At 47.0% G+C, this 141,843-nt stretch overlaps 5 protein-coding genes across 11 annotated transcripts in view; 3 read left to right on the top strand and 2 right to left on the bottom strand.

The window, feature by feature from the left end:
• XIRP1 (xin actin binding repeat containing 1) overlaps positions 1 to 2,922 on the top strand; it is a 9,117-nt gene extending 6,195 nt beyond the window's left edge. The window contains exons 2-3 of one of the 2 annotated variants that reach the window (XM_047770420.1): positions 1 to 147; positions 575 to 642. The exon at positions 1 to 147 is cut by the window's left edge and continues 3,187 nt beyond it. In XM_047770420.1, coding sequence (XP_047626376.1) covers positions 1 to 147; positions 575 to 583 — 156 coding nt within the window. In that variant the 3' untranslated portion in view covers positions 584 to 642. The other variant, XM_047770415.1, reaches the window with a different exon arrangement.
• A 20,869-nt stretch (positions 2,923 to 23,791) lies between these two features.
• CSRNP1 (cysteine and serine rich nuclear protein 1) lies at positions 23,792 to 36,122 on the top strand. The gene is made up of 5 exons (XM_047770393.1): positions 23,792 to 23,930; positions 30,732 to 30,978; positions 32,803 to 33,062; positions 33,552 to 33,866; positions 33,962 to 36,122. Exons 2-5 carry the CDS (start codon positions 30,768 to 30,770, stop codon positions 34,940 to 34,942), a joined length of 1,767 nt encoding a protein of 588 aa, XP_047626349.1. The 5' UTR covers positions 23,792 to 23,930; positions 30,732 to 30,767; the 3' UTR covers positions 34,943 to 36,122.
• Positions 36,123 to 38,917: 2,795 nt separating this feature from the next.
• Positions 38,918 to 71,467, bottom strand: TTC21A (tetratricopeptide repeat domain 21A). Of its 3 annotated transcripts, none has more exons than XM_047770355.1 (29): positions 71,281 to 71,467; positions 69,897 to 70,026; positions 69,000 to 69,110; positions 68,140 to 68,306; positions 66,146 to 66,268; positions 62,155 to 62,312; positions 59,196 to 59,280; positions 57,478 to 57,576; positions 56,325 to 56,514; positions 51,949 to 52,046; positions 51,595 to 51,795; positions 50,957 to 51,086; positions 48,651 to 48,808; positions 48,227 to 48,442; positions 47,184 to 47,422; positions 46,364 to 46,436; positions 46,161 to 46,271; positions 45,699 to 45,837; positions 45,426 to 45,529; positions 43,760 to 43,948; positions 42,747 to 42,857; positions 42,008 to 42,089; positions 41,090 to 41,240; positions 40,705 to 40,866; positions 40,379 to 40,571; positions 40,065 to 40,289; positions 39,450 to 39,570; positions 39,215 to 39,282; positions 38,918 to 39,116 (listed from the first exon to the last, which is right to left on the bottom strand). In XM_047770355.1, the coding sequence occupies exons 1-29, from the start codon at positions 71,305 to 71,307 to the stop codon at positions 39,039 to 39,041; spliced, it is 3,939 nt and encodes a 1,312-aa protein (XP_047626311.1). In that variant the 5' UTR covers positions 71,308 to 71,467; the 3' UTR covers positions 38,918 to 39,038. The 3 variants fall into 3 exon arrangements, with proteins under 3 accessions (XP_047626311.1, XP_047626317.1, XP_047626323.1); XM_047770361.1 differs by having other exon boundaries at positions 42,747 to 42,821; XM_047770367.1 differs by lacking the exons at positions 48,651 to 48,808; positions 50,957 to 51,086.
• Positions 71,468 to 71,492: 25 nt separating this feature from the next.
• GORASP1 (golgi reassembly stacking protein 1) lies at positions 71,493 to 82,660 on the top strand. Of its 3 annotated transcripts, none has more exons than XM_047770397.1 (9): positions 71,493 to 71,667; positions 75,526 to 75,606; positions 76,176 to 76,379; positions 78,086 to 78,172; positions 78,317 to 78,447; positions 78,672 to 78,879; positions 79,649 to 79,799; positions 80,231 to 80,398; positions 80,649 to 82,660. In XM_047770397.1, exons 1-9 carry the CDS (start codon positions 71,605 to 71,607, stop codon positions 80,900 to 80,902), a joined length of 1,347 nt encoding a protein of 448 aa, XP_047626353.1. In that variant the 5' UTR covers positions 71,493 to 71,604; the 3' UTR covers positions 80,903 to 82,660. The 3 variants fall into 3 exon arrangements, with proteins under 3 accessions (XP_047626353.1, XP_047626361.1, XP_047626358.1); XM_047770405.1 differs by lacking the exon at positions 71,493 to 71,667 and adding an exon at positions 71,684 to 71,972 and having other exon boundaries at positions 75,526 to 75,628; XM_047770402.1 differs by lacking the exon at positions 71,493 to 71,667 and adding an exon at positions 71,685 to 71,972.
• Positions 82,653 to 134,529, bottom strand: WDR48 (WD repeat domain 48). 2 transcript variants are annotated; one of them, XM_047770376.1, is made up of 19 exons: positions 134,462 to 134,529; positions 121,587 to 121,727; positions 119,073 to 119,151; positions 117,388 to 117,470; positions 117,141 to 117,270; positions 114,871 to 114,959; positions 114,108 to 114,209; positions 108,660 to 108,884; positions 106,904 to 106,978; positions 105,612 to 105,714; positions 103,994 to 104,091; positions 98,315 to 98,422; positions 97,890 to 97,986; positions 94,595 to 94,690; positions 91,752 to 91,857; positions 90,726 to 90,813; positions 88,033 to 88,109; positions 85,205 to 85,397; positions 82,653 to 84,675 (listed from the first exon to the last, which is right to left on the bottom strand). In XM_047770376.1, the coding sequence occupies exons 1-19, from the start codon at positions 134,507 to 134,509 to the stop codon at positions 84,580 to 84,582; spliced, it is 2,034 nt and encodes a 677-aa protein (XP_047626332.1). In that variant the 5' UTR covers positions 134,510 to 134,529; the 3' UTR covers positions 82,653 to 84,579. The 2 variants fall into 2 exon arrangements, with proteins under 2 accessions (XP_047626332.1, XP_047626339.1); XM_047770383.1 differs by lacking the exons at positions 82,653 to 84,675; positions 85,205 to 85,397; positions 88,033 to 88,109 and adding an exon at positions 88,148 to 88,932.
• Between the last annotated feature and the right edge of the window lie 7,314 nt (positions 134,530 to 141,843).

Raw genomic sequence — 141,843 nt, 5'->3', positions numbered from 1 at the left:
GTTCTGAGCAAGCACAAGCAGGGCCCTGCCCCTGGAGTTGCCTCTACGCCCACCCAGAATGGTCTTCAGCAAGCCACTGGGACTGCCCAGAGTAACACCAAGCTTATGGCAGGAGGTGACCCCAGGATCCCAGCAGCCCCTAGAAAGGTCAGTGGGGAACAGAAAGCACTGCCTGGAGAGCTGCCTGGGGGGTGGGTGACTATTCAGGATGGCATCTACACTGCTCACCCTGTGAGGACCTTTGACCCACCTGGGGGTGTCCGGCCTTCTGAGAGAGGACCCCTGCCAAGGGGCAGGGAGACTTCCCCCACATCCCAGCCTCCCACCCCATTCTTGGAAGGCCCAGTTCAGAGTCTCAGGCCTGAGCAAGAGGAGCCTGGGGGCCACACACAGAAGGCCTGGGAGCCTCCAGAGAAGGTGATGGCAGCATATGGCCCAGGGGGCCTCCGAGCTCCAGAGACCACCCTGAAGGCTGCCCCTTTAGCCCACCATACACTGGCCTCTGGGCCTGGGGCTGCAGGTGCCAGCCTGCACTCCCATAATGCCTCTGTTCCTCCTCCTCCTCTTCTCCCAGCTGCTGTGACGAGACCTGACTTTCCAGCCCGAGCTGGCCATGATGAGGACTCCAGCCAGCAGGCCTCCAAGCCCCCACAGGACCCCCTTCTCTACTCCCACAGCAGCCCTGCTGGCCAAAGAAGCCCTGGGGAGTCACAGGCAAAGACCCTGAAACTGGAGCCCACTACATGCCCAAGGAAGAAGCCCCAGCTGCCCCCCAAACCTGCACACCTAAGCCAGATCCCTCTTCCTCACTGGCTGCCCAAGCCCTTAGCCCCGTCTCCCAGCACCTCTAAGGAGGAGGGGCAAGGAAAATGCAAACAAGGTGAGACTGATACAGCTGACCATGATACCCGGCCAGCCAAGGCCCCCATCACTGCAGGCCAGGGCTGCATACCTCTGGCTAGATGCCCCACTGGACAGCGCCCACCCAGTCCCCCATATGGCGCCAGCACCACAGCCTTCAAGCCCACCAAGAGTCAAGCTATGAACAGCAACAACCAGAGCCCTGAGTCCCCCAAGCTTTCAGCTCCCGGAAGTGACCCCACCTCACTGCAGCAAGGCCTCAGCTCCCCAGGAGAGAAGTGCATGGATGGCTCCCAGCAAGCAGCCCCTAGAAGTCCTGAGATCCTGCAGGGAAGCCAGCAAGAGCTCCAGGGCCTCCTGAGTCAAGTGCAAGCCCTGGAGAAGGAGGCCAAAAGCACTGTGGATGTGCGGGCGCTTCGGAGACTCTTTGAGGCTGTGCCCCAGCTGAGAGGGGCCCCTCCAGCTCCCGTTGCCCCCCACAAGCCCGAGGCCTCTGTGGAGCAGGCCTTTGGGGAATTGACGAGGGTCAGCACGGAGGTGGCCCTGCTGAAGGAACAGACCCTGGCCAGGCTGCTGGACATTGAGAAGGCCGTGCACAAGGCCCTCAGCTCCATGTCTAGCCTCCAGCCTGGGACTAACACCAGGGGCCATCCCCAGAGACCCCCAAAGGACCATAGTACCCACAAGGTCAATGTCTCAGACAGCAGTAGAGCTAGGCCCAACTGCCCAAGCCAGGAGGTCGGGGGTCCAACTGAAGTTCAGAGCCAAACCGATGGTACATGCCCTACTGAGATCTGGAGTCAAGCCAAGGTCAGAAGTCCCACTGAGGCAAGAAGTCAAGCAGCCCTGCCCACCTCTACCATCAGGAGGCTGGACACATTGAGAGAAGATTTGGGCCTCCCTCGAGTATTACCTCCCAGCAGACATTCACCCTCCTCCCCAACCTTCATCTCTATCGAGTCAGCCACAAGGAAACTTCCAGAGGCTCCCAGACCTCAGGGCAGCCCTGATGTCTCAGTGAAAAGCACACACCTCAGCCAGGATGTGGGCCAAGCTCAGCTCCACCAGAAAGATGTCCAGGACAAGGCCAGGAAGAGGGAGGCCACCGAGTGCTCTGGACAGCCCCAGCCTGCTCCTGCCTCAGCCAGCCCCCTGCCCACTGGGCAGCAGAAGAGCATTCTGGAGCTGCAGACTGGGCCAGGTGGCTCCCAGTGCTACGGAGCCACAAGAACTGTGAATGAGCAGCATGAGAGGGTGAACCAGTGTGGGAATACAGCACTCACATTCCCCACCATGGTCACGGAGCCCACAGAGCTAACCAAGGGCCCAGACCCCCACCTCGGGCTCCATACCTCCCCCTTGATGAGGCAGTTCCTGCGCAGCCCAGCCGAGCTCAGCGGGGGCCTGGCAGAAGCAGGGATGGCGCCTATGCCCTGCAACCACTTCCAGCCAGCAGCTCAGTGAGCCCCTCAACCTCCCACCACCACCTCCCACCCATCCCCCGGGCTCCGGACGGAGGTGGGTGCCTACCTTTTGCACACGTGAGGAAAGGACCAAGAAGAAAAGGTATCTGCTGAGATTGTGGGCAGTTTCTTTTTCATCGGTTCCGTCCATCATCTGCATTCTTGCAAGAGAGGGAAAAGAAAACTGCAAAGATGCTCCCTGAGTTGCCCAAGCACAGGAACAGGATGGGGGCTTATGGCTACCAGTGGAGGCTATAATATGTACAGACATGCGTGCCAACACCAGTGAGTCTGCAAGCCACTACGGGAGACAGAGTCCTTGAGTCACCCTCGACTTTCAGCCTTTTTTTCTTTTACTATGAGTCTTCTCCTTAATTCCTGGAGAGAACAAGACCAGCTGGACAAGGGATTGGTCTCTGTTTCACATTGATCCTAGGGCCCCTTCATCACCATCTTCATTGCTCCAAAGCTCACACAGAAAAGGCTGGCAATCAGCAATGTCCCTAGAACCCAAAACTTCCCTCCACCCCCACTACCCCTCACTCTGCCCCTCAAAAGGGAAGGACACGGTCTGAATAAACCCAGGTTTTATTCCCTCCTCTTTGTGTCTGAGTGTGTATCTGTCCCAGAGTCTTGGTTCTCACTATGGGAAGGAAAACATCCACATGTTGGGAACCAGAAAGGCCTAACTGTCCCCCATTCTCTTTGCTCTCTACACCACCACACATACATACCATGCTGCCCCTCTACACCTGGCTTCCCCCCGGAGGTTTTGAACATCACCCCAGAGGGGAATTTGAACAGACTCCTGCTCCAGAGTGGAAGAACGGCCCTGCCAGGCCCAGGAAGGAGGAAGGGCCATAAGCCAGGAGAACTCCAGTGGCCAAGAGAGCTGGGCCACTTCCTCCTGGTCAAGCCAGGTGCAATGTGCAGAGCAGGGGTTCCTGGGAAGGGGAGAGCACACACCTGGAACTGGAGAGCCAGAATGAGTTGGTGAAGGGCCCTTTCCACACTTTCAAAAAGCACTGAGCGCCTCCAGCCTGCCAGGCTTGTTCTAGGTAGCAAGGGACACAGAGGTGAGGTCTAATAGGGTCAGTCTCTCAGGGAAATGACTTTCTAGAATAAAGAGGCAGAAAGACCATGAATAAACGGGAAAAAAAGTCAGATCAGGAATACAGGTGATGCACCTGACTAGGCCACTCTCCATTTGGGGATAGAAGTCTTAAAACATGATAATGTGACAGTGATAGGTGAGTGCCTTATAGAATGTGGCTAAGGCAGACCTTTTCACCTGAGATCTGAATAACAAAAAGAAAATTATGGGAAAATTAGGGGGAAGCATCTGCTAGGAAAGGGGAGAGCACAGACAAAAACCCAGAGGTGGGAGTGAATGTAGTTCCTGGATTTCCTAGATACCCATCCAAAAAGGAAGGGGCTTTACCACTTACAGTGGTTACTTCCCCAATACACACAACCTGCCCCCCACAAAGTTAGATGGGAACTTGTGCACACTTTGCTTCAGTTGAACAGGTAGACTCCCACCCAAGCACCAGCCCAGGGCTCAGCCCGCCACACCCCTCTCACCTCCCTCATTGCCCAATCCACTGGCAGATGGGTTCCCCTGGGGCAGCAGAGCTCCGAGCTGGAAGCAGCCTGTCCTCTGGAAGACTGTGGTGTGTGGAAGCAATTAAGATAGCAAATCTACCTACCTGGGCCTATTACACATATCGCTATAACCCCCTCAGCACATGTCCCCCTCCTCTACTGGCTGTGGAATCTCACTTGATTACAGGGCCCGGCAGCTAATAATATGACTGTTCTTGGTGTTCTCATTTGTATGGGCATGATCATATTGTGAAAATTAAATGAATTAATATACGTAGAGTGCTTGGACCTATGCCCAGCATCTGGAACACAAGGATGTTCACTTTTAGTCTTGTAATTATTAGCTTTAATCTCTTTTCTCACCTCCAGGTGGAGTCCCTGACTTGTGCATCTCAGTAATCTTACTGTTTATCGTAAGTGTCTAGAAGGCACTGCATAAATGGCAAATAAATGAACACATAGATGAATGAAATGATTCAGTGAATTCACTGATTCATCCAGCTAATATTTACTGAGCACGTACTTCATGCCAAATTCTGTCAGGGTGCTCAGAATAGAGATGAACATGGCAGAATATATCCCGGACTTCGTGGAATTTAGGGAGGACAGTAATTTATAAGCGGAGAAGATAATTTTAGAAAGGAGAGGTACTGTGAAGGAAATAAAGCCAAGATCAGTCCACGAGAAGACAGACAGCTGGCAGTTACTTTAGCTCAGATGGCTGGGGAAGCATCTCGGCAGAGGTGACCTGAATGACAGAGGAGTCAGTTCTAATGGCTAGAGGTGGTAGCCTAGTGGAAGAGTTGGGAGAGGCTGGTAGGCGGGTGGTGAGCGCGCACCAAGGAGAGCTGAGGCCGCTCATTGCGGCCTGGCCCAGTGCCCTGCACACCTGCTGTCACACCTGCCGCCTAGACCAAGGCGGTGCCTCTCCCCTCGCGGGGAAGGGGCGGGGCTTGAAGCAGTGCCTGCCGGAGGCGGAGTTTAAGGCTTCCAAGCCACGCCCCGGCGCCCGGAGTGGGCGTGTTCCCATCCGCTGTCGCCAAGGTGACGATGACGTTACCCAGGCTGCCTGGTTCAGAATGCTTCCGGCTGCGATAGCCGTTGCTTGGAAACACCCGGCAGGCTCCCAGCCAGGGGCCGGCTCTGCACTGCAGACGCTGGACGCCAGTACGCGCCGTCCTGGCCGGCCCTTGCTCGGAGCCGCCCTCCCAGATTCCAGAAGGATGCCGGTTCCGGTCCTCACCCAAGTCGCGGCCTCGCCCCGGGATCGTCCCTCCAGCCGGCGCCTCTCCCTTCTCCTTAATCCTTGTCACTGTCTCCGTTTCCTGAATTTGTCTACCAGTCCCCGTCTTCACCGCCATCACCCTGCCCAGGACACCATCCATTCCCCCTTTCCTGGACCACTGCTATAGCCTCCTAAGTGGTCTGCATTCCTTTGCCCTGTCTTTACAGGCTGTCTCCACCTGGTACCTAAAGCTCTTATCAAAAGTTTATCAGACCAAGTCACCCCCGTATGACACCCTCCACGGGCTTCCCAGCTCACCCAGTCTGAAATCTAACTCTTCTTAGCGGACTGTAAGACCAGAAAGACTTGCCTCTGCAGTCCAACTTAATTGCCCTACTCTCCTCCTCACTCAGATCCCCCTAGTTACACTGGCTTTCCAGATCTTCTCAGAACACACCAAGCTGATTCCTGCCTCAAGACAGCCTTTGCACTTGCTGAACCCTCTCTGCCTGCAAGTCCCTTCTCGGTGCTCTTTAGTGGCTGGGCTCCTTCTCATTCAGATCCCAGTTCAAATGTCTCTCCAGCATGGTCTTTCCTAATCCATACCTCCCCTGCGTCCCCCCACCTATCCCAACCACCAATCCTACTCCCCCATCTGTAGAGGTCTTCCTCCAAATTATCCTGTGGGTTTTTTTTTTTTCCTGAAGACCTATCACAATATGAAATTATCTTGCTCACATATTTGCTTGTTTAACGTCAGTGTTCTGGATGCTATTCTTGCATAGCAAACCACCTAAAATCTAGTGGTTAAAAAAAATGTGGAGTTCCCACTGCGGGGCAGGGGGTTAAGAATCCAACTGCACTGTACAGCAGAATTTGACAGAACATTGTAAATAAACTATAATTAAAAAATTTTTTAAAAATAGAATCTGACCGCAGTCACTCAGGTCCCTGCGGAAGTGCAGATTCTATCCCTGGCCTGGCACAGTGGGTTAAAGCATATGGTGTTGCCACAGCTGCAGCTGGGATTCAATCCCTGGCCTGGACACATCTGTATGGCTGCCCGGGTGTAGCCATAAAAAAACAAAACAAGATGCAAACTATTGCATTTGGAGTGGATAAGCAATGAGATTCTGCTCTACAGCACAGGGAACTATACCTTGTCACTTATGATGGAACATGATGGAGGATAATGTGAGAAAAAGAATGTGTATATATATGCGTGTGACTGGGTCCCTTTGCTGTAACAGTAGAAATGTACAGAACACTGTAAACCAACTATAACAGAAAAAAATAAAAATCATTAAAAAATATTTAAAGAAAAAAAGTAAGTGTAATTATACAATGATCGACTCTGATAATAAAATACTATCCTAACAGTGAAAAGAAAAAACAAAACAAACAAAAAACCATTTTATGATGTCCATGAGTTCTGTGGGTCAGGAATTTGGACAGAACACGGTAGGAATGGCTTATCTCTGTGCCATGATGTGTGGGGCCTCAGCTGGGAAGTCACAAAGGCTGGGGGTAATTTGACAGCTAGGGTCTGCAAACATCTGAAAACTCACTCATTCAAATGTCTGGCAGTTGATGCTGGCTGTAGGCTGGGACCTCAGCTGGGATGTCAGCCAGAACACATATGCATGGCCTCTCCGTGTGGTCTGGGCCTCCTCACAGTATGGTAGTCTCAAAGAAGTTGGACTTCCTGAATTTCATCTCAAGATTCCAAAGGCATGTGTCCCAACTAAAAAGGCAGAAAGTGTATTGCCTTCTATGATCTAGCCTCGGAAATCACACAAAATTACTTCTGCTGCATTCTGTGAATCACAAGTCTGCAAAGATTGAATGGAAGGGGTATTAGACACCTTTTGATGAGGAAAAGGCAGCATTCTAGAACATGTAGCCATCTTTGGAAAGTGCCATCCCCACTGCCAAGTCTTTCGCCACTGGAATATCATCTCCATGGCAATCACTTCTCATTTGTTAATTGTTGCATCTCCAATGCCTAGGATGGTACAAATGTGCATAGTAGGTGCTCAATCTTACTAGGTGTTTTAGAGTGAACACTAAGAAGGTTTGTCTTTCAAGGAGTCATTTGAACCCAGTTCTTCAATGCTTAAGTACAGTTCCTGGAGTTCCAGTTGTGGCTTAGCAGAAATGAATCTGACTAGTATCCATGAGGATACAGGTTCGATTCCTAGCCTCACTCAGAGAGTTAAGGATCCAGCATTGCCATGGGCTGTGGTATAGTCACAGATGCAGGTCAGATCCCGAATTGCTGTGGCTGTGGCGTAGGCCAGCAGCTACAGCTCTGATTCGACCCCTAGCTTGGAAACCTCCATATGCTGTGGGTGTAGCTCGAAAAAGACACACAAAAAATTCTGTTAAGTATAGTTTCTGCCCTAACCCTTGATTTTGGCCTGGTCTGCTCTGGAGGAAGCCCAGTGTTTGCATTGGAAGGTGGGAGTCAAGTTTTTTGTTTGTTTTTTGTTTTCTGGCAGAAATTGGAGGGTGGGGGAGAAAGGGCAGTTACTTGGGATTAAGAAACCCATAGCCAAATGAGACTCTGGAACAGTGTTCTACTGTAAGGGGTGTTGAAAACCCAGTCTGTTTTTTCTCATCCTAAACTCTAGAAATGTCCAGGTGAGGATTGTGGTTTTGTCCTCTGGGCCATGGGGAGCAGGAAAGCAGCCTAATGGGAATGGAGCTTTGGAGAGGTGCCTCAGGCAGCACAGAGAGGGTTGCATTAGCTACAGGAGCCACTGCAGAGATCTGGGCAAGAGGTAGCCTTGAAACAGCCCACATTTCTATTAAGGCACAAAAACTCTCAAAACAAAACCTGGTTTGTGACTTACTGAAGGACCTTCCATTTGATCTTCCCGAAGTCTTAAGGCCTGCACAGTTTCCCCTCTTGTTTTCTCCTCTAGGAAGGGAGAGCCAGAGAAGGCAGCTCAGGCTTCTCCCAGCCCCACCTCCTCTCATCAACCAATGGCTTCCCTTACCCCCTCCCTTCTATCTCCACTGTGGCTCACAAAGAGTTTGAATGTCATCCCGGCAACAGCCAACCCAATGCCCTTCCCACCTCCAGTGCCACCCCCAAACTGTCAATCCTGCAGTCCAGCCCTGCAGTGGCTCCACACCACCTCCACCATAAAATCTACACTCCTCAGGTCATTCAAGTCCCTTATTGTACAGCTGCAACCTGTGTTTATAACCTCTCCAGCTCCATTCTTCCAGGTCCTTTAATGCTCTATCCAGGCTGTGTCGCACAACCCTGGCTTTGTCCAGGGCCAGCAAGAATGGATGAAGCTTCAGGTCTACAATACTTCAGAGGCCCATGAAAATGTTTTAACTTCTCTTAAAATCAGAAGAAAAAAAATTCTAGGTAGAAGAAAATGGCTTAATATATAACATTAACACATTCATCTTTCACCACAGTTATAAAATACATTTTTTTTTAGGGCCGCACACATGGCATATGGGGGTTCCCAGGCTAGGGCTGGGAACCCCCAGCTTACACCACCCACAGTAACGCCAGATCTGAGCCGCATCTGCGACCTACACCACAGCTCACGGCAATGCCAGATCCTTAACCCACTGAGCAAGGCCAGGGATAGAACCCGAAACCTCATGGTTCCTAGTTGGATTTGTTTCTGCTGCTAGATGCATGGGATAGTTCCCGAGAGGAAGAATCAAACCTGCCACTGCAGTGACAACTGTCAGATCCTTAACCTGCTGAGCCACACAGGAAATCCCTATATTCTTAAAATATTTTTTTAAGGAGGAAGGAACCCATGAAGGCCAAAGTGCCAAGGGCTTACAAGAGTCTTAATGCAGCCCCCTTATTTCCCCCTGTTGTCATTTCTGGAATACTTGATGTTGAAGACACCTCTTTGCGAGACAACCTCTTTCTGAGGCAACCTCTTCAAGGAAACAAAAGTCACGGAGAGTGTCCTTCTCTGACTTCTTAACCTTACCGCAGTTCCGCAGTTCCGTAGCTTGGAAAAACGCCTTTGCCACCTTTCCATTTTGTGAGTCCCCTCCCCCACCCCTTCACTGCCGGTACCTGCTACTCACGGATCCCCACACACCCTTCATCTCTGTCTTAATGGTACCCGCTCCCCACCTGTGGCACAGGTGCCAAGTCAGATGACTCCCTAACTTTGGAAGAAAACTCTGGCAGAGGCTCAGCCTGGCAACACTCCGCCAATTGCCCCCGGTTCCAAACTGGGAGCTACAGACGCGGGGGTACTCCGACCCGGCGAGGAGCGCGTGCGCGACTGCGCGACTGAGGGCCGCGGGGGAGGGACCTCGGGTCTCGGGGGGCGGCAGCTCAGCCTCAAGCCGCTGCCAGCTCCACCTACCCGGATCAGAAGGAGGAAGCTGGCTCAGCGCGGCTGTTCCCTCCCTCCAGCCTCAGGAGCTCCGCCCCTCCCTCGACGCAGCCTCTTACTTCTTCCCTACCGCCTCCCCCGTTAGTTTTCTTACGAAAAAGTGCTGCTGAAAATTCCCAGAAGGTCCCGGATGTGAAGTCATCCCCGTGAGGTCACCGAGCTTGGTTCCAGGAATCTGAAGTTTATGGGGGAGGAAGGAAAGCGCCGAAAACAAGGGAGCCGGGGGAACGAAGGAGCCGTGGGTGTTGTCGGCTGGCTCTCTGGCTCCGCTGAGTCCGACGCTCCGTCTCCAGCCGGGTAGTCTGACCCCAGGAGAGGTTCGATGAGAAAAGATGCTTCACTTCTTGCATAGTATAGAAATGCCAATTGAAACCAATATACTGATCCAAAGAGTATTTATAGCCACTGTTGGGGAGCGAGGTAGGGTGGAAGAGAATTGGAGAACAATCTGGTAATAGGACCAGAATTTTATTTATTTTTATGGTCTTACCTTGTGGCATAAGGAAGTTCCCAGGCTAGGGGTTGAATCGGAGCCCTACGCCACAGCACCGCGCCAGATCCGAGCCGCGTCTGCGACCTACACCACTGTCAGGGCAAGGACGGATTCTTAACCTACTGAGCAAAGCCAGGGATCGAACCAGCAACCTCATGGTTACCAGTCGGATTCATTTCCTATGCGTCATGGATGGGAACTCCCAGGATCAGAATTTTAAATAAACATCCTCTGACCAAACAACTGCACATGTTGTATGCACTAGCACCTTTTCTAACTTACCTTAGAAATCACGCTGTATCACTTTTTCCACATTTTGTTTATTACACGTGGTTAAGGCTGGCCTATATGCGAGGGGGAAGGAATTAGATTCCACCTTTTGATAAGAAGAGTGCGAAAGAATGTGCACCCAAGGAAGTTCCTGCCATATCGGGTTAAGGATCCAGCAGCATTACTGCAGCTGTGGCTTAGGTCGCAGCTGCACCTGCTATTCGACTTCTGGACCTTCAGTATAGTCCGGTCTGTATGCGGGTGGGGAGTGGGTTGGGAATGTGCAGACATGTTTTAAACCATCACTAGGTTATTATTTTGGCCTCTTAGTATACTCTAGCTTCTAGTAAGTTAATTATCTTAGTAACTTACTAGCTTGTAGTAAGTTAATTATCTCACTTCTTACCTTTCAGCTCCAGTTGGGAGGTCAGGACTCTATTGAATTTGGTAAGGTCCCGCCCCCTCACCTCTCCCAGTGAACGGAGGGCCCTGTTCACTGAAGACCTCAGTAGACGGTATAGAAATGAATTTACTCTTGCAGGAGCTGGCCCTGGACATTGTGCTCCTGTTTATTGGATGACATCCCTGTTGGCCCCATAGAAACCACCATCAGAACATGGGAGAATTGTGAGTGTGAGAGGATAGGAGTAGAGCATGGCAGGGTCCGCTACATAGACAAGCAATTTTGTTCACAAATGTTTTATAAATGTGAAATCAATGATCATTTCCACAGAAATACCATTACCTTTATGATCATCATCACGGCCTGTAGGTGCACCTGTACTACCAGAAGTGAACTGGCTCTTTCAGGTCAGCTCATAGTAAAGAGAATGCCATTGATTGTAGTTCAACTTGCTAAGAGAGTTCCACGCCATTTTCATGTGATTGTGTACATGTGTTTTTCCTTCTTCTTTTTGTCTTTTTAGGGCCACACCCTCTGCATATGGAGGTTCCCAGGCTAGGGGTCAAATCGGAGCCATAGCTGCTGGCCACGCCACATCCACAGCAATGTGGCATCTGAGCCACATCTTCAACCTACACCACAGCTCATGGCAATGCCAGATCCTTAACCCACTGAATGATGCCGGGGCTCAAACCTGCATTCTCATGGATACTAGTTGAGTTCGTTAACCCTGAGCCATGACGGGAACTCCTTATTTCCATTTTATTGTTAATGCTATATGACAGTATGGCCCCAAATCATAAAAATGGATCAGTAGTTCCAAAGAAGTTCATTAAAGCATAAAAGTAATATCAAAAATAGCAACAAAAATACTGTAATGTGAAACATGATCGCATATACCAGGGTAAATGAGTTTGTAGAATGAGATAATTTTACATAAACAGAAAAAAAATGTGACTCAGAAAGACAGATATGGGAATTAATATTAGAAAATGGGATTTTGTTAGTTGGTAATTATTTCCTCTAGTCCTGAAGGCATCATCTCTTATGAAACTTTGCCAAATAGTGGCAGGAAGCCCACTGAGACTTTTGCATCCTCTTCACGTCGGAGCCTGTAAACTAGTTAGAAAACCAATGAAGTCTTTCCATGATATGGGCAAAATGATAATGTCCAATGTGATTAAGATGCATTTGTCACTAAAGACAGAGAAAAGATCAAAATAAGAAAGGCATCATTAAAACTGTCCCACTTGGGAGTGCATGTTGTGGCTCAGTGGTAATGAACCCAACTAGTATCCATGAGGATACAGGTTCCATCCCTGGCCTCACTGGGTGGGTTAAGGATCTGGCATTGCCATGGCTCAGATCCTGTGTTGCTGTGGTCACCAGCTGTGGTGTAGGCTGGCAGCTGCAGCTCTGATTCAACCCCTAGCCTGGTGACTTCCATATGCCATGGGTGAGGCTCTGAAAAGCAAAAAAAAAAAAAAATCAACTTACAGTGAAAACCAATACAATCCAAACTATGACATGTAAATTCAGTCATAGGCTACTGAGGAAAACCAGAGCAAGCTCCTGGCAAAGTTACTTGATTAAACAACACTTTGATGTCACATAAAAACAATAGCAGATAGTGTGAAAGAGTAATGGCCATCCTTAGTGAGTGCTAGCAGACAATCAGCTTTATTGTTGAATACAAACCACTTGTAGCAAGTCTTGTTCATTGTTGATCCAGAATTTATTCCATCCCTTCTTTTGTTGTTGTTGTTGTTGTTATTGTTGTTGTTGCTGTTATTGTTGTCTTTTTTAGGGCTGAATCCGAGGCATATGGAAGTTCCCAGGCTAGGGGTCAAATTGAAGCTGTAGGCACAGGCCTACACCACAGCCACAGCAACACAGGATCCGACCTACACCACAGCTCATGGCAATATCTGATCCTCAACCCACTGAGCGAGACCGGGGATTGAACCCGTGTCCTCATGGATACTAGTTGGGTTTGTATGGATGACCCACAATGGGAACTCCCCATCCCTTCTTTTTTGATAATAGATTTCTGATTTTGATCTATGCACCAAGGTCTCAGGCAACTAATTAGAAGTGGTCTAAATCAATCATGACCAGCCCATTTCCCACTTTCCCTTGCTGCTACATGAGACCCAGCTCTGGCCAATGAAATAGGATGGAAAGTCTGCTGAGGATACATTTATGAAAAAAAAAATTTTTTTAATGAGTATACATGCTGGTATCTGCCCCCCCCCCACCTTCTTCCTAACTTAACCATGGTCACGATAGCTGGAGCTGGGCAGCCATCATGCAGATATAAAGCAACAAGCACAAGGTTAAGGCTGAGAGAATTCCAGAGACACTAGCACTGACATTACTGAATGTCAGTGGCTGCCTACTTCCAGCCTTCCTGTTAGAGTACAGAAGTGAACTGTACTGTCTAGATTCTATTACTGGCCATTGAAAGCATTCCTAATGAGTGTACCACTGATGTGTCAGCTTACCACATATTTTCCAAAAACACAGGAGAGAAATGTATCTGATGCTTTATTTTCCTTCTTCCCCTTCTTTTTCCTTTTTTTTTTTTTTTGCTTTTTTAGGGTCGCATTCGCAGCATATGGAGGTTCCCAGGCTAGGGGTCGAATCAGAGCTACGGCTGCCGCCCTACACCACAGCAATGCCAGAGCTGAGCCGCGTCTGTGACCTCTATCACAGCTCATGGCAAGGCCAGATCCCACTGAGCTAGGTCAGAGATCAAATCCACTGAGTGAGGCCAGGGATCAAACCCATATCCTCATGGATCCTAGACTGAGCCAGGATGGGAACTCCATCTTCTTCTTCCTTTTTTTTTTTTTTGGTCTTTTTGGGGCCACACTCGTGGCATATGGAGATTCCCGGGCTAAGGATAGAAGTGGAGCTACAGCCAGATCCAAGCCACGTTCTTCTTCTTTTTTTTAACTTGATGATTTTTTTGTTCTATTTATCACTGAATTCCTTCGCAAGATTAGATGAATGAGCTTCTGCCTTCTAGTTGGGTTCAACCTTCGGGAGCCCCAACAGGGAAAGGAGAGGGAACAGAATGACATCAAGGCCTTCAGTCCTTTAGTTTCCTGCCTTGAATCTCCGTGGGTTGGATGCATCCTTCAACAGGGGATACTGACCCTCCTGGTGCAGCCAGCCCACTCTACTCAGTTCTTTTCTTTCTAGTGCCACCCTTCCCCCCTCCCCATTTTCCCTTCAGGCCTATGGGTGGTAACAGCTCTGCTGCTGCTCATCTAGGTTATTGCACCAACCCTTAGTGTGCTCCTACACCACCACATGTTTGTAAATAGTCCCTTTGTAAATAAGCTTTCCTAAAATGATCCTATTTTGATTGTGCCATTATCTGTTGGTACGCTGACTGATCAGATCTAAAAGAAAACACACACACAGACACAAGCTTGCATCTGAACACCAACCACACACCACTGTATTCACAAAGACCAGCTTTCAAGCAACAATCTGGCTCCTAATCTTGATATGTGTAGACACAAATAGCAAGAAGAGTCAATGCCCTCCATTCATGCCTCTCCAACTATGCCTTTTCAGATTACTGTGCAGAGAAATTGACAGCTAGTAAAAGACACTGTTGGGCAAAGCATGGTGGCCGCTGAGGGAAAGATATTCACATGAGGTGTGTGGCATCAATAGCTTTTTGCTGTACATGGCCAAAACTTCAGGGTAAGACTATCATCATTTTTCATGTTGAGGATATCAAGGATTTTGTTTTGTTTGGGGGTTTTGTTTGTTTGTTTCTGAGGCTATCAAAAATTCAAAGAAAAAACTGTGGTGCCAAGGCTCAGCCTTTGAGAATATGACTTTTTCCCTACATTTGAATGTTTTCTTTTCTTGGTGGAGAAATAAATCAATATAAAGGCAACCACTAGAAAAATTAAAAACAGACTATAAACCATCAAATCATCATACAAAAATACAAACACATGTATGCACACACAGAGATATATTAAAGAAACCCAAAATATACATATGTATAGTTCCTGTTGTGGCTCAGCAGTAAGGAACTCGACTAGTATCCATGAGGATGAAGGTTCAATCGCTGGCCTCACTTAGTGGGTTAAGGATCTGGCATTGCCGTGAGCTATGGTTCAGGTCACAGAAGTGGCTCAGGTCCCGTGTTACTGTGGCTGTGGGCCAGCATCTCCAGCTCTGATTTGAACCCTAGCCTGGGAACTTCCATATGCCATGGATACAGCCTAAAAAGACAAAAACAAAAACATATATAAAACATAGAAAACAGAGGAAGCATTAAAATAGAAAAAGCAGAGTTCCCATCATGGCTCAGTAGTTAACAAATCTGGCTAGCAACCATGAGGATGCAGGTTCAATCCCTGGCCTTGCTCAGTGGGTTAAGGATCTGGCGTTGCTGTGAGCTGTGGTGCAGATTGTAGATGAGGCTTGGATCCTGCGTTGCTGTGGCTGTGGCCAGCAGCTACAGCTGTGATTTGACCCTTAGCCTGGGAACCTCCATATGCCGCAGGTGTGGCCCTAAAAAGCAAAATATAAAATAAAATAGAAAAAGCGGAGTTCCCGCAGTGGCGCAATGGTTAACGAATCCGACTAGGAACCATGAGGTTGCGGGTTTGGTCCCTGCCCTTGCTCAGTGGGTTAACGATCTGGTGTTGTCATGAGCTGTGGTGTAGGTTGCAGACGCGGCTCGGATCCCGCGTTGCTATGGCTCTGGCGTAGGCCGGTGGCTACAGCTCCGATTAGACCCCTAGCCTGGGAACCTCCATATGCCGCGGGAGCGGCCCAAGAAATAGCAACAACAACAAAAAGACAAAAAAATTAAAAATAAAAAAATAATAAAATTTATCAGAAAGAAACTGCAGTTACAATAGCAATAAAAAAGACAGAATATTCAGAAAAATATTTAAAAGATTATAAGGGCTTTGATGAATATTAAAATTATACAGAGAACATTTTATACCGGAGCTGTTGAATAGAAAGACACAATACAGTAAAAATGTCAGCGCTCAATTAAAACATCAATTCAATGTGATTCTTTTTTTTTTTTTTTTTTCCGCTTTTTAGGGCCGCACCTGCGGCATATGGAAGTTCCCAGGATAGGGGTTGAATCAGAGCTGCAGCTGTCAGCCTGCACCACAGCTGGTGACCACAGCAACGCAGGATCTGAACCGCATCTGTGACCTACACCACACCTCATGGCAATGCCGGATCCTTAACCCACTGAGAGAGGCCAGGGATCAAATTTGCTTCCTCATGGACACTAGCTGGGTTCGTGGGTTCGTTACCACTGAGCCATGAGACGGGAAATCCCAATGTGATTCTAATTAAGATACTCATAGGATTTTTTTTTTGCCATATGGGGAGCTTGTCAAAAAATGATATGTAACTCAAATGGGGAATTAAATAAGGAGCCCAGAAAACCCTGAAAAAGAAAAATAACACGATGGGACTATATACCTCAGATTATAAAACCTATCACGAAATTGTAATTTGTAAAGTAATTTGGTGCCCAGAGATGTAGTAACAACCCAGTGGACCAAGGAAGAGAACCAGAAACAGATCCCAGTACACATGAGAATTTAATTTCTGTTTAAATCAACTATAATTTTAATACAAAAAATAAACAAAGCACATTTGCCATAAAAATAAAATAAAAAACTTTAAACAAATTTCTGTTTAAGGTGACATTTAAATTAAAAGAGAAGGGAGTTCCCCTTGTGGCTCAGTGGTAATGAACCCAACTAGTATACATGAGGACCCAGGTTCGATCCCTGATCCCACTTAGTGGGCTAAGGATCCGATGTTGCCCTGAGCTGCAGGTTAGGTCACAGGTGCGGCTTGGATCTGGTGTTGCTGTGGCATAGGCTGCAGCCTGATTCGACCCCTAACCTGGGAACTTCCATCTGCCTCCGGTGTGGCCCTAAAAAGACAAAAAATAAATAAATAAATAAAAACAATTTTAAAAAATAAATTAAAAGAGAAAGGTGGTAGGAAAATTAACTAATCATTTGAGGGAAAAGTAAAGTGTAAAACCTATATCATTCCTTAAGTCAAAATAAATCCCAAATGGACAAAGGATTTTATATATTAAAAATAAGACCATAAAACTCTTGAGAAAAGAATAGGTGAATTTATTGTAATATTATGATAGGGAATGCAGCACACAAAAACCAGGATCCCTAAGGTAAATATCTAAGAACTTTGGCTACATAAAACTGTTAAACTTTCGCATGATAAAACATACTATCAGCCAAGTTACAAAGCAAACCAGGATTAAGTTCCACATGTGTGACTGCCAAAAAGGCTCATCTCCTTCATCCTCAAAGGCCTAAAAAAACACAAAACAAGAAAAGTATATAAACCAGTGGTTTAGAAAGAAATGCAAATGGATTATAAGAGCCTCAACTTCACTCATAATTAGAGCAATGCAATTACAACAGTAAGATCTCTTGGTTTCTCCTAACAGATTGGCAGAGATCAATAAATTTGATAACCACTCAGTGCCAGGGAGGGTGTTGAGAAACAGGCATGCTCGAATACTATTGGCTGAGAGTAAAACTGGTATAACTTTGGGAAAGGCGATTTGGCAGTATCTGTCAAAATCCTTTGACCCAGAACTCAACTGCTCAGATTTTCAATCCACAGATCTACACTAAAAAATCTTCCAGTTTAGGAGTTCCTGCTGTGGTTAAAGACCCAGCATTGCCGCAGCTGTAGCACTGGTCGCAGTTGTGGCTTGGATTCGATCCCTGGCCAGAGTTTCTGATTCAGGGGGTCTGGAGAGGACCCAAAAATCTGCAAATCTTACAAGTTGTCAGGTGATGCTGATACTGCCACAGCTTTAGCTTGTTTCAGGGACTAGGTTGGGTGGAGGGATGGGACCTTAGAGAGGTGAGTTCCTTTGAGGGAAAGGAAGAAGAGGCAAAGTGGAAAGGAACAGGACTCTCCCCCGGATTTGGGTGAGAAGAAGGTGGTGGGGTGGGGTTGTCCCCAGAGGGATGTTTGAGCCACTAAAGGAAACAGGACCTTAGTCCCTGTTCTCAGCCTCACTGAAGACTCCTCCCTTCCCTCCCCACAACCAAGCAAACATTGCAGCGCACTTACTCTTGGTGAATCCACAGGCACGCTTAGGGGCATGTTAGCCATGATCAGAAAACATGGGCTGCAGATCAGAGAACCAAGCCGTCCTGGACAGAGGAAGGCATCCCCATTCCTCAGACAAACCTCAGAAGTGGCATATGGGAGAGTGTCCCTGCTGACTGAGGGTGATGTTCTCCTGGGGATTTAGCTGCTTTGATTTGATTTTGAAACCAGAATCGGTGCTGGGAAAACTGGATAGTCACATGCAAAAGGATGAAGCTGGATCCTGACCTTAACACTATACGCAAAAATTAGCTCAAAATCAATAAAAGACATGAATATAAGCGCTAAAACTATAGAACTCGTAGATGCAAAAAAATCAACCTCTTTGCACCTAAGAATCATGGTGGTGGAGTTCCCATTGTGGCGCAGTGGTTAACAAATCCAACTAGAAACCATGAGGTTGCGGGTTCCAACCCTGGCCTTACTCAGTGGGTGGTTGGGGATCCGGCGTTGCAGCATTGCCGTGAGCTGTGGTGTAGGTTGCAGACGAGACTCGGATCCCGAGTTGCTGTGGCTCTGGCGTAGGCCGGTGGTTATGGCTCCGATTAGACTCCTTCCCTGGGAATCTCCATATGCCGCGGGAGTGGCCCTAGAAAAAGCAAAACGACAGAAAAAAAAAAAAAAGAAAGAAAAAGAATCATGGTGGAATAAAATTCTTAGACTCATTGAAATGGAGAGAAACCTGAACACAACCTGTGATCCCCAGGTATCTCTTACTGGTCAGGAGGTAGAATTACTGCTGGAAGGCTGAGAACAATGGCATTGATTTCACACACAATGAGCGTCATCCCTTCCTCTCCTTCTTTTATTAAAGACTAGCGTAGTGTAGTGTAGTGATTCAACCTTACGTGTAGAACTTGAAATTTTTTTTTTCTTCTTAGGGCCACACTTGCTGCATATGGAGGTTCCCAGGCTAGGGGTCGAAAAGGAGCTACGGCTGCCAGTCTACGATGCAGCCACAGCTCATGGCAACGCTGGATCCTTAACCCACTGAGCGAGGCCAGGGATCGAACCCGCAACCTCATGGTTCCTAGTCAGATTTGTTTCTGCTGCACCATGACGGGAATCTAGAACTTGAATTTTTACATATGTATATGCTTGTCCAAGCATTGTCTAGTAAAAGACAACAGAACATCTCCAGTACCCTAGAAGTCTCTTTTTAAAAAAATTTTTAAATTAATTAATTATGTAGGAGTTCCTGTCGTGGCACAGTGGTTAACGAATCCGACTAGGAACCATGAGGTTGCCGGTTCGGTCCCTGCCCTTGCTCAGTGGGTTAACGATCCGGCGTTGCCGTGAGCTGTGGTGTAGTTTGCAGACACGGCTCGGATCCCGAGTTGCTGCGGCTCTGGCGTAGGCTGGTGGCTACAGCTCCAATTGGACCCCTAGCCTGGGAATCTCCACATGCCGAGGGAGCGGCCCAAGAAATAGCAAAAAGACAAAAAAAAAATTATGTATTTACTTTGGTCAAGCCCATGCATGCAGAAGTTCCCAGGCCAAAAACTGAACCCATGCCACAGCAATGACGATGCCATATCCTTAACCCACTGTGTCATCACCACCCCATGGTGGTCCCCCAGAAGCCTCTTATTGCCCTTCCTCATCAATACTCCCAAAAGTTAATTTATCTATCACTATGCTTTAGTTCCACCTGTTTTCAAACTTCATATAAATAAATGAAATCATAGTTATTCCTCTTTTATGCTTGGCTTCTTTTATTCAACATGTTTTTGATATTCATTATATGAGGCAATTAGTTTTTTTCTTTTTCATTGTTGTGTAATACCGCATTGTATGATAAATCACAATTGTTTTTTTCTTTTTTTAGGGCTGTACCCACAGCATATGGAGGTTCCCAGACTAGGGGTCTAATTGGAGCTACAGCTGCCGGCCTACGACACAGCCACAGCCACAGCCATGTCAGATCCTAGCCACATCTTCACCACAGCTCACAGCAATGCTGGACCCTTAACCCACTGAGCAAGGCCAGGGATCGAACCCACAACCTCATGGTTCCTAGTTGGATTCGTTTTGCTGCACCATGACAGGAACTCCCAAATCACAATTGTTTTTACTCATATTGCACATTGTGTTGTTTCTAGTTTTAGGCTGTTACAAGTAAAGCTGCCATAACATTGTCTTTCAGGGCACATAAGCACTTTTCTTTCTCTTGGGAATATACTGAGGATAGAATTACAAGATCATATGGGAGTTCCCTTGTGGTGCAGCAGGTTAAGGATCCATCATTGTCACTGCTGTGGCTCAGGTCGTTGCTATGGCGAGGGTTCAATCCTTAGCTGGGGAACTTCTACATGCCACAGGCATGGCCAAAAATAAAAAAAATAAAAAAATAGAATTACAAGATCATGGGGTTTGGCCTTAGTAGGTACTGCCAAATTATTTTTCCGAATGGATTGTATCAACTTACCCTTCTAGCAGCAATGTTTGATAAATGTCAGTTTTCAATCTTGTCATATTTGGTACTTTTTTAAACTTGTCCTTTTAATTTTAGTCTTTTGGGTGGAAATGCATCATTAATTTTTAATTTTTACAAGTAGTAGTAATTTTTTACTTAAAATTGGGTGGTCCATGGATGGTGAATGTTTGAGAAACCTGTCAGACTCTCCTAAGTATTCAGAAATTCCCTGAGGCTGTGTGGGTGTGTTTCTGCCTATGTATGTGCCCACAGTCACAGATGGATGCTGCTCCAAACCCCACCCTCCTTCCTTGGAACAGACCCTGAATTTCCCCACCAACAGGAAGAGCTTACTTGGGATCCCAGAGGAAGATGTTTCTCATCACCAGCAACATCTGGGGAACATCTGGTGAGCCCATCCCAGACAGGAGATGCTTTTCTAGAGAAAACACATCACTTACTTGATTCTTTTTATTCCTCTATATTTTCCCTAATTCTCTCCTTCTCTTCCTGCCTCCCAACCCCCATCAACCACTGGGCTCCCTACTCTAAGCCCCCACTCCAGTCCCTGCCAACTCCCTGCCTTGGTCTCCGTCCTGTCTGGTTTCCCTCATACACAGCCCACAGGATGCAAAGTGAGGTAGCCTGAGAGACTCACATTCACGCTAGTGCCCAACACTGCCCAGTTCCTTGATGAGCGGGCAGCATCTTCTAGAAACTAACTCGGGGAATGTTGAAGGTGGTGGAGTTCTCTGGTCCAGTGCTCCCATTTTACAAATGGAAGACTTAAGGAGAGAGAGAGACAAAGAAACAGACAGACCAGAGAAAACTAGAAATTCATTATAGGTCACAGAGACCCCTCTTTGTCCAGGGGACCTGGCGAGAGGATTAGAGGCAAGAATTCGGAGGCAGTGGAACAAATGATTCCTTGGGACCAGAAAGCCCTACAACCCAGCGGCCACAGGAGACATCACAGCTGAGTATTTGAAGGTGGTAGGAGCAAGTGGGTGGCCACCCACCACATAGCCCTAAGGGCTGAGTCACCTCTAGCAAGGGACTTCTGAGCTGTCAGCCACACCCAGGGCTTCAGTAGAAGCTGTATATGCTGATGACCCTTCCATCTCCACTTCCGGCCCTGCCCTCTTCTTGAGTCCCAGATCCTTGCACACATTTACTATGCAGACCTAATTTATTCAACACGTTCTCAAGGAGCACAGAGGACAGTCAGACACAGCCCCTGCCCTCCTAATGCTCAAGGACAACTCACAAAGAAATGCACAAGGAAACCATACAGCGAAGTGGGATGCAAGGCAGGTACAGGCTGGAGATTAGCATCTTTGGAAGTTTAAACCAGGATGAGCAGAACACACCCCCAAAACTGACTGCCAGCAATCAGGACTGGAGTGCAGTTTGTGTGTGTGTGTGTATCTTTTTGTCTTTTTAGGCCCGCACCCATGGCACATGGAGGTTCCCAGGCTAGGGGTCGAATCAGAGCTGTAGCCTCCAGCCTATGCCAGAGACACAGCAATGCCAGATCCGAGTCGTGTCTGTGATCTACACCACAGCTCACAGCAACGCCGGATCCTTTACCCATGGAGCGAGGCCAGGGATCAAACCTGCAACCTCATGGTTCCTAGTGGGATTCATTTCCACTGCGCCACGATGGGAACTCCTGGAGTACAGTTATCAAGGGCGTGGGCTGGAGCACAGAGGTAAGGATGCAAGAAACTTAAGGAGGTATAGAACTGAATATCTCATGTGTAAATTAAAACTAGTGTGGTTGTACCAATATTACAAGCACAATGTACAAATAAAAAAATGTGCACACATTAAAGACATTATCGTTAAGGAGCGGGGAAAGGAGTGGGACAACTCACAAGGAAATGCACAAGGCAGTTTGAAGAGAGAGGTGAGGTTGCAAAGGTAGGCAAGGGCCTGATTATTCCAGCTTTGTAGGCATGAAGTTGAGACTTCATCCTGAGAGCACTGGGAAGTCACTGGAAGGTTGGCTTCCGCTGTCCAGCCACCTCCCCCAGAAGGCCCCCCCAGGTACATACATTCAATGCATCCAGGAAGAACAGGAGCAGTAGCTTCCCCCTTACATTCTTCCTAGGAAAAGGAAAGGGCAGGCAGACCCCCTCTTGACCCCCTCTATAGACACACCTGTGGCCATTAAGGGAGATCTTTCCATCATCTGTACCCCAGATGCCAACCAGGCAGAACAGGTCACCCCCACTGCTCACCTGGAGTTAGGTAGAAAGTAACCCTGAGGGCTGGACTAGTCACAGACAGCACTCATCTAGGACAGTCAGAGAAGAACCCAGAATGCAGCGGGAGCCAGACTGGGAGGGGGAGGGTCAGGCGCCCACGAAGGCTCCCTGGAGGAGGCAGTGCAAGTTGAGACCTTAAGGGCGTTGGGATTTTGCTAAGCAATGAGAGAACAAGAAGGCATTCGAGGTGAGAGGAAAGGCTGCTGCAAAGGTGTGAGGGTGGAAACGCTCAAGAGACGTGGTGGGTGGTGGTGGGTCGGATCTGACCAGGGGTTGGGAAGATGGGTGGAGGGTGGGCTCCTGGGCCAGAACTCGCCGCGGAGACATGCACACACTTTCCCAGGAGCAGTAACATTGGAGGAATTGGCCCTTAGTCAGGAAAGGCCTTGGCGGGAGCAGAGCAGGCAGTGGGCCATTTTAAGTGGCCAGGGTCTGGCTCAGAAGAAACTACCCTTCTCTCTTCCTTTTTTTTTTTTCTTTCTTTTTTCTTTTTTTAAGGGAGGGATGGGGTGGCGGTGGGATGGGGGTAAACTGGTTCCAGGAATCCCTAGCTTTGGGCTTCTGCAGGGTTTCTCGCCCCTGCGCAGAGGTGAAGGTCAGGCCCAAGGATGACCTTCTCCCCTACCCCCCTCCCCCCGCCCCGTCCCCACCTCCACTCCCCTCCTCTGGTTCATCTCCAGGTTACTTTCCAGGCGGATGGGGGCGGGTAGGGAGGAAGGAATATTTGATTGGATTATAGTAAACTGCCTCGGGCAAGGTGGGGGTAAGGATGTATAGGAGGCCTCGGCTCTGCCACCCACGGGTGGCCTGAGGTACGCTCTGCGTTGCTCTGGGCCTCAGTCTACCTATCTGTGAACCGGGGCCGTGAAGAGAGGTGGGGATCTTTACGATCCTGCTCTGCCGGCCCGGAGCTTCGGCGATTCTCCAAAAGTGTGTGCAGAGGAGAGCCCGCGGGATTGCGGCGGAGGGGCGAAGGAGGGGGCTGGGGGTGGAGAGCGCCAGCGGCGCTGGCGCGAGGTCAGAGTCCGCAGGGAGGCCCGCGGCTGCTGCGCCGGCTCGGGAGGGGGAGGAGGCGGTGCCTCCGGGGCGGGGCGGGGCGGGGCGGGGCGGGAGGCCCGGCATGCGTCAGCGCCGTGAGCCCCGGAGTTTTCCACTGACGAGGAGGGCGGAGTTGCGGGCGGGGCCGGGCGCAGCTAGTCTCCCGCCGCCGCCGCTGCTGCCGGACGCATAGAGAGAGAGGGGCTGCTGGGCAGATCGCTGCCGGCTGAGCGAGCTAGCGAGCGCGGGGTCGCCGTGTAGGGGGCGTTCCCAGCCGGGACGCAGGTCGCAGCGTTGCCCTTGGCGAGAATCCGGATCTCAGGTCAGTGTCGGGGGGCTTCAGACGGGTGGGACAGACTTTAGGAAGGGGGCGTCCCGTGCGGGGGGCGCTGCTCCCCGGCCCCTGCCGTTTTCTCCAGCCACCTTTGCTCGGGCGCCAGGACGAAGACAGCCTGGCCCCGGACCGCGCGCCACGGAGGAAGTCCGGGCCGGGAGCCGGGGAGGCGACAGTCTCAGGTTTTCCGCTCCCTTCCCCTCCCCCGCCCCGCCACTGGGACCCCAAGAAGTCCCTGTGCCCCGAGCCTGGGGTGAGTGGCAGCCGAGCCGGGATAGCGCGCGGGTGGCGGGGTGGCGGCGGGCGCGCGTCCCGGGTGAGTTCCCTTTTGACCCAGTTGCCTGAGAACTTTTCAGAAGTTCCTCGCGTGGCCGGAGCAGGTGACATTTGTCGCCTTCCTCCTCGGGCTCCCCCCGGGGGCGGGTGCCGGGGCTGCGGCGAGTGCCCGGCGCCCGTCAGGGAGGGAGTGGAGAGAAGAGCGAGGAGTGAGGCTCCGTGAGTCACGGACCCCTGGAGGGAGGGAGGGATTATGTCGTATGCTCACCTGTTTGTCAGTCACCGTCACACGCAGAGGCCACCGCTGTGAGTCACGGGCGCAGCTACACTGGCCACCCGCGGGCACACGTAGGCTTCTCCCACGCACGGCTCCCTCCACAGCACGTACTTCCTCCTGGTCCTCAGTTTACCCTCCCCGGGGGCCCCGTTAAGATGCCCACACCACAGCAGCCATCGCACACACTTAGTCACTCCTACTCCCTGGCACAGTCACGCACAGCCCACACTCATGACACAAGAGGGTCCCTGCCTGGCTCCACTGCCCACCCGACACCTCCACTCCGATGCCTCACAGTCATCTGGAGCGCAACTCATCACTTACCCCAAATCCTCAACTTCACTGGCCTCTTTGGTCCCCAGCTCCAGAGGTCACCAAGTTCCTGCCCCCTTTCTCCTAAGCCTTTGGCCTGTCATCTCTCACCTAGCTCTGGTCCAACTGGTCACACCCCCTCCTGTCCTGTGCGGGGAGCCATCTTTTTAAAATGCAAATCTGGTATGTTACTCCCTACTTAAAACCTTTCAGTGGCTTCCTGAGCCCTCAGGCTAAAGCCTGCTGTAACTGCCCAGGCTCCTGAAGCCCCCTCACAGGCTGCCCCTTTCCCCTCACCTCCCTAGCTCTCCCTCTTCTAGCCCCTTACCCTTGCTCTGTGCCCCCCACTCTGGTATTATTCCTACTTCCTCTCCTTTCCTTGGAGATACCTGACTTCACCTAACCAGGGATATCTTGCCTTAGTTGAGTGGAACAAAATAAATACCTAATTTTAACTTCAAAAAAAAAATATCCCTCCCACTCTCCATTCCAGCACTCAACACAGTTTGTAACTCTAATTATACTCCGCCCCACTAAACTCACAGCTCTAAGGGGGCAGCACTAGTGTATGTCTTACTCCGTGTATGCCCAGGTGCCTGACACAGTGCTTGGCATGTCGTAGGCGCTCAATAAATATTTGTTGATTGAATGAATAAATGAATGAGAGTGAAGGGGCCCTCACTTAGGTGGAGGAAGCGTTCACTGTCAGGTGCAATTTCCCTTCTGCAGGAGCAATTGCCTCATGTAGCCAGCAAACTTTTGGCACCTCCCCAGTGCCAGGCCCTGGAGGCCAAGGCTGAGGAACTGTCCCCTCCCCCCATCACTTTCTGAGGGTTGGGTGGGGGAGGGGTGTGCCAAGGCTTCCTATCTGCTTTCTTTAGGCTGTCCTGGGTGTTTTCTAGCCAATTCCCTTGGGGGCATGAGCTGCTCAGAGGTGCCCTCCATTTCTCCCAGGAAGTAGTTCCTGAGGGTCCAAGGTCCTGTGACCCCAGGTGTTGAGGGGAGCTGGCTTGACCAAGGCCTGGGGCTCTGAGGTTAAAGGACACATTCTTCAGATTCCTGAAAGAGGTTGGAGGCAGATGAAGGTGCCCCCTTCCCAATAATAGCTCTGACTGGGAGCTGGAGCATTGGGACTGCAGAGGTCGAAGAGGAGTTAGTGTGATTTTTCAGAGGCCTGGGCATTCCCCCCCCCCCCCCCCACCAAACAGTCTTTGTTTGCTTGGTATCCAGGGTGAGTTGGCCTTCCCTGGGTTGACAATAGTGTGGCCTGAGTGAGTGTGCAGTTAGTTGTGGCAAGTTGGGTGAAGAAGTGCCCCCCCCCCCCTCCTGGCTTGGGCTCTGGGCTTCTGTGAGTGGTGATGCAGGGCGGCCTGATTCTCAGGGCCCAGGCAGATCCCGGAAGAAGCTTGGTTCTCTTTGATTCAGGGCCTGTCTCCGGGGCTCCAGGGGGTGTGGTATTTCTGTCTGAGCCAGCTCCTGGGAATTGCTTTTCCTTCCTACAGGACCCTTGGAGGGGGCTGTGCTCACCCTGGGAACGGTGCCATGGTCAGGATCTTGATTCCTGGGTAGCTGCTGGGGGCCCCTCCCCCACCCTCTGACTCACTGTCTGACACTTTTCTTGGACTCTTTCTCTATCTTTCATTCCTTTTCGACTTGGCCTCTCCTTGTCTCTTGACTGAGTCTTTTTGTCTCATCTGCCTCTGCCTCTCTCTCTCAGCCTCTGGGTTCCCAGGTGGGACGGCAGATCACAAGAGCCAGGGGCTCTTCCTCCTCCCACAATATCAGGGAGGAGATAATTTCTCATTTTCAGGTCTGCAGATTTTGCTAGGGGCTCATCACCAGAACCAGCATCATGGCTGTAGGTTGTCCCTGTTTCCCTGTCTGAAGCCTTGAAGTTTATAACCCCCTCACCTGAAGCTCCCATTCTGTAGACATCCCTGAGGTAGAGACAGGCTGTGTGGCTTGAACCTGCTTCCTTCACTCTCTGTTTACTCTTGGAGAATCTTCTGACATGCCTGTGTTGGCACCTGCCTGCAGCCTGAGCTTCCTTTTCCTGCCTTCAGAGCTGCCTTCTTCTGGGTACTATTCTTGCTGAAACCCTCTGGTCCAGGCTGGGGGATGGGCAAGGGCAGCCTCCTCCCCCCCACCAACTTAGCTGTGGCAGGAGTGAGAAGGGCACACTGACCAATGGCCCCCAGAGACCTCATGTGCCTAAATCTTCTTTCTGTTTATACCTGGTCTGCAGCCAGGTACCTACCTCAGTATACCAGACTCTATTCCAGGCACAGGCACAGTGCTGGCCATGCAAAAAGCCCTCAGCCTAGCTTGAGGGAGATGAGTAGTGAGGTGAGGCCATTGCAGGAAGGACTATATGGGCTGTGATGGGGGAATCCCAGGGCCCCTGGGAACCCAGAGAGGCCTGTAGTGGGAAGAGTGAGGGCTTCAGGGAGGCTCTCGTGGAGATGACTTCTAAAGGGAAGTGAGGCTGGGTTCCAGCTTGTGCAAAGGCCAGGAGGTGAGCAGATATTGGCCATTGTGGCAACTGCGAGTTCAGCTGGAGTATAAAGTAAGGGGGCTAAGGAGAGTCTTGCATGATGAGTCTTGGGGGGGGGCAGCAGCCTGGTCTGCTTTAGCCTTTCTTGGGGCAGGCTCCACTAAAGTGAGCTGTGGATCGATTCTCCATAGGTGGGTGATTCTCTATGTGTAGGTAGATAGGCCTTTAATCAAATCACTTTGGCTGCAGGGTAAAGAATGGCCATGGGGAGAGGGCAGGAGCAGGGGCAGGGGACATGAGTAGTAGCAGTGGGACAGAGATACAGGGGTAGTAAACTTTCAAAACTGAAGGTGACATAGGTAAAGTGCACAAAGTACATGAATCTTATGTGTACAGTGAGATGAATTTTTACAGCTCTAGTACCCATAGAACCCCCACCCAGGTCAATATAGAACATTTCCAGAGCGAGAGCCCTCTCCCCACTGCCGAAAATTCCCTCACAACTGTCCTCAGTGCGTGCCCTCCCCACCCTCAGAGTAACCATGATTCTGCCTTGTATCATCACTGGTTGGGTTTGCCTTTTCTTGAACTTCATTCACATTTAATCTTGTGTCTGGCTTCTGTCACTCAGTGTGCTATCAGTGAGATCCATCTGTGTTGTGTGTATCCAGGAGCTCGTTCTTTTTTTCTCAGTGTAGGATGACACATTCATCAAGCATTTACCACCATTCTAAGAACTTTTACATGTATCGATTCCTGTAAACCTGCCAACCCTATGAGATTGTAAGACAAAGAACTGAAGACACGGAGAAATTAAGGAACTTGCCTAAGGTCACTCAGCCAATTGCTAGCCAAGCCAGGGTTCTAATGTAGGCAGTCTGTTTCTGGGGCCACAGTTCTTTTTTTTTTTTTTTTTTTTTGTCTTTTTGCTATTTCTTTGGGCCGCTCCCACAGCATATGGAGGTTCCCAGGCCAGGGGTCGAATCGGAGCTGTAGCCACCGGCCTACGCCAGAGCCATAGCAACGCGGGATCCGAGCCGCGTCTGCAACCTACACCACAGCTCACAGCCGCGTCTGCAACCTACACCACAGCTCACAGCAACGCCGGATCGTTAACCCACTGAGCAGGGGCAGGGACCGAACCCGCAACCTCATGGTTCCTAGTCGGATTCTTTAACCACTGCGCCACGACGGGAACTCCTTGGGGCCACAGTTCTTAATGCTACACTGGGTGGCCTCAGTGATACCTACTGAGTCTGTGTCTGGCCTTGTGTAGATCAATGAGCTAATGTGTACTTCCAGGACGGGGGAGGGGTGGAGGTTGCTGGATGTGGACGGAGGGAGACAGGAAGGAGTTGAGGATGACTGCAGGTTTCTGGCTTGAGTAACTGGGTGGGTGGCAGTGCTGTTACTAAGATAGGGAACACAGGAAGAGGAACAGATGGTACAGGGGGTGGGGAGCAGAGACAAGGGGTTCGATTTGGGGCCTGCAGGATTTTGTTTCTAAGGGATGGCCAGGCAGAGAGACCAAGTGGGCCCTTAGTTTGGGTGGGGGATGTCTCAGACTTAGGCATACAGTTAGGGAGGCATTTGGCACCCTTGTAGACAGCCTCTGAGGTGTGAGAAAGGATGGGGTCTCCCAGCAGGATTGTGGGGACAAGATGCATGGGTGTGGTCTGTCCCTGTGTGTTTCTGTGTCTGAGTGCCTCTGTGCTCTGTCCCTGTGTGTGTGTGTGTGTGTGTGTGTGTGTGCCTCTGGGCCATGAGTTCCCCCATCTCCTGGGAGAACGGGCAGCTGAGAGCTGGGTTGTTTTTGTTTGTGGTTTGACCCTGGGAGGTGGGGGGTGGGTGCCAAGCCTGAGAAACTATTTGCTGAGAAGCCCCCGGAAACACCTGTGCGTCCTCTTCCCCTGGGCCCCGCTTTGTTGGAGGGTTGGCAAGTTGGGGAGTTTCTCTTGCTGCTCTTGTGCCTGTGGGGAGAGGCTGTCCCTGGGATGGATTTCATCCACTAAGTTGGTTGACAGCACCCCGCCTGGGTCTAGGGTCCAGGCACTTGGTGGGAGGCTAGGCAAACGGGAATATAGGTATTTCAAAAGGACACCTGAGTAGGGGAGATTGCCAGCCTTCTGGTTGGTTTTTCCTGTTCTCTCTCATTTCCTGCGATGGTAGTGGGGGAGGGGCTCCCCAGCACTGGGGCCTCCGCATCGTTTCCCCTTCCTCCTGGTGACCTCCGGGGCCCAGCCCCGAGTGCTCAGGACACGCAGAGAGACAAGGTAGCTGGGCTCAGCCCTAGGGACCGAGTCCTTTGGGGATTCCCAAGCAGTGGAAGGGGATGTTCTTTGCAACAGCATTTAGGGGAAGGAACCCTGAGTCCTCTTCACTCCAGGCCAGCCAGGCTGTGGGAATCTCTGGTTGCATTCCCATAGAAGGCTGAGACCCTTAAAGGGGAGACACTGCCAGCACTGTGCCCTGGGTGCTTTAGATCACCCAGCTACAGGAAGGAGAGAGTGTGACATTGTCTTGGCTGGTCATTTTCACTAGAAGAGAGCCCCTTTTTTTTTTTTTTTTTTCCTCCCCCAGAGCAGGGTGAAAAATAATTTCCATAGAAAGTTAATTCAAACAAACAGGGTTAGATATTGGGAGTAGAAGGCAAGAAAGATTAAGGTTAATTTTGAAGATCAAACAGGAGCTATTAAAGAGACATGAAGCCCAGGTGACTCTGACCCCACAGTTAGGCCTGGAGGCAGGGGACTTCTCCTGTGTGTGTGGGGGGGTTTTCTGAGGGAAAGTCTGAGCATCTCCATCACAGGAGAGAAAGGGCTCAGAAAAGTTCTACGTCTAGGAATTGGAGCCAGTGTCAAAGCCAGCCTGTTCCCTGGAGTGCGCTGGGTCAGCCTGGCCCCGAGTGAGGGCCCACTGCCAGTGTGTGCAGGGTGGCGTGTCTGAGGGTGTGCTGGGGGCAGGAGGAGGAGGAGGAAGCAGAGCCACTGTACGAGGGCTGTGCAGACGGCTTCACACACACACACACACACACAAAGGCACACAGATGCAGCCGTGTGAATCACCCAGCCAGTGAGTCAGCCCCCAGGATTCCTGTCAGGGAAAGAGCAGGACAGGCTGAGGTCTGGTGGTCCATCTGGCAGTCTGGCGTATGTGTGCGTGTAGGTGGGCTGGAGGAGCTAGTAGGGCAGGTGCCTGGTGCTGCTGTCCTGGGAAGGCTTTGGGCGGATGTGGCGGGAGTCTGCAAACGCCAGGATGAAGATCTGGACCTGGGTGCTCCCTTTGTGCAAAGAAGCCCCCTGGAGACGTGGCCGAGGCACGGAGGTCTCCCTGGGAAGGCCTGGGCCACCTCTGAGGGTGGATGGGAGAGGCGTGCACCCATCTCCTGCCCTCAGGCCTGCCACCTAGAGCTTTCCCCTTCCCATTCCAGGCTGTCTGTGTGGACCCCAGAGCGGCCCTCACCACCATGACGGGGCTGCTGAAGAGGAAGTTTGACCAGCTGGATGAGGACTCGTCTTCACTCTGCTCGTCCTCCTCTTTGTCTTCCTCGGGCCGCTGCTCTCCTGCCTGCTCCCCAAGCTCTTCAGTCTCGCCGGCCTGGGACTCGGACGAGGAGAGCCCCTGGGATCAGATGCCCTTGCCTGACCGTGACTTCTGTTGCCCCCGAAGTTTCACCCGTGAGTCCCTCTGCCTGGGCACCCCCATCACCCCCCCCCTTTTCTTCCTGAAAAGGAAACGGGGGCCTTGAGGGAAGTCATCCTGGCCCCTGGAGGTCGTGTCCCCATGGCTTTGGCTCCACACCTCATCCACTTCCCATCCTACAGGGGTCATCAGCAAATGCCCCCTGTCCAGAGGCCCTTGGGCCCAGCCAGATTCACCTCTGACCTTGGGACTCTGCAGCCTGGAAGTTGTGATGTTCAGGGCAGGGTTCTCCAGTGGCCCTGGGGCCTTCCCACCCAGCTCCGTCCCTCAGTTCCAGTTTCGTTTCTCCAGCTGGCTCCCTGTCCTCTACCAGCTGAACTGCTTGAGTCCCACACCCCTGGCTTCTGTGCTGTGGGGCTTGTCAGGCCGGTCCCTCGCCCGGCAAAATGCTGCTCGGCTTCGCCTGAACACAGTGAAAGGTTTTTTCCCAGTTATTTTTCAAGCTTGTGTAACTCCAATTCCAAACTGACAAAGATGGCCCTAGAACAGTACTTCTCAACCTTGTTTCTCACTGTTGCACCCCCAACCCCAAGAAGCCCATTTAGACATTTTCCCCCTAATCATCCCCACCACGATATCTTAATACCACAGATGTGTCTACATATATACTATATGCATATCTGTGCACTGTACACAGAAAAGTATACTTTTTAGGAGATAGAATCTAACAGTACATTAACTAACTAAACTACTCTGGGTTTACTCTAGAAATATAAGGATGATAAGGATGGTTTAAAACTATAAAATCTAATCATATCGTTTACCAAATGACTATGTCAGAGGTGGAAAAATATGAGCGCTGCTTTAGATACTGAAAGAATATTTGACAATATGTAATATTCTCTCTAGATTAGATCCTTGATATAAGAATGAGTGGATTCTAAATGACAAATATATATATGTCTCAACCCCAAAACTGGCATTACAATTTATGAGGAAATATTGGCAGCCATCCCACTAAGTCAGGAACAACATGAGGATACTGTCTGTTACCACTGTTTGTTAACGTTGTTCAGGAAGTGCCTGCCAATCCAATTACAAAAAGAGTGAGAATTATATGTATTGAATTGGGACCAACAGAATTGCCACCCTTTATAGGTGGTTGACTACCTGGTGAATTCAAGAATCTGTATATAGAAAACTTTTCAGAAGGGAATTCCCTCAGGTAGCTGGGTACAAAGTTAAGATAGTGTTTAAATAGATGAAACTGCCAGAAGTTGACTATTTTATGATCATTTCTTATGGTTCGACCTAATAAAAATCAACCCTAGACCACTGTATATACTGAATATGCCAATACATACCTTACTAATCAACATATTTATAAGGGGTAGACCTTTCTAAGCTTGTTGCAAAGTGCAGAAGCTAAAGATCAGTCTGCCTTTGGTTACATAAACCTTAGAAATTATTTTGTAAAAGGCCATATAAATACAAAAATAAAAGACTAAAATAGTTTCACATATAGGTTAGACAGATGATTAATGTCTAAGCTATATAAAAAACTCCTATAAATCCATTTTTAAAAGCTATAGAAAACTGTACAAGGGACCTGTAAATGGCCACTATAGATGGGAAAGAAATTTAATCTCATACATGCTCTCATTTGAACTGGTAAATTACCAGCGTCAATAAGGGTGATGTTGGATTTTACCAGTTCAGTCTCAGCCAGGTTGGCTTCTATACTCAGAGATCCATTTCTTTCTGGAGGGTGGGTAGGGTATGAGGAGGCCCCACCTCCTGGGGGTGGGGCCCTGCCTCTGGGAGAGCTCATGTCCGCCTCTCCCCTGCCTGCCTTCCAGCCCTGTCCATCCTGAAGCGGGCCCCCCGGAAGCGCCCAGGTCGTGTGGCCTTTGATGGCATCACCGTCTTCTACTTCCCTCGGTGCCAGGGCTTCACCAGTGTGCCCAGCCGTGGTGGCTGCACTCTGGGTATGGCCCCCCGCCACAGTGCCTGCCGCCGCTTCTCCCTGGCCGAGTTTACGCAGGAGCAAGCCCGGGCACGGCATGAGAAGCTGCGCCTACGCTTGAAGGAAGAGAAGCTGGAGGCACTGCAACGGAAGGTGGGGAGACCCTCTCCTTCCCTGGCCCTCACCCTGGGGCCACTCAAGTTCTAGCCTTGGGCAGGGGGGACGGGCATCAGGGTGAATGTCGATGGGCTTGTTGTGTATTTGGAGAAAGAAGCCCATGGGGCTGTGATAGGCTTGATCAGGGTCTGCTGCTGAATTATCTGCAGGCAGTTGAGTGTGGAAGGGTTCCTGTCTGCTGCAGGCTGAGTGCTGTGGTGCTTGAATCTGTCTGACCTCACTGGGGAAGGGGAGTGGATGGGACTTGGGGAGGGGGTTTGTTCATGAAGTAGGGAATGACATGAACAGGGGCTCTCTTTGCCACTGCCCTGAAGGCGTGTTGTTGGCTCTCCTGTTCCCTGTGGTATCCACAGTGCCCAGCCCAGATTAAGCATGAGGGGGCATTTATTGAGTGACCGATGCTACAGGAGCCAAGACCACATCTGTGTCTGCCTCTCACATCCCTCATCTCTCCCCTGGACACAGGTTTCAGAGGCTGGGGTACCCAAGACGGAGGCTGGCCTGTCGCTTACAGTGGACTCCATAGATGATGCTTCTGTGGAGGAGGACTTGGCAGTGGCCCTGGCAGGCGGCCGGTTGGAGGAAATGACCTTCCTCCAGCCCTATCCAGCCCGGCAGCGGCGGGCTCTGCTGCGGGCTGCGGGCGTGCGGAGGATCGATCGTGAGGAGAAGCGAGAGCTGCAGGCTCTCCGCCAGTCCCGGGAGGACTGTGGCTGTCGCTGTGACAGGGTCTGTGAACCTGAGACCTGCAGCTGTATCCTCGCAGGCATCAAGTGCCAGGTATGGAGCTGGGCCAGGCTGGGAGGGCAAGCCTGAGTTTGGGGCTTCTCCGGGCTTCGCCAGATCCTTACCTCGCACCTCCGCTTTCTTTGCAGATGGACCACACAGCATTCCCCTGTGGCTGCTGCAGGGAGGGCTGTGAGAACCCCAAGGGCCGTGTGGAATTTAATCAGGCGCGAGTTCAGACCCACTTCATTCACACACTCACTCGCCTACAGCTGGAGCAGGGGGCGGAGAGCCTTAGGGAGCTGGAGGCCCCTGCCCAGGGCAGCATACCCAGCCCCAGTGATCAGGTCCTGGCCCCCTCATTCCCACTGGCTAAGCCCCCCATGAGCAGCAAGCTGGGAGACAATAGCTGCAGCAGTGACATGACCGATTCGTCCACAACATCGGGCACCAGCGAGGCCCCTGATGGCCCTGCCCACCTGGCCCTGCCTGGCCCCGGCCTCCAGCCCAACATGGATGATGACAGCCTGGCCCGCATCCTGAGCTTCAGTGACTCCGACCTGGGTGGAGAGGAGGAGGAGGAGGAGGAAGTGGGGGTGGGCAGCCTGGACAACCTCAGCTGCTTCCACCCAGCTGACATCTTTGGTACCGGTGACCCTGCTGGCCTGGCCAGCTGGACCCACAGCTATTCCAGCTCCAGCCTTGCATCGGGCATCCTGGATGAAAACGCCAACCTGGATGCCAGCTGCTTCCTCAACAGTGGCCTTGACGGGTCAGGGGAGGGCAGCCTCCCTGGCCCCCTGGTGCCAGGCAGTATGGACGCCGGCCAGAGCAGCTCAGTGGACCTCAGCTTGTCTTCCTGCGACTCCTTTGAGCTGCTCCAGGCCCTGCCCGACTACAGCCTGGGGCCGCACTACACCTCCCGAAAGGTGTCTGACAGCCTGGACAACCTGGAGGCGCCCCACTTTGCCTTGCCTGCCTTTTCTCCCCCTGGGGACGCCAGCACTTGCTTCCTGGAGTCCATCATGGGCTTTTCCGAGCCAGCTGCAGAAGCCCTGCCTCCCTTTGTGGACAGCCAGTTGTTCGAGGACACTGCCCCGGCGTCGCTGGTGGAGCCTGTGCCTGTGTGAGGGTTAGGATGCCTTTTCCGAGCCCCAAGAGCCCTGTTGCTGCTTCGTTGTCATTTGGGGGCTCCCTGAGGTCTGTCTGTAACGGTCTCCCGTCAGCTGGCTCCCATGCGGGCACTCCTAATTTTTGTGCAACACTCTGGATTGATTTATTTATTTTTGTAACTTTCTATACTAAAAGGGGGCTGTGGAGGGGTCTTTCTCTTCCAGCCACCCAGAAAACCCCACCCCATCCCCTCCTGGCCTCATGCCCACCCCATCTCTTCCACTTCCCGTCTCTTGCACTTCAGTGGCACATGCTAGAAGCAGGAAGGAATGTGGCTCCCCTGGAGCTTTGCAGACTCCTTTTTGGTCTTGTATGATGTTCCTTAGCCCAAAGACAGCCACCCAGGGCTGAAATCAGCCACTTCTTATGGCTTCTTCTGCCACCCTGAGCCCTAGACCCATGGGTGGCTAAATCCTCTGGACTGTGAAGACTATAATTTATTGCTATAATTTATTTGAGACTAGGTGGCTGGTGGGCAGTGCTGGGGTCAGGGTAGGGCAGAGACCCCTGTGAGTCCCTGGCGTCCCTTCGCCAGGGCTTTGGTTAGACAACCCTCTGTCTAATGTGGCAGCTGCCTGGCTCCGGATGGCCGAGCAAGCAGGGGCTGGCCCGGGACAGCATCTGGGCAGGAGGAGGGGCAGGGCTGACCAACCGTGACCAAAATCCTCTTCTGCCCCACGCAGCCCCTTTCTTTCCTGTCTTCTGCTCCCTTCTGCTCCCCTCCCCAAAGGCCGCAGCCTTTATTCTGAGCCCATCAACGTAGGAGAGGAAAGCAAGAGGCCCAGAGAGGGCAGGGGCCGCCTTGGGGCCCACAACCCCGACCACTCTCAGGGCTTTATGGGCACTGCAGTCCAGCCTGGTCCACCTGCCTGCACCTTAAGGCCAGTAGGCCAGGGGTGAGAGGTGGCTCCTTATGGCTTTCATGCCCTTTGTTTGCTGATGTTAAATTTTGCATCATAATTTCTATATTGTCCCTGAGTATTAGAGCTATAATTTATTCATTTTTCTCTGTCTCTGTGCCAAGAAGCCCAGGCTATGGGCCTGCCCTCTTGCCTGGGAGGCCTTGCCAGCCTGTGAGCTTGTGGGAACACCTTGTACCTGAGCTTACAGGTATGAATAAAGAGGCTCTATTTTTAACAGTGTGGTCTGTGTCTGTGGATATGGGAGCACATTTGTGAGACCAGGAGCACAGGTACACCCTCAGGAGGCAGTGGGGAGGGAGGGGGAGATAGGCCCTGCTGGGCAGTCTGGACACTGAGGCTGTACTACAATGCACTGGGTCTCTTCCCATGCCAGCCAGTCAACTTGGAGACAAGACGTTGGCTAGAAGAGGCTGGCCAGGCCAATGGAGCAATTTTCCCCTTGGATGAAGCCATCTCCAGCAGTCCCCTGGGCCAAGGTGGGAGCAGCAGCAAGGCAGTCTTGGGACAGGGCTGTCTGCTTGGTATGGGTATGGGTATACTTCCCACTCACCCACACTCAGCTGGGGCCTAGCCCTGAGGGTGAAGTCATCCCCTCTAGGTGGGGGAGGCTGTGGGATGTGGCTGGTGCAGGCCTTGTGTGGGACTGAGTGGCCCTGGGGACTTGAGTACCGGAAGCTGCAGAACCTCATCCATCTGCACCCGCCAAACCTGTCTGACCTGTCCCTGGCAGCTTGGGCCAAAGGCCAGAAGAGCAGACTGCACCCTGCCCCCAGGAGCCCCAGTCTAGGGGTCTGAGGAGCAAGGTTGACCTCCCCGCCAGAAATAATGATTGATACAAGTGCTGGGGTGGGGGCGGGGGACCAAAAAGAGTCCTGACTGCACCCAGCATAAGGAGGAGTGCCTGAAACACGCAAGCCTCTGGTGCATGTTTCTGACTTCCCATTCTCTTTTCATGTGTCTGCCTCTATTTCTACATGCTTTATCCTCTTCTTTTGCTAGTTCTGTCACCCTTTAGGTATCTATCCCTTGCCTTGGGACATGTGTGGACATGGTTAGGTGACCATGTTGTCAGTGGCCATTAAAGAATGCATGGCTTAGAGTCTGGCCTCTGGTGGGGGTGGCCTGTCCCTGGAAGTAGCTTAGGTAGGGACAGCCTAGTCTTCAGCATCTCAGGGTGGAGTACCCAGTATATCAAGTTGTCTCGTGTCCCCTCTCACTGATCCCTGGGAACCCTTTTGTAGAGGTCACTCCAGCATGCAGACTCTCCAAGGGTCCGGAGACTCTGCTCTGATCAGCCTGGGGGTCTGGGTGGCAGCTCCCCACAGCTTCAATATCCTGGCTGGAAGTCCTGCAAGCTCCTACCCCGTGGGTACAGTGCACGGCAGGACTGAGCCTGCCCACTCCCCAGTGAGGGCCATAGGGTGACTTCCTGGGGTTTTTCTCTCAACATAACCCACCCCAAAAAACTAGGTTGTAAAGCAGATCATATAATAAAGGTGGCTGGCTTCCCATAGGAATGGTGGTGGAAACTTGGGGAAAGCGTTCCACATCACTGACTCATACCAAGGGACCATGCACGTGACCAGCAGTATGTTATAAAAACAAGGCTTGCAGCCATCAAGGATGACATGGGCTGTTCTAGAAGGGACCCTTACTCATTCGCTGTTTCCAAACCTTAGTCATAGGGCAACTTCTCTTGAAAACGTTGCCATATCTGCATTTTACTCATACTAACTATCGTACTTTATATCAGTTACAGCAATATGCTTAAAAGTTAGAACAATTCTAGGTAACAGCATGTACAAATTCATAGGTTTGTTGTGCTGTTTTTCTCTATTATATAATGATATTTAAACAGTTATTAAACTTTCAAATGTTTGCTGTATATCATAGGCAGGGATTTGTACCATGATTTAGGAACACACAGATCTAGTCTAGTTTCCTGCCACATATGCGGACACAGACACGGAGGAGAAGGTCACATGGGGAGGTTCTAGGCCTCCTGACTCCCAGTTCAGAGTTCCTTCCCCTGAGGTCAGACTGGCCTATTACTGCCATCCTGAAAAACAGGAAGAGGGGTATTGGGAACACAGCAAAGGTGACCTCTGTCATCCTTTTGCAGTTACAATTAACATTATTCATCTAGGAGTTCCCATTGTGGCTCAGCTGAAGCGAATCTGACTAGCATTCATGAGGATGCAGGTTCGATCCCTGGCCTCACTCAGTGGGTTAAGTATCTGGCGTTGCTGGCGTTAGGCCAGCAGCTACAGCTCTGATTCGACCCCTAGCCGGGGAACCTCCATATGCTGTGGGTGTGGCCCTAAAAAGACAAAAAACAAAACAAGAAACATTATGCATCTAAATAGAAACTGCTATTATCTAAATAAAACTAAATAATAACAAAATAAAACAAAACAAAAAACATTATGCATCTAAATAGAAACTACTGCTTTTGTCCCCTTAGGTGTTAAAAGGGATTCAGGAGGATGGATTCATCTTTTACTAAAGCTGAAGTGGGAACTAGTTTTTTGTGGGATAGATTTTCTTACTCGAGGCAAAAGTAATCAGGTTTGTCCCAAAGTGGTAAGGACCAGCAGTGGCCTACTGAAGCCTTGGGGAGGAGACAACAGAATGTATGGGCAGAGTGGGCCTGTCTGGGCTCACTGCCAAGGAGGATGTGTGGGTAGCATGGCAAGGAGGAGCAGTGACTTCTTTAATCCAGGATTGTGGGGACTAGAGGGGAGAGGGGAGGCATTAAAGGGCTGACATAAAAATATTAAAATAGCTGTAGGGTATTTTTTCCATCACCTCTTTGCTCTCCTCTGCCCGCTGAAAGTCTAGGATAAAAGTGTGGCCCATCAGAAGTTGCCCAATGAGCCCAGGAGAAGCTAACCTGGTTGATAATCTTTCCTCCCCAGAGCAAAATTACTTCTTGTGTCTTAAAAACAGAAAGTTTTAGGATATCCCTTGGACCAAATTAGGCATGATTCAAATAAACCACACATAATATAGAAATGAGAAATAATATCTTATTTTCTGAATCTCTTCTCCGCTGACCCAGTTCCCACCCCCGCCATGAAACTTCTGTAGGTTGACAGCTTCCACTTGCCCTGGCTCCCACTGACCATGGCTAGGGCCTCAGAGAACCTTGGGCCTTTTTCAAAATTTCTTCTCTGATTTTGGGGTAGTTGGGGTGCTCTCTGAGGACCTGGGACAAGGGAACAGAGACAACAGAAAGGGTGTGGAACATCCAGCAGGGCTCCCTGCCACTGCACCAAGCACCCCCTGATGCTGTCGGGGGCTTACGCTGTGGCAGACTTCTATGGCCTCCACGAATCTCTTGTCCTTCAAGTAGTTGAAAGCGAGTTTGAAGCCTGTCCAGGGGCAGGGAAAATATAGACAATGGGTGGCACCCTGATGACCTGAGAACCCCTCTGGTTCCCACAACAGCCAGAATACAATCCTTAGGTTGTAGGGTTAGGGGTTGTTCTTTGGCCCAGCTCCCTCCTGCACCCAGGAGTGCCTTGCCTGGCTGCCTTACCGATGGCAGGGTTGGCATGATGACTGTACTTCCAGGCCAGTTCATAGTTGGTGGCTGCGTCCTTGTAGGACTGTTCCCTCTCCATGATGAAGCCCATGTACTCGTAGGCCTTGCAGCAGGACTGCAGGGAAAGCCGGTCAGAGCCTCCCAGGAGGGGAAGCCACATCCTGTCCCAGTCCCCAGTTGATACCCAGAGGGGACAAGACATGGGCAGAGGTTGCATTAACCCAAAGCACTCAGGGTCTCCAGAAGAGGTCTCCTTAAGGAGGGGTGAACTGTGCATCCTCTTCTCAGCAATTCAAGGCTGCCATGACCCCTTTCCTCCGCAGCTCTCCTGCTCCAACCACAAATACCGCCCCTACCTCATGAACCTGTCCCATCTTTCTTCCCCGATCTGGGTTCCCCTTCAGGGCTGCAAAACCCCCCCGGGCCTCCTCTTGCCTTGCTTTGCACTCTCATCCTGCTCTGCAGTCCACAGGCTCCCTCTCCACCCATCTCTTCTCATTTTGTTCCTACCCGACATCTGTTTCCAAAGTCCACATGCCCCTACCGGGCCTCCTGCCCCTGGTATCCCTGGCTTCCCCCCCTCCACCCTGACGGCGGTGGACCCCTCACCTTGTTGTACTGCACGCAGCGCCGCAGCAGCTCCGAGGCTAGGTCGAACTTGCCGCCTTGGCAGTAGATGTCAGCCAACAAGAGCCAGCTCTTCTCCAGGTCGTTGGCCTCAGCCAACGCCCACGGGGCCTTGGCCAGGCGCTTCAACTGTGTTCGCGCCTTGGGGACCTGCTTCAGCAGGGAGTAGGCCTGTGCCATGGCCAGCAGGGCGGGGACGCTGTCCTTCTGCGCAGGTGGGAAGCAGGCGTAGTCGCGTCTGGTCCTCCCTCAGCGCCGCCCCACAGCCCGCCCTCGCGTCCTGGCAGCCCGCGCACCTCGGCCTGGGCCATATCGATGAAGGTGCCCAGCGCAGCCTCCACATTAGCCTTCTCCCGGGTGGCCAGCAGGCATAGGCTCTGCAGCAGCCGCAGCTGGGTCTGGCCCGAGGCCGACTGTGGGTAGAACTCCCGCAGCAGCTTCTCCGCGGTGCGCACGCCGTGCCGCTCTGACTCCTTTCTCTCCAGGGAACTGTGGGCATCAGAGGGCGAACCAGCAGGCCTGCCTGCGGGCCCCTTGCCCGGCCTCCACCTAGAGGACGCAAGCTCTTCCCGCCTGCCACGCACTCCCACCCCTGCCCCCCACCAGCCGGCCAGGCCCTCACTTGCTCTCAGGCACCAGGCTCTCAAAAGCCTCTCCGCCCACGATCTCGTTGTCTGGGTTCAGACAGATCTGCACCATGCAGTAGGTAGCGCTCTGGCCCCAAGTGTTGTCCTTGCGCGCTTTGTTTAGGAACTTCAAGGCTTCGTTGGGCTGCCCTACGTGCCTGTAATGGAGGTGACGCCACAAATCAGATAGGGAAACAGGTCTGGGGAGTGTGGGGGACATACAAGGATCACTCTGAATCTGCACAGAGCAGGGGCTGAATCCTTGGTCTCCCTGCTTCCTGATAGGGAAGCTGAGTTTCCACTTCCAGGGAAGACATGCAAAGCCCAGCATGTCTTCGGGATAGCGTCCTGCGCGTAACGCATCCGACCACACCAACTCACCAGCAGTAGATGCCTCTGCAGTAGTTGAAGCCTGGCTCCAAAGGCACCCGGCTGGACATCTTCTTGGCCAATTCAAAGAAGGCAGGGGCATCCTCAAGTTTGCCACTTCTTCGTAGCAGATCAATTAGTTTGTTCAGTACAGGAAAATTGTCTAAAGAGAGCAGAAACTTCCAGGCTGTGATAACCAGTAGCTGAATCAGGCAGAGAGAGGCAGGAAGGACCAGGAGACACTACCCAGCAGGGGCATCCCAGTGTCTCCAGTGTCTCCAATGATCTCCAGGGAGACACAATGAAGTAGGTACTCTTACTGTTCCCATTTTACAGATGAGGAGACAGGACACAAAGAAGTTAAGTCATCTGCCAAAGGTTACAACTGTTAAGTGGAAGACCAAAAATCAAACCTAAATGGTCTGGCTCTGGGACTCACACTCCTAACAGCTATGATCTGCTGGGCCTCTGGGCAACTCTGCTGTAGGCTTGGCTACGGCTCCAGCCTGAGCCTCGTGTCTGGCCCCCCTTCCCTAGCAAGAAGGGGTGGTTTTATGTTGCAGTGATGGGAATGAGCTACATATCAGGTGAGAATTTCCAGCTACCTGCAGGTGGCTGTGACCTCAAAAGAGGACTTATGTTGAGCCCCAGTATCTGTGATTTGGGGACAGACAGGCTGTCTTGGGTCCAGTGCCAAGCACTGCCCTGCCTGAGACCAGGAACTGGCCCCTTGGACTTGGGAAGGGCCAGCACGTTCCACTGGGACTTTATCAGTTTCCTGCCTCTCTGGGAACAATCAGAGAGGAAGGGGCTTCCTCTGCCCGGTCAGGAAGGAGGGGAGAGGGCCCACCCTTCTGGGGAAGAGTGGCCCTGGCTTGGTGGGAACTGACACAGGCAGTCTCAGTGGGCAGGCTCGATATAGGCAGTTACCTGGCGCTTTCTCCAGGACTTGGTGGTAGAGGTTGATGGCAGCTTCGTATTTCTGCTTTCTAAACATCAGGTCAGCCATCATCTATCAAAAAACACGATGCTGGGATAGCAGCTTGCATGGACATGGCAGGAAGGCAGAGGGGGCAGGGTGGGTAAGGAGGGAAGGTAGGAGTGGACTTCTGAGTTAGCCTTGCTGGGTACTGGGAGAAGCCACCACGGGAGAAGCCCAGAAGGTGGGGCCTGCCTAGGGAGGGGGAGCCTGGGGGTGAGGAGAGAAGTGGGAAGGAAAAGCTGGGGGTAGTAGACACATGGAGTTAGCCCCTATACCCATGTCTGAGACCTGCCAGCTCCAGGCAGTGAGGAAGAATGGGGGTTCCACACCTCTGCTGGCATGGCCCTGGAGGTGGTCTGGGTGACAGGAAGGAGAGGGGTAGGTCTGGGAGGGCTTTTCCCACACACTTCCTGAAGCCCCAGGAACCTGTCCCACCCTGGCCTTCACCGGTGGGTGTGGTTTCCCCTGGAGTGAATCAGCCTTGCCACCTCCCAGCAGACTGGCCCGGGAGGTTGCTGCTGCCCCCTGCTGCCAGCCCACTCCTGCCATCTGAAGGGCATGGGATCAGTGCTAAGTCCCCTCAGGGGCGGGTCAGCTGGGCACCTGAGGTTATGGGGCTGGGAAGCAGCCCACATGTGGCCTCTGGGACCCTGGGGAGCACAGAGAAGAAGGCCCAGAACCTCTTACCACGGAGGCCATCTCATGGTTCTTCTCGGTCTGCAGCAGGATGTCACAGTGCTGCTCGCACAAGTCCAGGTGACCCTGCAGCAGGTAGAGGTGTGCCAGTTCCAGCACCACCTGGACAAGACCGGATATAGTAACTAACCAATGCACATCATGGGAAACTCGGGGACCCATGCCTCGGTCCTCAGACCCCATCTCTTTCAGCTCTGCCTTCACACTATGTCTCTGATCCCCTGCCTTTCTCTGCCCCTCCATTTTTCTCACCCAATACTCCAGGCATACCATGCCTTTGACAAGCCAACCTCTGAGAGTCTGGACCTGGTTAACTCATACTAGTCCTTCAGCTTCAGCAAACTTGTCTCCTCTGGGAAGCTCTCTGCACTCCAGACTCCAGGACAGATACTCCTCTTCTGAGTTCCCGTAGTGTCCTGACCCCCAGGGGGGTATCACGTGGTATTAGAACTGCATATGTACTTGTCTTTACCCTGCGCCCAGCGGGGAGACTATGGGTAGGGACAATGTCTCCAGGGCCTAGCACCTGGCTTGCACAAACTGGGAATCTGTTCAATAAGAGCACATTTAGATAAATGAATGGGTCACTAAACTCTTCATGCACCATCCTAGCATAAACTCCAGCCTCCATTCCCTATTTGGAGCCACACCTCCTGCATGACCTAGTCCAGGCTTCATGCCCAAAGAGCCTCCAGCGGCCACATTCTTGTTGTCTCTCCACCTGCATGGGGGACCTGAAAACGCCAGAGTAATGTGCAACATCTTTCAGCAATGTCTTTCCCACTTTACCCTCCATAAGTGGTTGTCCAAAATGAGGCTTCTGGTCTGGCTCTGAGGGCTGCAGTGGTTGAGGGCCCTGGGGTCGGCTGGAGCAGGTCCCCCACACCAATGGTCCGTGCCCCTTGCAAGGAGGTACAGAGAACTGGCCTCTGCCCCTGGTCAGGGAGTTCTGCAAAGCTTCATGCCCCAAGAGAAGGAACAGGGTCTCGCTCTGAGGACTCCACCTTGTTGTCAGTGGGCGAGTAGGAGAGGGCGTCCTTGTAAGACCGCACTGCCTTGGCATACTCCTTCTCTTCCAGGTAGTACTCCCCAACGTGGATGCAGATGGAGGCTGCCAGTTGCTTCTGGGAGGGGATCATTTCCGGTTGCTCCAGGGGAACACGCTTCAGGATCCGAGACTGGAGGTCCATGGCCTTGAAAAACCAGTAAACTCAGCATCAGAAACCCAGAGCCCAATGTGCCAGATCTCAGGCCTATCCATAGCAAGTTCCCAAGCTCTCATCTCAGAGCCGGCCATCTTAGAAAGGGCATCTCAAGTGTCCTTGAGGAAATCTAGGTCGCTCTGGACAGGCAAGGCCACTAGCTGAGTACCCAGGAGGCAAGCTGGCACTGCCTCTGGGGCAGGAGTAGAAGCAAAGGCACTCAAACAAAATACTCTAATGTATTTGACCTGTTTACCAGTTTCCATAACACATTGGCACTCACTGTGTCATATCTGCTTCGGCTGCTCTACAGGCTAGAACAAGCACACAGTAGGGGTTTGACACAGGCTGTGTTTTGTTTTGTTTTGCTTTGTTTCTTTTCAGGGCACACCTGTGGCATATGAAAGGTCTCAGATTAGGGGTTGAAACAGAGCTGCAGCTGCCAGCCGAGGCCACAGCCACAGCAATGTGGGATCTGAGCCACATCTGCGACCTATGCTGCAGCTTGCAGCAATGCTAGATCCTTAACCCACTGAGTGAGGCCAGGGATCAAACCTACATCCTCATGGATACTAGTTAGGTTCTTAACTCGCTGAGCCACAATGGGAACTCCACACAGGCTGTGTTTTGGTGGGTGCTTTCTTTCTGAATATTGCCCTGCTGGGAATTTAAGGTGGCTCCCACAAATGTCTATGACATGCAGTGATCAACTGAGTAAACAGAGAGCATCGGGGCAAGAGGAAATGATGATGCCAGGGTTAGGTTTTGGGAAGTGGGCACAGATCAGCCCTTGGTGCCCCAAGGGCCAGAAGGAAGAATGGAGATCCAGAGGGAAACGAGTGGATAAGTCATCTGAAGCAGTCAGAGATGCTCTACAACCACACAATGCACCTCAGAGGCAAGTGCCAGGCCACACCTTTGGATAGGAAGCGTGAGGAATGCACGGAAAATATAGGCAGGAGTCTCCCATCAGGGGCAATCCACTGGAGAGAGTTTGGGTTGGGACAAATCAAATCTTAGCTTCACCATTTACTAAGCAGTGTTACTTTGGGTACTTTTCTTAACCTCTTTGAGCTTTATCTGTTACACAGGAGTGCCACAGTGCTTATCTCAAAGAGCTACTGTGAGAATTGAATAAGAAAGCAAAAAGCCTAGTACAGAACTCAGCACAGAGCATTCAAGGCCTGGGAGCTGCTGGCATTGTCTATTATTATCACCACCAGCATCCTTGAGGACAAAGGCACTCTCTTACTCCCTGCCTTCTCCAGCCTGGTGAAGAGCACTTCCTTGCTCCATCAATCAAAAAAGAGCAAGGGTGGGGGAATAAATGGAAGGTGGAGATCAGAGGTATAACCTAGATCCTCTTTCGAAGAGCAGGCTTCGAGCCTTCCAGACCTGCAGTCCTTTCCTATCTTCTGCTCCCATCAGGAAATGGCAGATAAAGAACTGGAGTCTACTTGTCAATTACCTTGTTCAAAGTTTCCATCACATCTTCCTTTTTATGGCTCTTATAAACCTTTGCCAGCAAAAGTAAGCACTTGACATCATTCATCATGGATGGGATGTCTTTGACTGCAAAATGGAAGCTCAAATTAGTACTTTCTGGCCCCTGGGAAGTGGGGGATGGGGGAGCAGGGGGCCGGGCTCAGAGCCCCAGCCAGTGCCCACTGCCTGCCCCATTCTCCAGGAGGCAGTCTCTGTGCTCGGGAGGCTAGCAGAGTGAGTGAGGATGCTACCTCACCGAAGTCATGATCCAGTGCCTGCTTCAAAACTTTTTCTGCTTTGCTGAACTTTTTTAACTTCAGGAACAGTTCAGCCAGATTACAGCACAGAAAGTCTTGTCCGCTGATCTTCTGGGCAGCCTCATAATAATTAATTGCCTTAGTGCAAACAGGAAATATTGGCATCAGGTCTGGTTCTACACGGGAGCACCTCACACCATGTGCCTCTCTGTGGCCACCACACCTGTGTGTCCCTCCAGAACACAGAAGCCTCAGATGCAAAGGCCTCCCAGATGGCATGGCATAGGACTCAAGCCTTAGCCTCAGTAGGTGGGGGTGGGGTGCAGAGTTGGTGAGACCTGCTCTTGGCACCCCATTCAGTGGGGTCTCCCCTCCTGTCTAGCCTCCCATCCATGCATCCTCCTCCATCTTCCCTGCTGGGCCACCCCTCCCTACCCTTTCCCACCCTAGCCCAGCCTGACCTTGGTGTACTGGTGGGTCTTCACATAAGCTTGCCCAATCCTGCTGACCAGGGATGCGTCGTGTGGGTTTTTTCTGTAGGCCTCGTCGTAGACCTCCAGGGCCTTTTCAGGCTGGTGGGGAGAGAGTCAGGGGTCTCTCTCCTCTCTTACTGAAGAAGTGAGACTCGGGGGCCATCTGGCAAAGCCATGAGGCCTTCACTTACCTCCTGAATGTTCATGAAAGCATCACCCAGTAGCAAGCTAGTGTGGGGCCCAGGCAGATGTTCACAGAGTTCCCTGCAAAAGTAACCAAAATCTTAGCTCAGATCTGTGAGTCCTTCCTATTCCTGAATCCATCTCCTCTTCTTTCCCATTTATCCTGGCTGACATCCATCCATCCATTCATTCATCATCCAATACTTACTGGCTCATAAGAGGCAAGTGCTAGCTCCTTTAGTCCAGCCTCTGCTCATCTGCCATCTGGACCACTGCCAGCACTTCCACCCACTCCTCTGGCCTCCACCCCCAACACCCCCGGGTCCTTCTTCATGAAGCGGACTGCTCTTTCTAAACCTCCAAGGTGACCATGTCACCTCAATGTTTATTGGTTTCCCACTGCTTGTGGCATTGCCTCCCCACCCCTGATCCAGCACTTCCTTCCACTTGAACTGCCCAGATGGGTTTTGCCTGAGGAAGGGGATGAGGAAGGTACTCTTGAGGTCACAATGTCGAATCGTAGAGACAGCAGCTTGGGGCTTCCCATTCGCGCTCTCTATCCTCCTTCACTCACGGTCACATCCGAGTCACTGAACATTTCCTCGGGGACAGGCAGAGCCAGGAGCCAGGGCAGAATCACTCCTCTATCCTCAAAATCCAGCAGCCAGACGGCCTGACCAACATATCAGACTCAAATTCTAACCACAGGAAATGCCCTCCTTTCATCAAACACACTCGGAAGAGCCAGGCTGAAGAAGACAATCTGGAGACAACACTCCCAAAGGTGCCACTGGGGCCGAGGCTGTCTGTGTACAGCCCGGAGCTCACCGGTAACACCCGATGTAGAGGCGGATGTCCTTGTGGGTCTGCAGGTAGATGCTGGCCATCTTCTCCTTGGCCTCCATGTAGTAGGGCTGTTTGGGCGTGATGTTCCTCAGCATGCTCAGTGCCAGGTCCACGTTCCCTTTGCTCAGGACCAAGTCCACGTTGGCGATGGTGATGCGGATCTCCTCCAGTGTGCCGCTGAACTCGTTGATGGCGTCCTGCATGATCTTGGTGGCCTCGTGCTAAGACATGGGAACCCAAGAGACTCTCACTTGCCATCACTCACCACACCAAGGAGAGGATGGGCCACCTCCACCTCAGAGGGGCAGGAGGGAGAGAGCCCCTCAGCATCCAGGGCTACAGTTCCTGGAGGGCAGGGCTGGCTGGGAGGCATGAAACCCTGGCCTGTAAGAACTTGTTCCAGGGCACTGCAAAGTCTCTTGGCAAGTTCTTCCTATGGGAGACCTACAGATGCATCTCTTTGTCCTTTCCTGCTTTCAGCCAAAGATATGTTAACGTTATGGTACAGTGTACACAAAGGTCTACATGAATTATATCTCCATTATATTTGTACCCTTGATTATTCTAACAAAGTTACTCTCTTTGCTCACTTTGGTGCTTCCAGCCTTTGCCCAGCTGGCCTTCTAAGGCCCCAGGGCTGCCTCATACAATTGAGCAGGGTGGACACTGCAAAATTCCAAGGGGACATAACTGGAATCCATTGGAGCTGTGCATTGCCCAACCCGCACAACCACCTGTGACAGCCCTGGTGGGCCTATGTGCTCCACCTCCCTGAGATCTTCCTGGGGACAGTGAGATTGGCAGGGGACAGATCCTGTAGGACTCAGTAGGGTTTGGGCTTTATCTTGAGAGCAATGGGAGCCACTGAAGCCTTTTAGGCAGGGGAGAGGGATGCTCCCAAATGAATAAAGGCTCAAATAAAGCACAAGAAAATATGAGCCAGAATTACAAGGCCTGCTGCCCAAGCCCACCATAGACCTCCAACATGCTCAAGCACTAAGGGGAGGGAGCATGGCATTTCTTACCAGCTCCCCGTTCATCCGGAGGGCATCCACCAGTTCCAGTAAGATGGACACCCGCTCGCTGGGCTGCACTGAGGGCCCTCGGAATTTCTTGTTTTCTTCCATCTTCAGGGTTGGTACATTTATGATCATCTTCAATGCCTTTATGGCTTCTGGGTAGTCCCCAGACTTGTTGAGGGCCCTGGCCTTGATGAAATGGTAGAGGGGGTGGTCTCGGACCTAAAGGAGCAGAGCAGAGTGTGGGGTTTGAGCTCCTGGGGGGAGAAAGCCACAGGCACCCCCCTTGAGCCCGCCCTTCCCTGCCTCTGGGGCTGAAGGAGGTGGGCAGCTCCTGGGGCTCTCGACAGAGTACAACCCATACAACACAGAGCTGTAACAGGCTGGGCTATAGGATGCTGAGCAGGTGACAGAGCACAGGGACCCCCACCTGGAAGTTGTGGCTGATGCCCAGCTCCAAGCAGTGGGAGCACATGGCAAAATTGCCCTGAGTCAGGTAGATCTGGGACACAAGGAGGTGGGCGTCCACGGAGGTGGGGTCCAGCTCCAGACAACGCTGCAGGGTGCTCTGGGCATTCTCAAGCTCTCCTAGAATAATAAACAAACTTCAACATCCAGAGATTCCCTGGGGACTCTCAGGACCCGCTATATAAAGACAGAAGGAATTTTACACATTCTGTCACCCAGAAATACCCAAGGTGGGCATTTTACCCAGTTCTTGACAGGGCAAAGAATTTGACTCAGGGGTCACTTCCTAAAATTCAAACTACACAGTTTTTGTCTTAACCCAGACAAAAGCTAGGAAATGAAAACCTTGGTGTGACACCTTCCTTCTCTCTGTACCCTGAGGGAGATGGCTAAGTCACTTCACTGCTCCATCTGGAAGCTCAGGGGAACAATTCTCACACTGAAGAGCAGAACAAAACCTAATAATATCAGCAACTGTAATAGCCACAACTTAAGAAGCACCTGTTCTATGCCAATGCAGGCAAAGCACTTTAGAAAGGCTGGTTGAATACTTGCCCAGCCCTGCAAGGTTGGTTATTATTATGCTTGTCTTTCAGATGTAGGACTTGAAATTTTAGTGATGTAAGTCACTCAGCTTGGAGGAGACAGAATCAGCATTGAAATCCAGGGCCGTCAGCTTCTGAGGCTGAGCTCTGAATGCTGAGAGGCCTCCCTGCAGTCAGGCTGGCCCATAGTGGGTGGCCGTGGCAGCCCAGGAGTGGAGTACAGTCCCCTGGTGGGACAGCGCTCCTCCCTCTGTAGCCAGGCCCCTCAATAGCTCCTGCTCAGGGTCCATCACCTGGCAGGTGGGAGCACTGGCTTCTGGGTCCCAAACTCCCTGCTCCTTCCCTTGTGCTGCAGAAATGGGAAGATGTCACCATGACAACTGAAGTAGCTGGAGACCTTGCTTTGTCCCTAAAGCCACTGGCAGCTGCCAGCACCCCTGTGCATTTGTGTGTATGTGTTGGGATGGGGTTTCTGCCCTCGCCTTGTACCCTGGAGACCTTGAAGCTGTGGGAGAACCTGGCCCCCAGATGAACTGGAAGCACCGAGGATGAAGACTGCAAAGCTCTCAACAGAGTACAACCCATACAACACAGAGCCAGAGAACATGCCACGGCATTCTGGAGCCTTTTGAAGCCTCTGGACATCAGAGATCAGCCTGGCTTTCAAGCAGATGGGGGTAAAAGGCCGCAGGGGGCAAGTACTTCAGAGGACAAGTACCCACGGAAGGTTTCCCTCTCTTTCCCTTCCCAGGATTGGGGATTTGAGATGGGAGAGGCTGGATGGGGACCATTCGAGCTGCTGGAGGCTGTGAAATTCTAATGGCACAGGGTCTCCCCTCCCCATGAGGCCTTCTGGACCACCTTTTATTTATTTATTGGCCACACTGTGGCATACTGAAGTTCCTGGGCCAGGGATCAAACCCGTGCCACAGTAGTGACCCGAGCCATACCTGTGACAACACGGGATCCTTAATCTGCTGAGCCACTAGGGAACTCCTCCCGACTACCTTTTTTTTTGTTTTGTTTTGTTTTGTTTTGTTTGTTTTGTTTTTTAGGGCTGCACTTGAGAAATATGGAAGTGCCCAGGCTAAGGGTCAAATAGGAGCCACAGCTGCCAGCCTACGCTACAGCTACAGCAACATGGGATCTGAGCCGTGTCTGCGACCTACACAGCTCATGGCCATGCCGGATCCTTAACCCAATGAGCAGGGCCAGGGATCGAACCCACATCTTCACGGATACCAATCAGGTTAGTTACCACTGAGCCACAATGGGAATTCCTTGACCACTTTTTAAAAACTAGAACCTGCCATCCAGAACCCCTTCCCTGGCTCTCATAATCTTCATTTTTGCAATCATTGTCCTAACAACAATACTATGTTTATTGTCTATGTCCCCTTACAAACTCGGTGATGGAATTTTTGCCTGTTTTGAGTACTGCTGTCCCCCAGGATCAGAGCAGCGCCCCCAGGATCAGAGCAGCGCTGGCATGTAATGCAATTTCAGTGGCTATTACCTGGCACAGATCAAGTAAGCAATTAGCAAAAGGCCAGGTGGGAGAGACCCCTGCTGGTGAGAAGTCAGGAAGGTGTCAGGGGTAGCTGGGTGAAGCCACAAGGAGTGGGCCGGCCTGGTGAGGGTGTGTGTGTGTGTGTACGTGTGTGTGTGTGTGTGCGTGTGTGTGTGTGTGTGTCCCACCGACCACAAGGACCCACAGGCTCACCTGAGAGATACTTGACCTGGGCCATCACATACAGCGGGTCGATCAGAGCTGGTGCTACCTTGACTACAGGATTCAAGATTGCAGTGACTTGTTTGAGAAGCGGAGACACGATCTGGCCTGGAGACCGGGGCTATAGGAATATGAGGGTCTGCCTGTATGGTCTGCCCTATTCCAAGAGAGACTCCTGGAACACTTAGAGAACACTCCTGCGGTGAAGGAATCTTACTTTATTCCACATGTATTTACCATCTCTTTGGTACTACCTATTACTAAAGCCATTGTGCTTTAGTTTTGTTCACTGTTGGGTCCCCCCCTACCTAGCATGGCATCTGGTACATGGTAGTGCCATCAATAAATATGTGTGGAATGACATTACAAGGCATGGGGGGGGGGTGGTTACTAAGGCATGTAAGTAATGATCCTTGCTCACAAGAAATCTTGATTGGCTGGGAAAGCAAGACAAACAAAGACCAACATATTTCTTAGAAGACATCTGGAAAAAAGGGAGCCCAGTTCTTCTCTAGGATAAAGGCAGGGGCAGGGGCTGGTGCCCTGCTCCTCCAAGTGTGGTCCCTGGACCAGCCTCTATCCAGATCTGTCCTCCAGATCCCCCACAATCAAATGCCCCGTCCTCTAACCTGCTTGGGGCAGAAGAGCAAGTACTCCTTGGCGATGCAGACCAGGAAGAGGGGGTCAAGCCTTTCCAAGTACTCAGAGCCCAGGGGGAGGGCCCGCATGCTGGAGAAGTGCAGCTCGGCAGCCTCCTTCAGCAGCGCCGTGACCTCCTGCTCCCCCTTGTGCTTCCTGGATGCCAGGAGGGCTTGGAGGAAAACCAGCACCTGTGGGAGGCAAGCCCAAGTTTTGGAAGCAACATCTGCTGGGCAGAGGGTGAAGCAGAAGCCCAGGCCGTTTTGGCTGCTCTACAGGAAACGGTGAGGGAAGAGGGTGGGGACACCATCCTGGAACAACCCCAGCCCCCAGAGAGCTCTGACCTCAGACTTCCCAAGGGACTGCTGCACCTCCTTCAGAAATTCCAGCTGGTGCTCAGCCTCCTCTAGGTGACCCTCTAAGATCTGGCACCAGGTGATTCCTGGGATGGGGCAGAATAAGGATGAGCACATGCTCTGAAGCAGAGCCAGTAGGACAGTGGGCCAAGGGGAAGTGATGGGACAGCAGATAGCAGGGGACCTTTCCAATATCTTCATGAGGAGTAATACATGCTCGTGATAAAGAATTCAAATCGTGGAAGTTTCCTTGTGGTGCAATGGGTTAAGGATCTGGCATAGCCACAGCTGTAGTGTAGGCTGCAACTGTCGTGTGGGTTTGATCCCTGGACCAGGAACTTCCACATGCTGATAGTGTGCAGCCAAAAAAAAAAAAAAAAAAATTCAAACCATAAGGCAGAGTTTGCATTGTGGCTCAGTGGATTAAGAACCCAACATAGTGTCCCTGAGGAAGCAGGTTCGATCCCTGGCCTCACTCAGTGAGTTGGGGATCCAGTGTCGCTGCAAGCTGTGGCACAGGTAACAGATGTGGCTCAGACATGGCATTGCTGTGGCTGTGGCTGTGGTGTAGCCTGGCAGCTGTAGCTCTGATTTGACCCCTAGCTGGGAAAGTCTGTATGCCACACATATGGCTGTAAAACGGAAACAAAACTAAACACAACAAAACCATAAGGCAAGAAAAAACATCCCTAAAGTTCATACCCTAGTTTTAACCATGTCTCTCTCTAGAAAGAACCAATATTAACAGTTTGGGGTATATTCCTTCAAACATCTTTTGAATTACTTATATGTTATTAATACATGCCATATTCTCCCATCAGTTCACACAAATCTACCCCACTCTCTTTAATGACAATATAATATTCCACTCTGGTTGTAACTATTTATTTAGCCATTGCCCTACTGAAGGACTCCTCTTTCCATATTTGGTTTCTTTTACAATGCCATGGTCAACATTTTTGTGTGTTCTAATTCCTGAAGTAGAGTTGATGGGTCAAAGGGCACGCATATCTAAAAACACTGATAGATAAGGACAGCCTGTCCTCCAAGGATATCTGAATTAATCCTACTGCCAAGAATTTGAAAGTGTGCTTTCCCCACAACTTCATAAACATGCTTACTCACTACCAATCTAAAAAGTGAAAAGTAAGTCTTTTTTTTTTTTCTGCACCCACACGTGAGGAAGTTCCTGCGCCAGGGATTGAATCAATGCCACAGCAGTGACAACTCTGGATCCCTAACTGCTAGGTCACCAGGGAACTCCCATAATAACTTATTTTAATTCACATTTTTTTATTATTAGGGTGATTAAACATCTTTTCATATATTTAATGGCCTTTATTTTGCAACTGTGAATTTCCTTGTTCATAGATTTTTTTTTTTTTTTTTTTGGTCTTTTGTCCTTTTAGGGCTGCACCTGTGGCATATGGAGGTTCCCAGGCTAGGGGTCTAATTGGAGCTGTTGCTGCTGGCCTACACTACAGCCACAGCAACACCAGGTCTGAGCTGCGTCTGCGACCTACACCACAGCTCAGAGCAACACCAGATCCTTGACCCACTGAGCGAGGCCAGGGATCGAACCTGCAACCTCATGGTTCCTAGTCAGATTCGTTTCCTCTGTGCCACGATGGGAACTCCTTGTTCATAGCTTTGCCTGTTTTTCTTTGGACTGATAGCTCTCTCTCTGTATATATATGTTTTCATATACATTCATATTTTCTTTATATATACCCTTTGTTACCTTTTCCATTAGTTTGCTTTTGGCCATTTTTTTTTCTTTTTAGGGCCACATGTGCAGCATATGGAAGTTCCCAGGCTAGGGGTCGAATCGGACCTGCAGCTGCTGGACTACATCATAGTCACAGCAACTCAGAATCCACGCTATGTCTGAGGCCTACACCACAGCTTGTAACAAAGCTGAATCCTTAACCCACTGAGCGAGGCCAGGGATCAAACCCAAGTCCTCATTCATCCTAGTCAGGTTCATTACTGCTGGGCCGCAATGGGAACTCCTCTTCTTCTTTACAAGACATTCCTTGGCCATTTTGGTGCATTTATTCCTGACTGTCTTCCTAATCACCATCTTGGTTTTCAATTGTATCCATTCTACAATTTGGCTCATCTACGGAATTTCTTACTTTGTAATCATATTTTTAATTTTCAGCAATTCTTTTTTGCTCTCTGTATTTTTTTCCTAGTAGCATGTTCTTTACTTACTAACATAATAACCTCTAGAGCCAGGCAACATGGGAGGTGTTTTGAGGAGGGAAGTCTTTTCTGTATCTGGCATTGACTTTGCTCTTCAGAGAGCCACTGGTTTGCATGTTCCCCTCAGTGCCTTTTTCAAATTGCTAGCTTTATAATAAGACTAGAGGGACAGGTATTAGCAACCAGGGAAGATTTCCCAAAGTGTTAAGGTCATTGATTTTTATCAGGCCAGCTAAGATGGGTGAGCCCAGAACACACTGGAGAGGGCTCAGCCTAGGCTGGAGTGTGTGGGGCAGACATTTGGACAAACTGACTTCCCTTCTGGCTGACTGGCCGGGGCCCCCCCTTAAATGAGGAAGTGGGGAAGGACTCAGCCTGGCAGAGGAACATTTTGGGGGCATTTTGCCTATGTGCCCGGCATTGAAGTCTTTTTGTTCTTCATGTCCCTGATGGTGGTAGGACATCACTGGGGGCTCTGTCCTGCTCCCTCCTGCCCCAACACCCAGGAAGAGCCTCTTTGGTTTCATTCTCTGGTCTCTAATAACCCTCTCGTTATCTTGGTGACTGCCCCATGGCATGTTCTGTTCCAAGCCTTTGGGGAACCTGAGCTTATGTTTCTCAATTTTTGTTTTTTCCTTTTTTTCTCTCTCTTCTCTTTTTATGGCTGCACCTGTGGCATATGGAAGTTCCTGGGCCAGGGGTCGAATCAAGCTACAGATGAAGCCTACACCACAGCCACAACAATGCTGTATCCAAGCCACATTGCAACCTATGCTAAAGCTTGTGGGAACACCAGAACCTTAACCCAGTGAGTGAGGCCAGGGATTGAGCCCACATCCTCAGGAGACAATGTCAGGTCCTTAACATACTGAGCTAGAACAGCAACTCCAAGTCTACTCATTTCTTGAGCTGACCCATCTCTGCCCATGCTGGCTTGTAGATTTCTAGAGCTGCTTGGAGCTTCCATGTACTGGGTGCAGTCTGCTTTCTATCTTCTAGATATGCAAAGTTCTGGTCCAGTAAAAGCACTTTTCCCTGTGCTGCAATGAGGACTGATTATTATTGTTATTATTATTATTATTTTTTTTAGGGCCACACCTGCAGCATATGGAAGTTCCCAGGCTAAGGGTCAAATTAGAGCTACAACTACTGGCCTACACCACAGCCACAGCAATGCAGGATCTGAGCCATGTCTGCGAACTACAGCACAGCTCATGGCAAAGCCAGATCCTTAACCCATTGATCGAGACCAGGGATTGAACCCGTGACCTCATGGATACTAGTCAGGATCGTAATCTGCTGAGCCACAACGGGAACCCTAGGACTGATTATTTTTTTTAAAACATCGCCCATGAGTTTTGTGGGATTTGGGGAGGGAGGAAGAGGCAATGATTGAGGAATCAGCCTGACACGCTGAATGGGAAATCAAGACCAACCACTCTGATTCCTTTTTTGATTGTGCTGACCACATGAGGAGCCTGGTATGTAGAGAGAAGTGACTTGCCCCAAAAGCCACAACTCCTCAGAGCCAGGGCAAGAGGCCAGCCTGCCTGGACACAGGTCATAAGGCTAGCTCTACTAAAATCAAACACTGTTGTGTCAGCTTGCACTAGAAACCACAGGTTTGAGGGTTCTGTGTAAAAATGAAAACTGGGTTCTGGAAAATTCATCTGACATTTATATAAAGTGTGTGTGTGGCGGGGTAGATGGGAAGCATTGGGATAGACAGAAAGTAAAACTGTCAAAATTACTCTCTCTGGTGGCCTTTCAGCTCAGGGGCCTGCAGAGGTGGATTCTACAGAGGGACAGCTGGAGGTGTGGGAACAGGGTATGCTAGGAGTGCTGCTGTCTCCAACACTGGCCTGGGGAGGCCTGAGAGGGCGAGGGGCCACCTCTGCATAATGGGTAGGGTGTGGATATCAAAGGTCTGATGCATATCAGAATGGCTTGGACCAATTTCAAGAATTCCTGTGCCTCTTAGGTCCATACTTGTGGATTTGTGGAAAGGCACCCCATCATACAAAGCACCCCCTAATTTGCACACCCTCTGGGGAGAATGCTTCCCAGCCGCTGTCTTCTGGACCCCTGGAGGCCGCCCTGCTTGGCTGACCACCCCCTTGCCCTGCCACACCCCACCCTGCCCAGCCTGCATTGACCTGTCATGGCCATGCCACTCTTGCTTAGTTTCATGGCCTCCGAGTACCATAGAGATGCCTCCTTCACTTGATCCCGCAGGATGAAGAGGTAGCCCAGCTCTGTGGCCACGTGGGCGTAGGAGGATGTGGCCATGAAGGTTCGCTCGATGAAGCTACACACCAGTCGCAGAATCACCTGGTGCCTCCCACACTGCCAGGCATAGACAGTGAGAAACCGGTCAGTCCAGCCTGTCTGAGCAAGGTCGCATCACAAATGGGGGCCACTTTGGCAGCCCTGGGGGTGGGGGTTGCTCAGGAGAGCCCAAGAGGGACCCTGTGTCAGGCAGGCAGGTCTGGGTAGCTGTTCACCTCCCAAAGAACCCCCTGTTGGCCACACCTGTGGAACCTGCCTCCAGTCTCTGAGGGACCCAGCCCCTGTCTGGCCACAGCTGTTGTTCCAACAGCTCACCAGGAGGTTTCTCACAAAGTGAAGCTACATGAGAGAAATGTTGCGTGTCCCACTGATGGGAAGTGGCCTTGAAGGCTGTGAGCAGCCACATTCCCTGCCAGGTGTGGAGAATGAGGCAGAGGGAATCAGACACAGTTGTGGAGGGAGAGATGATGTCCCAGTGGCCTCAACTCTCCAGAGCTGCCCTGTCCTTATGGAGAGTCCTAGTAAATCTTGCTCTGGGCTGAAGGGTCTGACAGCGACAGAGAGTTTGGCGGTCTGGTCTGTTTGCACCTTGCCTGGTGTCAGAGTGGCCTAGGCAAGCCAGTCTCCCCAGGTATCTTCCACAAAGTGAATACGGGAGTTGGGTACCCCAGCACCCTGAGGCTGAGAACAGATGTGGCTCTGCTCTACTGAGGCTGTGACGCTGCCCTCTCTCCCTAAATAGGGTGCCTCCCACTCAGACAGGCCTTCAAGATCTCATCTCCCTAATCTTCACAGCACCTCTGAAGGGCATGCGGGCACAGGGTACAGAGCCCACAGGATACAGTTACTGGCCAGAGGCAGGCAGGGGCCCCTGGGTCTAGGCTGCGAGCCTGAGAGGTGAAGTTTGAGCCAGAGACAGGAGGGGTGGGAGCCTCAGGGAGCTTCCAGGGGGACCTCAGGTGTCCCCAGAAGAATTCAGAGAGAAGCCTTAGTTCAGAAATTGGGGAGGAACCTTCTTACCAGTCTGCTCACCACAAGAATTTTTTTAAGATGGAGGCTTGGATTTTGGGGCTCTCTTGTCTCCAGTGCGTTAATCAGATTTCTAACGTGCTCGGCAGCCTGTGGGTACAAAACAGACAATCTCAAAGGCGGGATGGAAAATGAGAGTGGGACAGAGGTTTTCAACCCCCGCTGCCCATGAGCACCTGCTGGGTTATCTTAAAAACACCGGTGTTCCCGGTGCCAGCCCCAGAGACTCAGATTCAACTGGCCTTGGGTGGGCCCAGACTTCAGGAGTTCTTTGGAGCCCCACAGGCGGAGCTTTCAGGAACGTTCTTTACCCTGCAGCTGACACTGCCCCTTTGTTCATGAATCTGTGAAGAGCAGCTGTCCTCTCAGACACACGCAGGCAGGGCCAGGAGGGAGCTGTCACGGGGCCCCCATCGCAGCCCACCAGGCTGGTGGCAAACCACCTGGGTTGGCCCAGGAGCAAATGGTCAGGGCCAGCCCCTGGCCCCAAACCTCTGCTCTGTTTTGACATGAGTCACCACACTGATGCCTCTCTGTCATTCTGTAAGTCAGTGTGGACTGCCCAAATTTTCCAGTCCAGCAGACGAAGGGTCAGAAAGGTTAGGTAATTTGCCCAAAATTACCCAGCCAAGGAGGTGGCTGACTGACTCCAAAGTGTGTGTTCTTTTCAGTGGACTTTTCTGCCCACTCTCTGTGGGGGTAGGGAGTTCTGAGGCCCCAGCTGCAAAGAAATGCCAGAAGAAAAAGCTGGGGTGGGGTGGGTTCTCTCTGTTCAGTAAGCATGGGGCATCCTTCAGGCCAGGCAGGCCCTGGGAAGCTCTGCCCAGGGCTCCGTGGTCTTGGGGAGCTGAGGAGAGGCCTGTTCTCTGGTTCCCACCCAGGGCCAGTGCTAGGGACCTTTTTGAGGATTCCTCCCACATACAGATGTCGCCCTCCACCTCCTTCCACCTGACGAGAGCGGCAATCTCAGTGCTGGGCAGAGGGAACCAGAAACTTCCTCTTCAACTACAACCCCCAGAGCCTCTTAATTTGTCACACTCCCTGTAGAGGCAATGTATTTATTCAAAAGGCAATGTTCTGGAAGAAAACACAAACTCTTTCTTGAAAATAAGAACCTGTCTGCGCATTAAGGTTTTCATTAAAAATTCTAGGTGTTTGTAACAGCAGTTAAGGACTATCTGGCATTTCTTTGGGAAACTACAAGGCTTAGGAAGAAGTTTGGGGCCAGGTAATGCCTGGTCAATACTTGAGCAGTTCCCACCCCCCCAAAAAAGGTTTCCTAAAATCTGAAATGCAACTGTATGTTCTATAAGATAACACGGAGCAAATTAATGCAGTGTACCAGGCATTGTACCAAGTTGTTCCACCTGTCCTCTCATTTAGTCCTTATAGCAACCTCACAGAGTGAGTGGAGTTATTTTCATTTTACATATGAGGATCTTGAGGCTCATCCAGGTGGGAAAAACCTGCCCAGTGTCACATGGGAAACAAGCAGGAGAACCAGAGTCAGCCTCACTGCCGGCCTTTGGAACTGTGTGGCTTAAAGACCAAACCAGAGCAGAGTTCTTTGGCAGGAACTGGGGGAGGAGGGGAGGGAACTGAGATCCAGGGAGCCCCTCCAAGGGGTGGAGGGGTGCAGGTGCTATGAGGGGTCCCTCCTTGACTATGTTGGTTTCAAGGCTGAACTTCTGAATCTGGAAAGAACTTACTGTGGTTATGTTCCCTTCTCTTGCAAGCTCATGCACAGCTAGAATTTGGCAGGCATCAATGTTGCTTTCATCTTTTTCTAGGATTCTAGAATAGGAAGAGGAGCCATGTGAGTTGAGTATGCTCAGAGGCAAGGCTAGGATGGTGGGGCGGCAACTTCTGAGTGTCTCCTAAAATCTATTCTCCCCTTCTCTAAAAAGAAACTCCCTAAGTTGGTGGGGTATGGGGCTACAGAATAGAGACTACATTTCCACTTTATAGCCCAAGGGTGACCATGTGAGTAAATTCTGGCTAAGAGGTTATAAGAAAACATGCCCAGTGTATATCCAGTGGTGCTCTTATGGAATACTTTCCATTTCTTCTCTTTCCTCCTTCTTGCTGGCGGGAATGTGGACCATGTGAGCAACATCCTAGGGACAGGCCAGCAGTGAGACAGAGGGGGGCCAGGACCCTACAGAGTTAAGCAGTTGTCCCAGCCCTGGTCCACCACCCAGACTTTTCCCTGAGAGAGGAATAACATTTTCTGTTATTTAAGTCATATATTTTCTGCTGTCTTTATGATGCAAACCCATTTATAGTCCAACAAACATAGACTTGACCATGGTACCATGGTCTAGGGGGGCTAGAGAGGTGTTTGGGGGCAGCCTACAGCTATAAGATGGAAAAGGAACCTTGGTTTCTCTCATGTATTATTGCAAAGATGCAGCTTCTGAGTATACTATGGAGTTTTCAATATTCTGTTTCTTTATGGGAAATTTCACATTTTTCACCTTAGTCAGGGAATGGTCCTTCTGCTTAATAGAGGGTTACTCAGGAGTTCCTGTTGTGGCTCAGCAGGTTAAGAACTACACAGGGTCCTTGAGAATGCAGGTTCGATCTCTGGCCTCACTCAGTGGGTCAAGGATCTGGTGTTGCTGCAAACTGTGATATAGGTCACAGATGTGGCTCCTATCTGATGTCGCCATGGCTGGGCGAAGGCTGGCAGCTGCAGCTCCAATTAGACCCCTAGCCCAGGAACTTCCATACACCACAGGTGCAGCTTTACAAAGAAAAAAAAAAAAGTAGAGGGTTACTCTAATTGACATATAAGATTCCCATATGACTGCACAGTCAAAGAATTCTAAGCATTTATGATGGCTTTGAAGGTACTGTGAACTTCCTAATTTGGAAATTAAAAAAAAATTTTTAAATGATGTATGGACTAAAAAAGAACCAGAATGGATATTAGAGAATTCTTAAAACCAAATGAGAGTGAAAATAATACACATCCAAATGTGTAGATAGTGCTAAATGGTACCTCGAGAGACATCTACAGACTTAAATGCTTATCTTCTAAAAGAAGATTAAGAATGGATGAGCCAGGCATCCAACTTAAGAGTTAGACAATGACAACAGAGTAACTTCACAGGAAGTAGTTGGCAGAAAATAATAAAGAGCAGGAATTCATAAATTAGAAAACAAAGATATAACAGCATTCACAAAACCAAAGCTGGTTCTTTAACAAGAGCAGTAAAAGACATGAATTATTTTAACACCAGTGAATAAAATAAGAAAGAAGTGAAAATAAATGTTAGAGATGAAAAGAGAAACACACCTGCAGAGAGCAGAGATTTGAAGAACGATGAGGGGACTCTATGAGCTGGGAAAGCCTCCGTGAGGGAAGGCGTCCGGTGTTGGACTCAACAACCGCTTGGCACCAAACACTGTTTCCTCACAGGTGGGGGTGGCAAGGCCTGGGTGGGGAGGCCCCACACACCCATGGTCATGGCAATTAGCCAGGTGCTTCCAGGTATCCAATGGGCCCAAAGCAATGGGCCTCCAAAGCAAGCTCTTGACCTAGCTCCTGCCAAGAACACTGGCAGGTTGACACTGGCAAAGAGAGGGCAGCTGAGGGCCTGCCCAGGCCTGGCACAGGCTGGACTCACTTTCAGTTTCCTACCAGCGCCTCTTGTAAGCCTCAAATTCCAGTCATCATCAGAAGAGTTATCCCTCCACAGGGAAGGAAGAGGTTTGTTTGCGTTTTGTTCTTTTCCGGACAATTTAGTAACAGTTTGTAGTCGGCACACAGAAAAAAAAAAATGTAGTCCATTAACTCTTTGGGGGAACAAAATTAGTAATACACATTTTAGGATTACTGTGATAAAAACAGTTAAAGCCAAAGAGTTTAAAGAGATATGCTTCAATTATCTAGAAAATTCCACTCTCAAAAAACCCTCCATTAAACATGCCTCCCCCAAAGCCATCTTCATCTCTGTTCACAGTGAGTTTTGCTTCAGGATCACCATATACTTGGCATCTGGCTTCTGCAAGTCCCCATAACTTCTGAACTCTCAGCCACCAAGGACCTTTGTCCCCTGAAGTTTTTGTTAATGTGTATCACATCCATAGTTTTAAAAATTAAATAATACAATAATCCCTCTCTCCCTTTACTCTCCCCTTCCCCCATTCTGCAGAGAACTCCTATCACTCTTGTCACTTTGGGCTCCTTTGGTAGTTCCTTCCACCTGTCTCCTGCATCCTGTTGCTTTTACCTCTTGATAGGTCTTTTTTTTTTTTTTTTTCCACACCCATGGCATGTAGAAGTTCCCAGGCTAGGAAATGAACCTACACCACAGCTGTAACCAGAGCCACAGCAGTGACAACACCAGATCCTTAACCCACTGAGCTGTGAGGGAACACCAATAGGCCTATTTTTTTATTCTTCCACAGCAGGGCTCCACTGCTGGCTTCCTATTGTGACAGGTAAGTGTCCAGTTCATGTCCATCCTCCCCCAACTCCCCCTCCCAAAAGGATCAGGTCACTATTCATAACTCTTGTTGACAATATTGACTTGCTTGATCCAACATGTCTTGCTCCATCAAATAGACAGTATCTCCCATCTCCCCACCGTGTAAGATGGGACTGTATTAGCCTCCTGGGCTGGCAAAGGAAGGAAGCAGCAGGTTGGCCCTGCCCCTCACCTGTGTCCTATTTCTACAGTCTGTTCCCAGTCCTGCCGGGCCAAAAACAGCTGCATCTTTAGGACCAAGGCGGGCAGGAAGCTCCCCGAGGTGACAGTGATTTGATTCACCACCTCCAGGGCCCCCGAGTAGTTCTGCAGCATCATGAAGTACTTTGCCTGTGGAAAGCCAATGAGAAGAGCCCCGTCAGTAACCACAAAGGATGAGGGTGGGGTGTCAGTGTCCCTACCAAGACGGGAACCATCATCCAGAGTGACAAATCAGGGTCCACAGAGGTCTTGGGTTCTTGGACAGGCAAGGCAGGGGCTCCAAGAACCAGCTGAGCCCTGAGCAGGCCTGGGATAGAGCATGGTCATGGGGGCGGGGCACCCCTCTGGGAGGAAGCTGGGGTTGCTGGGAACTTTCCAATTCCACAAATGGCCCAGCATTTCCCATTCACTTTGCTGCAGTTCATCACTGAAAACTGCTCACTAGGGCCAGTGCAGCAACGAGGAGTCAGTTAGGATTTCAGGTAACCCCTTCCTCCAGAGCAAGGCTGTGTGCTTTTTCTCTGTCAAGGCCCATGGGGCTTGGGTCATGGCCTCTGCAGCCAGTCAGCCAGCAGGCTCTCCTGGGTGAGTCATGACACAGACACCAGTGGGGCAGAGGGCAGTGCTCCCAAAAGGCTTGAAATTGGACTCTGAAAGGATGGCTTCAGCCTACAGTAAACCTCCATTAAGAGACTTAATAAAAACAAGAGGAGGATTATTCAAAATAAAGATTCAAGCATAAATGTGTTCACTGTAGCACTCTTTTAAGAGTACAACCAAAAACAATCTCAACATTGGAGTTCCCACTGTGGCTCAGTGGAAACGAATCTGACGAGCATCCATGAGGACGCAGGTTCGGTCCCTGACCTCACTCAGTGGGTTAAGGATCCAGCATTGCTGTGATCTGTGGTGTAGTTTGCAGACATGGCACCGATCCCTCATTGCCATGGCTGTGGTGTAGGCTGGCAGCTGTAGCTCTGATTCGACCCCTAGCCTGGGGAACCTCCATATGCTGTGGATATGGCCCTAAAAAGACAAAAATTAAAAAATAAAAACAATAAAAACAATCTCAACATCCAAACAATAAGAGGCAGGGTTGGCAAATTACACTAGGCCCGCACAATAGCGGCCTGGCTTTATGTAGATGTTCATAATGACAAGTGCGTATGACAATACCTCATATGAAGAGAAATAAACCAAACAGTAAGATGCCCTATGATTACAACTACATGAAATAACCACACTATCTTCCACCCCATGGTGGGTGCTGTGTGTGACCACCTTCAGGGCCAGGGGAGGTGGCCACTGACAGGTCCTGGGGCAGCCTCCCTCCTGGGATCCCCAGTAGCTGCAAGGGGCAGCCTGGTACCAAGTCATAGCCCTCCCTGAGGGCAGCCTACAGCCAGCATCTTGTCAGTGAGGGGTCAGTGAAGGGCCATCCCAGCTCCACAATTCTAAGCAGAGCTGGCTGAGGCCTTTGCTGGGGATGCTTCACAGCCCCAACTCTCTCTTCACCCAGTCCTGCTTCTTTCACTTTCCCCCCAAGTGTCAGTCCCAAAGGCACAACCTGCTTAACCTCCTGCAGGATAACCACATGGCCTTTGCTCTGTAGAAAACCACCTCAGGCATACCCTGAACCAATGCAGAAGAAAGATTATAAGACACTGCCCTAAAATGTTAACATGGGTTGCTTGGGGGTGGGAGGGTTAAGGATGCTAGGGTGTTTTTGGTCCTTTTAGGGCCACATTCACAGTATATGGAGATTACCAGACTAGGGGTCAATTTGAGCTGTAGCCACCAGACTTTGCCACAGCCACAGCCACAGCAATGCCAGATGCAAGCCACATCTGTGGGCCCATGCCATAGCTTATGGCAATACCAGATTCTTTATCCCACTGAGGAAGGCCAGGGATTGAACCCACATCCTCATGAGTACTAGTCGGGTTCTTAACCTACTGAGGCAAAACAGGAACTCCTAAGGATGCCGTTTTAGTTAAACTTTTGACTTTTTTTATTTTTATTTTTTTATTTTTTATCTTTAGAGCCACACCCGCAGCATATGGAGGTTCCCAGGCTAGGGGTCAAATTGGAGCTGTAGCCACCGGCCTACACCACAGCTACAGCAACACAGGATCCAGCCCACATCTACAACCTACACCACTCGCGGCAACACCGGATTCTTAACCCACTGAGCGAGGCCAGGGATTGAACCCAAATCCTCATGGATACTAGCTGGATTTGCTTCCACTGTGCCACAACAGGAACTCCCCCTTTGACTTTTTTTAGACTTTTTTTTTTAAGGCCGCACCTGCGGTATATGGAGGTTTCCAGGCTAGAAGTAGAATCGGATCTGTAGTCTGCTGGCCTACACCACAGCCACAGCAATGCCAGATCCAACCCACATCTGTGACCTACACCATAGCTCACAGCAATATGCAGATCCTTAACCCACTGAGCAACGCCAGGGATCGAACCCGTGTCCTCATGGATACTAGTCAGATTTGTTTCTGCTGAGCCACAATGGGAACTCTGACTTTTTTTTTAATGAGAACGTACTCATTTTATAAGATAGGTGTATATCATGACTATATACAAAATCAACCAGTAACAGGACCTAGTATACATATTAGGGAAATCTATTCAATACACTGAAAAATAATAGATATATATGCATATGTAATGTAAGGCTGATTCACTTTGCTGTATACCTGAAACTAAAACAATATTTTAAGTCAACTCTATGCCAATAAAATTTATTAAAAAAAATGAGGGGGGCGTTTCCATCATGGCGCAGTGGAAATGAATCCAACTAGGAACCATGAAGTTGCAGGTTCGATCCCTGGTCTCCCTCAGTGGGTTAAGGATCTGGCATTGCCGTGAGCTGTGGTGTAGGTCACAGATGTGCCTTGGATCCCGAGGTGCTGTGGCTGTGGCATAGGAACTCCATATGGTGTGGCCCTAAAAAAAAAGACAAAAAAAAAGGAGTTTCCATCATGGCTCAGGGGAAACGAATCTGACTAGTATCCATGAGGACTCAGGTTTGATTCCTGGCCTCACTCAGTGGGTTAAGGATCCGATGTTGCCCTGAGCTGTGGTGTAGGTTGCAGACATGGCTCGGACCTGGCCTTGCTGTGGCTGTGGTGTAGGCACAGCCAGCAGCTGCAGGTCTGATTGGATCCCTAGCCTGAGAACTTCCATATGCTGCAGGTACAGCCAAAAAAAAAAAAAAAAGAAAAAAGAAAGAAAAAAAGGAGTTCCCGCTGTGGCACAGTAGGTTAAGAATCTGACTGCAGCAGCTTGGTCACTGTGGAGGTGTGGGTTTGATCCCTGGGCCAGCACAGTGGGTTAAAGGATCTGGCATTGCTGCAGCTGTGGCATAGGTCACAGCTGTGGCTCAGATTCAATCTCTGGCCTGATAACTTCCATATGCTGAGTGTGCAGCCATAAAAGGAAGAAGGAGAGGAAAAAAGAAGGAAAGAAAGGAAAGAGGGAAGGAAGGAGGGGAGGTAGAGAGAAAAAAAGGAAAGGTGTATAAAAACAAGAGAACAAGAGGATGGTTTTTCTCACATAGACTGATTCAATAAGGATCAGATCAGGAAAAAGGAATAATTGAAATTAAGATCAGAAAAATACAAAGTACATCCCCCCCCCTTATGGCCAGCTAAGTGAAATTAACAGATGAGATGAGAAGGTGTGAAAGAAGGATGCAGAGAAAAGGGGCAGTGGGTGAAACTGAGAGGTAAAGAGAGAAAGCCTGCCAGAGCCCAGGGGGCCCAGCCCCCGAGAAAACCTGTCGCAGGAGATGGAAGCAGACTGGGCAGGAAGCAGGGAGCACCAGGGCCACTCCATGACCCTGACCATCTCCAGGCCTCTGCTCCTTACCCACCAGGTGGGAGGCCTGGAGACTAAAGTCCCCGGGTGGGGACACTCCTGCTTCCCCCACTTCCCCCGCTACTGCCTACCTTTCCCATTAGCCCCAGGACATCTTTCGTGTCCTGCATGCCTTGCTCCAGGTACTTGATGGACTTCTTCACCGTGTGGGGCTTGTCTGAGCTCAGGTCCACCCAGCCTCTGAGCATGTAGCCCTGGCATGAGAACAAGGAGAAAGATGAAGTCCTTGGGCCTGCATCACCTCCACCCAGCCTGCCTCTCCTGCCTCACGTCTCCACTCCTCAAGGCCTTGCAGGCACCACTGCTCCCAGATCCCAGGGTAGCCCTGCTCTTTCCCAGCCAGGTTTCCATACCTACTGTTTCTTCCCCAGGAATGCCCTGGTGCAGGAGCCCCCAAACCGGATCCCTTCACCTGATTATCCATCACCAGTCTTTATCTATTTTTTTAGTTTTTAGGGCTGCACCCTCCCTTGGCACATGGAAGTTCCGAGGCTAGGGGTCCAATCAGAGTTGTAGATGCTGGCCTCTGTCACTGCCACAGCAATGCGGGATCGAGATACATCTGTGATTTTTACCACAGCTCACAGCAATGCCAGATCCTTAACCCATTTATTGAGGTCAGGGATCGAACTTAGTCAGGTTCGTTACTGCTGAGCCACGACGGGAACTCCCACCACCAGTCTTTAAAACTCAGGCTGGGAGGCTCCTCCTATAGCAGACCTTCCTTGACCTCCAGGCTGGGGTAGGGCCTGCCCCTTGACTCTTGCCCCTTAAGGAGGTGCTGCCACCTGTCTTGTCATTGCCTGTTTAGTTTATACTGGGGTGAGGGTGCCAGGGCAGGGACACTCCTGCTCCCTCTCCTCCTGAAACCAGCATAGGACCTGGGCTAGACCAGAAGCCAGGAGTGCCCTCTGAGTGGGTGAGTAGCCATTCCCAGCTCACCGGCCTGGCTGGCTTCTCTCCAGCCTCCCCTCCCTACACCTCCTTCACCCCACCCCCACCCCCCACCCCCACTGCTCCCAGCAGGTGTAGCAGACCAGTCCTGGGAGGTACGATCAGAGGGGCACTTGGATCTGCCCCGAATGATCCCTCAAGGCCTAGAGCATGTTTCTCAATTCTTTTCAGTATTACCTTCCTAAGGAGTCTTTTAGGACGTTTTCCCCCAATCATTCCCCACCCCCCAGAAATTTTAATATCACAGATATACCATCTAACTTTTGTGAACTATGTGTGCCTCTGTGTTTTATATACAAACAGCAAGAATTTTTCACTCCCTCCTCCAAGAACCGATTTTCACTCCCTTGGGTGCCCTGCTGAGATGCACAGCCTAGACTGAGGTTTCAAATTCTACCAGATGTACAGTTCTATGGCACATGAGCTCCACTGCATGTGAATCCACAGCATGTGAGATCTACCCTGTGATGCACCATGGACACACAGTGGATCACTGCAAAGAGGGAACATAGGCCCAGTGCAGCCAGCTCATCTTATTTTTCAGAACTAGGAAATCCGGACTTTTAGATAAAAAAAATTTTTTTTTTCTTTTTGTCTTTTTATAGCTGCACCCACGGCATATGGAGGTTCCCAGGCGAGGCGTCAAGTTAGAGCTGTAGCTGCCGGCCTACACCACAGCCACAGCAACACCGGATCCGAGCCGCGTCTGTGACCTACACCACAGCTCACGGCAACGCTGGATCCTTAAATCATTGAATGAGGCCAGGAATCGAAACCACATCCTCATGGATTCTCGACAGGTTCCTTAACCACTGAGCCACGATGAGAACTCCATAAAAAATCTTCTGATTTTTAAATGTCGGCAACTAATTCAAGATTTAAAAAATATATAGTGCAGGCTATAAAACACTTATCTGCAGATGGGACTCCATGGAAAAATGCCAATGTATACTTGGCTAAACCTGAGCCAACGTGATGTGGGCCCTGTTGGTGTCTGTGTTTGGTCCTCTGCCAGCACCAGGGCCCTCTGTGGGAGTAAGGGCCACCCTTCACAATGTGTTTGGATGCTGCTTTCTTTGGCTATTGACCCCACGATGCCCATGGCAGGTACCTCTCTGGAGCTGCTGGAAACCTTCAACAGGCGATCAGTGTATTCCTTGGCCTTGTCATGGCAGCCTATGAGCCAGAGGAAGAGGCCGGCATGGTACAGTGCAGTGCCGCTGGCTGTCTTGCGGATTTCCTTCAGGCTACTCTCAAGCTCCTGAATCGCCTCTCGGTCTGGGAATCCGAGAGAGGAGGAAGAGAACAAGTTAGGATGGGGAGGTCTTTCTGGTCCTGTAGGGGACACTGAGGACCCAGGGGTCTGCCCCCGCACACTCTGGGCTCCCTCAACACATGGAGCCGACTACATGACAGTCGAGGGCCTGGGAACCAGCAACACTGGCTCCCGTGATGCCATGGGAGCTGCCCAGGCCTGGACTTGGGTTTGAGGTTTGAGATTTATTTTTTTCTTCTCTGTGCCCAGCACTTTGTTGTGCAGATGATTCCAACCTCAACTCCCCATCTCTACAATCCATTCTGGGTAGGGAAACAGCAGTGTGTACACGGTATCTTGGAATCGCTCCCTGACTTTAGAGAGGTGGAGATTAAGGGTAGAACTGTTTATACTGGCTTGGTTTTTCTTGATAGGATCTTGGCAAAAGAAAACAGGGTATCTCCCCAGCTCTTGGGTTCTGGAAGGAGGATCCCTCCCACTGTCATGCTCTCTGCCTGTGGCTCCCATTCAATTGTGTATTGGGTCTTCTTTGAGGTCTCCAGGGGGAGGGGACCGGCAGCCAGTTATCACCAGCCAAGGGGATCTGCAGTCACGGGTGCACACACCTCTTGCAGCAGCCTGCAAGGGGCTATGTCTCTGGAGTGGGGCTCCTTTCCCCCGCTAGGCCATGCCAAGCTGAGCATAGCTTCACTCACCGATGGTTTCACAGCACTTGTGAGCATAAATGAGGGCCATGGTGGAGCAGAGGGACACGTCTGGGTGATTCCGGATGCTCTCCAGGCTGCTGATGGCATCCTGGATGCGCTCTGCAAAGACAGCCCACATGGTTATGCCCTGGGCTCCATGCTCAGAGGGTAGGCGGCTCCATGGCAGACATACACTTGACCCAAGTCTTGGTACCATCTGACCCAAGGTTGGACTAACTGGTCCAAAAGTTCCCTAATAGCCCAAGTTCCCTGAAGGCTGAAGCTTTCTGAAAGGGTTGCTGGCGCCATGGCCCAGGAAGCCAGGGGATTGAAGGCTTGGAGCTGAGAGATATATGTACGTGTAAGCGCTCACAGGGATACTTGTGGGTGGGTTCTGAAGAAGGACCCCTGGGAAGTTCCAACTAGCTGTTCAGAGCCACCAATTATATTTATTCTTTTGTGTCCACAGACTTTGACCAGCTCAGCAGGCCCCTGGCCCAGGACCACTTTCCGAATGTCAGTGATCAGCACCTGCATCGGCCCCACTCCTCTCCCTGATCCTGTCCCATAACTGCCTGTGCCCACACCTACCACTTCTTCCCTTTCCTGCACTACCAGCTCTCAGCTTCCAAGCCTGGAATTGGTTCAATAATCATGCAGTCACCTCTCCACCCACTCCTTTTACAGACAGAGAAACCGAGGTGTAGAGCAGGGGTAGTGAGCTCTCTGAGTTCTCAAAAGTCAACTAGATATGGATTACACAGCCTTCTGTGGATGAACCTGGGACTCTAGTCACTGAGTATAAGACTGTTTCCATGGGAATATGACTGGGGTAGAAGTAGGCATCCAGGTGGAGCCAGCGCACCAGTGCACTGTTGACAAGTTGACAAATTGACAAGTCCTTACCTTCCATGAGGACTCCATAGGCTTTAAAGAACTGCAGCATGGGATCATTGTTGAATTTTTCCAGGCCCACAGCTGCAGCCTGCTGCATGTGGCGGAAATACCTTTCTTGGCAGTAGTAAATGATTCCAGCCTATGAGAAGGAAGACACAGGTGCAACAGCCCCAGTTCTTTCTGTCTCTGTTCTAACCCACTGCCTCCTCTATTCCCTTCTCCCTCTCCATTTCTGTAAAGAGAAGAGAAAGACTATTCAGGCCTTATCCTGTTCCTTCTCAGCCCTAGGAACAGCTCCATATATTTTCCCTGGGAAGAAGTTTGGAGATATTTGTTTTGGAATTAACCACAGATTCTGGTTCAAATGTGATAGAGAATTCAATTTAGGTTTTGCCTTAGGAAGGGAATAAGGGGGAAGAGAGAGGACTGATAATAAGAATCATGACACCAATAGAGTAACAAGTTACTGTGAGCTAACCACCTGTTGGGAAGTATATCAAGGGCTTTACCCATTATCTTATGCATTATCCTCTCCCTATCCTTCACGGTTAAGGAAGCCAAAGCCCAGGGAAGCTGTGGCTTGACAAAGGTCGCACAATAATAGGGGCTGAAATTTCAAAGTGAAGTCTCACTTCCCCTAAGGTTTGTGGGGGTTGGGGATGGGGATAGATGTGGTTGGATTGTATACAGCCTTGTGGGCCATATGAAAGAGACATCATCCTGAGGGTAAGAGGAAGCAGCTGGAATGGTTTTAAGCACAGAGGAGTGGAGGGAAAGTATTCAGATGGTTGCTGTGTGTGTGTGTTGGGGCTGTTGTTGGTGGTGGTAGTAGTGGTAGGGGTACTGCTGGTGAAGAGAGCTGAAGCAGGGAAACCAGTTGGGAGGGGACAGTCGTAGGTGCCTGGAGGGGAGATGGTGGTGATCCTGGGCTAGGAGATAAAAAGTGGATGATTTCAGGAGATAGTTAGGAGCTGACAGGTCCTGCCCATACACAGAATCTGGAGATGAGTATGGGGAAGAATAATAGCTGGAGGATCAAATGGTGGTGACATCCACTGGGGTGAAGGACACAAGAGGCACAGGCAGGGGGAGGGGAGATAATGGCAAGGTGATGGAGATAGCTTTTTACACTTTAGTTTGGAGGAGCTCGGGGATAGGACTGGGTGGGGATGATAATGAGGGGCTCAAAGTACACAGAGAACCCTAGAGAGGATCCGCTCGCCACGGAAAGAGACAAGAAGGGACCACGACCGCCTGAAGAGGCTGAGGACAGTGAAATATGGGTAGGGGGGATGGTAAGAGCGGCCATAGAAGTGACAGGAGAGATGCAAGGCCCGGGGGATCACTGGGCCAAGGGTGGAGAGTCCTGGGTGAGAGTGCCGGGACCACGCACCATAAGAGAGGAGTCATTGTTGCTCATCTCCAGGCGCCCACGGCTCCGAGTCCGGGCCTGGGGGTGCCTTGCGAAGCTGGATTCTCAAATCAGGGTCCAGGACACACCTCTCTGGGCCGGAAGTCGGAGGCGCGCGCGTCCTTGGAAACAGAGCTGCCGGCCGCTTGCTAGGGGCGTCAGAGTCGGGTGGGCGTGGCCACTCACCCACGTGACAGGCGCTGCTAATCGAGCGCGGAGAGGGCGACTCCGAGCAAGTGGCGCCTAGGTCGGCCTCCAGGGTGGGCTCCGCGATTCTGGACACCCGCGCCGGAGCCAACTGTGACCATGGGCCTGGGCGCCAGCGCCGAGCAGCCCGTGGGCGGCACTGAGGGCTTCCACCTGCACGGGGTGAGTCGCCCCCGCGGCGCTGGTGAACTTGGAGCAGCGCCTACAGCTACGCCCCGGACGCCCGATCGCCGGCCCGGGGGCTGCAGTGACCGGGTCCCGGCTCTATTGTGGCTGCCCGGGGGAGGATGGTGTCCCTTTCCGGTGGGAGCCGCCGGCGAGAAGCGACCCCGCGGCCTTCCTGGGCCCCAGCCGGTCTGCGGCCGCGGTCCGCTCGGCGCCAGCCCCGAGTGCCAGCTCTGCAGGAAGCGGGAGCGTTTCCTGGTCGGGTCAGGCCGCCCCGAAATGGCATTTCTGGCGGGTGAAAAGTGAGTGCACCAGGTCCGTAGGGGACGCATTTGTGCAATTGGGTCACATTTATGATCGCCTGCTGTGCACCTCACTCTGTGCTAGGCCTGGACAGAGAGTCAGCAACGCTGAGGCCCCGGCGATCCCCGTCCTTGGAACCAGGGGGTCTGGGTAACCTAGTGGACGCCAACTTCCAGGGAGCACGCCAGCGCGCATCTCGTCTGTGGTGGGATCGAAGGGCTTACGGGGGTCGAGGACCAGTGAGAATCAGCCAGGAAAAGTGGGAGCGGGAGAGCCAAGAGAATGTGGCAGAGGGCTTGGGGAGAGTTTGCAGCAGGGGTAGGGTTCCCAGGTGGAACTTTGCAAAGAAGCGGGGTAAGGCCACGGCTGAGAATGTGCCCTCGGTGTGGCCCCAAAGGGGCCTGGATGAGCAGTCCTGGGGAAAGTAGAGATGGGTTGGGTTTTTAGAGTCTGAAGATGAGAAGGGGGGCCCGAAGCCAGATGGAGATTTGGGGTGTTTTGTTCAGCGGAGAAGGAGGGGTTGTAACAGAGTTGACAAGGGCAGGAGGGTCTCTGCCTTCACCCTTGTGTGCTGTTGATGACTGCAGAGATGGGGGTAAGCAAGCCAGCTTGTCAGTTTGGTAGTGGCTGTTGAGTGGTCTCTGTATTGTTATGGGAGATTCTGTTAACAACTATGAGGTTGGGGGGCGGGGGTTAAAGGAGGGGTTTCCTAAAAGGAAAGCCAGGACAGGCACCTGACTGGAAAGGTCTATAGTGAAATGCAGGCAGCCAGAAGAGTCTTCCAACAGGTTTGATGGAAGGCAAATTGAGAATATTGACAAGGAAAGGGGGCAATGGTAAGAGCGAGGACAGGAAGGGCCTTCTGGAAAGGGACAGAGTAGAGAGACTGAGGAATTGGAGATCTTCCTTCACAAAAGTTTTTTTGTTTCATACGTGTAACTTTATTTAAAATTGTTTCAATTGAAGTATAGTTGATATACAACATTATATGTGGGTGCAATATAGTGGTTCACAATTTTTAAAAGTTATACTTCATTTATAGTTATTATAAAATATTGGTTATATTCCCTGTGCTGTATAATATATCCTTATAGCCAAAACAGTGAATTTTGAGCACGTGCTCTGTGGCAGGTAGAATTCTAGGCACCAAAGATAAAGCAATGAACAAAACAGACCTCGTCCCTATTCTCATGGAGCTTACATTTGGATGCTGGCAGGGAGAGGAGGGACACAGACAAGAAATAGAAATATATGGTAGGTGGTGATCCTTGCTAGGGAGAAAAAGAAAATAGGATAAGCAGATGCAGAATGAAGAGTGGATGCCGTTTTAGATGGGTCAAGAAAGGCCTCTGATCAAGTAACATTTGAACAGACACCTCGCAAGGAAGTGAAGTGTGGACAATACGGATATTTGGGGGGAGAGCATTGTGGGCAGAGGGGGGCCCTGAGGTGGGATTGCGTTTGTGCTTGAGGAGAAGCAAGGAGTTGGGGCTGGTGTGCTTGGATGGTGTGGCCTGTGTAAGGAGAGTGGTAATGGAGAGGCCAGGTTGTGTGGGGCCTTGCATGTTGTATTGAGGGTTTCGGATTTTGTTCTAGATGTGGTGCCATCAGGATGTTTTAAATGGAGGTGTGACATTAACTATTTAACATTTTGAAAACCGAAGAGCAAGTGTGCTGCCTTCTCTGCATTTGGGGGTTCCCACTGTGTGCCAGGCACAGTGAAGTCGCTGCCTTCAGCAAGCTTACAGCAGTGGAGGATTCACCAGGAAATGTTGTAGGGCAGCAGGCAGGAGCGGACTGTGAGTCGGATTTCCTGAGGTCAGACTGTTGTTGAATAATAGAGCTTTTCCTCCCCTGTCAGTTGGGGTTGGTGAGAGGGTTAAATGGGGGAAGCCAGTGGTGCAGTGCCCTGGTGCCCAGCCAACCCTCAGGAGGTGGAAGCTGCCATCATTGTTAACCGCATTAGGTGCCCTGATGGGAGATGTGGGGGCAGAGGTGGGGTGGGAGAGCATTATGAAAGCCGCACGCATCATGGGACTACGGGGTCAGGTATGACAGGAGCCCCCAGGGAGAGCCAGACAGAGGGCAGCACTAGTTTCGGGACTGTGGGTGCAGTGGGCAGCGGTGTGCATGGTTTATGCTGTGGAGCCATGGTGAGCCATATCAAGGTCCAGAGCAAGGGCAATGGAACACAGCCAGACCAAGGACAAGGCCACAGGAGCGGGTAGGTGGGGGTGCTGGGTGGGCTGGGAGAGGGCTGGGCCTGTGCCCTGGGGCCTGAGTCTCTGAGCCTCAACATTGAGAGTAGAAGGCAACTGGTCTCTGAGCAGGGTTTTTAATTGATGGAGGTGGAGTGGCCCAGCACAGGGAGGAGCCGCTCCCTGCCACTTCTCCCTCATTAACTGTCCTCTGATTCCCTAGACACCTGGTCCCAGCTTTCCCCTGAAGGGCTGGAGGCAAGCTCCAAGCAGCTGCCCTCTGGGCCAGGCCAACTAGGGCTGGGATTGGTATCTGGCCTCACCTTCAGTGAGCAGCTTCTGGAGGTGGAAGGAGGGGGTCTCTTGGTGCCATGGCCAGGAGGGAGTCCTGATTCCAGTGGCAAATTGGCTTTGATCCAAAGCCTCAGTGGTGAGCTCTCCTTCAAGGAGACTCTGAGGACTGAAGGGGCTGATGGGTGGCAGAAGCCACAGGGCCGTCCCTTCAAGGAGGCACCCAGAACCTGAGGCCAGATGAGCCCTGTGCCTTGTGTGCTGGGGCTTGTGAGGGCATTGAGCTCTAACAGCCAAAGGCCTGAGGGTGTGGGGCCCACCTTCTGTCCAGACCTGGGATAAAGGCTGCATTGTTTGAGCAGCCCTGTGAATGGGGCCTTTGAGATGGATCGCCACCATGGCTGCAAGCCTGGTTTATTGTGCTTTTGGAGACATTAGATGGTGAAGGGGTGATATGTTGCTGCCCACCAGACTCCCTGGCTTAGACTCATTCTGGGTCCTGGGGTCCGCTCTCCTCAGCCACCCCTCCTCAACAGCTCTCATTTTCTGCGGGACTGAGCTTGGATCTGTCACCACAGGGTCTGGGGCCTTCCCCACTCCGTCTTTCTAGGCATAGCCCTGGCTCCATCCATCCTGGGACGTCTAAACTTCGCAGTGCACATCTAAACCTTTCTGGTAAACCCTTCTGGCTTTCCAGCCTTCCAGCCCAATGCTTAGGGGTAGCATCCCCATGGGTTTGCACCACCCTGTTCTCATGTGGCCTACTGGTAGTTCCCAGAGATACTTGTGAGGTATCTCTGCAAGTGTGGTCTCTGGATCATGATCAGGAAAGAGTCATTTTCTAAAAGAGGAAAATGTGTGCCCTGGAAGATAGCAAGAGAGGATGGAGTGAATCTCGGCCATGCCTGTGTGTGGCCTGCCTGGAACAGTTCGTATGGCCACACACGTCCGTATGTGTCTTCGCTGGGACATGGGGAGTGGTGATGGTGTCTAGAACTGAGGGCGGGGGGGTTTCTGGGAGAGGCCAGAGTCAGCACAGTGACTGTGGCTTCTGCTGGCACAGGTACAGGAGAACTCCCCAGCCCAGCGGGCAGGCCTGGAGCCCTACTTTGACTTCATCATCACCATTGGGCACTCGCGGCTGGTGAGGCCCCCCTACTTTGCTTGTATGTGTGTGGGTGTGTGTGTCCCGCTGTCTCACAGGGGCCCCCAGCCCTGCTTCTTTCTCCCTTTTCTGCTGGAGGGAGGCTGAGCTCCATCTCCCCTTCTTCCAGGGCAGCACTGGGCCTGGATGGGGGCCCTGCCTGGAGGTGAGCCCTCAAGGGTGGGCTGGAGGCAGGTGGCCTTCTGGTGCTGGCTGCAAGGCCTAAGGGGCCTGCCCAGAGGGGCTTGAGAACTGAGGGCTCTTAGAAGGGGTGGCTCAGAGTGAGCAGTGCTGTAGTGCTCTGGCCACAGAGGGCTCTTTGCTTACTTTGTTGTATTTTCCAGTGGGTGGGGGCCGGAGGGAGGAAGGTTTAGCAGGGCTTGGGGATGCCGGGGTCATTGTGGCCCAGCCCTGACCTGTGGGCCTGAGCCTAGCCACTGCCCCGGCCCAGCTCTGCAGGGGCAGCTGGCCACCAAAGCCCTCGCCCCATGTCAGATTCAGACTTGTCTGGGGGCCCCTGGCTGGGTGTGTGTGGTGGGTCCCAGGAATCAGCCCCGCTGCCCCCGCAGAACAAGGAGAATGACACACTCAAGGCCCTGCTGAAGGCCAATGTGGAGAAGCCGGTGAAGCTGGAAGTGTTCAACATGAAGACCATGAAGGTGCGAGAGGTGGAAGTGGTGCCCAGCAACATGTGGGGCGGCCAGGGCCTGCTGGGAGCCAGTGTGCGCTTCTGCAGCTTCCGCAGGGCCAGCGAGCATGTGTGGCATGTACTGGTGAGTGGGGGCGGGGCATGCGGGAACTGGGGTGGGGGGGTACAGGGGGTGGGGGGACCCTTGGGAGAAGCCAGCAGCCAATGGGTCTATTAGACAGTTCCGAGGGCAGGGTGTGGGCTCCCCCACTCCAGTGTCCTGGAGAGGGCAACTCCTTGTCACCCGAACAGTGCACTGTGACTTGGACAGTTTCCCTCTAGACCTTGGTTTCTTCTTTGGAGAGGTGGGGGTGCCATCTACTGGAAGGGTGGTTGTACTGCCAGGATGCTGCTGCTTCAGTCTTTATCTGTAGTGTCTTATCTGGTATACTCTATATCAGTAGTGTGTGTTTTTGGCAGGACCCCTGAGAGCACCTTTTAGGTGCTGGGCTGATGCCTGGATCTGAACTTTAATGAGTCACCATGACTGGGTTATCATAGATGTTTGTGTCTGTTTGCAAACACACATGTACACGGGACATGCACCTTTATTCATGGTGCCCAAGTTCTCAAAGGCTCAGTTCTATAGCTTGGTAGATGGAGGGCGCCCTGAGCTGGAAATTGGCTGATCTGATTTCTAGCCCCCTCTATGGCTCACTGGCTTCCTGGGGGAGTCTTCTCAGCCTTTTCAGCCTGCCTCAATTTGTCCATGAGTGTAATGGGGGTAGTGATGCAAATCCTCTGTGTCTCCCTGGGAGACTGGGAGATTGATGGAGCTTTCCAAGGAAAGGCAGTCCTTGTACCCACTTCTCACCATTTTCATCTCCGACACCCCGTCCCCTTGCAAGGATCTTCAGCTGTATGCCTGCAGCAGTAACAGCAATGTAGTTGGGCACTTGCTATGGGCCCAGGTGTGGTTTTTCATCCTGTACAAATTTTTAAATTGAGGACTAGTTGATTTACAATATTATGTTAGTTTCAGGTACACAGCAAAGTGTTTTATATATATATATATATAATATTTTATTTTATTTTTTTGCCTTTTTGCCATTTCTAGGGCTGCTTCTGTGGCATATGGAGGTTCCCAGGCTAGGGGTCAAATCAGAGCTGTAGCCGCTAGCCTACGCCAGGGCCACAGCAACTTGGGATCCGAGCCACGTCTGCAACCTACACCACAGCTCATGGCAACGCCGGATCCTTAACCCACTGAGCAATGCCAGGGATCAAACCCGCAACCACATGGTTCCTAGTCGGATTCGTTAACCACTGAGCCACAACGGGAACTCCTGATATTTTATAATATATATATTTATATTTCAGATTCTTTTCCACTGTAAGTTATCACAAGATATTGAATGTAGTTCCCTGTGCTAGACAGTAAATCCTTGTCATTTATTAAGTTTATCTGTAGTGGTGTGTACATATATCATTTTTTAAATCTTCTCAGCAACGCTATGAGTAAATATTATGTATCCCACTTTTAATTGTGGGAAAACTGAAGCCAAGGGGTTAAGTGTCCACAGCACCCAGGTTAACAGCTTGTTGAGGGTGGGGTTGGAACCAGGTCAGATGTGGGAGCTCAGTGCCCTGAGCCCTGCTCAGTGCTGTCCTCTGCTGGGCACCCTGTCGACCCAGGGGAATCAGGGGCTGGGTTGAGAGAGTCCTGGCTTGTGGTGCTGGCCTGGGGACAGACAGATGTCCTACTTACCAACTGGAGAGGCAATTCCTCCCCTCCCCCTCCCGCCCCAGTAATAAGGCTGATGATTGGATGGTCCATGATTCTTTCCTCAGGATGTGGAACCCTCTTCGCCTGCCTCCCTTGCTGGCCTGTGCCCCTACACGGACTACGTGGTTGGCTCAGACCAGATCCTCCAGGAGGTGAGGAACCCGTGGTCTGCCCCACCTCCCCGGCCCATGGAGGGGTATGGAGAGATGGGTGCTGCCCATGAGAAGCGTCTTGTTCGGTGAGGCTTCCCGCCCAGACGCCGGGAGCAGGACTCAGGCGCTGTGTGTCTGTCATAGTCGGAGGACTTCTTCTCACTCATCGAGTCCCACGAGGGGAAGCCCTTGAAGCTGATGGTTTATAATTCGGAGTCCGACTCCTGCCGGGAGGTGACTGTCACTCCCAATGCAGCCTGGGGTGGAGAGGGCAGGTACTTCCTGGGGTTGGAGGGCTACAGGGTGGGGCCGTGGGGGGGGGCCTGGCCAGCGGGCATGGACTTGGAGTCCCACAGTGGGGATGGAGGGTTGGGCCCTGGGCCCAGGGGTCCTGAGGCTGACTATTGGTCTGGGAGTCCACCTCACTGCTGATAGGTGGGGGTGGCAGGGATACAAAGGGCTGTGGGACAGTCCCTGGAATGTTTTTGGCTTTTCGCAGTCTGGGCTGTGGTATTGGCTATGGGTATCTGCACCGAATCCCAACCCAGCCCCCAAGTCACCACAAGAAGCCACTTGGTGTCCCGCCACCTAGCACCCCACCACCTGGTACCCCACCACCTGGTACCCTGCTGCCTGGACCCAACCCCCAGGACTCTCCTGCCCCTCCTGGCCTGGAGACAAGCTCAAGGCAGGGTGACTATGTGGAGGTATGTGGGGAGCACCTGCCAGCTGGGGGGAGGGGCAACTTCATGTGGGCAGAGGGTCCTGCAGCTGGAGACAGAGGAGACTGTGAGCTGTCCTCACTGGGCCCTGTTGGTGGAACCCTTGGAGACCCACCTGCTTAAGGGACCCAGTGGGAACAGATGGGCCCATCCGGGGACAGTGAAACCTACTTTGGTTCTCCTGCTGCTTGGGTCTGGAGGCGAGGGTAGTGATGAGGCACTGGCTGTCATTTTCACTTCAGGAGTAGGGAACTGAGGCACAGGGGTGGGCGGAGCCTCATTTTGTGCCTCTGTGAATCTGTGGTCAAGTTGGGCCAGGGGCTGGGTGTCTGAGGACTGAGAGTCTGGTCAGGTCTGCAGGGAACCTGCCTTCAAGTCTGTTGAGCAGGTCTTCCGAGTGCCTTGGGGCTAGTGCCTAGGGTCTGCGCAACATGGGGGCACTTGGGGACTGCTTTCCAGGCAAGGACTTTTCCTGTGGGTCACAGATAGGGCCCTGCCAAGTGGGCCCCTGGGGCTGCTTGGCAAAGCAGGGAAGGCATCCGTGGCCATGACCACACCACATGGGAGGCCGGCCGGTCTCCTCTTGCCTAACTTCACATCCGCTATAGAGGAAGCAGCAGATCCCCAAAGCTGTTTGCTCCTTCCAGCTGAGCGGTGCTCTTGGGCATGGGCTGGGGGTTAGGGTGGACTACACTGTCCCAACTCTTCCCACCGCCCCCCCCCCCCCTTCTTCTTTTGCCCTGGCCACCTCCAGGCCCTGTTGCAGGCACCTGGCTCCTTCCCAGAGGAACAGCTTCCTGGGCCTGAGAGTCCTGACCACAGCACTTCAGGCCTTGGCGACTTTCCCTGTTCCATGGAGATTCCTCTCCAGCCTCCGCCCCCACTGCAGCGAGTCATGGACCCAGGTATTGAGCAGGCCAAGAGGAGGCTAAAGGCCCACAAGCCCTGTGCTGGTGTGGGCCCTGGGCAGACTGGCTGAGCCTTCCTAGCTCATATCCACCAAGATGGTTCAGATGATCTGATCAGTGTACTGATTGGGATATTGCTGTCCAGAGAAGAAAGGTAGCCTGTCCAAGGTCACACAGCACACTGGGCACAGAGCAGAGTCTGTGCCCTTGCCACTGGACTATTACCATGATACCTAACCCCAGACCCCTTTCTTTCCTCAGAAACTGGCAATAGGGTACCTCTGGGGTTGTCTGGGGACATCACTATGGACTCAGATTAGTCTCTGGCTGGGCCAGATGCCCCAGGAACAGAGCAGAGTAAGCCCAGGGAGTTGGCCTTCCAGCTGTTGGGGGTCTGTGCTGGCAGAGAACAGTACCCCTTCCCCTAGGCTTCCTGGACGTGTCTGGCATCTCCCTCTTGGACAGCAGCAATGCCAGTGTCTGGCCCAACCTGCCCTCCTCCACGGAGCTGACCTCCACGGAGCTGACCTCTACAGCGGTCTCAGCCTCAGGGCCAGAGGACATCTGCTCTAGTGGCAGTTCTCATGAGCATGGTGGTGAGTGGCCAATGCCTTCAGAAAAGGCCCTCAGGTTGTGGGGAAGGTGACCCTTAGTTTCTCTGCTGGGTTAGAGGCTTGCCTGAGGGTGGAAAGCAGCCACTTCAAGGCATTGGTACACTAGCTTTCCCATCTCCCACCACCTCGGGGGGATGGGATTTGGGTGGGGGGGGGGTCAGTGGGGTTACTGCCCCAGGCCACCCAGGCCCCAGTTCTGTGAGCCTCCTCAGCCTCACCCTTTGTGTTTCAGGTGAGGCCACATGGTCTGGGTCAGAGTTTGAGGTCTCCTTCCCAGACAGCCCAGGCACCCAGGCCCAGCCGGACCACCTGCCTCAGCTGACACTTCCTGATAGCCTCACCTCAGCAGCCTCACCAGAAGACGGGCTGTCTGCCGAGCTGCTCGAAGCTCAGGCTGAGGAGGAGCCAGCAAGCACAGAGAGCCCAGATTTTGGGGCAGAGGCCGAGAGGGCAGCGAGCCAGGCCCAGCCCTCCACCCCCAAATAACACCCTGGGCTATGTCAAGGCCCTTTGATGGCATTTCACGAGGCCCAGGAATGGGGAAGCAGCTCAGGCCACACCCTGTGGCCCAGCTGCCTGTGTTATGCTTCCTAGGCTGCACCTCCAAGTGCTGTGCAGGGGAGGGTTTTGTGTCCACTCAGACCCTACTGGTCTCTAAGAGATGACCTCCCAGCATTCATTCTGCCTGATGGTCCTGGCTTTGAGGAATTGGGCTCTTGTTTGAGAATCTCAAACAGGTACTTCTGTGGTGGTAGGGGGCTGGGAGCAGTGCCCAGAATAAGTATGTTTTCCAGGAGCTGGGGTAGGAGAGAAAAGGATTCTTTGCTGCTTGGGTGGCACATGGCAAGAGGAGGCCATGGGCCTTGGGCAAGGGTATCATTTGGCCCTCAGATCTATTTCTTGCTCCTCCTCTGGTAACTATGGCTGCACAGGAGGTAGCAGGGTCCAAGCACCATTAGGTGTGAAGATGGGGTGACAGAGGAAGGGGTTGGTGTGGAGTGTTTGCCTCATTCCTCTGTGGGGCTTGCCTTGATTCTTCCTGCACAGCTCAGACAGCCCTATTTATAATGGAAGCCCCTCTAAGCCTTGGGGACTCCTACCACCCCAACTACTGTCTCACTCTGCTACACTACACAGTTGGCTCAGGCTGACCACATATACCAGTCATGGTTGGAGGAGAGGCAGTGAACTTGCCCACCTCTCCTGAGGGAGGAGGGTTGGAAATTCTAAGCCCTTCAGCAAAGACTCACCTACCCTTGGACCACGATGCTTCTTCTCTTCTACACCCCACAGACATTAGTGCCCCTAGCTGTGACTCCTGTCAGCATATAAACTTTTACAACCGTCTCTTCTAAACACACGAGTCATCCAACCAGCCTCAGTGGTAAATAAAAGCTACAAATTTAAGTTCACCACCCTAAGCAAACTCTCAAAGCTGGTCCTCCTGACTGGATCTCTTTACACACAGTTCCCACCCCAAAGGGGAATGAGGGGCCTAGACAAGAGTAAGGGGCCCTTCTTTCTCAAAGTGTGGGAGGGGGCTGTGCTCCTCACCTCCAGGGCCTTGAGGGGCTAAGACTAGGTTGGGTCTTCTTTGGCTAGAGTCCCCCACCTTCCCACAGCCCTTGCAGCCTCTGGCCTGGCTTTCCAGCCTAAGCCCAGTTGAAAATCCCACTTTTACCACTTGCTTTGGAATGTCTGCACTTATAGGGAACTGTTGCTCATAGGACTGCTTGGAGTGGGGGAGGGGGGCCCGCAGAGACCAAGTATATGGTGGGAGGGCCCCAAATTAGTAAACATTTCATGTTTCTAGCACCGTGACTGCTTTTAAAAAGCAAGCCTTTGTCAGGTCTACCAGAGCAGCTGATAAGCCTGCAGAACAGGGAGGCATTGTGTCCAAAGCCAATGCCAGAGCCTGGTTCCTAGATTGTCTGGGAGCCCAGTATCCACCTACAGGAATCTAGGAAGTAGAACAGAATCACCATGGGCCTGTTCTGAGGCCAGCTTCCCTTCACTATAGCCTGGCAGTCTGACCTGGAGTCATCCTCAACCAAGGGACCTGGTTTTCCCTTCCTCGTTGTTATACACCCCCCCCCCAAACTGGGGGGGTTAAAATGGGTATCAATGCTAATTATTTCCAGGGTAAACACAAAACCAGAAGTTTCTTACTTTCTCTGTAGCCTGCTATGAAGGAAAATGACAAGTGAAAAAAATAAATGTGTACTACACTTTGAAATATTTTAACTAAAGCCTTTATTCTATACAACTGTGAAATACAGATTTTTACCCTTTTGGCATTGCAGACTGTCAAAATTTCTGGAAACTATTACTGGTTTGACTGGAACAACAAAAAAAACCACAACCATGCTGGGGGTCAGATCTATGACAGGAAGGGAACGCAGTCACCCCTTGAGGCCTGGCACATAGGGCGGCACGGCTCAGTGAGACCCTCGTGCAAACACAACTGAGGGCCGGTAAATGAGTTTTTTTGTTTTTGTTTTTTTCCCGACATTAATTCACAACTATTGCTAAAAAATGTGCACCAAAAGCGCACTGTTGTATTCAACAGATAGAAAGGATTTTTTAAAAAAGAAGCCGGTTGCTCTCTATGTAAGGGAGAAAGATTCATCGGAAAACGTGGCATGTCTTTGCTCACTTCTTCAAAGTGCTGGAAGCAATGACCAGTCCACTTTCCAAAGGAGGCTGACTAGCAGTGAGGGAACCCTGTCTGTACAGTTGTGCGGATCAGAATATCTCAGATAGTAAGTCTGGACCCAGGCCCCATCAGCTGCTTCCAGCTGAACCTGTGAAGATGTAGAAAAGAAAAAAACCTTCCCAACCCCTCCCCAGTCCCTGCTGTTGGGGGGTACAGGCCACACACAAACTGGGGAGGCAACTAGACTGGAATAAATTGCCCTCTGAAGGCACTTGTGCTTCTGGCTTCATACAGGAGGCTTGTCTTAACAGAGTTTTATGGGGAGTGGGCTACTGTTCTATTCTGAATACAAATGACCTTGGGGAGAATCAAAGTATTTTTTTCTGCCAAAAGTTGAAGTGTTTATCCCCAATAAGTTATATTCTGTACAAGATCCAAATGATTCTATGAAAGCTTTAGATTGTTAGAAAGAACAGTGAAAAGAAATCTGGATACAAGTACAACAACAACACAAACTGCATATAAAACTGGAAAAACAAACATATACTTTCAGAACATGAATATCAAATTAACTCACTATGATACCCTTTCGCTCTGACACCATAAATATTAGGTAGCATTTAAATGAAGTTAAAATCTCACCATGGTCTTAAGTTTTGATGGTGTCATGCTGCTAATCCGGAGCTAGAACCTGTGGTGTCACCTGGCTTTGCCCATAAATATAACAACACAGTGGAGGAAGGAGTAAGAGAGCTGGGCCTCCCTGTGGCCGCCGCCCAGTCCAGGCACCATTGGGGCAGCATTGCTGGGCATAGGCTGGGCATGTTCTAGGCTGGCAGTCCAAGTGCTATGATCCAGCGCCTGGAATTTCAATAGATCTTCCTACAAGAACACATCTGAGATCAATATTAAAAACAAGCCCAACAATAATCATTTATTATGAAATGGGCTGGCCCTCGAATTGTGCAGTAGCAAATTCCTATTCAAAATAACTGTCTTAAATGGTGAAGACAACTTGTTTTTGTTTTTTGGTTTTTTTTTAATGACAAACTTGGCAAAAGCCTTCATAGGTACTGCATGAATGGAATGTACTCTTAGAAAAGCTACAGAGTGTGTGGATTTGGAGTTGAAACACAGTTGACAGATGTGGCCCTACCAATGTGTCTCTAACAAGTGCTAACAGATCAAGATAAGGTCCTTTGAAACAAAAGGAGGAAGCAAAGTCTGCACTGGCCTGTCGTCAGTCCTCTGTACATCTCACAAGACATAGCTTGGGGCTCTTCTGCTCTGCCCGCAGCTTTCCTGGGGATAGCTTAACCTACACATGGAGACTGGTTTCTATATTACATCTCGATTAGTCACTTCGATTGAAAGAGAATCTCAGTCCATACCAAATTGGCCGTTAGAAGTCTTGTTCCCGTTGGGGCTCAGTAGGCTTCCTAGGACTACTCTTGGGGCCATTAGAGGAAGGTCAGTAAATGAATACCCAGAAGCATTCGCCCCCTCTTCACGTGGACTTCTGACGATAATGGAGGGTGAGATCACCACCACTCTTCCATATGAAGTGTTTCACTGTTCGAAGGTCCATATTTGGATCCAACACCTGAATAGCAAAAAATAAGTAATAAAAAAGGTGTCTGAGGCTTTTATTACTAACTCTGGGAGTTCCCTTGCCCACACACAAGATGTGCACCTCTATGGCTAGGCCAGACACACCATGTTCAGCCACTCCTCTGAAGAAATGCCTTGAGTGCATCTTCACTGATAACATCCCCATTGATGTGCCACCTACCTCCACTTCAAATCTTAAACTAAACACGGCAGAGGCTGCTCTGCAAATCGAGATGAGCATGTCTTTGCCAAGAAAAAAATGCCACCAGCACATCCAATTTGTCTGTGTGCATTTAAATCTCCATGTCTTTTCCCTGAAAACTGCTCCAAGGGTAAGTGAAGCTAAACAGCCTTCCAGGACAGATCTCACAAATAGATGGGAGAGACCCAGCATTCTTTACAGTCTCTCGAAAAGCAGAAGCCCCTAAGGCAACAGATGTGGAAACTATAATCCCACCACATTATGAAATTCTGAGCCCCAGGGCTGGAAAAAATTCGGTAGTGTCCTCAAGTCCACCTACCTGGTCCTGGCACAAAAGTTCAATTTTCTCCTCTGCCAACACAGCGATATCCTCTTCTTTTTCCTGTTCTCCTGGTTTTTCATTATTAGAAGAGCTAGTGGTTTGAGACTCGTTATCCAAGTTGATGATCTTCTCATAGACATGTTCCATTACTTTCCGAACTTGAAGCATATCACTAGCAGAGAGTCTATCTCTGTAAAAAGCAAGGACAGACTGGGACATCAGAAAATCACTGGATATTATTTCTTCCATATTCTTTGGTGTTAGCATTTGATAAAGAGAAAACATACCACAGAAACATAAACTAATAAATGCTCTTAGTCACTGCCTTAATCCATTTTTAGAATTGCCAACAGATTTTCTGTAGTGTCCTCCGACACAGATTACATACAACTAAGTGAGATTAAATACATGTTCTTGGAGTTCCCGTCGTGGCGCAGTGGTTAACGAATCTGACTAGGAACCATGAGCTTGCGGGTTCGATCCCTGGCCTTGCTCAGTGGGTTAAGGATCCGGCGTTGCCGTGAGCTGTGGTGTAGGTTGCAGACGCGGCTCGGATCCTGCCTTGCTGTGGCTCTGGTGTAGGCTGGTGGCTACGGCTCCGATTAGACCCCTAGCCTGGGAATCTCCATATGCCGCGGGAGTAGCCCAAGAAATAGCAAAAAGACAAAAAAAAAAAAAAGTACATGTTCTTAAACCTTACACACACATGAAGAATAGCCTTCTGGGTTTTATTCCCTTAAAGACCTTCCCAGGAGTTCCCATTGTGGCTCAGCAGAAACAAATCCCACTAGTATCCATGAGGTTGTGGGTTTGATCCCTGGCCTTGCTCAGTGGCTTAAGGATCCGGTGTTGCCGTGAGCTGTGGTGTAGGTCACAAATGCAGCCTGATTCTGGTGTTGCTGTGGCTGCGGCACAGGCCGGCAGCTATAGCTCCAATTCGACCCCTACCCTGGGAACCTCCATATGCTGCGGGTGCGGCCCTAAAAAGCAACGAAGAAAAAAATTAAAAGACCTTCCCAGAGCACGAGCAAATCCAATGCTACCGGAAGCAAAGGCAGCACCTGTTGCTTACCAACCTCCAATGATGCACGTGCTCATGTCTCCCTGGGCTTCCTTCCACAGCCAAGACCTTGAGTCAAAACTCATCTCTAGACCCACAAACCACCAGCTGGCTGGGCAGCTCTAGCTGGATGTCCCAAAGGCACCTCAAACTCTACATGTCCAAAACTAGATTCAGCAACTTTTTTACCCCCAAACCTACTTCTGTATCTCTGACATCAGTTAATAATAATCAAACCAAGTATAGCTCAGGTTCATGGTCTGAAAACCATCCTGAACGTTAGTCATTAAATCCAGTTGAAGTGGGAGTTCCTATTGTGGCATTGCGGAAATGAATCCAGCTAGGAACCACGAGGCTGCAGGTTCGATCCCTGGCCTTGCTCAGAGGGTTAAGAATCTGGCGTTGCCATGAGCTGTCGTGTTAGGTCACAGACACAGCTCAGATCTGGTGTATCCCAGCAGCTGTAGCTCCGATTAGACCCCTAGCCTGGAAACGTCCATATGCTGTGGGTGTGGCCCTTCAAAGATAGATAGATAAATCAATCAATCAATCAATCTAGTTGAAGTGATATCTAGAACATGCTTTAAAATAATCCTGTGTGGAGTTCCCTTGTGGCACAGTGGGTTAAGGATCTGGCATTGTCACTTCAGTGGCTTGGACCACTGCTGTGGTGTGCATCTGATCCCTAGCCTAGGAACTTCCACATGCCATAGGCATGGAGAAAAAAAACCTGGTGTATATGTGAGTAGATAGGTGAATTTGGTGGTTCGGAGGGTAGGTAGAGGTACAGATGAAACAAAATGTTTAGCTGTATGTTGATAATTACTTAAGCTGTTTGATGGGATAACAGAATTTCATTCTCCTATTCCCCCTTTTGCATATGTTTGCAAGTATCCCTAACAAAAGGTTTTAAAATCTTGCTGATTTTACTTGCTGGGATGCACATCAGGGAAACCTTGAATGTCCTTTCTGACCTCCCTCCTAGCAACTCCGGCCACCACTCCATCCTAAACGGTAGCTACACTGGTTCCTGCCAATTTGAATATCTCATGCAGGCTCCTAATTCTACATCCCTAATCAAACTATTTTCTGGAATATTTCTCTTTTGAAGTTCTACCCATTCTTACATGTCTAGCTCAAATTCTACATCCTTCAAGAAACCTTTCTGGCCAGCTCTAGGCAAAAATTCATTTCTTTTCCCACTCTCACTGTTCCTTAAGTATCCATAAAAGCAGTTATTATACACAGATTGTGTCCTAAATTATGAATTATGGCAATAGATAAAATCCATGTCTTATCGGAGTTCCCGTTGTGGCCCAGCAGAAATGAACGCAACTAGTATCTATGAGGATGCAGGTTGTATCCCTGGCCCCTGCTCAGTGGGTTAAGAATTTGGTGTTGCCTCAAGCTGTGGTATAGGTCCCAGATATGGCTCGGATCTGGGGTTGCTGTGGCTGTGGTGTAGGCTGGCATCTGTAGCCCCAATTCAACCCCCAGCCTAGGAACTTCCATTTGCCACAACTGTGTCCCTAAAAAATAAAAATTAAAGAATAAAAAAAAATCCATGTCTTATTTATTTTGAAGACTTGCAACTGGCTACAATAGGTACTTGAAATGTGGTTAAATTATATAAACTTGCAATATTATGAAAATAGCCTTAGATCTATTACTTACCTCCTTTGCTATAAAAGCAATTATAATGGATAAAAAAAACTCTCTGGAAATTAATTAGATCAAGGTATCACTCAACATTTCATTTACTTACTTTTTTAAGGTTTTTGCTCCTGAAGATGCATGAGGTTGGAGGTAGAAAGGAATTTTGTTGAATTTGGGCATATTTTTCTGAAACATTAAAAGTGAAAAAAGGTAAAACAGTTTCTATTAGCTGACAAACTAAAATGATGTCAAGAGGAAAACATGACTTATAAGTAATAGTTATTTTTTCATTAAAAGTGACTTTCTATGAAATTTATAGTGAGGTATGAAATCATCTATGTCAGCCTTGAGAAAAGGTATCAGAAAAGTATAATGTTTCATTTTGTAATGAAGAAATATGTAAAGATAAATTATATGCAATGTCAGTGGCAACATGAAATTATGGCCTGGCTCTTCTCAAATAACAATTCAAGGTATTAAAGGGAAAAAAATTTTATTTTAATTCTTTCAGCCATACAAACCAAAAATCTCAATTCTACATTAAAATGCCCAAACAAAAAAATTAAATGTCTTGAGAGGAACCCACAACATTCACCTTTGAACAAAACCATACACTCTACGCTGGTGAGGCCCACAATCCAACTCAAAAGGCCGATCAAGTCTTCCCACTTCTTTTTCCCCTTTGACATCAGGTTGAGGTCTTAGGTTTTAAATAAGAGTAGAAACTTCAGCCAACCACCTAGATGTCCACCATGAAGTAAACCACATACTTAGATGAAGGATAAAATTAACTGGTCATCTTTTCTCTGGGTATTAATCCCCTCCGAGCCTCCATGTCATATCCTGTCTGGATGTCTCCTCTGAGGAATAAGCCACAGGCCTAAAGTCAGCAATGCATCCAGGTGAGTTTCACTCAAAGGAAGTAGTGGTTTATGGGGAGCTCGGACTTAGAGAAGACCATAGAATATCCATCAGGTGTCAGACTGGTTTTAAGTTCTTGGAGATATATCTGGGATAGAAAACAAATTTTCTGAGGGTTCTAGAGATTAAATCTTTTTTCATATGGCTTTAGAAGTATACAAAATAGGTCAACAGCACATAAGAGAGTCTAGAAACAGACCCATGTATATATAGAAATTTAGTATATGATAAAGATAACATTTCAAATTAGTAGAAAAAGGATAGATTATTCAATAAATTGTGTTGGCACACTGGCTATCTGTCTGGAGAGAGTTATCATCCTGGGTCACACCAAACAATAAATTCTAACAGATCTAGACATAAATCACTATCATAAACATATTAGACGAGAATACAGAACATATTTGCTACTTTGGAGAGGAAATAACCTAAACAAGACATGAAACTCACAGCTATAAAGGATCAATCTGGTCATATAAAAATTGAAACTTTTTGTCTGCCAAAGAACACCATGAACGAAGTAAAAATTCTATTGAGAGGCAAGGTAATAGTCAAAGGGTTAATATTCAAAACGAAGAACTCCTACAAATCAATAAGAAAGACAAATAACCCAATAGAAAACTGGTAAAGAATACAAACAGGCAATTCACAAAGAAGAAATGCAAGTGGCCAATATGAAAAGATGGTTAACCTCATCACAAAAGAAAAAAAAAAAAACAAAAACACATTAAAACAAAGAGAAAATAGCTGCCTATCTTTCAGCAAAGATTATTATAAGTATCCAGCGTTGGTGAGGGTGTGGGATATTGGGCACTCATACACTACTGGTGAGACTGTAAACTGGTACAGCCTTTGTGGAGGGCAATTTGCCAATATCTATCGAAATTTAAAATGTGCATACCCTTTGATCCAGCAATTCCACTTCTAGGAATTTATCCTAAAAAGTACACAAGGATATATGTACAAGGATGTTCACTGAAGCATTGTTTGTAATAGAAAACACTGGATACCACCTAAAAGTCCATTAACAGGGACTGGTTAAATAAATCATGTTACATTAAACAATGCAATACTAGGCAGTTATTAAAAAGGAATGATCCATATACAGATGTGAAAAGATGTCCAAGATATATTTTTAAGTGGAAAAAAAAAAAAACCCAACCAAGTTACAGAACAGTATATATAATAGAGGATTTTGTGCAAAACAAAATGAACTATACACATACATATATACACACACAAATAATATATGCCTGTGTATGCACAGAAAAAAGTACTAAAGGCTATGCATTAAATATTAATAGCTACTACCTCTGGGGAGAAGAACAGAGAATGAATGGAAGAGGAGTGACTGGGAAAGGGATGGGGATTTCACCTTATTATTTTCTTTGATAAGCACATATTATTTATGTAATTAAAAATAAAAAGATATATAAATAATTATCAATACCTCTTCTGCAACTTTGGAATTGCAGGGAAGCAGAAGAGGATTTCACTTGGCAGTCTAGTTTTTACTAAAGACTATACAGTCTAAAGCAGTTCTTTTTTTTTTTTTTTGGTCTTTTTGCCTTTTTGAGGGCCATTCCTGCGGAATATGGAGGTTCCCAAGCTAGGGGTTGAATCAGTGAGCTATAGCCGCCGGCCTATGCCAGAGCCACAGCAACGCGGGATCTGAGCCTCATCTGCGACCTACACCACAGCTCATGGCAACGCCAGATCCTTAACCCACTGAGCAAGGCCAGGGATCGAACCCACAACCTCATGGTTCCTAGTCGGATTTGTTAACCACTGAGCCATGACGGGAACTCCTAAAGCAGTTCTTAATTTTCTTCATTATTTAGAAAAAAATAAAAGGGCAAAGTGGGAATGGAGGACACTTACATCCACAGTGATGTCAATTACCCATTGTGGCACCGTCTCATTAAGAAGCATGGACTCAGTCTCACCACCAGAATCTCGGCAGAGCAGCCTAAACATAATCCATCAGGTAGTAAGTGACGCAACAAGCACAGATGACAAAGTCATCATCAATATATTTTAGAGGGCAGGACCCTTATATCCTCATTTAGGATGACCCCCTACTTGACAGCTGAGGACTTAAAGTACAGCCAGGCAGAATGACTCACTGTGCTAAGAGGGGGAGCAAGTCCTAAAACTCAGGCACCCCCAGTGCCAAGGCCAGGCATCCACTACAGCTGCCTCTGAGTTCCTGGGTGAGGACAGGAAACCTGGGTGTAGACAAAGCACTCAAGAAAGGTTGCCTGTCAGTGCTATAGCACACAGCACAGGCCTCCACACAAAATGGGGGTCAGGATATTTTTCATAACCATACTCTCAAGAAACGACCACAAAAGAAGAGAAGTCTGCCCTCAAGGGCAAGACAAACATTTTTCTTACTTCTGGCCCTTACTAGTAAGCTTCCCCATGACTCTCCCTGGAACTTCCTGGCAATGTGGAGGTGAAGCCAGTCGAGCTTTGGCCTTCAGGGACTCATGAAGGACTGCTTCACCCTAAGGTTGGGCCACTGTTGGACACAACAACTGGTCCCAGGAGCAGACCAGTCCATCTTACCTGGCCCAGCTTGAGGGAAGTCATCTACTCTGATGCTGTCCTGAGGGTGGGGACTTCTAGTGATGCCATCCCTGACCCTGGCAGTCACACCGGTTATATGAGAATAAGTAAGTGTTTCCTGCAGACATACTGAGAAGCTGCCTCAAGGCGAGGTATCAACCTCATCTTAACACCAGAGGCTCTGCTCTCAATTAGAATGGGGTCTGACAGCATCAGACACCTAACTATTTCATGGAGATGAAAGCCTCCAAAGCTCTGACAGCCTAGAAGTTAATGATAAATACAATCAATACTTCCTGGCAAAAAGGTTACCTTCTCAGCCCTTCTTACCCATACCTGAACAGGGTGCGACCTCCCGCTTCACCAAATATCACAGGGGTGTGTGGAGGAACTTGGAAATAGCCATTCCCCTTCTGTACTCGGTTCTCCTGTTCCCCATTTACTAGGAAAAGATAAAAATGTGTTAGTATCCTGAGTTAGAGCTAAAAGCACAGATTCTAAACATTTTGTTTCCACAGAGTCCAATCATTGTAAAATTTTTTAAGTCAGAGGTCCTGTAAGTCAGCCAAGCCAGAGTCAGAAATAAAGTCCTGAAGTTAAAGTCCTGAAAATAAGAAATATGGCAACTTGCAATGTCCCTCATGAGAAATGACTACATTTGAGAGGAACTTAAGAGATTGTCTGAGATTTGAAACAAAAACATAACCGTGTACTTCAGCCATGGGGAGGTCTGGGACAGCCTCTTTATAAATAATGATCTGCTCTTTTGTTTGGGGGGCAGGTAAACCACCAAGCACAGAAAAATTTCTTGTGCCAGAAAAAATTTTTTTTTTTTGTTTAATGACAGCTATAACTAATGGCAGAGGTATTAGTGAAAAATAAAAACCTCAAATAAGTCATAATCTCATTTTTATTGTTCTTCAGAGATTTCATTTCATTCTGCTTTCTTTGTAATCTTGTGAACCTAGTGCAGGTGACCCCTACTTAAGCGCTGGCTTGTTCATAAACACTTCCTTAACAAACCTGGAAGCAGCCTTGTCCTCTGTAACCTTACGGCACTCAGAACCTCTCTCACAGCATCAACTCTCTGATCTCATAATGCTGATGCAAGCAGCCCTTTGCCCAACCAGAATGCCAGTCCCTGAAGGACAGGGTCCATGCCAATTTATCTTTATTATCCTCACTTGCAACTCACTACTGGCCTCCGAACACTTGAGCTGCTCACCGAGTATAATCTAAGCAACTCTTGAGTATGCACTGAGCATGGTGCAGATGTAGCAAGAGATTACCAGACAGGTGGAGCCTGCAGTGTCCTGAGCTCTGGTAGGGCCCTGCCCTGCTACTGTGCAATATAGTATGCCCTGCCTTTACTATGGCAGTTTGAATTTAAGGATGATTTGGGATTTCCTGTAACTTCTTTACTCCCTCAACCAAAGCCTGGATCCAAGAGGTAGTGACTGTACCACTGCTTTTTGTTTTCTTTTTTGGCTACACTATAGTTGCGGCAATGCCAGATCCTTTAACCCACTGTGCCAGGCCTGGGGATCGAACCTGCGACCTGGAGCTGCAGACACCACCAATCCCATTGCACCACAGCAGAAACTCCTGTACCACTGTTTTTGAATTACTTAATCTTTATTGGCTACTTGGGCATCTGAGGGCACCCTAACTGTCATGTCATAGATGGAGAAGACAAGCCAAGAATAGGAAATGACATGCCCATTGCTACATAGCTGATAAATGTTAGAGCCCATATCAGAACCTAGCTTTCTCAACCCTCTGAGATCTTTCCACTGAGTTTCTCTGGCTCACAAGCCACTGTAAAATTCTGAAGGGGAGTGAAGTGGGTCACGTGACACAAAAGAAAAGCCATCATGAGTGGGGTTAGTGTCCTCTCTGACAAATAAATCAGGACACTAGCTTTCAGAGAGGCATGTCATCCTTGCAAAAGAGATTTAAACTCCAAAAATCCTTATGGATGAATCACTCTCTGGCAGGACAGCCTCTGGCAGGAGGTCCTCTGTTACTGCTGATACAAGTAGGCAAGTTCAGAGACTTTTCAGAGTTAAGCCCTCAGTGGGGGGTGGGGAACTCAAGGACTCTTCAACTAGCTGTAGGTTACATATGAGCTGTGAAATTTTAAGTGCTTTCTTTCCTTTTTTCTTTTTTTTACCTTTTCTTTAATCATGTTGAGCCAAAATCATACAATTGAAATTCTCCTCTGCTGCTGAGAGTAAGCTACTGCCACTGCCTATGGCATACAAAGCTTTAATGTCCTCCATGGCATGAACTCCTTTTTCTTTTTGGCTGTGCCTGTGGTATGTGAAAGTTTCTGGGCCAGGGATCAAACCTACACCACAGCAGCGACAATGCCAGATCCTTAACCTGTTGAGCTGCCCAGGGAACTCCCTCAATGACACTAATTCTTTACACATTCATTCACTCATCCTGACACTTCTCAGTTGGGATTTTATTTTTTTGGGCCAAGTTCAGGTACTTTGCCAGTCTAGGTAATATCTACATTTCAGGCCAACGTGAAGTATGACTACAATTCTGAGACAGCTACTTAGTCAACATATCCACTGATACCCTAAGAAATATCTTTGGAATAAGCCTGCTAAAGCTGCTTACCTTTAAGGACAGAAGTCATTTGAATACACAGGGTTTATTCTTTTTTTGGGCTTTCTTCTAAGGGTCACACCCATGGCATATGGAAGTTCCCAGGTAGGGGCCGAATCTGAGCTGTAGCTGCCAGCCTACACCACAGCCACAGCAACGCTGGATCCAAGCAGCGTCTGTGACCTATATCACAGATCATAGCAACGCCAGATCCTTAACCCACTGAGCGGGACTAGGGATTGAACCCAGGTCCTCATGGATACTGGTCAGGTTCGTTACCACTGAGCCACACAGGAACTCCTACACAGGGTTGATTCTATATATCTTCGGTAGTCTCACTGACTAAAAGCTCTCTTGGAATCTCAGTTAAGACTGGATGGATGTTCTTTAGGATGTGGAAGGGAGGGCAATAAATTGGGCATACCACAAATACTTATTATGTCACACTTTAGCAAATGCTTTAAAATTTAAAAAAAACATTCTCAGAACAACAAACGATCTAAGTATTCTTAACTTCCGAGTAATTTTTTAATCAATTATTCTGATATAGAAACACGAACCATGGTTTACTTCATTTTCTTCTTCATCCATTGGATTCACATGTGTTCTAGGCCAATATTCTAGAAGTGCCTGGAGTAAAAGCCCTCCTAAATTCACTGCAAAAGAGTTAAAAAAGAATAGAAATGGAAAAGAGAATCATTAGATTTAACCTAAAAATAGATGGAAAGAAATGAAAATTAAAAGTTTCCACATATTTTTTTTTTTCTTCTTTTCTTTTTCTGGCCACCTTGTGGCATATGGAGTTCCCGGGCCAGGGATCACATCTGAGCCATAGTTGCTGCAATGCCAGATCCTTTAACCCATGGTGCCAAGCTGGGGATTGAACCTGCACCCTGGCACTTCAGAGACATCATCAATCCCGTTGCGCCACAGCAGGAACTCTAAAAGTGTGCACATATTCTGATGCTTTTTTTTTTTTTTTGGCTGCAACCTGGGGCATGTTGAAGTTCTCAGGACAAGAATTAAACCTGTGCCATAGCAGCCACCCAAGCTGCTACAGTGACAATACCAGATCCTTAACCCACTGCACCACAAGGGAACTCCATGATGTTATATTTTTAACCCAATGCCAAGAATGTATAAAAGCAAGTCTTCAGAAATTTTTAGAAGTCTATTAAAATTTTACCTTAGAATGTTTAGAGCAGTGATAATATGAAGCAAACTGATATTCTTTCTGGTTTTTCAGATAAAGCCATTCTTCAAAAATGAATAAACAAAAACAGCAATTGTATTCTTAAAGGAGCTATTTTCATATAAAGCCACTAAACTATATTTATATTCATCAGGTATTTCTACATGCTACATACTTAGAATACTGATCAAATATAATAGACTCTTGGGAAGATGAGTCTCTTCTCACTATACACAAAAATTTATTCAACATGGATTCAAAACTTGAATTTAAGACCCAAAACCATAAAACTCCTAGAAGAAAACATAGGCAGTAAGTTTACTTTCAATGATTTTGGAGATTATTCTTTGGATCTTACACCAAAAACATAGCCAATGAAAGCAAAACTAAACAAGTGGAACTACATCAAACTAAAAAGCTTCTGTACAGCAAAGGAAATCATCAACAAAATGAAAAGGCAACCTACTGAATGGGAGAAAATACTGGAAAATCATGTATCTGAGAGGGGTTAATATCCACAATATATAAAGAATTTATACAACTTAATAGCAAAAAACCCCCTAAAAATCTGATTTAAAAAATGGGCAGAAGACCTGAACAGATATTTTTCCAAAGAACACATACAGATGGCCAACATATACATGAAAAGATGCTTAGCATCATTAGCCACCAGGGAAATGTTAATCAAAACCACAGTGAGATATCACCTCACACTTGTCAGAATGGCTATTACCAAAAAGATAAGAAATAACAAATGCTGGAAAGTATGCGGGGGAGGGGGGGACACCTGAGCACTATTAATGGGAATGTAAATTGGTGCAGCCACTGTGGAAAACAGTAGGGCAGTGCCTTAAAAATAAAACTATTACATCATATCTAGTAATTACACTTCTTGAGTATTTATCCAAAGAAAAGGAAAACACTAATTCAAAAAGATATATAGGATTTCCCGTCATGGCGCAGAGGAAACAAATCCGACTAGGAACCATGAGGTTGCAGGTTTGATCCCTGGCTCAGATTACGGTAGCCAAAATATTAGAAACAACTTCATTGTCCACTGATGGATGAATGAATAAAGAAAATGTGAGGGAGTTCCCTTTGAGGCACAGCAGAAATGAATCTGACTAGTATCCATGAGGATGCAAGTTCGATCCCTGGCCTCACTCAGTGGGTTAAGGATCCAGCGTTGCTGTGAGCTGTGGAATAGGTCACAGATGTGGCGCAGATCCAGAGTTGCTGTGGTTGTGGTGCAGGCTGGCAGCTATAGCTCTGATTCGACCCCCCTGGGAACTTCCATATGCCACAGGTGTGGCCCTTAAAAAAAGAAGAAGAAAAGAAAATGTGATATATGCAGAGAGAAATATTTTTCAGTCCTAAAAAAAAAAAAAATGAAGTCCTGCCACTTGTTACAAGGATGACCGAACCCTGAAGGCATTAGGGTTAAATAAAGTAAGTCAGACATAGAAAGGTATGATCTCACTTAGATGTGAAATTTGGGAGTTCCTGTTGTGGCGGAGCAGTTAACGAATCCGACTAGGAACCATGAAGTTGCGGGTTTGATCCCCGGCTCGGATTACGGTAGCCAAAATATTAGAAACAACTTCATTGTCCACTCGGATTCCGTGCTGCTGTGGCTCTGGCGTAGGCTGGCAGCTACAGCTCCGATTAGACCCCTAGCCTGGGAACCTCCATATGCCGCGGGAGGGGCCCAAGAAATGGCAAATAGACAAAAAAAAAAAAGAAAAAAGAAATTTGAAAATAAAAAAGGCTCCCCACCAAAAAAAACCAAGGTCATATATACAGAGAACAGATTGATGGTTGCCAGACATGTGGGGTAGAGAAAGGGACAAAATGGGTAATGGGGGTGGGGGGGGTCAAAAGGTACAAACTTCCAGTTACAAAATAAATAAGTGGAGTTCCCACTGTGACATAGAAGGATCAGCAGCATCTTGGGGGCACTAGGACACGGGTTCAATCCCTGGCCCAGCACAGTGCGTTGAAGATCTGGTGTTGCCGCAGCTGCGGCTTAAGTTGGGCCTGTGGCTTGGACTTGATTCCTGGTCCATGAGCTCCATATGCCACTGGGCAGCCAAAAAAGAAAAATAAATAAATAAATAAGCCATGGGGTTGTAATATACAGAATGGTGACTATAATTAATAATACTGTATTGCATATTTGAAAGTTGATGAGAGAGCAGATCTTAAAAATTCTCATCAGAAAAAATTTTTTTCTACCTATGTCTGTGATGGATGTTAACGATTTACTGTAGTGATTATTTTGAAATATATACAAATATTGTACATCTAAAACTAATATATGCCAATTTTTTTTTAATTGGAGGGAAAAAAAAAACCTGTTTCCCAGCTTCACTTTCCCTAACCTAACAGATTTCCAGAATGGTTTAAGGGGACAGAGTGTGTGCCATGATTAACTGTTAAAGCTAAACCACAGACTGAGAGAAAAATCAAGATTGTCTAAAACATTTAACGTAGAATACTATTTTCCATTCCACATGAACGAATATATAGATTTCTCAAAAAATTATTTTTAAAAAACCCCATATATCATTTAAAAACAAAAAAAAAATGAGCATACAGCAAAAAGCTGCACAGGTCCACCTTCTCCTTTTGAAGGAGGGAGAGTAGGAAGGACACAAACTCACGCTTTGGATCTGACCCATCAGGGCTGCTGAAGCCAGCGTCTTTTGCAGAAACCCAAGCAGCAAAGCAGTCACTCTCATCCAATGTAATTGTCAGCATCTATACAAATAAATAAATAAATAAATAATTTGTTAGAGGCATTTTATTTGAATACATTTTCCAAATAAGTCTCTAAACCCTTATTTATTTGTACTATATGACTAAAGTGTTAAGCCACTGATTCAAGAACCAAAATGTGTCTTGCATGATTCAATGCAACTACAATTTAATATACTGGGTGGGGTATGAAAATACATTTAAATTGTTTAAATTTCCTTTCCTCTCATATCTAAAAACATAGTACTCTTTAACCTGTAATACTTAATTTTGAGCTAAATTAGAAATTTTCAACTATCCCAAATTATACAAATATCAACTATTAACTTACCCCTGTTTTCAAGTCTACTGAGAACCAATTTGGTACATATACCATCTTAAATCTTTTCTTAATTTCATCTTCAAAATCCACTTTGCCCAGATCTTCAACTTTACATGCCTATACATCAAAAAGAAAGTATAATTATCAATATTAAGTGGTCAATTGATTTGATTCTGACTTAGCTACTCAAAAATTTACATATTTGCCTAAATAAAATGGCATTTAAAATACATCACCAAAAGGGTGTGGTCAAATATTTTTATCTCAAAGCATTTATCTTTCTTTATTTTTTTAGGGCCACACCCGCAGCTTATGGAAGTTTCCATGCTGAGGGTCAAATCGTAGCTGCTGTTGCTGGACCACACCACAGCCACAGCAATGCCAGATCTAAGCCACATCTGCAACCTACTCCACAGCTCACTACAATGATGGAGCCCTGACTCACTGAGCATGGCCAGGGATTGACCTACATCCTCAGAGATACTAGTCAAGTTCACAACATGCTGAAGCACAACAGGAACTCCCTATAAGCACTTTAAGAGAATTGTGAAGCTCAGACAACAGCTATAAATACAGGCAGCAATTTTAAGTTTCTCTTTCTTGAACATTATAATCTTTCTCATTCACTCCTTAAATATGTATGCTCCCCAAAAGTACATCCTGAACTTCCCCTAGTACCACGGATCATTTTCAATCACAGCCCATCTCAATCCTGAACCATGTTACAGAATGCTCCCTCCACATCTTCATCCTAACAGCAAGCTGGCTCTTTCCAGAGGGTCTCATCTCATCAGTTATCTTCTCAAAGGGTGACTTTATATCTTCTCCTACATTCCATAACTCCCTAATGGCATATAGAGACCATCATTCCACCATCTCCAAGTAAAAACTCCTACTTCTTTGGGCCTGCTATCACTGAGTTGCAATAAACTGAACCCCTTTTCCTCACTGCCATCTAGCAACTTCTGTGGTTATCTTCCTTCATTCACTGGAGACTGGAGCCCAGCTCAATGTCTTGCAACTCATCCTGAGTTCTTGCTTGCATCCTGGACATGAATATCCACAAGGACATCACACAGGACATGATGGCCTTCCAAATTCTTGACAGTATTCCTACTATAAATACACAGTCACGGAGTTCTGCTGTGGCGTAGTGGGTTAATGATCCAGTTTGTCTCTGTGGAGGCACTGGTTTGACCCCTCGCCCTGTGCAGTGGGTTAAGGATCCTGTATTGCCGCAACTGTGGCGTAGGTTGCAGCTTCGGCTCAGATTCGATCCCTGGTCCAGGAACTTCCATATACTGTGGGTGTGGCTAAAAGAAAAAAAAATTAAATAAAGTCATTAACACTTCTTGGGACTTCTGTTTCCAAAGTCAGTTCTCCACAACATCTCTGTCAAATATTTACTCCCCTCATAACTCTTACCTTGCCATCACCTTCCTCACTACGCTCAGCACAAGATTCTGACCTCTACTCCTCAAAAAATCCCCTTAACTTTCTCTACTGTTCTTCCTGGTACAAGAAAAATCATGTCCCTTCTTGCTGTATTCTGGATCCCCTCACTTCTTGCTTCTTGGGAACCTGTACTATCATCTACCTTTTCATGTCTTTCCTGGTTTCTGCCCATGAACAGTGAACCATGACCAAATTTCTCCCATCTGAAAAATACCTAAACAGCAAAACAAAGCCTTTCCTTGACCCTTTCATTCCTAAACCCTCTTCTGCTACTGCCCTTCCTGCCATTCTCACCAAAGTCAAATTTCATCCAAGACTGTCTCCACTCAAATTCTGCTTCTTTACCTCCCAAACACTACCCAACCCACTCCATCAGGCTTTTGCCCTTAGGTCTTGCTAGAAAGTGCTCTCTTCAGACACGATTCTCTTTATTGGCTCGATCCACGGGGCACATTCCATTCCCTATCTTAGAGGAACTCTCAGCAGGCAACTCTAACCACAAGCTCCTTTCTGAAATGCTCAATTAGTCCTTGAGTGGCCATCGGCTCTTGGTTTTCTCACTTTTTATTATATACCTTTGTGGTTCCCTCTTTCTCCAAAAATTCTTGCAAGGGAAATGACTTGGTTTCTTCTATTTTAAGTATAGATGTATCCCTTGGAACCTCTGACCATGGCTCTAATTATAATCCACAGCTGATGACTGCTGACCTCAAGCAGCCCAGCTCTTTTATCTGTGCATTAGGTTGTTTGGCTCTCTGCCCAGCAAACACCTTTACTCAGACATCCCACAGAAACTCAAATCTGCTGTGTTTCTTGGCAAGTCCCTTTCCCTCAACAACCTTTTTCTCTTACATTCTCTATATCACTTACACTCACCAAACGAATCCAGAAACCCAGGCTTAATCACCTCTCCTTTTTATTCATATTTCCTTTTATCCAAGCATCACTCTTACCCACAGACCTCAATATTTTTCTAATCATTCAATTTTTCCCATCCCCTTTGTTTCTACCCTAGTCCAGATGAATATCTGATATTTTCCCAGTACTAGTGCAAACAGCCTCCTAGGTACTATGTGTCAGTCACTACAATACTTATCAAACACCCCCTTAACATCACCAAGAAATAGCTACTACCCAGATTTAAGGAATAAAGACAGAGCTAAGCATGTTCTGAAGATCACTTGGCTAGTAGCTGGTAGAGCCAAGGTCAGAATGTAGTTCTGTCAACTCTGAGCCTATGATCCTAAGTAGTCCTGACTTGAGTGCTTCTGTTTAATGTCATGTCCATTCTTGAAACTTCAAGGTCTAGTGTCTGAATATAAGGAGCTGCTAGGGACATAAAAATGTCAAAGACAGAGCATGCCAGCTCAAAGCCCCATCTAATCAGAACTACCTCCTATTCAGACAGCATGACTGTACTAAGATTTCAGCTAATTAAGACCAAAAAGACATCAGATTCATAGGCAGAAAATCAGAGTGGCTGACCCAATTCGATTTTGTTAGATATTCTGGAGAACATCAGGTGTAGGGCAGAGTGAGGTGAAGCTCAGCCACAGGGCAGAGCTAGGGCCACATCAGTGGTGGAGTAGCAAAGTTCCCGCTGATGAGGTCCTTAGGGCTGCTCTCAATCCTACTCATCTCCATGGGACCCGTCTCTGAAACAAATGTGAGCTTCTAGTCCCCTGATAAGCACATCTCTACGGTAGAGAAAAACCAACTGGACTTTTGGAATCTGCTGCAATTAAATTTTCCACTCAACTGAGGCCTCTTGTTCTCAAGTCATACTTACCAAGCAACTGTCTTTTTTTTTTTTTTTTTTTGCTATTTTAAGGCTGTACCCATGGCATATGGCGGTTAGGAGGTTCCCAGGCCAGGGGTCAAACTGGAGCTGTAGCCACTGGCCTATGCCAGGGCCACAGCAACGTGGGATCCGAGCCATGTCTGTGACCTACACCATAGCTCATGGCAACACCGGATCCTTAATCCACTGAGCGAGGCTAGGGATGGAACATGCATCCTCATGGGTCCTAGTTGGGTTCGTTAACGGCTGAGCCACGAAGGGAACTCCTGCCAAGCAACTGTTCTGTAACGTGATTTCCCACACAGCTGCCCCACAGGGAGGGAATGTCTTAGTTAGGCAAAGGTTTCTATTCAGAGACAGTCCCCTTTCCCAGAAAGAAACTTATTTACACTATTCTTTAGATCCAAAAATTAAGCAAATCTCTTCCTTATAACCAGGAGCCTAATCAAAACACCAGATCTTTTAAATTCTTCCTTTAAAATATACCTAACATCTGTCTCTCTCCCTTTTTTTGGCTGTGCTTATGACTAATGAAAGTTCCCAGGCCAGGTATGGAACCTGTGCTACAGTTGCAAACTGCACCACAGCAGTGACAATGCCAGATTCTTAACCTACTGCATCATGAGGGAAGTTCCTCCTTTTTTTCCACCTCTTTTTTTGGATCAAACCGTTTTATTGAGGGAGTTCAAGGGAAGGGCTGGGAGGACAATGAGATCCGAAGTCTTTGGCTTGGCCAAGATCTCTCCAAGGCTTCACAGTAACCAAAAGTCATTTGTCTCTTCCTTTAGATCCCCAAGTCATCATGCTTAAGACAACTGACTTCTTGGAGTTCCTGTCATGGCACAGTGAAAACAAATCTGACTAGGAACCATGAGGTTGCAGGTTCAATCCCTGGCCTTGCTCAGTGGGTTAAGGATCTGGCACTGCTGTGAGCTGTGGTGTAGGTCACAGACAAGGCTCGGATCTGATGTTGCTGAGGCTGTGGTGTAGGCCGGTAGCTGTAACTGTGATTCAACCCCTAGCCTGGGAACTTACATATGCCGCTTATATGACCCTAAAAAGCAAATTAAAAAAAAAAAAAAAAAAAAGACAAGTGACTTCTTGACTTCCAGCTTCTCTCCTGTTATACATACTACTACTGCTCTAAACAGAGGGTTTTCCTGCTCTAAAATCATCTAAGATAAAGAATCTTTGGGGAGTACTAAAGAAAGGCCAAGTCTGGGGCTGAAACTCATGATTTTTTGGGAAATGACTTGAATCTCATCTTTCATCCTTATACCCTGCTACTCCCTTATACTCACTCTGGTCTCTAATTACACAAACCTACTCACCTGGCCCTGAGTAAGCATGTACATTCCTCTTCGGTGCCTCTGTCATTCATTCCCTCTTCCTAAAATGCCCTCCCATAATCAATTTGCTGGAATACGTTAAGGCCCTGTTCAAATGATTTTCCTCCACCAAGAAGTTCTTCCGATTTCTCCAGTTCTAAGTAATCACCCTTGCCCACAAGCTATCCTTTCTCTATAAGACTTTCACCTTCCCCTACTCTTGTCCCTCCTACCAGAAGGGATCATGAGATAGAATAGACTTTTCTATCATCTATGACCCTCAACACAGTTCTCTGCACAATATTCATTCAACACAGGAAATATTTATTGAACAAATATACCAATAACACTAAAGAGGGACATTTGTCAGGATTCTAAAATCAAACTCTTCAGTCTGCCTAAAACGTCTTCAGTGCTATTTAGAATGTGGTTGAACAGCTTAATACATTTCAATTGTCTAAGGAGTAACTGTAAGATGACCCAAAGTAGGAGCTGTGCTCACAGTGATGACTATAAATCCTGAGAAATGGCCAAACGTATTTGGTGCACTCTGGCAGTTCTAAACCTGGCGTGATTTTGCATCCCTCTTCTTCCTTTCTCCCCCTAAATACTTGGCAATATCTAGAGACATTTCTGTTTGTCACAGCTGAAGTAGGGGATGAGGATGAAGGTGGTTACTGGCATCCACTGGGTAGAAACAAAGGGATGTTCCTAAACATCCTAATATGCACAGGATAGATCCTACTCCTCCCTCCCACCTGCAACAAGGAGCTGTTGGGCCCAAAATGTTAACAGTGTAAAGGACTCAGAATCCTGATGTACTCATTCTAGGGGAAGGCAGCATAACACAGTTTGTAATACACTAAACAGAGAAAATGGTTCCATTCAAATTCTGGGTACTTAAAAAGATAAACAATAGCCTTATCTAATATTCACGTAAGAAAGTATCCACTCCAAATTAAGGCTGCAATTAAATCCTTATTTATGTATTGTCTGTTATTTTACAAACACACATGAACATACACACAAATACACAGACTATAATAAAAAAGTAAAGAGCTACATAATCCAACAAGCTATATTTAATTACAAGAAGATACTTACCTTCAATACATCCCAATACGCCACATTATTATTGGTATCTTTGGTTAATATATGTCTCTTATCATTAAGAATGTGACACTGAATAATGCTAGCACCCCCTAAAGGAAAAAAATCCACATAATTAGCAAAACAATCCTACATTTAAATTCATAGTATGCCAAAAATGTTAACTGGCACGTAACAGAATGTAAATCATACTCGTCCCTAGAAAGGAGAAGGGAAATCAGAAGACCATGTAATTATATCTAAGGCAATTTAGGGCCAATCAAAGAAAGACTGATTTTAATATCACATTAGAGAAGACTCTTCATTCACTTCAAAGGGCTACTACTGGAAAAGGCAAAGCCCTTAATAATATTTTACCCACTGGGAAAAGTCCAAATGATGGAAATCTCCGAATTAGTTTCATCTCTCATTAACTTTTGCTTCCCATCTTCCTTCGTTTTATGCCTCCCGAATAAAGGTAACAGCACAGACTAACTACAGATAAACGCACCATTCAATACTCTAACCCCAAACTCTGACCTTGAAGAGAGAGCTGCCACTCCCAGTTGGAGTGTGCACCCTTTCTGGCTTGTGCCAAAAGACATTAAACCTTATACCTTGTACAAAGTGGCTGTTGGCTTTACCAAGACCATGATTCCTTTAACACTGGGCAAAAAGATTAACTCAATAAAGCTCTCTCTTTTTTTTTGCTTTTTATGGCTGCACCCATGGCATATGGAGGTTCCCAGGCTAGTGGTCAAATCAGAGTTGCAGCTGCCGGCCTACACCACAGCCACAGCAATGTCTCCCAGCTGCATCTGCAACCTACACCACAGTTCATGGCAATGCTGGATCCTTAACCCACTGAGCAAGGCCAGGGATGGAACCTGCATCCTCACGGATACTAGTCAGATTCGAAGAAAGCTCAATTTTTAAAGTCACTAAAAAGCATTTTAAAAATATCTTTTTCAAGAGTTCCTGTCATGGCATAGTGGAAATGAATCCGACTAGGAACCATAAGGTTGTGGGTTCGATTCCTGGTCTTGCTCAGTGGAGTAAGGATCCATGAACTGTGGTGTAGGTCACAGAGTCGGCTTGGATTTGGCGTGGCTGTGGTGTAGGCCGGCAGCTGTAGCTCCAATTAGACCCCTAGCCTGGGAACTTCCATATGCCACAAGGGCGGCTCTAAAAAGATAGAAGATAAATAAATAAATAAATAAAATCTTTTTCTTCTATTAAACCAATTAGGAGTTCCCATCATGGTGCAGGGGAAATGAATCTGACTAGGAACCGTGAGGTTTTGGGTTCGATCCCTGGCCTCACTCAGAGGGTTAGGGGTCTGGCATTGCCATGAGCTGTGGTGTAGGTAGTCACAGACGTGGTTCCGATCTGGCATTGCTGTGGGTGTGGCTGTGGCTGGCAGCTGTAACTCTGATTAGACCCCTGGCCTGGGAACCTCTATATATCACCGGTGCAGCCCTAAAAAGACAAAAAAAAAAAAAAATTACTATTAGACTTTGGTTGACATCAAAATTACATTTAAAGGAAGGTCATCTCCCTTATTTTGTCAATCTCTTAGTAACTATAATCAACCTCAGTAAAAGGTACAATACCTTCCAATATCCTTACTTACCTTTAATAACCTGGTCAGGTTGTGTACACAGGGGTGTTATAGGATTTGTACAGTCATTGTCATAATCTCCAGAGGCTCTAAAATTATGAATTCCCTTCAATGTCTAAAGGAACAAAATTTATGATTTAATTATCTTATGCTTTATAAGCGTTGCCAATCCATTTAAAGCGGCAAGAAAGATAATAAATGGATGAGAAAAACTCAACAATAACAACATCAACCAAAAATACTTAGTCACAAAGTACAATTAAATACTACCATGATTAAAAAAATAGGACAAATATTAAGAAGAGAATGTTGTCTTTTTGGAGAGAACAGGGGGCACTCTTTTAGGTAAAGCTATGTTGATCTCAAATTGGCAAAATAAAATTTAGACAAAAAAATATAACTTTTTTTTTACAAGTACAGAGAAAGACCACTTGACCTGCACATAAACAGGAATAAACACAGTTACTCTGTTATTATCCACCAATAAAGTCTGGTAAGCAAGAAAACTTAAATCTTCTTCCATTAAGATTTATGAATTAATAGTACTTCTGTGACTTCTCTCTACGTATCCCCTATTTCTATCCCTGTTCTTCACACTACAAAGAAAAGGAAATGAATTTGAAAGAATTTCTGCTTTCTTTTATGTTTAGAAAAACAGAATCCTGACGAATTTCCCTGCTGTGTTGGTACTTAGGCTGCCTCTTTTCAAATGCAGCTTCATGAGGTTGGAAGCTTTATTAATCTTTACTGGGTTTTTGTTTTTTGTTTTTGTTTTTTTGCCATTTCTTGGGCCGCTCCCACGGCATATGGAGGTTCCCAGGCTAGGGGTCTAATCAGAGCTGCAGCTGCCAGCCCATGCCAGAGCCACAGCAAAGCGGGATCCGAGCTACGTCTGCGACCTACACCACAGCTCACAGCAACGCCGGATCCTTAACCCACTGAGCAAGGGCAGGGATCGAACCCGAAACCTCATGGTTCCTAGTCGGATTCGTTAAACACTGCACCATGACAGGAACTCCGATCTTTACTGGTTTTATCAGGGAACAGTGCCCATTCTAAGCACATCAAATGTATATCTTGGCTCCTGACAAAGAAATCAGAAGCTGCATTTTGACTATGATCTTAATTTTTGTATAATCCTTAGGATCACACTTGCATTCATAAGGGCTTTCAGATTTCTGCCACAGTCCCAAAGCATGCAGAGAGCCCGGCTCATATTGAGCATTTGCTACTGGTTTCTGGCAGGTCTATGATAACAAACCACATATTTATAAACCTTTGCTGGTATACAATGGCTCACTTACCCATTTATTTACTGTAGACTTCGTTGTTGCAACCCAGATGGCAGGAGGGGGGTCAGCTGATCTATCAAGCTCCATCTGAAAAAAAGCACAAGAGTATTGCTTTGCAGAATGCTGACTCTTCTGAATTGCCAGGACCAGCTATATATTATTAAATATCAACTCCTTCATTCAACATATTTGTGAGTTGACTATACCACAGCATGTGTTAAAAGCTAGGGATGTAAAGAAGTATGAAAAAGTCTCTTTGCTAAAGGAATCCATAGCCCTATAAAAGTGTAATAAGGGTGACCTCTTGCCAAAAACAGTAGCCTAAAGTTTTAAGTGTGGTTAATTTAAAGGTTTTACATGAGTATAGTCAAAAGGATGACTTGCCATAACCTTTGGTTTTGCCACTCTTTTGCTTTTATGTTCTTAGTAACAAGCAAATACATTTTTTTTCTTTGAAAATGTTGTATCAAAACCCAAAACAAAATAACCAGTCTAACAACACAGCAAAAGTGAAAAGTGTCCACATAATCCATTGCCCCCGCCTTGCCTAAGGAACACAAATGTACACTGTGAAGTTTACTGCATCCGCCTGTATTTTTAAAATACTATACATATAAAAATACACATGTACCTATTTATATACTATGCAAATGCAATCACTCTACATTTGCCCACTATTCTTCTTGCACCAGGAAATTGCAAGTTTGGAGACACAGGGACCAGCTGAACCACTAGTAAGCAGGAATCCTCTTCAGTTCAAAGTGATGTTCCTTATAACATGGTTATGCCTATGCTAAATTCTAGTCCTTTTCTCCATATCCAAGAGATCCTGGCAGCTGCAGGACTCACAGTGCAGTGTTCTTCTTCCACGCCTGCCTGTCTCTCCCCATCAGTGTGCTTCCTGTACACATGCTGTGTCTGTAGGACTTCATCCTCAATGCTCTTGCTTCCCTAAAGGATTGTTGGTTGTGTCCATTAGGCTGTGCCATCTGCTTTAAGGAATGGCACTTGGCCACTTTGATGTGAGCTCTCAGACCACAGGCAGCCTCTCAAGTGTCTAATTTGATCTCTAATTCCTCTTTCAGCCCTTCCTCCTACACTGTGGTCTAGGTTTCAGATGTCACTTAGTTTTATAGATAATGGATTTGTATCTGCAGTTCTTTTTCTTGTTTTCATTGTTGTTTTCAGATGCTTTCTGAGATGCTGTTTTTATGCCTCTCTTTTAAATCTGGAAATCTCCTCACTATTGTTTTAATGTGCAATTCTGTGAACTGCAAGACCAAACATTTTGTCAAATGGTAACTAGCCATTTTTTAGTCTAGGCTTCACTTTAAGTAGGTGTCAATACGGATGGCTTCTCAAGTACCCTTTTACCCACCTCCCAGGACTATTTTGAGGTAGTGATGGTTTGGAATATGAGTGACCTCACTCCCTCTTCTTCACAAGCACCTTTCCACTCTCTCCTCTTGAGGCAGTGGACACATTTCTGCTTTGCTGTCTGCTCATAGGTACCTGAACTCATATTCCTCCTCCACAGACAGAAGAGCTCAGGAGCACTGTGGTGCTGCCTCACTAGGATTTGCCAGCAGGACAGCCACCCATTCATAACATATCTAAGAAGTCACCATTTCTTCCACAGGTGACTAACAATTATGTCGAAGTATCTTTTTTACAACCCTGCAGTTGATTCACATTCTAACATCAATTTTGTTCTATTTGGCTAACATGTGTAATAATCTTAATTATAAATCTAAAGCATGTGACATACCTTGAGAACTGGAGCTTTTTCTTCACAAATTAGCACTCGAATGTCAGGGTTTCTTAGGTCTGTACAATAAATCTTCCTGTCCCTTCCTCCAGAATACACGTGTGTGAAGGCATCATTGACCTGCAGAGCCCAAACGCCTTCATCATGCACTCGGTATGTTGCTATACATCTCTGCTGGCCAAGGGACCAAAGGCGAATTGTCCCATCAGAACTGCCGGAAAGGCACTGGGAACAAATAAAGCTAAGGTTAGAAACCAGCCAGCATTTCCTATTTCTTGTGCTTTGCACTTGGCTGCTCTCCTGACTCCACACCATCGAACACACACCTCTAACAACCTCTACTCCTGCTTCTGATAAAGACTTCCGACAATCACACGCTGCAGGCTGAAATGAACAAAGACAACAGTACAGGCTCAAGCAGGGAGCCCTCTGGGAAAACTTCCTCTGTCCTCTATACCTGGCCACCTGCAGCATTAGCATCTCTTGGGAATATGCTAAAAATGTAAATTCCCAAGTCCCATTCCAGATCTAATGAGACAGAAACTCTGGTGGGGCCAAGCAATCCGTGTTTTGACAGGCTTTCCAGGTCATTCTGGTACGCCAAGTCTGACAATCACTGTACTAGGCAAGCAAGCCTTTTGGAGTCCTGGAGCACACCTCTGTTTTGTCAGTGCCTTCACGGCTCTGAATTCCTGATGGCCTTCCAGGTCTCCTGGATTCTACTGAGAGGACCCCAAAGCAAAAAATCCAGGCTTGCTACCTAATCTCTGTGACCCTGGGGTAATTCCCACATGAACCTCAAGTTCAACGTCCATTAACACAAAATGTGGACCCTTAGCATTCAAAGTCAACACTGGAAATTCTGACAATTTCTAAAGGCTTAGGACTGTCAACTATATAGAAGTTGCTGGCACATAAGTCAAGGCTGAGCACATTGTGAGTATAACAGAAAGAAAATCAACCACTCCATGTTTGCATTCAGCATGCCTGGTATTCTCTCCCAGTTACTGTGGTGACTTGAGGAAGGGGACAAAAACTTATTCTTTGGGGGAAAAAATGGCCCAAGGAGAAAAGCAACTGCTGGTGCTGATGTATGAAATTAAGTAGGCAAAGAGCTTCAAAGAAGAGACGATAGTCAAGGGCTGGGAGACCTGGATGTTTGAATAGATGAGACCTTCAGGAATATTAAGGGTTTACTGATCTGCTCTGTGACATGACAGGGCCACCAGAACTCTGGACATGTTTAGTTAAATAAACACATACTTGGAGTTCCTGTTGTGGTGCACTGGAAATGAATCCAACTAGTATCCATGATGCAGGCTCAATCCCTGGCCTCACTCAGTGGGTTAAGTATCCTGTGTTGCTGTGGTTGTGGTATAGGCCAACAGCTGTAGCTTTGATTCGACCCCTAGCCTGGAAACTTCCATATGCCACAGGTACGGCCCTAAAAAGCAAAAAATAAATAAGTAAATAAAATTAAAAAAAAAAAAAAACACATGCTAACAGACTCCCCTATAAGCTGTCAGGAGTACCACTGCCTTTTAAAAAAAAATTTTTTTTTTTAACATTTTTGCCTTTTTTAGGGCCACACCTAAGTCATATGGATGTTCCCAGGCTAGGGGTCAAAACGGAGCTAAAGTTGCCATGCTACATCAGAGCCACAGCAATGTCAGGCCAGGGATTGAACTTGTGTCCCCGTGGATACTAGTCTGGATACTAGTTGGGTTTGTTACCGCTAAGCCATGATGGGAACTCCACCACTGCTTTAATTACCATTCCAACTAGTTCACAAGAGAGCCAAGAGACTAACCAAAAAACAAACTGTCAGGAGTTAAGGTCACAAGCAGACCTTCATCACATGTGTAGGAGCACTGTGGCAATCTAATAGGGAGAATGCAGGGAGGAGCTCCCCATTCCAGGAAGAGATGTCACTCTTGGGTAGCAAAGCTGTTAGTAAAGCATTGATCACTCAGATCCTAGACCACGTATCTACAGGGAGTAAGGTCCAACAACTTTAGTATAAGGAAGGCAAAGATGATGGGTTGGTAGTCTTTGCAGGCTGGGCAACTTGCAATGATAAAGAGTTAAGTCCCAAACCCAGAAGGCACAGCTGAAAGCAGATAAGGAAATATAGAGTGTATTAGAGTTCTATATGACCCCTGATACAGAATACAGGGGTGATATAGAAATAATCTCTGATGGTAGTCAGTATTCTAAGACTGCTAAAAAGCAGGCCCCCAAACAGACAGTAATCATTTTAAAGTACAGTGATGAAGTTCCCTTGTGGTACAGTGGGTTAAGGATCCAGCATTGTCACTGCAGTGGCTTGAGTTGCTGTGGTATGGGTCTAATCCTTGGCCTGGGAATTTTTTATATGCCACAGGCATAGCCAAAAAAAAAAAAAAATGTAAAGTATAATGCTCATGAACATCTCTGTAGATTGGGTATTATGGTTGAGGATGAGCCTATTTTATAGGTATTCTAGTGCCTGATGTCCTGTAGGAGCCAGAGGAGTCATCAAGACATTTCCCACAGCCTCCACCCTTCCACTGAGTAAACATGAAGACTACTATATTATGAAGTGGCTTCCTGGAACTAAGACAGAATACTCCAAATGGTTCTGCTAAGTCACCAGAATAGGGACTATTAGGAAAAAAGATTCTATAGCCTGAACAGGTGCTGTGTGTTTCTGCTCACGTTGATGAGAGGTAACAGTGTACTGGAGCCAGGTTACTGTTGACCAACACAAAGTGTTTTTGGAATGATCACTTAAACATAATTGTAATTGTCAAAAGAGAGCAGCCTAGTGGCAAGGTGGGGCTAAATGCGGCTTAGTGCTCAGCGACCACTGGACCCATAAGCTAGGTTCAGCAGCACCTGTATTAAGAAGAAAAATCCTGTAAGTGACATACAAGGACGTGACTGACTTGAGCTAGATGACTGGTTGTCCCAGCTCCTCAAGAAACTGTCCAAGCGAATCCAATGAATGAAAAACCCAGGTGGCTTGGCCTAGTAATATCACCAATCAAAACAACTGCAACGTTGACAGACCACAAATAGTAAGATATGCTAAATATCTAACTATAACAAAGGATGTGATGTAATAGGATGACATACGTGGGATTTGCTGGCCTACACACATCTCTTTTTTTTTTTTTTGGTCTTTTTGCCTTTTCTAGGGCTACTCTCTCGGCATATGGAGATTCCCAGGCCAGGGCTCCAATTAGAGCCGTAGCCACCGGCCTACCCCAGAGCCACAGCAATGCGGGATCCGAGCCGCGTCTGCAACCTACACCACAGCTCACGGCAACGCCGGATCCTTAACCCACTGAGCAAGGTCAGGGATCGAAACCGCAACCTCATGGTTTCTAGTCGGATTCGTTAATCACTGCGCCACGACAGGAACTCCAAGGCCTGTACACATCTTATACATATACATATATCGTATGTTAGACGCTTTCAGGGCAACTCTGTAGGATGCAATATAAACTCTGCCAGTAACTGCTAACTCTCTTCCATATTGCAAGAGTTTGAGAATCAGTAAGCAAAGGTTCTTTTTTTCTCCTCTCTTTTTCTCAGTTGAGTAGTTGTCTACTTGATCAATTCCCCAATGTAACTGCCATGCTCTTGGTGGTTAAATTTACATTTAGTCTCTAGCTGCCAATAAGAAAAATGAATGGAGGTACTACAGGAGGAATGATATCTGCTCAATTATGCACTCTAAGGCTGAAAGGCAGCTTTTATTTTTATTTTTAAATTTTATTTCATTTTTCTTTTTCAGCTCCCACCCCCACCCACTGCATATGGAAGTGCCCTGGCCAGGGATCGAATCAGAGCCAGAGCTGCGATCTACGCCACAGCTGCAGCAAGGGTGGATCCTGAAACCACTGCACCAGGCCAAGGATGGAACCAGGACCCCCACAGAGACAAGTTGTATCATTAATCCAGTGCACCACAGCAGAAACTCCAAGGCAGGTTTTAAAGTAGTATCATATCACTGTCTCTGCTTTCAGTAAGTGCAGCTAACCTCAGGAGAAGTTCATTTGTAACTATACATGCTACTTATATCATCTTAGGTAAAAAGACATTAATAATTGTCTATAGAGGAAACAAGGCATAAAGTGTAATAGATAGGAGAAGATTTAAGAAAAGTCTGCCAAGACCATAGCCCCCTTCTGGAAACCATCTTGTCCATAGCCCCAACTTAAGGGCAGCCCCATGGAGACCATATGATCCAGCTCAATCCTGGACATGGACAACTATCTTCAGTGCAGCCTAGCACCTACTGCAAGACAGTGAGGAGCTGACTGCATTGGGCTTTTTAGACTCGGATGAAAATGCTGCTACAAAGAAACTCAAGAGTTCTAGAAAATGGCATGGCTTACAGGTAAGAATATACTTATCATTTCTACTCTTCTTATCAACTATCCTAAATATTATGATTTCCACTTTGCAGATGAGCCAAATAAGGACTAGCAAAGAAGAGTCCTCTCGCCGAGGCCACATAATACATTAACATCAAGATCCTTTCATATCTCCAAAGACCTTCACAGACATCTTTAAGCCTCTCTGCCTGGTTCTGAAAAATGATTTCTTTCCTTTGGCCAGTTTTTCGAACTTTCCTTTCACCTCCGGAGACACAGGTTTCTCTAATTAATGTGTGTGGCAATCTCCATGACATAATTTCCACAAGACTAACACACTGATGGTTGTTTTCCCATCTCATCACATTCCTACTCTCCCTCTTCTAACCCCATCATAGTCAGTACCAATTATCCCTGCCCTATGAAAAAAAGGCAGGGCTATGTGGTAGAGGTATGTCATACACGACATAAAATGGTGCTGTTTTTATTTATTATCAACACTGATGAAAGTTTATTTTTCTACTGCTACAGAAGAGACAGAATTGCGATTTATAATTCACTAATTATGTGGCCAACAGGGTACTAATACATGTTCAAATGTTACCAAAATGTTTTTCTTTGAAGTGCTGACTCTAAGTACTATATTAAATAACTAAACCTCCAGACCATATCTACATAGTCAACTGATGAAATCTGCCCTGAAACCAGACCCCCTGTGAAGAAATTTTCCACTTACTACATTGCCAGAGAGCATTCAATACCAAAGCTTCCTTTTGCTTTGCATAGGGAACATTTTAAATTATTTTAGCCTAAACATATAAGTGCACATATCACCTACATTAGAATTAGTCTTAGGAAATCCCTTCTTTAGCCTTTATTTAAAAGTGATGCAAACAGAATAATTTCAAAATGTGGATTATTTTTTGTGCAACTGAGTATTTTAAGAATTTAAAAACTAGACCAAGGTTTATAGGTGTGGCTTTTGGTTCAAACCAACCATGTAACAATATACAAAGTGGGGGAACTTCTGTTGGATGAAATTTTTGACAAGGACAGTAGGTAAATGTTCATGTGAACTGCATACCTGTGTGCCATCTCTGTTCAACAGCAATGCTTTAACATTATCTGTGTGCCCTTTAAGCTTCATTAGTTTTGCACATGTTCTTGGATCCCATACTCTTAAAACCTGTGAATTTTAACAAAGTATTACACAAACGGAGTATATACATAATCAAATTTAAATAATAGATGACTTTTGTAAATTAAATAACTATTAAATTCTAAGAGGGAAGTATGATTTCTGCCAATAGATAGGTGTCCAAGGCTCCCAACTTTTTTTTAAGTAGGAGAAAGCCTTTTTAATGTCAAAAAATGCATAGCCCTAACCGATACCACCAGCCACCCATCACTATACACGACAGTAATTATACAGTTAGACTCTCATGTGTTCAAATAAAACATTTTAGTATCTACCAGGCAAAACCACTATGTATTCTGTAATACACAGATCAAATTATTTTGGTTTCTTCGTTTTTTTTTTTTTAATTTAATTTTTATTTTTTTTGTCTTAGGGCTATACCTGCAGCATATGGAAGTTCCCAGGCTGGGGTCAAATCAGAGCTACAGATGCCAGCCTATGCCACAGCCACAGCAATGCCAGATCTGACCCACGTCCATGACCTACACCACAGCTCACAGCAACACCAGATCCTTAACCCACTAAGCAAGGCCAGGGATCGAACCTGTCCTCATGGATACTAGTAGGGTTCATTAACACAGAGCCACAATGGGAACTCCAATTTCTTTGTTTTCTAGTGTTAAAATATTCACTTTAAGTTTCCCCTTACCTTCTCAGTGGACCCTGATACAATGATTGTTCCCAGTTGATTCATGGCCAGGCTATAAATGGAATCTTTGTTCCCACTTAAAGAAGAAGCTATTAAGGATAAATGGAGCTAAATGTTAAAATCATCAGCTGTTTAGTAGCTAGTTAGCACAAACTGCAAGTTTAATTACTTGATTTAGAAAATCTTATCTTTAACATTACTCTAAGGAAACGAAATCTACCTATAATGCAGATAATTCTAAATAATAATACTGTTAACAAAATTAACAGCTCTTCTTGAGTATACACAAGTGCTCAATAAATATTTGCTAAAATGAACTGTACAGCCATTTAAAAACTATCTGCATAAGTACTGTATTTTCAGAGATATACATGTGCTAATACATATGAAAATTGGTTAAACTCACTATGTACAAGAAAACACAAATCAAAAAAAATACGATTTTCACCTACCAAGTCAGATAAAAAAAACAAAGCAATATTTAATTCTCAAAAAATAAAGTTAAAATGGCATTCTCATACATTATTTGTGGAAGGATAATTTGGTACAACTCTTCTGGAAGGAAATTAAGTAATATATAGATAGAATCATATTCATGTTCTCTGATTCAGAACCCAACCCCACTGAAGTATGTTTATAAAATAATCTATATGGTACGATCCTAATTTTACAACAAAGAATAAGTACAAACAACAAAATACTGAGGTGTTATGAATAAAGGAATACACGTAAAGTATTTAGAAAAGTAACTGCTTGTATTAAGTGCTCAATGTTAGCTGTTAATATTATTTCCAGAATTATATTTAAAAAAACTTATTTGATATGTCTAATTTCTAAGCAAAACATATCTGTTGCAGAATCTATAACCACTAACTAAGTCTGGTCTTTGACCTGGGTACAATCTTACTCTTTTTTTTTTCTTTTCTTTTCTTTTTTTTTTTTTGTCTTTTTAGGGCCCCAACTGTGGCATACGGAGGTTCCCAGGCTAGGGCTCAAATTGGAATGGTAGCCATTGGCCTATGCCACAGCCACAACAACGCCAGATCCGAGCCTCATCTATGACTTACACCACAGCTCATGGCAACATCAGATCCTTAACCCACTGAGTGAGGCCTGGAATCGAACCTGCATCCTCATGAATGCTAGTCAGATTCACTTCCATCGAGCCAGGATGGGAACTCCAACAATCTTACTCTTTTTGCTTTGTTCCTGCCTGTGAGTGTCTCTTTCAGGAAGGCCTTACATCTAGAGAGAGCTAAATGATGTATCATGACAGCCCCTGGCAGACTGCACAGGTGAAAAATCACAGAGAACAAGGGGAGAATAGTGTCTGACCTTCACATATTTCCTGAGAAAAAGGACAAAATAATATTCAAGAAATTATAAATACTAGTCTCCCAACTTGCCCTTAATGGTACATGCTAGGTTACACAAGTTTTAATAGCTGTGGCAACATGAGTATTCTGCAGTCATGACAAATTGGACCTATTATGTAGGGATCTAGATAGTTCAGGCCCATATCCTGAATACTGACCCACTAGGCCAGGCTTAGCTGAAAATGCTCCTAAGAATCTCTACTGACACCTTCCTTAGAGTACTCTAATAGGCTGGGCCAAGTGTGAGGCCAAGTTTCAAGTCTAGACTTGTTTGGGTCTGACTAAGTCATCTGAGATCTCTTAGGCTGATGAGGCAACCATGCTATTAACCTGCTGTGAATATCTCTGAATTGCCTCTAGAAGCAGCCCAGCCTCCCCGAACTCTTCTGGAATTGGCTGGATTCTTTAGGGCAGCTGTGAAAGTGTCATGAAATATTGGCACTAAAACCCTTTCTTTCCTTTGGGTATTTTCCAACTTGGCCATTAATTCAAAGACTTTTGGTATATGGTTAACATTTCTAAAGTCAAAAACTGCCAACTTTGCCAAGTAATCACGACTTGCATCAATAATATCTGCCTAGAGTATGGCTTTTGGCCAGACAAAGCTGTGGGATATACAAAGTAACAGGACAGACACTTTAGCTAGGATGCTAACACACGCACATGTGTAAAAATAACCAGGTAACAGCTGGAGAAGCTACCATTTTTAGATGCAGTGAGGGACTAGCTCTTTGCTGTTCGATCATACTCCTGGTAGCTAGAATACTACAGGTGGAAGCATTCTCAAAATATAAACGAGTGTCTCAAGGCAACCCTATCAAAGATGTTTTATAAACCATTTTCTATTTATGTCAATTGGACCACTTTCAAAGAAATTTTTTTCAAACACCTTACTTGTGACAGTGTTATTTGAGGCAGTCAACGCTGTTAGAGTATTCACATCCCAAAGGAATATTTGTCTGTCCAACCCAGCCGATGCTACCAGTTCTTTATCCTTGGCATATGCTAAGGCCTTTACATAATCCTGTAACAGAACACACATACTATGATCTGCTCTGAAGAGAAATAGCAAATGAGCCACATAAAGCACTGAGATCCCAGTATTACACTGAAGATACTGAAAACTGTGTTAGTTGTTTACCTTATGTGTCCTTAATGTTGACATGCAGAATCCTTTATGTGCATTCCATACTTTTACTGTTGTGTCAGAAGAAGCAGATATTACTAGAAGAGACAAAGAATTGACACACCCTTAGTAGTGTGACTTAGTACCATTTTAAAGACTTAAAACAATGTAACACTGTCCCATAGTTTCATAGAAACAAAATGTTCATACATAAATATATATTTGAATGTTTATAATATTCTTAACATCATTTCAAACATCTTTATATTCATACATGCACTTATACATACCTAAAAGCTCTTTCTAAAACCTACTGCATTTTGTCTCAAATATGTGTGTGTGTGTGTAAGTGTATATATGTATATGTGTCTACATATATATATGTACACACACACACACACATATATATGGCCATATCCATGGCATGTGGAAGTTCCTGGGCCAGGGATCAAATCTGAGCCGTAGCTGTGACTTATGCTATAGCTGTGGCAATGACAGATCCTTAACCATCTGCACCACAGTGGTAACTTTTCAAATATTTCTTTAAACAGGCAGGGCAAATTTTTTTTAATGTTCCAGCTGAAGGGGCAACTAATCTGATTGAGGAAAATTTCTTTAACATAGACTGCAAAACCAAGAAATGGATTTTACATAATAAGAACAAAAAAAGAGATACTAATAAGGCTAAAAGAATACATAATGTATGAGTCTATTTATATACAGTGAAAATGCAGGCAAACTAATCAATAGTATTTAGAAGATATGAGAGCAGTTACCTTGGGACAAGGGGTAGTGACTGAATGGCTGGCATAAGGGGGCTTCTGGTAATCTGTTTCTTCTTCTTTTTTTTTGGCCTCCCCGTTGGCCTGTGAAATTTCTGGGGCCAGGGGTTGAATCCTCACCATGGAAGCAACCCAAGCTGCTGCAGTGACAACACCAGGTCCTTAAGCCATTGTGTCACCAGGGGAGCTCTGATAATCCGTTACTTTTTTTTTTTTTGTCTTTTTAGAGCCTCACCTGCAGCACATGGAGGTTCCTAGGCTAGGGGTCAAATGGGAGCTGTAGCCACCAGCCTATACCACAGCCACAGCAACATGAGATCTGAGCCTTGTCTGCGACATACACCACAGCTCATGGCAATGCCAGATCCTTAACCACTAAGTGAGGCCAGGGATCAAAGCTGCATCTTCAAGGATGCTAGTAAGATTCATTTCCAGGGAGTTCCCGTCGTGGCGCAGTGGTTAACGAATCCGACTAGGAACCATGAGGTTGCAGGTTCGGTCCCTGACCTTGCTCAGTGGGTTAACGATCTGGCGTTGCCGTGAGCTGTGGTGTAGGTTGCAGACGCGGCTCGGATCCTGCGTTGCTGTGGCTCTGGCTTAGGGTGGTGGGTACAGCTCCGATTAGACCCCTAGCCTGGGAACCTCCATATGCCGCGGGAGTGGCCCAAAGAAATAGCAAAAAGACAAAAAAAAAAAAAAAAAGATTCATTTCCAGTGAGCCACGACAGCAACTTCTGGTAATTTGTTTCTTGACGTGGGTATTCAACTTGTAAAATCTTATTGAGCTGTATTCTCGAGGTGTGTGTGCTTTTCTGTATGTATATTATACCTCAATAAAGAAGCTTATGTAAAAAATGAAAAAGATATCAAATTGAATTAAAATCTCCCAGAAGCCCAATAATCCAAAGAAATACTTACATGTTTTTCCATTACAACAGAGTACAATGTCATTTACCCAATCAGTATGGTGTTCCATAGATGCTATATATGGATCTTGCTGAAATTAAAAGAAAAATCATAAAAAGGTCATTAGTTTTTATTAGAAGATGAAATATCTTACAAATTATAGATATGTATATATTTGCCAATTAATGTGACACTGCTCTGAGGTCTTAAAATTGACAACTGAATTCAGAGTAGAATTTCATCAAACAATTAATGCTTCCATATGATAGATGTAAATAGAAGTTTTGTTTCAGGACAGTTTTGTTGCTGATGAAAGCCTAGGTTTCCAGGACAAATGTTTAATTTTTTATGCCTTAAGTAAGGCTATAAGATCTGGGTCAGGGACAAGTGCAATAGGAAGAGGTTCACTAAAAAGGATGGAACATGAACAAATCTGCAGGCTGGGGGATCTGACTCAGTAGTGGTGAAGGCTCAAAGCAGACAGTATAGGCAGAAATGAAACTGATGAAAGAGGTGAGGAATCTAGCCTGACTGCAGAGGGAGACAGATACACTTCTGCTCTTAGCTTCCTACTGCTGTTTTCACCTGTGAAAGAGATGTTTCCTCATAGTATCTACAGTCCTTCAGAGAAGAAATGGAAGTTGAGGGCTAAAGGATCACTATTTCAATTCAGCAACTCAAAATTTTTCAATTTCTTTCACTTGGCTTAATTACCAGGAGAGTATTTAGTTACATCCTACATCGAAGACAAGACAAAAAGAATAGCTCTCTACAAAGCCTGTTTGAGAAATGGTGCTATTCAATTTTGTCATAAAATCAAGACCAGGAAGAGATGTCTGAGAGCAAGACAGGCACCTTTTTAGATTCTTCCAGGTTAGTTCTTGTGACTGTTTTTCTTAATTTGTTTGAAATACTGTAAACTTCCAGGAAGATGACATTCCAATTCAAATATAAATTCCAAAAAGCACTCCAGAGCCACAGTTTTCTTACTTTCCATGTTTTTTTTTTTTTTTTTGCTATTTCTTGGGCCGCTCTCGCGGCATATGGAGGTTCCCAGGCTAGGGGTCTAATCGGAGCTGTACCCACCACCCTAAGCCAGAGCCACAGCAACGCGGGATCCGAGCCGCGTCTGCAACCTACACCACAGCTCACGGCAACGCCGGATCGTTAACCCACTGAGCAAGGCCAGGTATCGAACCCGCAACCTCATGGTTCCTAGTCGGATTCGTTAACCACTGCGCCACGACGGGAACTCCCATTACTTTCCATATTTTTAACATTGGGCCACCACTGTTTCCACTAGTTAAAGAATTCAAAGCCCACTGGACCAAAGTCCATTTAAAGAAGCTATCCAGGAACTGTGCAGAGTAGTGGTTCTTTTTCAGACTGAACATGAGATTGAAGAGCTCACTAGAAGACACAGACTTTTAAAATGACAAGATCTAACATCAGGGTTTCAGTGTTATATTGGATTTCTACTGTTACTAACTAGCTATTTAGCCATGGGTTTCTTTGAGCCTGTTTTCCCATCTATGAAAATGGATCATAACATCTGCCTTGAAGGATTACTGTGAGAATTAAAACAACATTGGATATGAAAGTGCTAAGAATGTCTGGTACAGAGCTAGGAGTTCAAGAAGTGCTCCTTCTCCTTACCTGAATCTTCATTTCTATGTCATTCATAACACAGGCATTTCAACAACAACAACAACAAAAAGGAGCTCCTTTCCATTTGACTGGGGATTTATGTTTATACCTAATTAAGTCCTATTCTCTGTTTTCATATTTTTACACCAATTGTATACAATATAATAAGGTCCTATGGACTTTGTGGGCACTCTAATCATCACTTTTTTTTTTTTTTGCTTTTGAGGACCACACTCAAGGCATATGGAAGTTCCCAGGCTAGGGGTCAAACTGGAGCTGCAGCTGCCGGCCTATGCCACAGCCTCAACAGCATGGGATCTGAGCCATGTCTACAACCTACACCACAGTTCACAGCAATGCCAGATCCTTAACCCACTGAGTAGGGCCAGGGATCGAACCCACATCCTCATGGATGCTACACAGATTTGTTTCTGCTGCAGCACAACGGGAACTCCTCTAATCACTTTTAAATGAAGAAATCAAATATTTGTTTAAGGTTAATTATAAATATAAAAGCATATTCAATCTTTTTTTATACTGAAAATGGTTGCCAAGAAGCTTTTAGGGTACACATTTAAAACAGAAGAATAAATCCTTGAAAAGAATTCCTCCATCAGACAAATCTCCTTACTTTTTAGAAAAGAGTTCTTATCACAAACCTAGTTTATAGAGTCCCTCCCTTAGCTAAAACATTTCTGAAACTCCCATGGGGTGTTTTCCTCAGAGGCTTACTGAATTCTGGTAACTCTGTCTTTATTTATAGAATGTGCCAAATAATTCAGTGCTCAAAGAGATTAAATCTGAAACCGCGAAAGGTGCCATATTAGACCAAAATTTACTGAGTACAGATTTAAAATATAAATTTAATCCCTGCCTTACCTTGTGTTGATTGACACTCCATATTCTTATAATGGAGTCTCGACCAGCCGTGAAAAGTCTGTTTAGTGCTGGGTCCAGCTGTAGAGCATTGACTCCATTTCGGTTGTACTTCTCCACTTCATCTCGAATAACATAGGAAACCTGACAAATACGTCAAGATTGGCTGTTTATTAAACTACAAAACATGTGATAATAAAATGCAGCCTACTAACGGCCAATCTGAAATTCAAAATCCTACGTTTTCCAATATAAAACTTATTCCCCAATCCAATAAAAATTTTATTTTACTCTATACTGACTAGAGGCCTGAGGAGAGAAAAGTGACATTAATAATTAACCAAGCAAAATGAAGTTTTGCACACCAATAACACAAAAAACTTTTCCTTCAGGGAGGGCACTTTCCCATATTTTGTTATTGTTGGTAACCCCTGTCTGTTCTGCAAGAAAACCCTAGAGAACCAACCAAAAGCAATTACAATTAAGAAAAACTCAACAAGCTGGCTGGCAGCCAAAAGCAAAACTCCTCTAGTCTAATGAAATAACCAGTTAGAATATAATACATGGGGACCTCATTTATAATAGCAACCAAAAGAAATATCTAGAAATTCCTTTTGCAAAAGATACATTATCTACAAGACAAAGTATATAAAAGAAAACCTTGAATAAAGGAGACACGCCATATTGTAGCACAGGAAAATTCAAAATAAAATTTTTTTTCCTAAATTTGTGAATTTAACCTGACTTTGGTCAGAGTCTCATTGCATTTCTTTTGGGAGTTGACAAAATATCTTAAAAGGCATATAAAGCTATCAGAATTACAATGGAGGACCACAGGAGGAATATATAAAAGGATCAATGGAATAAAACAAAATTTAGAAACATTTTCCCATTATACATTTTTTTATTTTGATATAAATAGTATTTCAAGTCAATGAAGTCATGATAAATTATGTAACAGATTATCTAAGGACATTTAGTAATTCTATTGGAAAAAATAACATCCTTTCTCCAAATCTCAACCAAAATAAATTTTCACATAAAGATTGAAACTTAATACTCTAATCATAAAAATACTTTCAAAAAGTATTTACAGAGTCTCTACATAGAAAAGGCTCAGGTAACATGACAAGAAAGATGGCAATTCTTACAAAGGAAAAGAGCAATGCTGATCTGACCAAACATAAGCCATAACTTTCAATACATATACCAATGTTCACAGCTGTTATTATTCACAATAGCCAAAGAATGGGAACAATCCAAATGTCCAACTGACATGGGATAAACAAAATATGGTATATCAACACAATGGAATATATTACTCAGCCATAAAAAGGAGAGAATACAACATGGATGAATATTAATACGTCATGCTAAGTGAAAAAGGCCAGTTACAAAAGTCCCATATATTTTATGGTTCTTTTATATGAAATGCCCAAAATAGGTAAATCCACAGTGACCAAAAGGAGAGTAATGGTTGTCAGGGGCTTGGAGGAGAAGAGAATGGGGAATAACTACTCCTGGGTATGGGATTTCTTTTGGGGGTTAACAAAGATGTTTTGGAATTAAGTGATGAATGCACTTTGTGAATATATTAAGAATCACTGAATTATATACTGTAACAGGGTAAATTTATGTGAATTTCATCTCATTAAAGCTGTTACTTAGAATGTCAAAAAATAATGAGCAAAGTAGAGTTCCCCCTGTGGCACAAGAGGATTGGTGGCATCTCTGTAGTGCTGAGACAGGTTTGATCCCCAGCCCAGAAGAGTGAGTTAAGGATCCAGCATTGCTGTAGGTCATAAGTGTGGCTCAGATCTGATCTCTGACCAGGGGCCTTCATATGCCATGGGGTGGCCAAAAAAAAAAAAAAAAAAAAGAGTAAACTTACAAGGCAAACACCTAACTGGGAAAAAAAGAAGTAAATACAAAAGACAAAAGTTTATTCCTGATAACATACAAAAGATTCCTTTGAAAACAAAAGAGGAGCAAAGATCATGAACAAGAAATTTTTTAAAAAGAAAAGAAAATGGTCAATAAACACATAGAGACATGAAAAAGGCCAGGGCTGTATATACAAAGACAAGGGTGTTGTCTTAACCCAGCCTTCTGGGTGCAAGTAACTATAACTGAAATCTACTCAAATGAGCTTAATTTTTTTTTTTTTTTAAGGAGATTTTAAGATGAGAAGTTAACAAGGACACAGAATCCAAGGGCAGGAAATACAATATGACTCATAAGAGACATTTTAAAAATAAAATCATGGCACTTCTCTGCTGAAGCTTTTCACTGCATTTTAAAGTCAAGTACAAATTCCTCACATGCTTTGCTCCACCCTCATCCTCACTCACCTCAACTAACTTCCCCTACTCTCTTTCATGACAGTCACACTAAACTCCTTCCTATCTTCAAACACATCAAACTCTTTCCCAACCTAGGGACTTCAATTTTTTTTTTTTTTCTTTTCTTTTCAGGGCCACATCTTAGTTCCCAGGCTAGGGGTCAAATCAGAGGTGCAGCTGCCAGCCACAGCCACAGCAAGGCCAGATCCAAGCCATACCTGTGGCCTTTGCCACACCTTGTGGCAACTCTGGATCCTTAACCCACTGAGCAGGGCCACGGATCAAACTCGCACCTTTAAGGACACTAGTCAGGTTCATGGGTTTGTAACCTGCTGAGCCACAATGGGAACTCCCAGGGCCTTCAAATTTACTGTTCCCTGTGTCAAGAAGATTCCTCACCTCTCCAATCCCCACAGGAATACTATTCCCCCAGCTTTCATCTCATCTTGCTCACCTTCACCCTCCAGGTCTTAGCAGAAAAGTCACTTTCTCTAAAAGGTCTTCCCTGATCTCTTTCCCCTATCACTTCCACTCACTTCTTCTGCAGTTTTTACTACCCTCCATATCTTTTTTGTTATATCTTTTCCATTAGAAGAAGAGCTGCAAGAGGGCAAGGAATTTGCCTGCCTTGTTCCTCCCACCACTGTATCCTCATTACAGTTTCTGGCATATAAAAGGCATTTCATAAATATTTGTTGCATGAATCAGATATTGAAAAGCTATCAGGGAACAAACTGGCTCAAGGTCTTTTTCTCTGGGGCATCAAGGCCCCTTATTTGCTTTTCTGAGTACATTTCTTTTAACGGAGACTAGGTAACATACATGAATCTTAATTTTCAAATTTCTGGGAGATAATCTGATTGGGCCAGTGGAAAAGGGTCAGAGAATAACAACATCATAGGGAGTTCCCATTGTGGCGCAGTGGAAACAAATCCGACTAGTATCCACGAGGATGTAGGTTTGATCCTTGGCCTCGCTCAGTGGGTTGGGGATCCAGCATTGCCGTGAGCTGTGCTGTAGGTCACAGATGCAGCTTGGATCCTGTGTTGCTGTGGCTGTGGTGTGGACTGTCAGCTGTAGCTCCAATTCAACCCCTAGCCTGGGAACTTCCATATGTCGTGGGTGAGGCCCTAAAAAACAAACATAAAAATTAAATAAATGAAACTACCAGTAGTTATTCCTGACTGATGGAATTATGGTGACCGTTACTTATGCCTTTTTAATATCATATGAATGTTTTACAATAGGCATGTATTACTTAGTTTTTAAAATTTGTAATTTAATTCTTATCCATCTAATTCTTGACTGTATTCAGAAAATCAAATAGTACTGACAGACCATTACGCAAAACCATCTTCCTACTGTCTGCATAAGACTTCCTCTACCCAGTATTAATCCTTAGAGGTAATTAATTTCAACTCGTGGTTGTTTCTATTAGATAGCTACTGTATTTCTCGAAATTTTGTGCTTATCCTACAACTTACCGGTTTACCCATTTTATTGTTTTAATTGATTTTGGTGGTGGGCACCACACTCAACACATGTGGAAGTTCCTAGGCCAGGGACTGAACTCCTGCCACAGAAGTGACTTAAGCCATTGCAGTGACAACGCCAGATCCTTAACCTGCTATGCCACAAGGAACTCTTGGTTTATCCATTTTAGACACTGCCTATTTACTCAAGGTATGATAGATTAGGATGTAGCTGTGAAATTTCTCACTACTCTTCAGATATAGATAGATCTATCACTATTTTTGGTTGAAGAAATTATCAGTGCTACACTGTTTGACTGTAACTGCTGTTTACTGACTAGCCAAATACTATATTATGAAAACATTTCCTTCCTCAGAGAGCTCTTCATTTTCCTGAGAGTTCCTTCTTTCCTTCAATGGTTACCTCTACTTTAACTTCAATTTTCTTTCATTGCTTTACCATATTAGATAGTCTAGCAAGAACCACCCCCCATCCCCTGAAGTCTTCTCCCTCAGAATCCTCCATGTTCTCACTACAATGTGAGTGGGCCACCCTCTCAGCGTGCTGGCAGTTGTCACCTTTGGTGCTTCCGTTTACTGCTTTTCTGTGTTAAAGCCACTGTTTCCTGACTTCCAATGTCCCCTTTCTTTGTTCACCTCCCAGTGTAGAAGTACATCCCAAGACCTTAAGAAACTAAAATAAAAGAAGGTACATGAGAGGTGACTTAGTCTTGAATATCTGAAAAGACATTCACATTGGGTATCACAGGATAAACAAGTCCATGCTGAAAATAACTCAGCTACTCTTCCCCTAGCATTCAGTGCTGCCACTGAATTCAATGCCATTCTGTTTCATTCAACTTTAAGGTGACCCCATTTTCATTCTCTCCTGTACTACCATCTACACACCTCTCCCCACAATTTTAGAATCTTCTCTTTTTACTTGTTTTTTTCCCCCCTTGGGGGAGGTCTTTATCATTATCATTTTTACCTCCCCCTCCCTCCTGTTTTTCCTTTTTTGGCTACCCCTCAGCAATATGGAGTCCCAGGCCAGGGATCAGATCCAAGCCAAAGCTGTGACCTACACTGCAGCTATGGCAATGACAGATCCTTTTAACCCACTGTGTCAGGCTGAGAACTGAACCTGCGTCCTGGCACTGTAGAGACGTCACCAATCCTGTTGCACCACAGTAGGAACTCCCATTTTTTGGTCCTTTTATGAATCATTTTGATTTGCACTTTGAAAGTCCTTTCAATCCAGAAACTTTCAGCTCTGGAAAATCTTAAATAAATTCCTTAATAATGATCTCTGTTTTCTTTGCTTCTTCTTAAACTCTCATCAATCAGATGTTGGAACTTTCAAACCAATCCTTCCTTTATGCATTCCAAGTTCTCTATCCCTGTCTTTTTGCTTACTTTTGTAAGACCTCCTTTACTATTGCTTAACTTTGCTATTATTTTTTTTTAGTAAATTTTAGTATGATATACAAAATAAGAACAATATCTTCAATAAAGAAATAGCTATACAGTTCCTGCTGTGGTGCAGTGGTTTAAGAATCCGACTGCTGTAGCTCTGGTCACTGCAGAGGCGAAGATTCAATCCCTGGCCCACAAAGTAGGTTAAAAGATCCAAGGAGTTCCTGTCGTGGCTCAGTGGTTAACGAATCCGACTAGGAACCATGAGATTGCGGGTTTGATCCCTGGCCTTGCTCAGTGGGTTAAGGATCTGGCATTGCCTTGAGCTGTGATGTAGGTCGCAGACGTGGCTCAGATCTGGCATTGCTGAGGTGTAGGCCTGTGGCTACAGCTCCGATTAGACCCCTAGCCTGGGACTCTCCATATGCCACAGGAGCGGCCCTAGAAAAGGCAAAAAAGACAAAAAATAAATAAAATAAAATAAAAATCCAGCATTGTCACAGCTGTGGCTTGGATTCAATCCATGGCCCAGGAACTTCCATATGCCTCAGGTGCAGCCATTTAAAGAAAACAAGAAAAAAAAATTGGGAGCCCTCCTACACTGTTGGTGGGAATGTAAATTGGTGCAACCACTATGGAAAACAGTATGGAGGTGGCTCAGAAAACTAAATATAGAAACTACCATATGATCCAGCAATCCCATTCCTGGGCATATATACAGATAAAACTACAATTCAAAAATATACATGGATTGCTATATTCATACCAGCACTATTCACCATAGCCCAGACATGGCAACAACCTAAACATCCACTGACAGACGAATGGTTAAGAAGATGCAGTACATATAGAGAACAAAATAATGCCATTTGCAGCAACATGGATGCAACTAGAGATTCTCATATCAAGTGAAGTCAGTCAGAAAGAGAAAGACAAATACCATATGGTAGCACTTATATGTGGAATCTAAAATATGGCATAAATGAACCTATCTACAGAATAGAAATAGACTCAGACATGGAGAACTGACTTGTGGTCACCAAGGGGGAGAAGGGGAAGGAGTGGGATGGACTGGGAGTTTGGGTTAATAGATATAAACTTTACACTTAGAATGGATAAGCAATGAGATCCTACTGTATACCATAGGGAACTCTGTCCAATCTCTTGGGACAGAACATGATGCAGGATGATATGAGAAAAAGAATGTATGTGTGTGTGTGTGTGTGTGTGTGCGCGCGTGCGCGTATGACTGGGTCACTATGCTGTACAGCAGAAATTGGCACAACACTAAATAAACTGTACTTTAAGTAAAATATTAATTAAGCACCCACCAGTTGCCATGCTCTGTCTAAATGCTGAGCATACAGCAGTGGGCACAGAAGCCCTCCTGGAGCTTTCATTCTAGCAGGGGAAAGAACATTCCAGTGGGGGAAAGATAGCAAGTTAAATGAAGTTTTTTCCTCAAGATACAGGCAAGCTTTGCAGGTAGAACAGATGGAAGTAAAAGAAAAGTAGAAGGTGCCAGATACAGAAGCAATAAATGAGTGAACAAAATCTTGGAAAAACTTCATTTAGGCAAAGTCAAGAGCACAAACAAAGGCAGAGAAATGAGGATTCATACCTGTCTTGATTTGCTTTTAAAAAAAAAAAAAAGGAAGGTACTTATAAGGACTCTTCAAGGGATGGGAAGGCAGACCTTCAGTAGGAAGTATGCATTTGGAAGAGAGAATTAAAAGGACTATAACAAAGAGAAAAACAACAGGGTAGCCCCCGCAGCGGCAAATATCTGCTTAGGTTACACTAGGAAAGTCTGCTTCCAAACTCATTCGGGTTGGTGGCTGAATTCAGCTCCCTGTAATTGCAGGCCTGAGGGCCCTGCTTCCATGCTGGCCCTCAGCCAGGGCTCCATCCTTGCTCCTAGAGGCTGCCTGCAATCCTTCTCATGGTTTCTATGTCCCCTCTCCGGCAACAGAGGGTCCCTCTCATGCCTCACATCTCTGACTTCTGTCTCTAGCAGAGAAAGTTTCTCATTTTTAAGAGCTCACATGATTAGATTGGGCCTACTGGGATAATCCAGGATAATCTCCCTATTTTAAGGTCTGCAACCTTAATTACATCTGCAAAATCCTTTTACTCATGTACCCATAACATATTCACAAATTCCAGGGATTAGGGCATGGGCATTTTGGCAGGGGTGGGGGGAGCATTCTACCTAAAACAGTAACTAAACAATTTTTTGTGCGAAAACAAATGTGGATATATTACATTCATTTGGAATGAGTACAAAATTATATATATATATTTTTTTTTTGGTCTTTTTTTGCTATTTCTTGGGCCGCTCCTGCGGCATATGGAGGTTCCCAGGCTAGGGGCTGAATCGGAGCTGCAGCCACCGGCCTATGCCAGAGCCACAGCAACGCAGGATCCGAGCCGCGTCTGCAACCTACACCACAGCTCACGGCAATGCCAGATCGTTAACCCACTGAGCAAGGTCAGGGACCGAACCCTCAACCTCATGGTTCCTAGTCGGATTCGTTAACCACTGCGCCACGACAGGAACTCCCAAAATTATATTTTTACAAATAGAAGGAAGACCTAAAAGCATTCATTTCAGGCTCACAAAGAGGACACTCTGGGTTATTCCTCCAAGCTTCCTCAAGGTTTTTGCATTAACTCACCTCCACTTGGATGTCTAATAGACATCTTAATCATGGCATATCCCAAAACAAGCCCCTGATAGTCCTCTCCAAGTGAGCTTTTCTTGTAGTCTTCCTCATTGATGGAGTTAATGGCAACTCCATTCTTCCAGTTGCTCAGGCTCCTAACCTTAGTGCCATCCTTACACCAATTTCTCTCATCTCACTTCCTGTCAGCAAGTCTTGTCATCCAGAATTCAACCACTGCTCACCACCTTGGGTGGAGCCACTATCATACTGCATCTGGATTTCTTGCATAGCTAGTAGTCTCTGCTCTGCCATTGCTCACCTAACAGTCAGGTGACTCTAACAAACATATTTCTTCTGCTCAGAACTCACCAACTGCTTCCCATCTCATTCAAAAGGAAAAGCCAAAACCCTCACAATGGCCTGTAGTGCTCTACATAATCTGGCCTGCAGTTACCTCTCTGATTTTATCTCCTACGCCTCTTCTCCTCACTCACTCCACGACAGCCACAAAGGTATCTTTATTATTCCACAAAGAGGCAGGTACATTCCCATCTCAGGTCCTTTGCATTCAATATTCTCACCGGGATGCTCTTCCCCCAGGTGGCAATCTCAGTTCCTAATTTCCCTCATTTCCTTCAGATCCCTACTCAAAAGTCAGCCTCTCAGGAAGGCCTTCTCTGGCCACCACATATAAAATTTCATTTCCTCCTCCTCTGCTGCCTATCACTTCCTAATCATTCTTTGACCTTTAAGGGCTATTTTCCCCCAACATTTTATTATGAAAAGTTTAGAGCATTTATAAAAGCTGAAAGAATTACACAGCAACCATCCATATACCCCTCACATATAATCAACATTGTCTGGAGATCTCGTTGTGGCTCAGTGGGTTAAGAAGCCAACAATGTCCGTGAGCATGTGGGTTCGATCCCTGGCGTTGCCCAGTGGGTCAAGGATCCGGCACTGCAGCAAGCTGCCACGCAGGTTGTAGATGCAGCTTGGATCTGGAGTTGCTGTGGCTGTGGCAGAGGCCGGCAGCTGCAGCTCTGAACTTTCATATGCCACAGATGCAGCCATAAAAAAAAAAAAATTCTATATTTGCTTTATCTCATACCCATCCATTATATATCTAAATTCACACATTTGTCTGATCATGTTTTCTCCCCTTCTCCTCATACTCACCTCCAGTCTCCTTAGAAGTTGAAGATGGTTGGGTATGTGCCCATTCTTCATTATGTCTACAATTAACAAGCAGTATGTTTGGACAGTTCTCCACTTTTTTTTCTTTCTTTCTTTCTTTTTTGCCACACCCAAGGAATATGGAAGTTCCTGGACCAGGGATTGAATCCAAGCCATAAGGTGCAACTTAAGCTGTGGCAATGCTGGATCCTTAACCCACTGCACTGGGCCAGGGATTGAACTGGCGTGGCCACAGAGACAAGTCAGATCATTAACCCACTGCATCACAGCAGGAACTCCTGCACTGGTTATTTATTAACATTATAAGTCTCAAGGGCTCTTTCTGGTCTACTATTTAATAATGGAGCTCGGAGCTTCTGCGTCTTGGTACAAAACACAGAGAGCAAAGAGGCAAAATATATCTCTGTAGTCATATATATTTTTTCCAAAATAGATTTTTTTTTTTAAAGTTTATAAGACCAGGAGTTCCCGTCATGACTCAGTAGAAATGAATCTGACTAGTATCCATGAGGATGCAGGTTCGATCCCTGGGTTTGCTCAGTGGGTGTTGCCGTGAGCTGTGATGCAGGTCTCAGATGCGGCTCAGATCCAGAGTTGCAATGGCTGTGGCTGTGGCCAGCGGCTACAGCTCTGATTGGACCCCTAGCCTAAGAACCTCAGTAGAAACAAATCTGACTAGTATCTATGAGGATGCAGGTTGGATTCCTGGCATTGCTCAGTGGGTTGAGGATCTGGCGTTGCTGTGAGGAGTAGTGTAGGCTGCAGATTCTCCTCAGACCTGGCATTGCTGTGGCTGTGGCCAGGCCAGCAGCTACAGCTCTGATTTGACCCCTAGCTTTGGAACCTCCATATGCTGTGGGTATGGCCCTAAAAAGACAAGAAAAAAAATTATTAAGAGCAAAGAATGTCATAAAAAGTTAAAAAATACAAAGGTTCATGTATTTTGAAGTAAAAGACACCCTGTTTCCTGTCTTACCTATAATCACATAATGCAATATTCCATAGATATCACTGTTGCTATCCTTCCAGACTTTGAAAATGCACTATTTCCTCTGTAGAAAAGGGTCCATGCTATGTTGATTTCCTATTTTGATTTCTGGACACCTTTCCTTTTTAATAATACAGATCAAGCTTTTCTAACTGCAAATTAATCTACTGTATGAATGTACCTAATTTATCTGCCAATTGACTATCAATGAACATTTAGATTTTCAGTTTTCACAACGACAGGATTTCTATAATATACACCCTTGCATATTTAGAGAAAGATACATACATATGTACTTTTGTAAAACAATGTTTTAGACAAGGAATAGCTACATCAAAGGGAACGTGAACTGAATTTAAAAATTTGATAAACAACAAAACACCAAACATTGAGTATCATGACTCCATTTAGAGCAAAAAAAAAAAAAAAATCACACAAGTCAGATACACATACATGGAGCAGTATAGAACATCAGTTTTCAACCTGTGACAACTCTGCCCTCCAGGGGATATCTGAAAATGTCTAGAGTCAATTTTGGTTGTCACAACTGGGAAGGTGCAAATGTCTAGTGGGAAAGCAGGATGATGCAAAACAACAGCCTTCCCACAATAAAGAATGATCCAGCCCAAGATGTCAGTATCACTCAGAGTGAAAAACCCTGGGCTAGGACTATATATCACACTCTCCAAAGCAGTTTTCTTTGAAGAGTGGAGGACAATTATCGTTTATACTTTTGTATCGTTTGTGGGTTTTATTTTGTACTTTTGCAGTGAACATGCACTAGTTTAAAAAACACTTCCATAAACAAAAGTTCTCCCTCATGTTGAGATACAAACAATCTCATGGCTTCTCATTGGCTTTACACCTTAGTGACAAATTTTGAATGCAGCTAACAAGACTCCCTGAATCTTCTCTGCAGCACACTAGTCTTAGGTGGTTCTTGAATGCTCTTCCTAGGAAGAAGCTTCAAGTCACTTCATCAATCTTATAGCAATACCTATTAAGAATGAGGTGCTAAGTGCTGATCCCCAAACTCTCGTTCTGTACTCCAATCAGTGAAGAGTGAAATTATCATCTCCCTCAATCTGCATACAATAGCTCACATTCGGCTTATTAAAACACTCAGTTTTTCCACACATGCTACATACAGCTAATTTACATTTTCTCCATCCTGTACTTTTATGTTTTATAAGACTAATTCCAAGAAACTAAGACATCTGATTAGCTCTCCTTATTTCCCTAAGGAGTGTACCCACTACTCCAATGTCTAGAATATAATTAAATTAAAATTCTGAGTTGCATTTTAGTCAGGAACAGACTTTACCACCTGGCTTGGATGCTGGGGTTACTTAAATCCCATAACCGATGCATTTAAAAACAACCTAGGAGTTCCCATCCTGGCTCAGCGCTTAACTAACCCAAATAGCATCCATGAAGACACGGATTTGATCCCCGGCCTAGGATCAGTGGGTTAAGGATCGGTGTTGCCTTGAGCTGTGGTGTAAGTCGCAGATTCGGCCTGGATTCTGAGTTGTTGTGGCTTTGGCACAGGTCGGGGTGGGGTACAGCTCTGATTGGACCCCTAGCCTGGGAACCTCCATATGCTGCAGGTGCGACCCTAAAAACATAAAAAAAATAAAAATAAAAATAAAAAATCACCTAACAGGGTAAGCTACTTCAGATTTTTACTAATGTCATCCAATGCAACAAACATCTAGTGAGTGATTAGGCCACTGTACTGATCAATGAGATCAATAAAACAAAGAAGTGAACCGGACAGGGGACTTTATGGCCTAGAGCCATTTCTTGGGGTTACCTCAATGAAGGAAGCCCTTGTGTAGACTACCTATTAAACAAACACTCACTGATTTCAACCTGTAGAACTACAATGCTGAGTTTTACAAAGAAAGCCCGGTTGTTACTTATTCCTATACTCTCAATTCTTTGTACATTTTAGGGCCTAACCTAAGTGCTCAGTAAATGTTTAATGAGTAAGTGCACCGTACTATATACAAAATACCTGCAGGTAAACATCTCTAATAGGACTTTTTCTCCTTCCATCGTTTAAAATAATAGGTAACAGTACTCTTAAACATTCCCAAAACAAAAGCATATTCACAAAGGGATAAAACATACACAGAAATGTTAGGTAAATCTTTACCCCTGGACAATACGTCAGAGAAACAGAAAAGATTCAAGGATGCATACTGAAGATAAAGAAATTAAATTCCAAAAGAATGAGAATTTTAATTCCCCACTAGCACCAGCACACTCCCACGTCGTTTCTTCCTCGTGGAGGAGAAAACGCCGGCATAAAAAGAAGGCAGGGGGCTCCGCAGAAGGCCTAGGGGGCTTAGCCGCCCCGCCACGCCCCCGCTCGGGCCCACTCTTTCCGCCACTCGGTCGCCGTGGAAGCGACCGGAGGCCTCTGCTCCGACGCGGCCCGGCAAGCGCTTAGCAGACAGTAAAGGGGGAGGCAGGTGGGCGGGGAACAAGCCCAGCCCAACCCCGCAAGCTTCAGCCTAAGAGAGCGCGGGCGACCCGCGACTCCGGGCTCCCAACCGAGAGCCCAAGGGTCCTGGGAGTGGTTCTTGGAGGGTCCAACCGGTCGCCCCCCACCCCCCGCCCCTTCCTTAAGCCGTTAGCGCTGCGGCCCCACCCCTCGCCTCCGGTCGTGCCTTGTCCCACTCGCCCCAAGCCGCTACCCCAGCCGACTGAGGCCCGAAGCATCTGCTTGCTAGGGGTGGGCCCGGGGCTGCCAACCACAGCCGGAGGTTGAGGAGCCGGACTCCCCTACCTGCACTTTCCTCCGCCCTGCCGTGTTCTGCCGGTGATGGGCCGCCATCTTGCATGTTGACACTCCTACGTCACTTCCGGAAGTGGCTCGGACCAGGCGGATGTCCTGCCTCTTCCCTTTGGCCAAGGGCTAATTGTCTCTGAGGCCGGTGTGGCTGTGTGGTGAAGACGGCCTTAAATGCAAAAAAATGCTGATAGAGAAAGAGCCTCTTTTTGAGCCGGGGTAGCAATCTGAGTCCAGCTCTGGGTAGACCCGAACCCTGGCTGCGCAGTTCTCCCGAGTGTGTCTTCCAGAGCCCCAGTAGTTGTAAGAAAAGCGCTGGAAGAATTAATGCTGGAGGTGGGCACCAGAGAGGCCACTTCCATCCCCTCAAACTTTCGTGAGCAGCCAAGGGAACCGACAGATTTCCCATGTAGTATCTAAAAAGGTGTTAAACTATAAACCGGCCTGAAGAAGGAGATACAGAGGTGACCCCATTTTCAGGAGGCGCAAAGTATCCATTTAAATAAGAGATAAATTGATGTTATGACAAAAACATACACACGAGTTAAAGTTGTATACAGAAATGACTTTCTAAGTTCCAAATCTTCAAGGAGTTGGGGCACACTCTAGTATCTAATTTAAATCATCTTTTATACTGGAACATTTAGACCTTTCTGGATGAAGGTTTAACTTGAAGTTTTCCTGACATTAAGCATAGGTCTTGGGTAATAATTCATGGTCAAAGGCTAATAGTTTGGCCAGATGGTCAAGAACATGGAAAGAGTGAGACTGGAGCATGGATAAGGAAGTTTTGGAAAAGACCTTGCAGAGTGAATCTTAAGAATCATATAGATGAAATGAATTGCCTTTTTTTTTCTTCCTTTTTTGACCACTCCGTGGCACATGGAGTTCCCTGGCCAGGGATCAGATCCAGGGCACAGTTGTGATTTATGCCGCAGGGGCAGTAAAACCAGATCTTTTAAACCATTGTGCCAGGCTGGGGGTTGAACCTGCTCCGTGAATTGCTTTTTGGATTAACCTCAGCTTGCTTTTTCAGGCTCAGTGCTTGCTTGGTGGAATCATGAATGAAGTGACAATGGTAACAAGATTAGCACTGGGATCATCAAGCCACTGCTAAGTGTGCAGTTTCTTAGCACCAGGGACCAGTCCTGAGCTGGTGATATACCTTATGTTCCAGGAGGATCAGCCAACCACTTGAAGGCAAATGGATTCCAAGGGCCCTCCTCGACCACTGAAGAAGCAATACTTATTTGTCCTCTCTGAAATGTACTTACTCTGAGTTTAGAATTGCTTTCCCTGCTTGCTGTACTCTGTCAGTACCACCACCTGGGAACTTACTAAATGTTTTATACACTGTCATTGTGTCTGACACCATATTGCTTCTGATCAAGAAATTCATTCTGTGATGTAAGAAGCAATGCAATGGGCTATTGCTGGTAGAATTCGTTGGTCTAATTGTACAGTCTATCACCAAGAAGCACCTGGTCTTATTGAATACTTACATATGGCGCTTTCTGAGAGTTAAGTCTTTTTGGTGCTGTGTTATAGGGTGCAGTATATGCTTAGAACTAGTGTCTAACATTTGGTGCACTTTCTTCCTATTCCTGTTAACTATTGCTATATAACCACCCCAAAACTTAGTTTTTAAAAAATAACTTCAACATTTTTTTTGCTTACGAATCTGTAATTTGTGCAGGGCTCAGTAGGGACAGATTATCTCTGTTCCACTTTCCTCTTGATGCCAGTTGTGGCAGCTAAAAAGTTGGGAGCTGGTATCATCTAAAGGCCCACTCCTTACATGTCTGGTGACTGATGCTGAATCTGTGGCCAGAACCCCACTCACAGCCTTTCCACAATGCTGTTTGATTCCTCACAGCATAGTAGATAGGTTCCCAGGGCATGATTCCAAAAGAGAGAAATCCTGGTGGAAATCGTAATGCCTTTTCTAGAATAACAGTGGAAGTCCTGCAGTGTCACTTTAAATCACATTCAGTTCATAGGACTTAGTAAGTTACTAAGGCTGGTTATATCTAAGGGGACTCCATTTTTTTCCCCCCTGTGGTGTGCAGTGACTTTATTTGGGATCTCAAGTCCCAGACCAGGGATTGAATTCAGGCCACAACAGTGAAATCTCTGAGTCCTAACCATTAGACCACCAGGGAACTCCCAAGACTCCTTTTTTTTTTTTTTTTTTTGTCCTTTTGCCTTTTCTAGGGCCACTCCCACAGCATATGGAGGTTCCCAGGCTAGGGGTCTAATCGGAGCTGTAGCCACCAGCCTACGCCAGAGCCACAGCAACGCGGGATCTGAGCCGCATCTGCAACCTACACCACAGCTCACAGCGACGCCAGATCCTTAACCCACTGAGCAAGGCCATGGATCGAACCCGCAACCTCATGGTTCCTAGACGGATTCGTTAACCACTGTGCCACAACAGGAACTCCTTAAGACTTTTTTAATTGGAGAAGTGTCAGGGAATTTGTGGATATGTTTTTAATCCACTACATTTCTATAGGCAAAAATAGTGGACTTAGGAACAAAGGAATATTTTACCTAATTACAATTTTGTAAACTGCTATTCTCTGAGATTTGGAACTTTGCTGGTTTAGAGGATTGTTACAAAAAAAAAAAAAAAGGAATTCTTTCAACAAGGCTGAACATGTTTCCAGTGGTTCCAGGTTCCAGTAATTTGGAGCTGGGACTGCCACCTAACCATTTTGCATGTCTTGTGTCACTGAATAAGCAAGAGAAGTAGAAGAGGTTATGGTTTGGGTGGAAGTAATTAACCCTGCTCATGAAGCAGTTTTGCTCGTATAGCTTTAAACAGAGGGGTCCACCAAACACTCAGATCCCCTAGAAATGAAGGTATTGGTTGAAAGTAAAGGGAAAACAGAAAGGCAGAAAGCAAGCCATAAAGAGATGTGAAGTTCTCACGAGTGGGGAAAGAAACGAGAGTAGTCATCTTTCTTTTCCTTTCTTGATACAGCATGTATACTCTTGTGTGTTTTAACTTGTATTTTCTTTCTTCACCATTTATTTCTCTATTATATGTAGGGTATGCTATTGTTGGTAGACTTCATTATTAAGTTGTAGAGGAATAGGCAGCAACTAGAGGTTCTAGCCTTAAAAATGGATGATGGACATGGTAACTGATGAACCACTGGGGTGACTCTCTTGAAGGGTGACAGGGTGAGTGAGCACACCTTTGTGTAAAGGATAGCTGCAATATTTTAAGTGGAAACCTTTTTTGAAGTATTAGCTTTGAAAGTGGTGGTTATATTATATTGATGTTGGGCAGCCAAAGGGATGACTTTACATTTTTTTCCTTTTTTTTTTTGGCTTTTTAGGGCTGCACCTATGGCATATGGAGGTTCCCAGGCTAGGGGGCAAGTTGGAGCTATAGCTGCCAGCCTATGCCACAGCCATAGCAACGCGGGATCTGAGCAGTGTCTTCGACCTACAGTACAGCTCACAGCAACACCAGATCCTTAACCCACTGAATGAGGCTAGGGATGGAACTTGATTCTTCATGGATCCTAGTCAGATTTGTTAACCACTGAGCCACAAAGGGAACTCCCTACATTTGGTATTTTTGTGGTTTTATTTTCTGCTATCCATCATTCAAGTTCTCTTTCTGTGTCTGAGGAATTCCCCAGTATGTGTCGTGGTGGTGAGCACTGCTTACAGAAAGCGAGAAAAACAGTTACTCAGTTTTTCTAGGCTTCTTATAGCCTGCGGCCTCAGTTTGATCAATCAGATGACATCTTGACTGCAACTTGATCAGAAACTTTTTTTTAAAATAATAACTTCATTCTTTATTTAATTTTGGCCGTGCGTACACATGCAAAATTTCCTGGGTCGTGGATCAAACCTGCGCCACAGCAGTGACAATGCCAGATCCTTAACCTGCTGAGCCACCAGGCAAGTCCTGATGAGAAACTCTGAGCCACCACTATTCAGCTAGTCTACTCCCAAACCCCTGCCGCTACAGAAACTATGTGAGATAGTAAATGTTTATTGTTGGGTGATAATTTGCTATGCAGCAATAGACAACTAGTATACCTTCCCTTCTCTATGAGGAAGGGAAATGTCACAGCACTTTCACAACTTTACGAAGATAATCTCACCATCAACTTCTTCAGTCTCCATTTAGTTCTTTGTCTTCTCTTGTGTAACTGTCAGGAGACTTATCCTGACAGTTGCTTCATCAATCTCTAAGGAAGATTGGCATCTTTATTCAAAATGTAAGAAGACTTGACACCTACTATATTGTTCTTAGATTTTGAGGCTTCTTTTAGAGTCTTAGACAACATGAAAACTTCAACATCCTGAAAAAAATCTACAGATATATTAAGTAAATATTCAATAAAATTTAAAAGTAAATGAGAGTGCTAGAAGGCTTCTACCTAAAAATAAATCAGATTTCTTCTTGTTAAATCTTGCTCTGGAGATTAACCCTTTCCCCTTCCAGTTAATTGAGCAAGTTAATTAACTTCTCACATCTTCAGTTTTTTAATCTGTAAAATGACATAATATTACCCATTTTATGGTTCTTAAGAAATAATCTTAGTATAGTACCTGGTAGGTAGGAAATATTCAATATACTTTAGGTATTTTTTTTTCTTTTTCTTTTTTTGGGGGGGCATCCCTCAGCATATGGAGTTCCTGGGCCAGTGTTCAGATTTGAGCCACAGTTGTGACCTACACTTCAGCTGCAGCAACCCGGAAAACTTTAACCCACTGCGCTCACTCGGTGAGGGATTGAATCTGCATCCTGAAGCTGCAGAGATACCGCCAATTCCCTTGAGCTACAGTGAGAACTCCTCAGAATTATTTATTATTATTTGGTCTTTTTTTAGGGCCACACACGCAGCATATGGAGGGTCCCAGGCTAGGGGTCGATTCAGAGCTACAGCTGCTAGCCTACACCACAGCCACAGCAATGCCAGATCTGAGTTGTATCTGCAACTTACACCACAGCTCGTAGCAACACTTGGCCTACTGAGCGAGGCCAAGGATCAAACCTGCATCCTTATGGAGCCTAGTTGGGATCATTACCACTGTGCCACAGCAGGAACTCCTCCACATTATCTTTAATCATCTTTTGCTCAGGAAATGTTGACAAAGTATTGCAATTTCCTAGGATAGATTTTTCTCCTATATTTTATATAATGTAGGCTCTTTCACTTTTTAAACTTTTCAAACCAGCTTGAAATTGTATCTTTTGTTCTTGCCTCCTCTCTTGTTTTCAACAGCCTGGAAAAAGAACTCATGAAATAATAAAGCCTTTTAACAGATTGTGCACATGATTAAGTATGTGTTTTCTGTCTCCATGATCAATCCAATCAATCCATTTACTGAAGGAAGTGAAGGTACCATACCCCGGACTTACCATCACTGGGGGGGAGACATGAATATTTTCATGTTTTCGTTTGCTTATTTGTTTGTTTTGGCCACATCTGGAAGTTCCCTGGCCAGGGATCAAACCTGTGCCACAGCAACAACCCAAGTTGCTGCAGTGACAAATCTTAATCCTTAACCTGCTGCACCACAAGAGAACTCCTGTTTTCATGTTTTTTGTTTTAATTGTTTAAGAGGAATCAACGTGTTTTCAAAAGCTGTTTAAAAACACGCAATCATATGGAGCCTTGGTTTATAGCTACTGTCTGTTAGTGCTTAATGCATTAATTTGGATATTTAAAATATGAATTTTAAAAAGAATAGAATTTTAAGCTTCATGTGGGTAGTGCAGAAGGGCTACATAAATTTCCTTTTGTGTATGTCTTTTTAGGGCCTCACCTGTGGCATATAGGAGTTCTCAAGTGAGGTATGGAATTGGAGCTACAGCCGCTAGCCTATACCACAGCAACACTGGATCCTTAACACACTGAGTGAGGCCAGGGATCGAACCTGCTTCCTCCTGGATACTAGTCGAGTTTGTTACCACTAAGCCTTGATGAAAACTCCCTAAATAAACTTTTTAATGCAAGTTCATCATGATATCAACCAGATTTGTGGAGAAATTGAGAAGCTGCGTAATTTCCTCCTCACGCTTTAATAATTCTCTAAGAGAATGCTTCCCTGAAGAAGTAGAGTGTTATGCTATATAATAGCCTATAAGGTCATTATCAAATACATATGCATAGCGAAGCAATATTATATAAGTAAACATGAAGACTTAGAATGCTTAAGGTGTTAATGTCGAAAGTTGTATGCTATTTTATGTCTTGTCAGCAAATCTTCAGGTTTAAATACAGTCTTAGAAGGTATGGTACTGAACCACTAATTATTTAGTGTTAACTTATTTTTGAATACATTGGGAAAAAATATATCTTAGTTCTTTTTACCTCTTTCTGTCTATATTTTTACATGCCAATATTAGAAATAGAAGCCAGTTTCTTCCACTCCAAAAATGTTTTGATCTCATCTAGCTTTCCCACTGGAGGGCAGTAGAGAACCACCTAGGCCACCTGAGATTTGCACCTCACTGGCTCTAGTGTGACAAGTTGGAACTTAAAATCCTTAATATTTATTTCCTACTGATAAAATATCATAATCAAAGTGCATTTTCAGGGAGCCTATTCACTCTCATAAAACATCATAATCAAAGTGCATTTTCAGGGAGCCTATTCACTCTCATAAAACATCATAATTGATTGTGGGAATAAAACAAAATAAAGCAAAATTTGTGCATTTTAAGTATTTACTAAGTGGGAAAAAAATTAAAACATCACAAATGTACATTTTTATGGTGGGATTTTTGTACAGAAGCTGAGCTGACTGAGACTTCCTAAAATACTAGTCCAAAAATGTACACTGCATGTGAATCTTACTCCAAAACTTTGATATATAAATATATCATATTAGATGATTACAATTAATTATAATTCTGAGCTCCCAGATGGCCAAAATGATAGAAAAGTCAACCTCAGTCATTGTTAAGACTCCCCTGACTATATTGATCCACCATTAGGTCTCTCGTAGATCTTAGGCCACTGGGAGGTGCCAACAATCTGCCAGCCACATGGTTTAGGACTAAGGTGCCCAGTGTCCTTTGAAAGTGGCCAGACCTCTGTTCTTTTCCTCCATTGGGACTGGGGTCTTTTGTTACAGCTAGAAATCCCAGTGCATATGGCCCCACATCACTAAGATCCCCAGCCATCATTGACCAGGTTCTGTCATCAAGCAGGATGCTTTTGACAGTGGTCCCAGGTCTTCATTCCTTGCAGAACCTCTCTGTTTTCACCAACTCCTTCTCTGCCCTACAAAGAAAACAGATTTTCCTTCTGCACATGTTTTCCCACCTAGATTTGTAGCTTAACCTCTTCAGTGAGCTTGGGCTTTCACTAAAGGCAAGACCAGAGGTAGTCTTTAAGTTT

The sequence above is a fragment of the Phacochoerus africanus genome, chromosome 1, assembly GCF_016906955.1.
Source record: "Phacochoerus africanus isolate WHEZ1 chromosome 1, ROS_Pafr_v1, whole genome shotgun sequence".
NCBI lineage: Eukaryota > Metazoa > Chordata > Mammalia > Artiodactyla > Suidae > Phacochoerus > Phacochoerus africanus.
Note: the sequence above shows the minus strand (reverse complement) of the source record. Positions and strands in the feature narration are given on the sequence as shown.

Coding starts and splice junctions, on each gene's coding strand:
- CSRNP1 (XM_047770393.1), top strand. CDS start 30,768: ATGACGGGGCTGCTGAAGAGGAAGTTTGACCAGCTGGATGAGGACTCG. Junction 33,063..33,551: donor TGGAGGCACTGCAACGGAAG/GTGGGGAGACCC, acceptor CCCTGGACACAG/GTTTCAGAGGCTGGGGTACC. Junction 33,867..33,961: donor TCGCAGGCATCAAGTGCCAG/GTATGGAGCTGG, acceptor CTTTCTTTGCAG/ATGGACCACACAGCATTCCC.
- TTC21A (XM_047770355.1), bottom strand. CDS start 71,307: ATGAGCAACAATGACTCCTCTCTTATG. Junction 51,087..51,594: donor TGCTCTTCTGCCCCAAGCAG/GTTAGAGGACGG, acceptor ATATTCCTATAG/CCCCGGTCTCCAGGCCAGAT. Junction 47,423..48,226: donor TCCGGATGAACGGGGAGCTG/GTAAGAAATGCC, acceptor CCCATGTCTTAG/CACGAGGCCACCAAGATCAT.
- GORASP1 (XM_047770397.1), top strand. CDS start 71,605: ATGGGCCTGGGCGCCAGCGCCGAGCAGCCCGTGGGCGGCACTGAGGGC. Junction 78,173..78,316: donor CAGACCAGATCCTCCAGGAG/GTGAGGAACCCG, acceptor TGTCTGTCATAG/TCGGAGGACTTCTTCTCACT. Junction 80,399..80,648: donor CAGTTCTCATGAGCATGGTG/GTGAGTGGCCAA, acceptor TTTGTGTTTCAG/GTGAGGCCACATGGTCTGGG.
- WDR48 (XM_047770376.1), bottom strand. CDS start 134,509: ATGGCGGCCCATCACCGGCAGAACACGGCAGGGCGGAGGAAAGTGCAG. Junction 114,210..114,870: donor TATCAGGGTCCACTGAGAAG/GTAAGGGGAAAC, acceptor TAAAATTCACAG/GTTTTAAGAGTATGGGATCC. Junction 108,885..114,107: donor TGAACAGAGATGGCACACAG/GTATGCAGTTCA, acceptor ATTTGTTCCCAG/TGCCTTTCCGGCAGTTCTGA.